Genomic DNA, 144,179 nt, shown 5'->3' with positions numbered 1-144,179 from the left:
TTTTATTTTTAGTAACAGTGGCCATGTTTTTTGATGGATCAAAAATCCCACATCAGTTCTATGCACGATACCACAAAGAACATTCATACCAAGTTTATTTCCAATTGATCAAGTGGTGTCTGAGGAGAAGATTTTTGAAAGAAATAACATTCAAAGCAAAAAAATGTCGAAAAATAGGGCAATAACTCCAACACGGCTTAACATATTAAAATGAAAATTTACCACAGATAGATCTAATCATGCTGAACACTTCCACCTGTGTCAGTATTTGGCTAAACCTAACGGTTTAGGAGATATATGCGAAAAACTACTGTCTGACCCATATGTTCTATTTTTAGTAACAGTGGCCATGTTTTTGACGGATCAAAAAACCCCACTTCAATTCTATGCAAGATACCCAAAGGAACACTTATACCGAATTTTGTTTAAATTGGTAAAATAGTGTCAGAGGAGAAGATTTTTTAAAGAAATAACATGAAAAATAGCAAAAATCTTTGAATAAAGGCAATAACTCCAACATGGCTTAATGGATTGTAATGAAAATTTGACAGCAGATAGATCTCATCATGCTGAACACTTTTACCCCTTTCATAATGGGCTAAACCTAACCATTTTGGAGATATATGCAAAAAAACTATTGTCAGACCCCTATGTTCTTTTTTTAGTAACGGCGGCCTTGCTTTTTGACGGATCAAAAATCCCCACATCAGTTCTATGCATGATCCCCCAAAGGAACATTCATACCAAGTTTGGTTCCAATTGGTCAAGAAGTGTCAGAGGAGAAGATTTTTTAAATAAATAACATGAAAAATAGCAAAAAATGTTGAAAAAGGGCAATAACTCCAACATGGCTTAATAGATCAAAATGAAAATTTGCCCCTCAGATAGGTCTCATCATGCTGAACACTTTTACCCCCACGTCAGAATTTGGCTAAACCTAACTGTTTTGGAGATATATATACAATATAGGTACATTGTCGAAAATTATTGAAGATATGTGATTAGGCGACGGGTCAGGTATGAAATACGAGCCTTTGCCAAGCTATTTCCCCCGTTCCAAGCCGAATACACATATCTTCAATAATTTTCGACAATATACCTGTATTGTTTTTATCCTGTTATATTAATAGTATTGTGCGTGTGTTCATTTTTAAAATAAAATTTTAAAATGCATATCCCCTGAGGAGCCCCGATCGTTAAACCTGAAGAAAAAAATTAATACGCATGGCGCATGACTCAGTAAACATTGAAATTTAATCAGTACCATATAATCTGTCAAAACTGTTTGAAGAAAATAAGCAATGTATCAAAATTTATTTAATTCCAAGAGACAAATAAGTAAAATGAACAATAAATACAAATATTTTAAATGTTGTAAAGTCGATTTTAAGAACATTAAGGTTTTGAATTTTGCGAGGAAGGTGGAAGCTGACTTGTTTCTGTTTGGTATATGGCAGTAGATTTCAGGGGTGAAATTTGTGCACTAGTTTCTCTGGGATTTGAAATATTTGTTTGAGATTTTTGAAGAAGAGGAGGCAGTTGTATGGGCAGATCTATAATGTAGTGTTCCTCTGATTCATTCAATTTCTTTAAGTGGGGACCAGTTTATGTTAAATTGTGACAGAAACTCAGGCTCCGAGTCCAACATGACTGAAATGAAAGGGGAAGTCGTCTGCTAACTGGTAATGAATCAAATCTGAACGAGATTTGGGATTTGCCATACATATGACGGTGAAAAAAATACAAACAAAATCATTATTTGGTTTACATAAAATCTTTTATTTCATTCAGCTAAAAAAAGTGAAAACGAAACAAAACAGTGAAAAAAAGATTAACCGGATACGCAATCGCAATTTGTTTATATCGTATCTATGGTAGCGGCTATGATTAATTTATGCATACCAGAAAAAAGTAGTTCCGCAAATCACGTGAGTGGGAGGAGCCAGAAAGTCGATAACCTGCTAATGTACGGATACAGCAAAAAAATAACCGTATACCTTTATTCGTTTAACAAATAACCTCATTGCAGGATAAATGCGAAAAACTACTGTTTGACCCCCTATGTTCTATTTTTAGTAATGGTGGCCATGTTTTTTTTTGACGGATCAAAAATCCCCACATCAGTTCTATGCAGGATATCCCAAGGAACATTCATACCAAGTTTGGTTCCAATTGGTCAAGTAGTCTCAGAGGTGAAGAGTTTTGAAAAATTGTTAATGACGACGACGGACGCCAAGTGATGGCAATAGCTCACATGGCCTTCAACATGGCTTAACAGATTCAAATAAAAATTTGACCACAGATAGATCTCAACATGCTGAACACTTTTACATGTCAAAATTTCGTGGCTACCCCTAATTGTTTTGGAGATATATGCGAAAAACTATTGTCTAACCTCCATGCTCTATTTTCAGTATGTACAAGCAAAAAAATGCCAAAAAAACTGTTTCAGGGGCCATAACTCCTAGTTGAATTGTTTTTAAAATTTTGGAATCAGTCCATCTCTTGATGCTTGATTGATTGATTGAAAGGTTTTAACGTCTGAACAGCAATATTTCAGCTATATTCAGACGATGAACATGAAATGGATGATAAAATGAACATGCTCTCTTGATGCTAAACAATATTACCTCGGTCAGAATTTTGCAACAGTTTTTGAGTTATTTGCAAGAACTGTCTTCTGACCCATATGTTCTGTTGTCTAGCCCATATGCTCTATTTTTAGTAAAGGCAGCTACGTTTTTTGATGGATCAAAAATCCCCACATCAGTTCTATGCATGATACACCAAGGAACATTCATGCCAAGTTTGGTTCAAATTGGTCAAGTAGTGTTAGAGGAGAAGATTTTTAAAAGAAATAACATTAAAAATAGCAAAAAAATGTCGAAAAAAAGGTCAATCACTCCAACATGACTTTAACAGATTAAAACATAATTTGACCTCAGATAGATCTCATCATGTTGATCACTTTGTCGAAATTAGGCTAAACCTACATGCAATGCTTTTAGAGATACATGTATATGCGAAAAACTTCTGACCCCTATGTTCTATTTTTAGTAATGACTGTCATGTTTGTTGACGGATCGAAAATCCCATTATCAGTTCCATGAAGGATACCAAAAGGAACATTCATACCATGCTTGGTTCCAATTGGTTAAGAACTGTCAGGGGAAAAGTGTTATAAAAATTGTTGATGGCAACAACCACGGATGCCAAGTGACAGCAATAGCTCACATGGATTTTGGCCAGGTAGAGCTAAAAACGTAACTTCAGGTCAGGTTAAATAATACCTAATTACCATGAACAAAACACGAAAAACATTATATCCTGAACAAAAAACAATTTCTTAATATATGGGATGAATTGACATTGGACAAATTGGAAATGGGACAAATTGACATGTATCCAAAGCGAGGCACTCCCAAATCTGGGTCACCATTTCCGTGTTTATATAGGTTACAGACCACCAATTCAACCAATGAGCATTTGGAACGTACGCAAAAATAGTCCTATGCAGAAATTACCCCGGTTCCTCATAGTGCTGTGGAAAAAGTCCTCATCTCATTTAAAAAATTTAAACAGTTTCTGAAAGGAAAAACATTTCTGTACATTTTATAGGTGCATTTTGCTTCTTGTGATGGGAAGCCAGTGATGTCACTAAGTTTTTAAGTAGCTGGCTAATTAGATAAAGTAGGCGGCGAACCCGCCCATTACGGCAGGGGGTCCGGGGGAAATGGTGCAATATCCTGCATTCTAGGGCTCTCCTGGGCCATTGTACAGGACAATAAGATTACAATTTTTATACAAGTTTCTGTTAGTTAAGCCTAAAAAATGTGATATTTTTTAAAAATTTTGAACAAATTGTTTATTATTGAAAAGTTCCCCATTGCATAGACCCTTCTTTTTTCCACTTAAGACAAGTGACAACAAAGTCAGAATCCAATGGGAACAAAGTCCAAGGAGCAAAATCAAAGGGGAAAATCAAATAGACAAGTTACGAATCCATGACTGCACATCGAATTAAAATAAGATATTAAATATCATCGATAATATGATTGTTAATTTATATCTACCATTGTCACTGTCTGTCTTTTTGGCCTTAGCTGGCCCTGGTGACAGATAGATGATTGTCCCTGTGTCACAGGCTTTGACCTTCTACGGCCCGACATGTTGCTTTTTGCTGACTGGAAACGAAGTATTTTTAGTTCGGTAAAAATAAGAAAGTCTATATTTAGAAACAGGGAAAAAACGCGGACTATTTATTTTAGCAACCGAACAATGCATTAAAGTCACACCGATGCGTCATTCAAGTGCAATCTTTAATATTTGTGGATGAATATTGTCAGTATATTATATAAAGAGGGTCTTGAAGAATATTTCATGAATTTTATTTTTGTGGGGTACAAAAGTAGGCGGCGACGTTTGAAAGAGTAGCCGGCGATTTTTGCCGGCTGTCGGCTTCTAATGACATCCCTGGAAGCCTAATCTCCATAATGATTTCTAAATATACCCCTATCTTGTGAAAACACTGGGATTTCCCATGCTATTTACAGACACTTCACTTCCGGTGACCAGTACTGCACTGCAAGTCTGCTAACCCCACATGCCATTCTGAGGATTGTGAGCTGACATATGTAGAATCATGCTGATATATAGTCCTCTGCAGGTTAAAGGTAAGGTAAAGTCCAGAGAAGCCATTGAATATTGTGAAATTAGCATAGAAGCCTATGGGAAGTGGAATTAGTGGTTTTCAGCCTATAGCCACTTGTGCGGCTGCATATTTGATAGTGGGAGAAAGCCCCTGTGAATAAATGCAATAGTTATCACAAACATTCAATGACAAATCATGCTTTATCACCCTTTAAAAAGTGCTTATTTGCTTGTAAATTTGTCTAAATGGACCTAATATTGAAATGGAAAATATTCACATTCCTTTTATTTAAATAAATAAATAAAATATATATTGCCATTCTCCAATCTTTCATCTTTAATTTGGGACATCACTCGTCAAAATCCACGCAATGGTTTTTACAAACAACCTACGCTAATTACCCTATTTTTCAACGGAGAAATTTTTTATTTAAGAAAATTTGCCAATAAACTGCCCAATCAACGGCAATAAAGAGTAACTAATATACTTACAATATATGATTTGAAGTATGAAATAAACCACTGGAAGAAAAAACTGTATTTCTTTTGACACCATTGTTGTTTCCTGTGTGCAGCATGTAACACTGTAACAGTCGGAAGGAGGAATAAATTAACCCGACTAATCGGAACTACTCGGCAATTTCCGCTACACTAAAAATTGTTTTCTTTTGTTTGTAAGTAGAAAGTGTGCATGTTCGATTGTTAACCTGGCGATCTATATAAAGGGGAACAACCCCTGAGCTGAAATTCTTTTCTGAACTTTTTGCTTTGAGGAATAATCATTTTATTTGCACATAGCAAAAATGTACCACACAAAACCAATTTTAAGTATAATTAGGCCGTGACCATAGAGCATTGTGTTGTGTGGAGACAATAATGATAGGGTTTTTTTTTATGGTTTTGATTTCTTTACGTATTATATCGCCCATTAGTACGTGGGCTGATAACCGTAGCCCCCCCCCCCCCACGAAAAATCGCTTAAATTGACAAATTGTTCAATGTCAAAATCCCTAGAGTATTAATGCTGCGGTAAAAAATGGCTTATTTGGTATGTTCTGTTTAGTATTATCACAATTTATACTTCTGGAGTTCTTTTGATGAATTTTTGCGATTTTCGTAGTCAGAATTTATCAAAAAAGCGATAAATGGGATTTTCGATTTTTCGGTCAAAAGTCACATAAATTCGACTCTACAAGTTATTGCTCAACTAAAAAGTCTCAAATTTTGTATCACTCGATAGATAATTTAATTTTTTACATAAATAAACCACGAAAAAATAATTTTCAATATATTAATGTACCGTATCACACAAAAGCTTGTTTAAAGTACAATATTCTGAAAAAAGACAATATCTGGTGACATAGAAGAAATTCTGAAAATTCCTTTTTTTACGATTTTAAAGTAATGGTCACCTAAGAGGAAAATCTAAGCACCTGAATTGATCAGATATGTTGGGAACATCATTATCTTAATTATGAATGCCTAAAATATGAGTTCTACCATGTCAGTATGCTGTGAATGAGAATTATGTTTGATACTAATAATTTTGATATTTTTTGAAAATTCTTTCTTGAAAAGTAGTTTTTCGTGGTTTACGCTCAAACAATGGAGTCACAAAAATCTTGGCTTTTTTAACCAGTGGGGTACAAATATAGACTTATACTGAAAAGAATCCGAGAATATTCTTTGGCGACAATTTGATTCGGTAATGGGAGGTATAAAGATACCTTCAAATCACCATGAAGTTGATGAGTTTTTTTTTTTTTTTTTTTTTTTTTTTTTTGGGGGGGGGGGTGTTGTACAGTGGACCCTCGCAGCCCATGGAATACATGCGATCGGTTAGTAATTAGTTGTTGCTTTTACGGCAGTCGGCAGTTTACGGCAGTTTAGGTTACTTGACCGAAAACTCGGTCAGCAAACTTTAAGGCAGAATAGTGATCCGATTCCCTTTTGAAATCGTGTTTTTATTGTTTATATTTTGCATGGTAAAACATTGGAAAGTATATGGCACCTTGTATTTACAATAATTCTTCTTCAAACATTATATCTTTTGTCACAGACATATTATGAAAGATACAAAATATCCTATTTTTTTTCTGTATAAGATATCACAATATAACTATGAGACTATGTTCATCTTTATACGATTTCTCATGTCTTTTGTAAGATTTTATACAAAATGAATTTACAACATATATAACATGACATAACAGAAGCCGTCTTGGGTCATGCAATTTACTCTTTATAATTTGTTATAACAGATTAGTAATTAGTAGATATGTTGCTACAAGATTGAAGTCGTCACTACAAGAGTAACTTCTGAGAAGTTATATATGGTCGTCATGGTGAACTCGTGGGTCGTTACGTTGTAACCATCTGCACCATGAAAATAGCATATCATAGTTTAATTTCCTTTCCTCTTTCGTCTACCCTGGACAACTTTTTATGAGCAACTAGGCGGGTGTTTCTAGAAAAGAAGAGGACGCTTACTCTACCCCTTCACTAGGTCCATGCTCCCAGTTTTTATAGGAGTCCGAGTTGCTCATTTAATTTTGTTACTTTGTATGTATCATTTAGTTACTTTATGTTCTTTGTCGTGCTTGTCTGTTTTCCATGTCTGGTCGTTGTCCCTGGATTACATTCTTTTGATTTCCGCTAGAATCTTTGTACCCTTGATTACTCTACCGCTCTAAATTACTTCATCTTTTGTCGACCATACCATACCATAAATATGACAGCGAGCGGGCAAAAAGGTCAACTAATAAAGACAACATACACTCCAAGTCAGATTCAGTAACAACCAACTACTTCCTTTATCGACTCTGAAGCTGTCATACAGAATGCCGCCATTTCCCAAGATCACCACTAAGGATTGCTATTTTCTCTTCACTCAATGTATTTGGGGTAAGGTACAGGACAATCATTAACTCGTTCGTCGGACAATGGTATTTCCACTAGTTCCACAGTCATCAGTAGAGGATGTATGGTTAAATGTTCTAGATCTAAAGGACCTTGAAGATTCCAACTCAACATTCAATACTTATCCACTCACTGACTACATGTACTTACTACATTGTACCTAATGGGTCAAGACAAACATACAACTATAGAACAATTAATAAACCGAAGGACTTGGAACTATGACTATCACCTAGAAGGATGACACAACTGCTTTAATCCAGCACCCACACCGTACTCATGTACCACAAAGAAGAGCAAGTGGCCAATGAAGTTTTTATGAACCAGTACCAAGTCAGAGGCGTCAGACCAGCCAAACGCTGATAGTACACACTGATCAACACCAGACTCCTACGATACAGAATGATGAAGTTGCAGTGACCAAATATGCAGACATGGCTTCATGTGCGTTGCATTAGACTAAACATACACAATTTGTGTTATGTGTATCTTCTTTTTTAATTGCATACTTGCCGACATATAGATGATGAAAACCCTGATCAAATCGGCAAGGGGTCTGGGTCCCCAGTGTGTCCAGGACGAAGCCCTGGTGGGGGTCTTGGGCGAAACCTCCGGGCGAAAACCAAAATAAGGAATTCGGAGGAAATTTGATGATGTTTCCAAGGATCTGGTTGACTATTTTTTTCTGTAAGGTAGCCTCTTATTGGAAAAAAAGGATGTGAATTTTTCCCCTGACAATTTCTGAAAGCCCCGAGAATATTTTTCTCAATCCTGAACCCTGAAAGAGGGCCAAAATCCCTGTAGATCAGGGTGAAACCCAGAGCGTTGACATGTATGTTATTGTAATAATTTTCTTAGTGCTTCATGTTTGGGACTTAACTAATCTATTATAAATGTGATATTGATATCAATTTAAATGAAAACATTAGCTATTGATAGAGTGAATGACAATATATCATTTGGTACGTACGAGTGAATATATTACACTAGTACGTAATTACTACAGACGAACGAGTTCTCTGATCATTTGCTAATTTACTTTGAACTAGGCAAAGAATTTGCCAAAAAACTCAACCACGTGTGCATGAATTCATAAAACGGAAAAACTGTGAAATAGACAAGTATGTTAGAATTTTGAATTCCCAAGCTGAGGATCTTCTACAGTCCGTCCATAATAAAATTCTGAGGAGGACGTTCACAGCGCAGTAAGGGAGACAACGCCGATTATCTACGACAGCGCATTCAAAGATTTTGGTCACTCGATTTTGATTCAGGATATAGGAAACACCAAAAGACCAAATAACAAATGGTTTGACAATAATTATTAGCAAGCACGCTCCGATTTCAACATTGAGAGAAACCGTTTCACACGCCATCCAACGGACATTAACCGTCGCCAATACATAACACAAAGAAATAATTATAGCTGAATTAAAGGCTCTGTTGAATTTCAAACGAACTTTGTAATGTGGCCAAGCGGGAACCGAGGAAATTTTGGTCTGCCGTAAAGCCAAAAAACAGGACAAAATGTATAGTTGACAATAACAATGATGAACCATTTCGAAAATATTTTGAGATCAAATCCATCGGAACTTTGTACGTGATGATGTGATGGATTTATTGAACGATGCCGACTCGTACGAATTTTTAGACGCTGGAATTTCGGAGGATGAAATTTTAAGAGAAATAAAAAAAAATTAAAACCGGAAAAAGTTCAGGAACGGACAATATTATTGGCGAAATGATATCATCAGTGCCGTTATTATTTGCGCCTATTTTCAAAAAGCTGTTCAACTTTATACATTCCCCAAAAATTGGACAGAATGCAATATGTTATACCTGTTCCAAAGAACGGTGATTTATCGGACCCTAATCGACAGATTGTTTTAGTTGGTATTCTTTCAAAGTTATATAATTTATCATATTGACTGAACATCTGCTGTCTTGGTCAGAAGAAGATGACGTATTGATAAACAACCAGTTCGGTTTCGTCCTGGTCGACCGACAATAGGCGCTGTATTTACACTACACAGAATTGTGTCACACTTATTACAGAATAAACAAAAAATATTCTGTGCCTTCGTTGACTTTCGCAAAACATTCCATAAAACAAACAGGAGAATCTTACTACATAAATTACTAAACCATGGAATTAGCAGCAAGTTTGTGTCCGTTGTAAAATTGGTATATTCAGCTGTACGATTGCGAGAGCGATCCGGTGGAATTCTGTCAGATGCGTTTGAAAATTTGCTTGGTGTAAATCATGATGAACCCCTATCTCTACTCTTTTTGTTTTGTTTTTTTCAACGATATTATAAATGATATTTCCCTTCTTGAAGCAAGCGATATAGTGGATTTAAATAGATTTCTGTTACATCTTGTTCTATTTGCTGATGATACAGTCTATTTTGGGAAATCGCCAAACGTTCTACATCTGTTGGATATTGTAACAAATGGAGCATTTCAGTAAATACGAAATAAGACCTAAGTCGTAGTTCTTCGAAATGAATGGCGACTCATAGATAGTCATTTTTACTATAACGGCATCGAGCTTAAGATAGTGAACTACTTAATATACCTTGGAGTGTTACTTCACTACAACGGAAAGTTTCTACAAACACAGAAACGTTTAGCGCAACAAGGGTCAAGGGCAAATGCATGTGACTACTGAACAGAAGTTATTTCTATTTAATAGTATAGTCGGATCCATGTTAAGCTGTGCGTCAGAATTATTGGGTTTTCATCGTGCAGATGGTGTAGATTTGATATTTAATTGTTTTGTAAATGTATTTCAAAACCGGGAAAAATGTACAGTATTTTATGTGGTGAAGTTGGACATTTGCCTCTATCTATTTTTTTTGTAAACAGAGAATATTGAAGTATTGGATTCATATTGTTACGAAAAAAAGCTCTTATAGTTTATAATATGTACAAAATTTTGTATGATGATGTACTAAATGGTAAATTAATTGGCTGTCAAATGTAAAAGATTTAAATGTAATCTATATTTGGATTAATCAAGATCCCGGTACATTGTCTATTGAAAATATAAAAATTTGCATAAAAAATAAGTTTTTCAAAGCTGGAATGCAGGGTTAGAAGAATGTAACAAATTGCGTATTTATAGACAGTTCAAAATAGGTCTTGGTGAAGAGAAATATCTTGATTATAATTGTATTTTTCTTTGTTATGTAAAATACGTAGTGGTACACTCAAACTGAATACTGAAATTGGAAGATATAGTAATGCTGATAGTGCTAATCATCATTGTATTTTTTGTATGCATGATATAAAGGATGAATATCATTTTATATTAGTATAATTCTAATGATAGGATTCTTCATGTTTATAGTCGTTTTTGATTGGTCGAGAAGTCTTCGCCAGAAAGTTCATACTTGCATGAACTTCTCCAGATCGTTCATACATGCATGAACGCCGGTCACATTGAAACCAATATGGCGGCCGTGTAGTTCGAAAGAGCGTGACAGCGAAGTAAACGGCATAATATAACCGTAAGAATAGTAATGCAGCCATTGATATTACCAGTACGGTTTGTTTACAGAGAGTTAAATTAAATTTCCCCAGAACTAGATTCTATAAATACATTTACCGGTTCAACACATTTAATAAAAATCCCAAATGTCGGGATAGAATTATAAGGACTAAACAGCTATTTTCGGTCGTCCATGGATGTATGAACGGATCTCTCCACTTCAAAACATTACAGCGTATAGGATTTTGAGAGTTCAATTTTAACCAAGATACTACTGTTCATGGGCAAATCGTTTTAAACAATTTGCTTTATTACAGACCTCCGGTAAATCTGTCACTTTGAAATCATATAATTATACCCCACGCAACAAAGTTGAGAAAGGTATAATGTTTTTGACCCGTCCGTCAGTCTGCCCGTCAGTACGTTCGTCAGTCCATCTTCAGTTTTCCGGACTTTTTTTTAAGAACGCTTGCAGATATTGACATGATTTTTGGGATATAAGTTCACCATGATCAGTTACAGGTCATTACGGGCCTTGAACTTAGCAAAATTCACAGAAATATCAGTTTTCCGGACTTTTTTCTAAACGCTTGAAGATACTGACATGATTTTTGGTATATAACTTCACCATGGTAAGCTACAGGTCAATTTTACGTTTCATTCCGCTACGATGATATTTACTTTGGATTAACTAAAACTCAAAGAAATCAAGTTTACGTTTCGTTCCGCTACGATGATATTTACTTTGGATTAACTACAACTCAAAGAAATCTCAGTCAAAGCCTGAAAAAAAAAAACGCTCATATTCCTTTTTTTATACATATATTTCTCTTACGAACAAATTTACTAGAGAATCCAACATTGGGACGCGTGGGGTATATGATCGCGCTCACTAAGTTCTTTAATTATTTAAAAGCAGCTTGGAATGTCAGATCTCATATTATTTTGTAGTATATACCACTTACATTGTGTTATTTTTGTTATTTTATATCTGTGTTTGTTTGCAATAGCATGTCCATGCCTTCGCAATAAAGAATTCATTCATTAATTCAAGTGTTGTACATTGTATTAAATAGTCATTATACTATCCACAATTCATAAACATAATTTATGTTTAAAGAGCAACATTAGAATCAAGACAAGACAAGACAATACTTTATTGACCAACTTCATACACACAGGTGTACAAGAGGACATATAAACATTCAAACATAGTGACAACAAACACAACTATTTTATAAACCACTCCATACATTCAAAGTTTTTAGAAATACATGAAGATACATCACAGAAAAAAAAACTTTTCATGAAATGAGCGAGGTCTTTATACAATTCAATATGACATAGTTTTAATAAATTAATTTTTGTTCAGATGAACACTGTAAATAATAACTATGAATATATTTTTGCCTGTTCTAGAATTTCTCTTTTCTGACAAGTGAACAGGTAATGAAATTCATCGCTCGTTCCATTTCTACATAATTGGCATATTCGTTCATCTCGTGGAATTCCTGACCATCTCCTAGTTTAAAAGGATCTTCAAATTTGAGCATCTGAATTTAGAAATAGTCTATCTGCTTGTTGTAAATGTGGCAGGTTATTTTCTGGGTCAAAGGTAGTCTTAAATTTTAAATAGAAGTCGCCACGACTTGAGTTAGACATGTTAGATTGCCAATGTTGTATTATCTGATTTTTCTATTGCACTGAAAGCATTGACTTTCATACTTGCTTTTCCAATGGTAATTGGTCATCCCAGATGATAATCACTATCACAAAGAAATCAATTTAACATTGGAAATCAACTTGATTTTTTCTGGATCTAAAGAATGTAATTTTAACATAAATTGGTACATGATTGAGGATAGTTTTGTATTGTTCAGCAGATGGTTGTTCCAAAACATTACCATTCTACATTTGATACTAATATTTAATGGAAATCTACCTAATTCTCCGTAGATCATATAGTTAGGCATGGTATTTCGAACTGTCAAAATTTTCTTACAAAATTATTATTGTATTCTTTCCATTTCAAGTGTTTTGCTGAAGCCCCAAACTTCAGATGCATATAATAGTATTGGACTTATTAAAGAGTCAAAAAGTTTAAGTTGTAAATTGACTGGTATGGTTAAATTTTTGAATTTATGCATACAAATCATAAAGGACCTCCTGGCTTTGATAAAACAACCTGAAGTTTTCCAAAGTTTTGAGAAAACTTCCTCTATAACTAAATAAAACACCTAAGTATGAATAAGTGTCTACAATATCAATATCTTTTCCATTAAGTTTGAATTTATGATTTAATATTGTTTTCTTTTTACTGAAAACCACAACTTTAGTTCAGCTCTTGTTAACTCTTAATTTCCAACTCTCACAGTATCTTTCAAACCATGTCAAGCTCTCTTGCATATCATTTACACTATCTGAAAATAATGCTGTATCATCAGTATTATCGGAAATTTATACCCGATATGTCAACAGTGTTACAACCGTTAAATGAGTTGTTAGCTAAGAAAACGAAATGGGAATGGAATGAAAAGTGCAAAAAATCATTCAAGAAAATTTGTGAATTGTTAAGTTCTTCGGAAGTATTAGCTCATTATGATCCTAATTTGGATGTGGAATTAGCCGTTGATGCACCCCCGTATGGATTAGGCTGTGTTATTTCGCACAAATATGAAAATGGAGATGGACGACCGATTGCCTATGCATCACGCACGCTTACAAGTGCTGAAAGGAATTATTCGCAAATAGAAAGGGAGGCATTAGCTATTATCTTTGGTGTTACTCGTTTTCATCAATATCTGTATGGAAGAAAATTCACATTGGTTACCGACAACAAACCACTGTCTTTGATTCTTGGACCGAAAACTGGTATACCTATGTTAGCAGCTTCACGTATGCAGAGATGGGCTATTCAGTTGAGTGGATATCAGTACGAGGTTAAGTACAAGTCATCCAAGGACAATGCAAATGCGGACGGATTATCTAGATTGCCACTGAAAGAAACAAAATGTGACTCTTCGTTTAATGTATTCTGGAAAGAAGTAGAACATTTGAATGTGCAAAAGCTAAACGAGTTGCCAGTTAAAGCATCGGACATAAAACGCGAAACCGAGAAAGACCCGTTGTTAGTTAAAGTAATGGAAGCTACCCTTACCGGTTGGCCGAGCCTCAGTGACATTTCACCGGAATTACAACCGTACTATCGCGTAAAAGATGAAATTACCATGGAAGAAGGCTGTTTAATGCGTGGAATACGTGTAATTATTCCAGAGAAATACCAAGCTGTTGTGTTAAATGAACTGCATGATAATCACCCTGGAATCGTACGTATGAAGAGTCTTGCACGAATGCATGTGTGGTGGCCGAATTTAGACAATGACATTGAAAGTAAGAAATTGTAGTGCATGTCAACATATGCAAAGTTCACCACCAACCGCGTCCGTCAACCCGTGGATCTGGCCGTCAAAACCGTGGCAACGTATTCACATAGACTATGCTGGACCATTTTCGGGAGAAATGTTTTTAATTGTGGTTGATACCCATTTGAAATGGATTGAAGTTATCAGAATGACTAGTACGACATCAGAAAGAACAATTAACGCGTTACGAACATTATTTGCATCTCATGGAATTCCCAACTGCTTAGTTTCAGATAATGGTGCGCAGTTTACAGGAGCAGAATTCCAAACTTTTCTGAAAAAGAATGGCATCAAACACATTCTTTCCGCGCCGTACCATCCGTCTTCAAACGGAGAAGCAGAACGCGCCGTGAGAACTTTCAAAACCGCTATGAAAACCATGAAGGAGGAAAAAGGGACACTAAGTGAAAAAATTGCCAGATTTCTACTGAAGGCTAAAAACCACTAATTCCACTTCCCATAGGCTTCTATGCTAATTTCACAATATTCAATGGCTTCTCTGGACTTTACCTTAACTTTAACCTGCAGAGGACTGTATATCAGCATGATTCTACATATGTCAGCTCACAATCCTCAGAATGGCATGTGGGGTTAGCAGACTTGCAGTGCAGTACTGGTCATCGGAAGTGAAGGGTCTATAAATAGCATGGGAAATCCCAGTATTTTCACAAGATAGCGGTATATTTAAAAATCATTATGGAGATTAGGCTTCACATCACAAGAAGCAAAATGCACCTATAAAATGTACAGAAATGTTTTTCCTTTCAGAAACTGTTTAAATTTTTTAAATAAGATGAGAACTTTTTTCACAGCACTATGAGGAACAGGGGTAATTTCTGCGTAGGACTATTTTTGCGTACGTTCCAAATGCTCATTGGTTGAATTGGTGGTCTGTAACCTGAAACACCGTACGACTCCGCATTCTACAACAAAAAGAACACCGGCAGAACTTTTCGTAGGCAGAAGACTTCGTACCCGATTAGACCTATTAAAACCAGACATGGAGGACCGAATGAAACGACAAAGAAGTCCAAAGAAATCGTGCCGTCGCGAAATTGAAATTGGAGAACCAGTATTAGTGAAAGACTATCGTGATAACGGAAAATGGATTCGAAGCGTAATTGTAAACAAACTTGGACCAGTAACTTATCAAGTTCAAGTTGGAAAGTTACTTTGGAAAAGACACATTGATCAAATTCGCAACGTTGAATACCGTAATCAAGACAATAGTAAAGAAAATTTAGAACAGTGCGATATTGACATGGACATTGAATTACTATCATTACCAGCGTGTAATTCAAATCAAGAGAAACCAAATGTTGTGAAAGATAACGCAGAATTGAAATCAGACAATCAAATGGAAACGAACAATATGCAAACGCGCCGATCGATCCGAGATCGAAAACCAACACAGAGACTCATAGAAAATATTTGACACTGTAAATTTATATCAGTAGACATGTTAGGTTAGAAGTTAGGTTTAGGATTTTTATCATATATTAGACTTTAATTTCTTTCAATGAACTGTTTACTACCGTCAAATGTTTCTCACGATATTTTGTTTCCTATGTTGAACATCTGTGTTAAGGGGGGAAAGATTGTAATGTTTATAGATCATTATCATCTAAACATTTTATCTAAATTGGATTAACAGATTTATTTTGACAGTAGCAATTTACTATTTACAAGTAACGGAACTTTCTGTCTGCAGCGAATCGCTTATCTGAACATATTTCACAGTTATGATTTCTTTAATACTTTTGGGGGCGTAACTTTCTCATGTCAATGAATTCTCTTTGTTCTAAGTTTCTATGTAACAGCAGATGCTGGAAAACTGTATTGACTTGTGTGTGTAGATTGTAGTAAATAAACATGTATTCTCTAAAGTATCTTTATTTGATATGGAACCCACGTATATAAAAAATATAACAATCAGTATAAAGAATAATAAACAATTTTAAAAAAAATATTCCTATAGACTCGTGACATTCATCAGAAAAGGTCCTAGACTTTCGACTCTATTTTCTGTGTATATAAATTCTTCCAAATCATTAAGAAATAGGGGAAATAAAAAAGGATGCAGATTTTCTCCTTGCTTTACACCAATTTCTGACGAAAAACAGTTCGAAATCTCTTGAGTTTTGATACAAAATATGGATTACATTAAATATTTTTTTCTTTGATATTTGACTTTTGCTTTAAACCAGATTGCCCAAACGATGTCGAAAGCACTTTTAAAATCGATGAAAGTACAAAATAATTTCTTACCAAATGAAAAATAAATTGTGATAAGTACATACAGAACAAAAATATTATCGACAGTGGAATGCCTTTTCAAAGTCCAGCTTGCGATTTTGTAATCAAATTGATATGATCTGCGTACTCATTCAACCTATTATTCTGTATAGAGTAAAACTTTACTGAAGCATGACTTTAGCGAAATGCCTCTACATATCAGAATCAGATTTTTAACCCATTTTCATTTATATTGTTATTATTATTCCCGCTAGCCAACTATTCCTTATTGTCCCTCATATCTACTCATCACTGTCCCACAAAAATTCTATCCGTTCTACCTGTAATTTTCAAACGTAGAACAATCATGAAGAAACCGGAAAAAACAATTCCCAAAAAACTAATAGAACAAGGTTAGCTTCCAACCCAAAAATAACATAATAATGAAGTATTCTATATATGTTTAAGAAACATTTAAAATTTAACACCATTATGATAGGCACACACTCAATTTCATAACTAACAGGTCTAGTACATCAGATAAATACGTAGTTAAACATCTTTCTGTCCATCTTTGTAATACTTTTCTTTCACGTTTTCAAAATCTGGCAGAACCTTGTATTCAAAGTATTTGCGTACATATTTAACCATATTAATCATGTATGGCCCGTACCTTTCGGGAATGTGCTCGGGGCCACCCTTAATGTACTTAGACATATAGTTAATTCCAACATCGCTTTCATACGCAGGCTCCAAAAAGAACGGAACAGAATAGCGGTCAACGAATATATCGAGAACACGGTGTCGTGTTGCTCTGAATCTCCCGTTCATCATTCTAGAAAACAGGTCGCCTATGTTCATTATAAAGCTATCCTTCCTTGGTGCTACAGGAATCCAATTTCCATCTGGCCCGATAACTTCAAGACCATTATAGTTGAAAAGGCAGAGAAGCGTGAGAAAGTTGCTATCGGAGTGATCGGGGGTCGTTACAACTTTCCCGTCTTCGATACGGGCATTTGATGGAGGTGGACCATTCCATGGTGGATAGTGCAGAATACGAAAAGTGCTGCAAGGTTTGTCTTTGAACAGTTGTATGAATGCCTCCTCATCCACCCCAAGACCGCGTGCAGTAAGGCGCAAAACTTCCATGGCAGTCTCGTGGACTACTTCGTATTGTTCTTTAAGAAATTCTTTGAAAGGAAATGTTCCATCTTCTTCCGGCCAAGGCGTTTGCTCATAAAACCAATTTTCAGGGTTTATTGATTGGTCGTCAGGTGAAACATCCCTTCCAAATTCAAAACCCTCCTTACGACTTGGCTCGCCCTCGACTACTGGGAAATAACCTCTGTATATATTTTTATTTTCGGGTGCCCAAAAATTTCTCATTATCTTCCTCTTGTATTCTGTAGATTTGTTAAAAAACCATTTGCAGCATTCAAACATTTTATCAAAGTTAATGCCTTGTACATTATCAATGTATAGAAAACCAATATTCTCCAAGGCATCAATCATTTGTGTCGACAGCTCGTCTCGATTCGTTTTAGATTTCGATATATCAATAATGGGAAGCTCAAATGTTGACATTTTTGACTCTTGTATCTGAAATATTTTCAATGAAAAACATACATATATTGAAGTCAGACCTAACACCACTTCGAGATTGCCCCGCCATTTAATATTTCATGAAAAAAAAGTTAATAGTGTCACATTATGCAAATTCTAATCATATTAATTTCTGAAGAACTCAAGTGGACCTTAACTTTTTTCGTAAATGCTTAAAATAAACATTATACCTCGAATGTCATCGACAGTGAACACTGCTGTTGTCGGAACAAGAGAGGGTTCCGACCGGATTTTGGAAACCCCTTTTTGTAGAAAAATTGTAAGTTTTCTTCAGATTTTTTTTATAGAATTAACAATTTGTAGTCTGAAACACCCCCTTTTATAAGATATGATCATATTTGTGATATAATAATAATTTTCGGTCGGAGTCATCGGCGGTTATGTAGAGAAATAATTGGAAGCCAGATCGCCGGGCAATGGCAATCCCACTCATTCGCCCACATTTTACTCATTTTTCTCTTTTCTATTGATTAGTTGCATATAGATTACATGTGCAAGTATACGGTTTTAATGTGAATGCCATATTATAAAATCGTGCTTGTAAAATTATATTTACGCGTCTTTCCATTTAAACTGTATAAGTGGATTTAGGCCATTTGTACCGATATTATTTTGCCACTGTGTTGAATATGATACACGAATCTCCAATTTAAAAGTTCACTGAATTTAATTATCCTCTTATTTGATACATTTTTAAGTCGCTGTTATTGTTAGCGACTTCTTGCACTCGTAATTTTAATACTTTACATTTGCAAATGAATTTGCATCATTATATATTCCTATTCCACATTAAGCTGCCCATCGGTGTCGTGTTTACCGTCATAGCGTCAGTTCTAGCTTCACACGAGATCAAACTGTAACTCTTAAATATCATACACAAGTGCTCTACGTGTTCTTTTTTTTTTGTATGAGAACGAGAAATTTACAGGCGCGTAGCTAGGCGGAAGCTTTGAAGCCCGAGCTTCCACATCATTTAAAAAAAAGTAATAAAAAGAAATAAAAACATAAACTGAGATAGAGAAGAAAAGAAGACGAGGAGGTAATTCATAAGTATAAGCGATCATGTTCAAAGGGGGGGGGTATGTTGTTTCTAGATTTATTACGTTCTCGTTGACACGGGTTTATCATGTGAAACCCTGAATCCCATTTTCATGAAAGTAACGTAAAAACATCTTTTAAATGGATAATTAAAGTTTAAGACAGATCGAGTTTGTCTGAAAAATATAACCGACAATATATACTGTGGGTGGACCATTAGTCAATTAATATAAAGATTGGACTATAAGAGGTCAAATGCCAACGTTACCCATTTCTTAGTATTTCATATTATGCATAAAATACGGATTCAAGGTCATTATAAAAGCTTGGGAAAGAAAACAGATAAAAACAATCAGAACTCATAGAATACAATAATTTCCGAGACCACTCTAAAGTATAACGAGTAATCAAGGGAACCAAGATTCTAGCGGAAATAAAAAGAATGTTATCAGGGACAAAGACGACATACAACACAAAAGAACCCCAAATAATACGTACAAAGTCACAAAAGTAAATGAGCAACTTGGACTCCAGAAAAACTGGGAGCATGGACCGGGTGCATCGGTAGGGTAAGCGTCCTCTGATTTTCTAGAAACACCCGTCGAATTGCTCATAAAAAGTCAAGTCTTGGTTAGACGAAAGAGGGAGGGAAAACTAGAACACGCTGAACAAATCGGTCCTCATGGTGCAGATGAATACACCGTAACGACCCACGGGTTCATGACGACGATACAACTTCTATAGTGATGACTTCAATCTTGTAGCAACATAACCCTGTTCCAGAAGCCTAGTTGTTAGAAGTCTAGCGCGGTACAAAAAGTTTGCTCATTTACAGCAAGTTCTTGCATAACGTATGAGTTGTGATATGAAAACTACATACGCACGTGCTGAAGGGATCAGCATTTTAAAACAATTAAGAATTGGCAATAATAAAAATTTTGTCTATTGAAAAATAACATAATTTTCCATGTGCATATTGTTTATTGCGCGAAGTGCAATAAACAAAATTTATGTTATTTTTCAATAGACAAAATTTTTATAATAGCCAATTCTTTTAGATTAATTTTAAAACATATTTTTATCTTTAAACATGAGAAAAGTAGCTCTGAATTTAACTGAATGGGGGCGTGTCAATATTTTTTTATCCATTGAGATACAACAAAATTATTTTAACCAATCAGATTACAGTATTTATCTCAAATTAATTTATTACAAAATACAACATATCAAATTGGGTGAGATAATATCTTCATTTCGGTTTTATCCTAATCACGGTCACTGCTGGTATTATAAAAAAAAATCTGAGCAAAGTCCCTTTCAGCAATGATTTTGACTACATATTATGAATGTAAAAAACGTTCAAACACCGGGAGCTTCAGGGTGTGTTGCTCCCTGTCACCCACTGGGACCTTGAGCGGTCCCCTAGACCCCTTTTTTCGGGCTTCCACTTCAAAGAAAGTCTGGCTACGCCCCTGAATTTATATCAAAAGATGAAATGATCACTTAGCATTGAACATTACCCAGTTTCCGATTCAGACACAGGGACTGGTTACAATTAATTGACTATATAGGTCATATACATTATCAGGGCCCCGATATATATCCATTGCCAATTGTTGAATCTGGTTTCTGGTCAATATCATCAATCGAAACTACTCGGCCATTTCCGCTCCAAACACTAAAAATAACGTTTTTTTTTCCTTTCGTATCATTAGAAAGGCCGCGGAGTTCAGATTGTCAATATCGCTAAAAAAATGAGAGAACTTATGGAACGAACGCATTACCCGCACTTCCTGGTAACACGTTGTTTTGATTGAAAAAAAACATTCGGGTCATCACAAATCTTTCAATGTTCCATATAAGTACAAATTGAACTGACATATATTTATACTATAGGGTTATTAAATGGTTATTTTCATATTAATCCTGTATTATGTCCAAGTACAGTCGTATTGGGTTGAGATCACTTGTATTTCGCCTCGGGCCAATACAAGTGGTCGAAACCCAATACGACTGTACGAGGACATAATACAGGATTAATATGAAAATAACCATTTTATGATCCCTTTATTAACTGATAACTTAAAATAACAGGAGTCATCTGTACAAACCTTTAAATACAGCTCAGTATGACATATTTCCTAGTGAAGACTGTAACACTCCAGATCTCTTGAAGCATTTATTCACCCAACCTGTTCTTTTCTATATAGATCTATATTAATATACCAAGTTTGCTGATACCTTCTCAAATTAGGTTTTTAATGCATTCTTTAGCTTTTCCCACGAATTTTATTAATGTGTAGATCATTATACAGTTTTGATTTTTTGTGTGTTAATGTGTTTTTCGGATAAAAGCGATAGTTATGGTCTACTCCACGTAACACTGCAAATTTATAGTCAGTTTTGGCAAACAAAATTCTATAGTCTGTTTCAAACAAAATGGCGGACAAGTTCAACTTTTATACAGGGCATGTGCCCTGTATTAAATTAATACAGGGCAATTACCCTGTATACATTATGGTTGCTAAAACCTCCTGTTGTATTAAAGGGGCAATTTACATTGTATTTTAAGTCATCAGTTAATAAAAGTGTTTATAAGGCGAAAAGAATACTTGGTATGCATTATATGATAAAGTTAATATAACACTTACATATGTTATGTCCCGTTAGCCTGTAGGTCTCCGATATGGAATGGAATCACCAACGCATTTGCTTTTAAACATGCAACATACAAAATGACACCTCAATAAGTACACAATCTGAGTAAAGGACTATGACCATGTAAACATTATTTTTCATATTTTATATACCTTGATAAGATATGATTCACCACTCAGTTGAAATAAGGGGACGACAATAGTAACGATTGGTACGCTTTTCTTCTCTCGTAGAATTAAATATCAAATAATTGTGAGCATACTCCGTGAATAGCTTACGACAAAAAATGTGGAGGTCAACGACCTCGAACGCGTCCCTTAAATTTGTGTAGTAAATGAGAACAAAAGGGAGTTTGATATACGTACTAAACACGCGCAAAATATGACGTGACTTCGCCCATGACATTTTCTCTATAGTCGGCGTCACATAAATAACATACTGTTAAAATTTGAATAAAAATATTTTCTACGACTTTATTGACACCTACCGTCGTTAAAATTGTCTTAAATGACTTGCTCATTCGTTTAGCCAAACGGCTTCTCCCTAAACATTGAATCGTTAAATTCCGGTCAGATTTTAATTCTAGGTGGCAATATTTACATTGTAAAAAGTCGGCCATGTTTACAGTGATCGGGTTGCTAGGAGATGTTGTTTATGTTTAAATGGTTTGTCCAAAAACCGAAGAACCCAGAATGCAATTCGGCGTTATTTCGGATATCTCGGATTTATTTTACGCGAACAACGTATAATACCGAGAAGTTGATCAAGCAGACGATTGTCACCGGAGTTCGACGGGAACTTACGCACTTCGTTTGTAAACAAATCGTCCCGTAAAAACCAACATGGCGGATATTAGTATGGGATTTTCCCGTAAGGATTTGTTACGCATGATTTAAGCTAATAAGCGACTTGTTTTTGAGAAGCTGTTTGGCTAAACGAATGAGCAAGTCATTTAAGACAATTTAAACGACGGTTGGTGTCAATAAAGTCGTAGAAAATATTTTTATTCAAATTTTAACAGTATGTTATTTATGTGACGCCGAGTATAGTCTAGTTGCAGGAGCGAGTATGTAAAGGGACAACCATACACTTCCTTGTCTTAGGTGGTTACATAAAATATCCTACCATATTGACGAAACGTATATGATACCGTCTCATGTCAGTATTGATCCTATTTCTAATACCCTAACTTGGTTTGAAGTCATTAAGGAATCAGATTTCGTCAACCATTTTTTTAGGGCGTCGGGTCGTTTCGCCCTCATTGGATATACATGTGTTTAATTGGCGTGTGTTGTGACAGGTAAGAATACATGTTTATTCTGTGAATAAAAACTTGAATGTTTGTATAGTAGGGGTTGATCTAATTGTTAAATTGATAGATACTTGTACTGGTATTCCTTTTTCTTTCAGATAAAGCCCATCAGTTGCTGAGGCAATGTCACAAGAGATATTTATTGAGAAATGAGAAAATTGGAAGATATTGATAACCAATTATTTCATTATATATCTTTTTCGGCCTCGAGAATAAATGTGATATATGGTGATGACAGAAGAGATTAATATAAGTTCAAGTTTCATAGCAACCACATAAAATTTTACCCAATATTTAATGAGGAGAAAATTCAATGAAAACTAGTTGGTACAATATTTTAGAATAAAACAAAATATTATATTGGTGTCTAAGCAGCGAAGTCAACATCTACATTTCATGAGAAGTAATCTAAATGTCATGTAGCTATCTCTGAATCCCGAGATGCAACAAAATTTCACCAAACAACTTCACTTGCATGTAAAGACCTTTTAAGTAAACTTAAAGACTTAAGAAGCAAGTATTTTATTTATATCAGACTTGTAGCTCGAACACAACAAACAATTAGGGATAATGTTCAACAATATATCATACCAGTATATATAATTGCATGTTAGACAAACCAACATGATTAGTATACCAAATACGTGCTCCTTTTGAAATGTAATATATTATCCTTGTATTTTAATAACCAACAATTTAGTTCAGTTCAAGACACTTTATTATATCAGTATCCATACTTATGCCTTAAGGCTTTCTCGGGTACAATAATCGGTAGTATAACATCTATTATTTAAAACAAATCATCATATCATCATCTCCTTAAAAGACGAGATTATATTCAAAATAATATATGTGATGTTCTAAGATTTGAGGCAAATACATGTATATTATTACTGCCAACTCAGATATCAGAACACACCCACAATTCTGTTTCAATGACCTATATATAAAACACACAATCTCGGAACATGTTATGGAATGGCACGTTATGAAAACATATCATTCAAGTTATTATCAATGATATAACAATCCAATAAATATATACAGTAACAATGGAATGTAACAATATTTTCATACCAACCAAAATACCGTGCAGGTGCAGTGGTTTGTGTACAGGGCTTCATTACCTTCTACATGTATAAGAATTAAGAAATATGTTCATATCAATTGTAGCACAAATATCTCCAAAATATGGAATTATTTATAAAGATATTATGCAATAGAAGATTTTTTTCCAAACAAGATTTATGACAAATGGCTGGGTTGCTGTAAAGTTGGTAAACAGGAAGTAGAAGTTGTGATGAATCTGAAATCACACCCCACAATACCCCATACTGAAGTTGCATTACAAATATGAAGTGATTGTCATTTATAGTTGCTGAGAAATATGTAATGAAAATATTTTCCCCAATGCCTGCCCAACATTTACCATTCTATAAGCAGAAGATAAAGAAAATAATCAGTGCTTACATCTTTCAATAATGTCACAAAAATATCTTCATCAAAAATTGCACTGCAATATTTAAAAGACAATAGAACATACTGGTACATGTATATCTTCATCATGACAAAGACTAATCAAGTAAATACAAATCAACATTAGTAAGTCAATACCAACACTTTTCATTATGTCAATTAAGAAAAAAGAAACCAAAAAAAAAAACAAGTTAAATATAAGCACTCAAAATAAAATGGATTTCAATGCAAGTCTTTATTTCAACAGTTTTTCTTTGTGTTCTCTTTTATGTCTTTCAGTCCAGTCTTTCACTGCAAAAAACATAAAGTACATATAGAACAAGCATATTTGTCATTTCCAAAATTCAATAAAATGGGATGGTTAAGGCCTTACAAAACTAATTTCCAACACTGACAGACAGACCTACAAATAGATGGAATGCATACTTAGAGTCCACTTTGGCAAAATTTGCCATTAGGGGGACTAATACTTGACAGACCAAGGGACATCTCTAAGTAATGTTCTTTACTTATTTAAAAATTTTGTTTCTTTTACATGTACCTTATTTTAAATCAATTTCTGATTGCTCAGTCAATGTTGGAAAATAATTACACAGTTGTAAATTTTCTTTAGGTAATTCACAATTTCATGGCAACAAAGAAGTAAGTCACCATTTCTCTTTGTTATATACCATATTCTTAGCCAATAAATCATGCACACACCTATTTAACATGTGTGATATCAAATGATTTGCATGGTGAACCCCAGAGGTCAAACCATTAACAGTTGGAGCAAGTATTGACACACCATTACAACTTTTAATTTTTTTATTGAGATTGGCAGATGTGACTTTAAAAAAAATCAAAAACTCAGAAGAAATTGATGAAATCAGATGTAAACAAACACTTGTTAGGCCAAAAATGTAAGTCTTGTTTCCTGCTACCAGCTAGAAAAAAAGTAGGGTAGGTAGGTAGAGAAATTGCTTTATTTTTCAAAAAAACATTTTACATTGAGTTAATGGGGAAATGATCTAGTCTTTTACAGTGCTTAAGCCAAATTGGCCATAAAATGTTTAGGGTAGACACAAAATAACTAAGTAGATAGGGTAACAGGAAACAGACATATTTTTGTGCCATACAGTAAAAAAAAGAAATATAATAGTAAATCCACATTTGAAAAAGCAGAATTCCATTTTAAAGTGGAAGAAAATCATATTTGGGTGAGACATTTGACAATGGATAAGAACCTGACCAGAATCAAAGTGGTTTATTTATGACCCTTTTTTCCTCTCAATGGATTCTGACAATCAAAAATATCCATCTTTGAGGGTAAGGCACCTTGAGGTACAATTTTAAGAGACCCATTCTCTTTTACTGAAGTTACAATCCAGAAATCTAGTATATACTTATTAAAAAATGTTTGTATTTTTTTTTTACCTTGACAATCCCTACCACAGTAGTACCTGGCAAAACTTACTCCCTCTAATTTACACCTGAAATAATAACACAGTTGTCATTATCAAATATCGTAATAAATTACACATAAATAAGTATTGTTGCTAAACTAAAAACAGAAGAAATTCAAACTTTCTACTTAAATTATTAAGAAGGTCACATGTACCTATTAACTGATTTGGAACCATTCAAATGTCATTTTTAATTTCAAAATTAGTAGGTCATTATCCATTTTAAAGGTACAAAACTGAACTACTTAGTCCTGCATCATTTACAATCAATATCCGCTGCAAATTAAGAAATTCCAAAAAGAGATCCTATTGCCTGCTTGGTGTGTATGTATCATCTCCAGTAATTTTCAATTTAATTTTTTCCACATTTATATTAACTGTATTGTCAGACTATAAAACAAAAAAGTTATCATCATATCATTCATCACAGTTAAATACTTAATTCACCATCATGAGCTAGAAATCTCTCAAATACATATAAGTATATATACATATTAATACTTACTTCTGGCATTTATGAAATGTCTTAGGAGCAGGCTCAACAACTTCACAGCAAGCACATTTCCTCAGTTTAGATATCACAGTACTAGAGTAAGTATTCTTGTCCATATGTCCTGTCTCTTTGAAGTTTTCTTTCACATTCTCCTTTTCTTTGCCATCCCTCTGCATCTTTGTGTCTATTATTTCTTCAGCTTGTGTACCTACATCGACTCTTGTCTCTTGCTTGTAGTCTATTTGTTTCAAATAACCCTGTAGGTTTGGATCAGGCTCTTTAACACACTTGCTTCTTTCGTCTGTCCAAGGTTTACATGTAATGATTCTTTCCTTGAATCCTAAATTCTTGCCACCCTCACCATCATTATAAGTCTGAGTTGAACAATTCTGCCATATTTTCATCCCAAGATTACAGAGTTTCTTGATGTTAAATGAATCCATCAACTGTTCCTCAATGATATCATTTATGTCAATATTTGGATCATTTGATAAGCAAGGGGGTCTTGAAGAGGTAAGTGATGTCTTCTCTTCTCGTACTGACAGTTGCTCTGGACAGTGAAATCTATGACTTAATTCTTTTTTAAGTGTTGTTTGCTCCTCTTGTTTTTTATTTATCTTTTTTAGCTTTTCTTTCATTAGTTCTTTAACTTTAGCCTGACAAGGGCACTGTGGTTCTCCCATCATGATAATATCAGCCTTCATGCCATCATCATACTCTTCAAATATTATATTCTCTTCAGCTTCTTCTAATATTTTATTGATCAAGTTTCCTTTCTCACCAGTCTTTTTTGTTGTTTGTTTTATGATGCTGAAGGATTTTTCAGTCTCTTTCAGACTGACAGACATTTCTGCAGTTTCTTCAGTCTGGAGCACTTGCCCATTTCTCCCTTTCTCAGTAGTCTCCTTCAATTTATCTTGTTTCAGCTTCTCTTCAACCCTTTGACCAGCTTTTATTATATCCTCGGGTGTGACAGGAACAAAATTATGACAAACATGCCCATCTTTGCAGCAAGGTATTTTGCCCTTTTTCTTCTTTGTTTTCTCTGCTTTCTCAGAAGTCAAAAACAGTTGACCTTCTATTTTGTCTAAAGGAGTGAGTGCTTCTTTCTTAAATTTAGACTTTGCATCATCAGTCATCATATTTACACTGTGTATGTTATCATTGTTTTCTAAAGCAGTTATAATTCTTTTCAGCAGGTCTGGATTCTCTTTCACAAATTTCTCATTTAATTCAAATGAGTTTTGTTTTGGAACTTCTGCAGTTTTTAAAGGAATCTGGATTTCAATTTCTATTTTCTTTTTGCTATCACCATCACCATCATCTCCACTATCCTCTCCAGCTTGACTACACATAGTAATTTTTCTTATTTGCCTGCCATCTTTAGAATTTTGAATAGTACATGATGCACCAGTTCTGATTTCTTCTACTTTTCGTTTCCTCTGCTGTTTTGATGTATCAATATGTTGGACAACCATTTTCTTTGTTTCTTCAGAGCAATTTGAGTTGGATAATGGCTTTACTTCTTTTTCTCTTTTAGATGTTTTTATAGGGGACTTGCGGTCCTTTCTAGAATTACAACTCTGATTGGGTAACTTATCTCCCTTTTCATGACGATCTAAATTTGAATCTGTTTTGAGCCTAGCATCACGTGCATAGGCAGAAGTTTGTGCTTTTATCTCCTTCAAAGTGTGGTCAAAGCTGGGACTTTTATCTATTTTTATGACAGTTGGCTGTGGAATAGACTGAGCAACTTTTTTTGTAATAACAGGATCCTTTTCTTTATGTTTCTTTACAGGGGACTTCAATATAGGCAGTCCTTGAGTTTGAGTCATGTTCTGGACATTCAAAATTACTTTTTTAACTGGACTTTCTTCATCACTCTTTTTGATTGGTGGTGGAGTTTTAGGTGCCTGAATTGACTTTTTGTTTATATATGTGCCGTTTTCTCTTACAGTGCCTTCTTCTGCCAAAATGTCTTCAAAATCACCAGCAATTGCACCAGCAAGTGCTTCAACACATACTTCTTTTAGGCAACTTACACAGTTACATTCAGGTAGCTGTTTCTTCCTCCCACCGATGACAGTACACATACACATTATATTATGCTGGCCACAACATTCACAAAGATTTCCATTACTGGTGTCAGCAATCTCCACATCAACAGGTATCATACCTACTCCATCTAATTCTTCAACTGCAATAAAAAAAAGAAGATTAAATACAAATTAATATTAAATGTAATCTATTTATACACCAGTGCATGCTTTTACTTAAAATAAAAATATGTGGATATGGCAGAATAAAAATGTTCAGAACAATACAACTATTTTGCAAATAGTTTTCATATGAAATAAAACATAAAAAGCTCATAATATATTGTACATACATGTATATACTTAGAGCCAATTAAATTTTATCTGGAAAAATGCAACACAATTTATACTAACTGAAATAATATTCTCCAAAATCTAACAAATTATTAATGTATTGTACTAAATAATTCAGGAAAAAAATTCAAGGCACACTGGTGGACAAAAGACTTGAACAGATGGCTAGTTAAGAGGATCTATTCCATAAATACTGTGAAAATACTTTAATTTGTGGATACCAGTTTTCTTGGATTAAGAAAGAAACACAAGTTCCTGGAAATCTCCTTTTTGTTGGGAACCAAATTTCATGGTTTGACCTATCCATGAAAACCACAAAAGTTGGTACCCTACCAACAATATTAATTTCATAGTATTGTATTTTGATATAATTATTAAAACTATACATGAAATCAGGCAAAACAACAAATACTTTGAGCATGCTTACAAAGACAATTCATTACACTAAAGAAAAACCTCGGGGGCACTAGGCGGATGGATCTGTCTGGAATTTGACCGATCCGATTCTAAAATTATAGTTAAACTGGTTGAATTTTTTACCACCCTTTTTTTTCTTAACTCCTCGCATCGCACCAAAATTCCTGGAAGAGTTGCTGTTCTTTGTTTTTAGTGCTATCCACCTAAATTTTTTAGCGCCACCCAGTGGAAAGAACTACTTTAATTTGCATAGGACAACAATGCCAGCAATTTTTCAAGAAGAAATTCTCCTTTCTGCATCTGTTTCCCTTGCTTCTGAAGATGTTAACCCTGAAGATTATATACTTTGGAGTCACCTAACAAACCCTTAAGATTATCCTCTCCTTTCAGTCACCAAACAACAATTATGTTTATTACAGCGTACTTAACCTTTCTACAAATTTTCATCAAAATCCCCAGAGTGGTTTAGGAGGAGATTTTAACATGTAAAACCCATAAGTAGAATAAACTCCCTTTAGTTTCATCTGATAATGTTCTTCATGCACATCAAAATAAGATGCCCAACCTTCCTTTCAAATATAATTGAATTCCTTGAGTGGTTAATTAAGAGTCACACAAGAAATGTTGACAGACAAGGTGATTCTCATAAATATATCCCAAAACTTAATTTTGAGGGCCGAGTATAATTAAAATGGGTAATAAAACAATCTAACATTAAGAACCTTTATCATTCTCCGCCATGATGAACAGCTGAAATGTATCAGGATTTTTTCTCATTTGATTAAACATCGGTCCCTCATCAATTTTCAACTGAAAAGAAACTTCAATATTCAATTCAACTGAAAAGAGCTCAATATCTTCTGATTTGGAAAATGAACAAAAAAAATTGAATTGTAAAGGTAATTAATGAGTCTTCGGGATACTTGTGTAAATACCATTTGCTATCAATAAAGATCTTACATGTACAGTCAAACTAAAATTCATTCACCAGTTATAAACATTCCTAAAATGGTTCAACACTAATGTATGTATTTTGTTTAATTTCCTATGATCTGTATCTTACCATTTAAGGGTAAATGTGTTAAATTTTGGTGACTCTTTGAAAAAAGATGTAGAGCTATTAATGTTTTTTTAGGAGCTTAACATAAAATTTTGTTTCAATACTTATGATACAACTTGACAAACATTGTTGCTATTAATACTTAGGCAAAATAAATACTATTTCAGCTTACTTACAAGAGGTCTTAAATCGAGTAATCTACTAACATGCAGTTCTAGTTGTATTTCAGTTTACTTACAAGAAGTCTTATGTCAAGTAATTCACTAACATGCATATCAGTTCTAGTTGTATGAAGAAATTTATTTACAAGAGGCCTTTTTGTAAACATAGATAAACTTACAAGAGGTCTAGTTGTGTTTCAGTTTACTTACAAGAAGCCTAGTTGATAGAAGTAATTTACTTACAAGAGGCCTAGCTGATGGAAGTTATTTACTTACAAGAGGCCTAGTTCTTGGAAAGAATTTACTTACAAGAGGCCTAGTTCTTAGAAAGAATTTACTTACAAGGGTCAAGTTGTTAGAAGTAATTTACTTACAAGATGCCTAGTCGATGGAAGTAATTTACTTACAAGATGCCTTGTTGATGGAAGTAATTTACTTACAAGAGGCCTAGTTCTTGGAAAGAATTTACTTACAAGAGGCCTAGTTCTTGGAAAGAATTTACTTACAAGGGTCTAGTTCTTAGAAATAATTGACTTACAAGAGGCCTAGTTGATGGAAGTAATTTACTTACAAGATGCCTAGTCCATGGAAGTAATTTACTTACAAGAGGCCTAGTTCTTGGAAACAATTTACTTACAAGAGGCCTAGTTCTTAGAAATAATTCACTTACAAGAAGTCTAGTTCTTAGAAGTAATTTGCTTACAAGAGGCCTAGTTCATGGAAGTAATTTACATACAAGAAGCCTAGTTGTTAGAAGTTTAATTTACTTACAAGAGGTCTAGTTGATGGAAGTAATTTACTTACAAGAGGCCTAGTTGATGGAAGTAATTAACTTACAAGAGGTCTAGTCGTTAGAAGTGTTATTTGTCTTTGTCGTTTTAACTCAAGTTGTCTTCTCCTGCAAAAGAAATAGAACAATGTTAAAATAAAATACTTCACAGGCACAGCTTGATAGGACTGCAGAGGTAGAACTAAATATTTTGACATAACATTCAAACCTGATACCACCATGAATTTGGATTGAGATTGAATGTATGACACAGCATGATTCTGACCATAATGAGGTCAATGATTTTAAAATTTATATGTAAAAAAAGGAAAATAGAAGTTTATTCAAAGTTGAAGAAAATGTTCCTTTCCTGCTAATCCTTTTCCCCTGATTGTTAAAATGTATAACTTCAAAGAGATCCAAAAACTTTTACACTAATTTTAGCCCAGAAACCTGGAAAAAGTTTGTGTTTTGCACCCTAATTCCTTGAACAGTTATGGATAAAAGACATATTTTAGTATAGTATCAAATGCTAACTCCAGAAAAATTTTCAGATCCATACACTTATGCTATAGTTTAGAAAACTGGAAATGATTACTTTTGGTCTTATGCTGTTTAGGTCATCGCCCCAAAACATCAGTCCCATTTTCACCTTTGTGGTTTAAAACTTTGTGGTATGATTTCATAGAGATCTATACATTTAAACTTAAGACTTGAGTAACAAAGTAAAATTTCATGAATGCATGTTTTAGCCCTTTTCACCTCTAATTACTAAACATTAGGCCCATAATCAGGCCTTCGTGTGGCTTTTGATGGAAAATAGAAACTACATTGTTCTAAGCAAGAAAAAAAAACAAGATAAAAAGATAATTACTTTATCATCAAATTAATTGGAATTTAAAGGGCTAATATAAGGGAAAAGCAATTTTTTGGCAAACTGGCAAAAAAAAGAAATTATAGGGAAATATATAGGGATTTTATAGGAAATCTAGAGTCGCTTGAAGGCCTGCATAATTCCCAATTTTTTATTCGTGGTATGGACCATGTGATTTTGGACTATGTCAGCGCAAAAAAATCTTTTTGGGTGTATAAAAATGGCTCCATCTTTCATTTAAAACTTATCCTTAGTCTAAAGTGTTTTCATTAATTAGTTATTTGACTTGAACATGTTTTTAGATTTCAAAATGATTTTTTTTTTCAAGAACATAACAGGCAATTGACACTCTGTTCTCTCTTCATTCATTGTTAATCAAAATTAAAATGAATTTAGAGGTCTTGACTTTTTGTCTGTTAACTTACTTTTGTGGAGGGCAATCATCAGGAATTTCTATAACTCTCTGAAAAGGGAACATTATAAAATCAATTAAAAATGTTTCAAGTTAGTAACAAATACTCTAGTTAAAATTGTTTGAACCTTTTTTCCTACAAATACAGAATTTCCAACATGCAAACTTATTGTGACACAAATGTTACATTATCAGTATTTTAATTTCTATGAAATACTACATGGTTGTGCCAAAAAATTTTGCAAATAATTTTGAATGTGCTTAGGTGACTTGCAAAACACACATATGCATCCTCTTTCTATGATTACCTTGTATGTCTTAATATAACAGCTTTAACACTTTAAAATATTTTTTTTCTTTTTTATTGACACTTGAAAACAATACTAACAGATTCAGATGTACATGAACAATTATACATAAACAAATACATGCAAATCTGAACTAACACTCATAACTTTCGAGATTACCAGTTACAAAAAAAAACTAAAACAACCTAAGAAGTTGAAAAATAAATTATTATATTTAATAAACTCACTGTTGAAATTTTTTGAATGGTCAGAAGTAGATCTCTTAGCTCTTGCCTAGCTTTGGAAGGTGATGCCTGAAAATTCAGCAATCAACTATATTGACATTTATATTTTTAACTCTCTTCAATTCAACCAATTAAGAATAAAATAAAAATGCTTCACAATGTGCAGCTTTAATGCATCCTGTGGGAATATGGCACCTTGTGGTACCATTTCAAAGTGTTCCAATCTCTTATCACGCAAGTTATTGTTCAGAAATCAGAAAAATACTTGTTTCTGACCCCTTTGTGGTCCCTCGTACTTACTTGCTCAAGTCACAACCCCAAAAATCAATTCCAGTCCTCTGGCACCTTGTAGTAAAATTTAAGTGTAGTTATTCTAAGGGCATAAGAGAAATACTTGTTTCAGGCCCTTTTTTGACCCTTGTTCCTTCAAGGATCAAGTCTTAACCCTAAAAATCAATCCCAGTCTTTCTTCGGAAGAATGGCACCTTTTAATACGATATCAAAGAGATTCATTCATTAATTGTCGAATTATTGTCTGGATTTCAGGAAAATGCATGCCTTTTGGCCTTCCTTAGTAAAAAAAGTTCCTAAAATCAATCCAAGTCTGACAATCATGGTATAGAATAGTATAGAATATTGTGGAACAATATAAACATTGCTTTTACTGGAGTCATATAGTTAATCTCTATGAAATGCTTGTTTTAGGCTTTTTTTTGGCCCCTAGTTCTAAAATGGTTGGAGCCATAATCCACAAAATCAAAACCAACCTTCCTATGTTGTAAAATTATTGTAAAGATCATCACATCTAATCAAGTTTCTACAAGAAGACGACAACGTCATACCAATATACAACCACAAATTTCTTGCAGTCAAATAAAATATGAAATTTTTCTTTTAGTACGTTTTTTTTCTACATTCACAAAACATGATTCTTGTACAACAAAGCCAACATACACACATGAAATATATTCAATTATAAGTTTAATATGAACAAAGAGGGATAACTCACACTCATAATTGACTTGGCTTTAGATGGTTTCCAGGTCATCATGACTTTTTTAGGTTTAATGCATTCATCAGATGGCTAGAAAATACATAGACACATACATATTTATGGAACATGTAATTATATCTTTCGAAGAAAAAGGAATAATTTTGTATTACTATATAATAGTCGTGCTTTTTGTTCTTTTTTTTTTTTAAATATTTTTTATTAGTTCATGTAAACTCTCTATTGTAGGATAAAGTCAGCTGTAGTTTAGCAATGAATTCAAGTCAGACCTGTTTAAAATGTTGGATGATTCCTTTATCATCAGTTGGTCAGATTCTAACGGTATGGTCTTTATCTCATTGGCATACCCACTTCAAACTTTTGACATGAAATACATGGTAATATACTGTAGAATAAACATTTCAGATAAAAATTAGATAAACAAAAGTTTTTTGCCCATGGAATAACGATTTTGAATAATGGGGAGATATAATAAAAAAAAATTTGTAACATTTACTTTTTAAATTCCCACTTTTAAATGCCACTTACTGCTTGTATAGTGGCTTTTTCTTCATCTGTTAATCTTTCTTCAAATCTGAAACCTTTTATGATACTTATAGTGGTACCCTCAAATTCTGTTGATTCATCAGGAAGAATGCAGGCAACAACATCATCATCCTCCATGTTCCAACCAGGGCATGGACGACATTTCCGCTGAATTACGTAAAACAATACTGAAAAAAAGGTCATGACAGTATATAAAACCTGATGCCAAGTAATTTTAGTCTTACTGTTTATAGAATTGAGTACTTTAATTGTTGTCACCCTACAATCTTAATGTTTAATTGTAACCCATCAGTGTTTTCCTGTTCTGATGGATACTTGGTATCATAAGGATGGAAAGAAAAAAATCAATAGCTGTGTCCCTTTTCACACAGAATCACCATTGTAACAGTTTTAACAGATTGAGAGTTCTACTATATAAGGACATTGAATACCTACCTGTACACATAAAGGGGATGACCTACCAATCAAGTTACAGAGATACCTGAATATGTCATGATAGGCATATTTACTATAAGTTGTTATCATGTGTTTGAATATAATTATTAAATACCTAGAATCTGTATTTCTATGAACTGATTGACCATCAGTATATTTTTACTTAATAACAAGTCTTGGAAGGAAGTGGGTGCCTCAATAGAAAAATTCTATAAAAGTAAAACCCTTACAGCAAGATTAAATTTGCATAATTTTCTTATGTGAGCCCAGAATCAGTAAAATAACATGTAAACCCAATATGTTTTCGAGATAAAGTTGAATTGGAAACGGAAAATCAAAAAGAATTTTATTATAATTTACAGGTGTACAAGTGTCAATACAGCTGTAGTTGTAAAAAAACAATAATTGAAGCTATTGGTTATTTGACAGCATGTGAGTGGGGTCTATTGGGATTCTCCTTATTAGATCTAAGAGGTGTGACATCCCTAAACACCAGAATTCTAGTGATCCTGACTTGTTTAAACATGCAAAATCTGAGTTTTATCATGCGACATAAGTTATGCTGAGGTAAACAATTCTGAAATATAAACACCAGAAATAAAGATAAAAGCAAATTCACCTCGGTATTAATTTCTTAGCAGCATCCAGTTTCCCCAAACTTACATTTAAACATAGTTCTTTTAACACTTTCCTCCTCCTTGCCATTAACTTTGATGGTAAAGTTAGTGGGTTTACTACATTGATCTTTCTCTTCTTCCTCAAAGTTCAGTACACTGGCACACCAGTTCCATCCTTCATACCATTCCATCTTCTCAGGAAGATCCACCATTCTTGTTTTCAACAAGTCAGCAGTAAGTGGAAATCTATTGATTTTTCTTTCATCAAGGTGTTTTTCATTACCTGGAATTCTTGGTAATTTGTCTTTGGCATTTTCACCCTGAAATCAATGTTCATAATATGTGCATGTTAAAAATATACATCTGATTAATTAAAAAATACATGTACATAAAAAGTAAACAATAATGTTATTATTGCTAGCATAGGTTTATTCAAATATTCATTGGCTACAAAATGGATTACAAGCTTAATTAAAAAAATCTACATAGAACTAACATGCTTTTTTACTGACAATATTGGAATTGTCTATTGTTCTACTTCTAAATTTACAAACAAGAATTAAGATCAAAGATCACAATTGCCTACACTACTTGTTTATTTTTTTTTTAAATCCAGTCCCTACCTTGATGGTTGTTATAGTAACAGTAATCTCACAGGCTCCAGTTCTTTCATCTTCAATTTTCTTTACTTTGAACCCCCCAATTACACTACGTTTTAAATCAGCTCCATTTTTATCTTGATGAGGCATAATTCCATATTTGAAATCATCAGAAATTTTAGCCTTTTTTGTAAAAATTTCCTTCCTAACTTGAGCTTTAGTATTCTCAGTAATTTCATTGGATGGTGGTGAGGTTTCTTTTGTTGGACTTATGGCCCCAGCAACTGTATTTTCTGGCATGACTTCAAGTGGTGCAGTACCTTCAATATGATTTACAAGCTTCTCAATTTCTTCTTCATTTTTGACAGACTCTGATTCTTTTACTTTATCTTTTTTCTTCTTTTTCTTTTTTCTTTTTTTCTTTTGTATGTTCTCATTATTCTCATCATTGTCCATTTGATTACTATGCAAAGGACAGTAATTAGTAAGCGATTGACAATCATTACACTGTTCACCATATGTATTGTTTGAATAATAAACAAAATCTTTGAAATCTTCTACAGAAAGATTTGTACGCCAATCTGTTTCAGGGTTCGCTATTTTGTTGTACAAAGGATTCTTCTTGTCATTGAAACGAGGGTCACCCTTGGTCCAACTTTCAATGAATTTTGGTCCATCTGGATTACCACAAAGTTTTTCTTGAAAGTAAAGAGTCCCACATTCATCTAAACAACTATTACACATAATAACTTTACATTCCTTTTTACTGAGATCAGAATCCGGTTCTGGAGGTATCCAGTAACTTTCATCATTACATTCATTTTGTGGTGCATCCATCCAACGCTTCAAACATCGGCAAACTGAACCTCCAAATCGTAGGTATACTGGACTCAAAATATACACCTGCATAAGATAACATAGAAGCCTGTATAATTGTTCTACAGCTAAGCAAGTATCTAAAAATATAAAGGTACACAGGGAAAGCACTTTTGTGCATTATGAGCTGGATGTACCACAGACCCTTGGAACTGTCAAATTGTTTTAATACATCTAGCATATATGGTACGTGAAGGAAGAAGGTGTTTATCTGGGTGACATCACTTTGAAGTTATGAAAAGGGACAAACGATCACATACAGGGGCCCTGGTCTTTTGAGGGTGGGTGCAGCACCACTCCATTTTTACCTAGCAGGTACAATGCTGTAAAACCGGCCATATACTTTATTTGAATACAACAGGTGTTGGTTAGCATTGCTTTAACATTAACAGAAATAAAATACACTGGTATATATTGTTGACAGTGAAAAAAAAGTATTACCTTTAAATATGATGCTTTTTGGTCTGGACTTCCAAAAAACTGCCTAAATAGTTCCCTGAAAAAAAAAATAGAAATATTATTATTATAAATACTTGTACATTTACATTAATTGTAAAAATATTTTTATAAAAGTGAAAAGTCTGCATTGTAATATTCATAGCTATTCTTTTCTGAATTGGAAGCTCATTCAACCCAGTTTGCTGAACCATGTGTATGTTTTACACTTTAGAAAAATTTTTTTTATTTTCTTTCAATTTTCAATTAAAAATGAATACCGATTAACATTTTGTTTACATAGACTCAGTAGTCTCATCATGAATAACCTAAGTAAGTGTGGGTCATTATACATACAGAATTCACAGTGTGTTATTAGCAATGCTCCAAAAACAAACTCATATTGATCAATTAAGTAGTATAAAGTTGGAATAAGCCTATGCAAAATCAACAAAAATAGCTCAATTACTGTGAAAGTACTTTTAATTTGTGGATACCAATTTTCGTGGACAAGGGAATAAACATAAGTTCATGGATTCTTGAATTCTTGGTTCTGAGATTTTCAGTGTACACATAGATTGGAAATCTCCTTTTTGGTGGGAACCAAATTTCATGATTAGGCCTAACCACAAAAAATACAAAAAATGGTACCCAATGAACAATAGTACTTTCACAATACTGTATTGCAGTCAAAACCTACGGGGAATGAATTCTAACTATTTGGTCTGCTTGTCTTTTTTTTTTATTTGAATAGTAAGGCATACTTGTAATTAAAGTATGAAGTGCTGTCAACTATTTTAAAGAAGAAGGAATTGATGCAATTTTAAATATAACAATGCTTAATATCTCATCACCATTTGTAAATTCCTACAAACATGGAGATAAAAATTCAAATTCTATAGATTAACTGCACTTAATACATTAACTATATATGTGTATTTCAAAGATAAAATCAAAAAGATTTTCACACATTTACATTACTTCTATTATTGATGTTTTTTGTTAGTATATTGTAATTATCTATTCTCTATAGTCTCTGTAATTGTGGTTTGTGAAAAATAAAGTATTACTTTAAGTAAAAATACAGATAACACAGCATTTTCTTGGTGTACACATTTTGTATTGGTAGTAAAAGCATGTTAAAGTCAGTACTTGATTTCAATTTAAATCAAAATATGCAACTGCAATAATGAATACTTAAAATTATGCAGTCTTTTACATAATATATTTCTCATTTGTCAGACCAAAACCCAACTTTGACCTTTTTCTCCTGTATAAGAGGTAAAAAACTTCAAAAATTTCTGTAAGACCGACTGAATTTTTGTCTGACATGCCTGTTGGTCGGACAGTATTTCCTAATGACTGAACTAGGTGTCTAGAATATAGACAAAACATTTCTGTATAATTTAATATACATCTTACCTTGTTTCTCTTAAATAAAATGGATCTTTAGCTGAAAAGGAAGAGAACAATTCCAATGATAAACCATCACTTGGATAAAAGAAGAGATGTTTTCTCACTGACACTAATAAACTATCATTTAGACCTAAGAGTAAATGTTTTACTACTTAACAAAAATAGTTTAGTCACTACATGGACTTGTATTGGGGATTAATTAGTTACATATGTTTATATCAATAGATTTTTTCCAACCTTCAGTACCCAGTACCCTGTACACCCATCTGCTACACCTTGGATGTACTTTGGTACACTGTACTTCAGGTGTAAAAAAAATCTATCTATGGATGTGAAGTAACATATAATACAAGTATTAATACACAAGTTTTTCTCTGTCACATTAAAATTACTAATCATTTTCCTTAATAAGTACCATTTCCTTCTATACATGTATACTTTTATATATTATAATAAAAAGCTTTGTGAAGTGCAGCATGATACAACCACATCCAGTTGAACTTGGGTCAAGTGTGGATGCAATAGTTTTTGACACATTTAATGGATTTACAGTTCATGATGGATACAAAGAAATTTAAATGAATTCAATGAAAAAAATACCAAATCTAACCAGAAATAAAAAAGTTTATCTTTAGGGTGTGGCCCCACTAAGGCCTCCTACACTCTGAATAGCTGAATGCTATTTTAAATCGGATAAATATTAATGCAGAATTTTACAAGAAACAAATTAAAAAAAAAAAAAGAGTTGTCAGAATTGAATAAGATTTAAACCTTCTACATCAATTTTAAATCTATTTTACCCTCTTGGCCCATTTTTGCAGATAAGTAGGGATCAGTAAACCTATCTTAAACAGCCAACTTCCTCTAGCAGCAAGTAATATGTTATAATTTCATGACATTTGATTCACTAAAACTAAAGTTATCGCATGGAAACAAAAAAGTTCACAATAACTACAATGACAATGACCATACCAACAGCATTACAACTTGACATGTCTGCAATTTTTGCGGAAGTATAAAAGTACTTATACCTACAACAATTGTGTTGTTTATTTTTAACATAAATTTATCTTACCAAAGTTCTTCGAATCAAGATTAGGAAACTTGTCATGATTTTGGGCTAGACGTGCTATATCATCCACAAAACTTCTTGCAGATGTAGCTGTGCCTGAAATAGAGAAAGATCTACTGAAAACAGAAATATACTGATAACAATTTAAATCAAATGCACAATGAATGTGTGACAATTTGCATTAACAAGTGAAACATTAATATCACACTGTCAAGTTTGCTAAAATGACTTCTTTTAAAGATCCTACAAGTAAACACTAATTGACCAACTTATAAATTTTATAAAAAATATAAAATATAAAAAATAAAAACAAAATGTACCTCCTTAATAATTTTTTCTAGCTATGAACAAATAAAAAACCTTCCATCACTTATTTTGGGCAATAAAAAGTTAAAACAAATGCTTCCTCTCCCTTAACATAAATGTACATAATGATTCAAAATTTCTACAACTTACTACCAGTAGTTAAATAATGGTCTTTTACAATCAGATTTATGGATTTCAAAAACCATTAAAAAATTTAGAATGTGGTTTGTGTAACAGAATAAATTCACTATTATTGTAATGTAAAGCTTGTGAAAATACACCAAAAAGTATTATGAAAATATATGAATATTATTTTTAACAAATATGTATCAATTTATGATTTTTAACGAGAGCATGAATATGTTCACATGTAATTTTGAGTCTAAGTCTGGTAAAAAAATATATAAGAAAAACATCAGATAACATGTTAACATCCACTTGATAAGATACTATATTTTTTGGTTATACCATCCAAGAACTGTTCATGCATGTTGATGAAACCTTGGTCAAGCAAATCAGTAAGTTTTGGGGAATCAAAGGACATCTGTTTAATCACCCCATGTTTAACTGTGTAACTTCTAAATGATATAATGAACCTTGTCCAGAACGGTTTACCCTGAAAAACAAACAGTGGATTCCAGTAAAACAAAGTGCTAAAACTTAATCAAAACATAAGTTTTCTATAGTCTGTTAATAATTTGTTTCAGATTGAAGAGAGAATGAAATCCTGTTTTTTTTCTCTTTTATTCCAAATGTTACCAATTTCATAAATTTAAAATATTTTAACATCCTAAATCCTATTGGTATATTTTCTAGGCTTACAGCTGATTTTTGTTAGTAACATCTGAATATTTCATTTTTGATGTATCATCTACACGTAAAAGCTTTGACCGTAGCACATTTTCAATGAAGCACACTATGGCTTCATGTCCAAAAGCTGTCACTGGTCAACGCTTTTACACACTGATGTCATATTGGCCTCGACAGTCATATTGGCCCTCGGCTATGCCTTGAGGCCAATATGAAACTACATATTTATTAACATATATTATTAACCAGTTTATTATATTGTGGATACATTTGCCTGGTTATTATAACAACATACTATGCATTGTTTTCCTTGCCAGTCCATTACAGATTTAACCAATTACGATGAGTTATTATGCCTTCTTGGACTGGTCATTATGACTTACAGTATTATGGCTTTCTAAAAATTGGCCATGTTACATCATTAGGTAAACAAAAACAAGTATAGTGATATCAATTTCAGTTTATAAATATAATTTCTTGTGAACATGATACAAAAATGAATGAAAAATTATTTTGTTATTTTAATTTTGAATTGAGTATATGTATTTAGAAAATGTCTTGTTACTAAAATTCCATGTATGTGTTGACTTATAAGAAAATCAAATTTTTTTTCACTAATTAATAAATATATTAAGAAATGTGTTTTTCTTCATGATAGACCAGTAATATGTCCTTGATCTTCCACTATTGCAGACCTTGGACATAACTGGTCGGTAAAACACATTTATAAACACTATCTTACAAAATCAATATACATGTACAAATGTACATGTGTACATACATGTTTTAAGTCCAAGAAACTGCATTGGCTTTACTACACTTTTAAAAATATTTACAAACATGTCAAAACAACTTGGAATTTCCATCAGACTGAGAGCCATTTTTTTCAAAATGCTATAAGGATTTGCCAAAAAAAAAAACAGCCTATTAATCATTGTGTTGATTTACCTGCTCCTTCCACATGCACCTGAATGCATCTTTATGTTTGCTGAAGAACAAAAATTCTGTTGGAGACACCTCCATGTCAAATAGCTCGATATCAGTATCAGACAAGCGAATCTTCCTCATTTTACCAGGTAAGGAAACGCGAGCAGTGTCAAGAAATAGGAAGAAATATTGAGATCAGCAGCAACAAATCTCCAAAACCTGAAAAAAAAACTTTGTACATTGTATTAAAAATTATAACTTCAATACTGTGCTGTAAATTACATGAATCTGTGAAGTCACATGGGGTCTTGATGGACTCATAATTCAGCCAATTAGTAGAATGCATTCAAAAATAACATTTTTTTAGAAAAGGTAATGGAGTTTATGGATACACACAATAATTTTTTTAAGGGAAAAATAAAACATGACCAAAACCTGTCTGGACCTGCATCAGTCATACATGTATATTTGTCAGCACATTACAAGTATCTTCAATATGTATATAAACACTAATCAAGTTGAAAAAAAACTAAATTGTGGGTTGCAAATTTCCATGTGTAGTGTCCTGATGACAGCATATACTGCAAACAGAAATATGCTTTACCTAGTCCCATATAATGTCCAGTATATTCAAATCTGGAATAAAAATAAAACTACAAGTCTACTGCCAACTGCAGATGTTAAAAACAACAAAAAATATACGGAAAACCTCAAAACCTAAATTAAAATTCTGGAGTTTAAATTCTAAAAAATAAATGAGAAAACATTGTATTCACATACATTGTACAAATGTATTTCTACTGTTAAGGAATACATTGTGCACTTCTTCCCTTTTTACGTTTAGAATTTGTTTAAGGAGTGACAGTTTACAATTAAATGATCAATAATTAATTGACAAACGTACAGTTATCAGACATTGTCAATGTTTCAAGTATTTTATACAACTTAGGCATCTCTTCTTTTTTCATAAAATGCATGCCATCAGATGCTATATAAGGGGAAATGTAACAAATATTCCATAATGTTACCACATCTCATAAATCATCACCATTTAAATTCAATAGTATTTCTTTTAATTATTGCAAACAAAACTTTTGGGAAAATACTGTACTGTTGAAATTGCAGAAATCCCAAAAAAGAATTGAAGATTATAATGAAGGTACATGTTTTGTAACTCATTTTGTATAAACAATTGGTAGTTTTATTATTTATTTACATATGTGGTTCTACAAATGTTAAACAGACAGTATTTGTCAAATCAATTGTGCAGTGCTCAATATATACTTCCGCAATTTAGAGCTTGGGTAGAACAAAAGAATTTTCCTCACAGAAGTGTAGATTGAGCATGCATATAGCATGCTCATTGACTATCTAACAATTAGCACAAAAGGGTCTAAAGTCTACTATAAAAACCCTTAAGCTTAAGATTATTAAATCCCTGGTACTACATAGGTGTTAAACCCCTATTTTTTTTGCGGGAGTCTCCTGTAATTTTACCTTTTGACCCGCATAAAAAGAAGTCTCCCATGCAGAAGGCATTGATCTCCCGGTTTCAAGACTTCCTCCCGAAAAAACTTCCTGTACATGAATTAATTTTTTTTATCTTTTACTGTCTGCCATTTATTTTGTTTATGTCAACAACCACATGGGTCTTGAAAGCGCTTTATCGTCAAAACGCTTGGAACAGCTGATTGATATACCCGTCTCTCTAGAATAATCTTCATTCATATTGTTAAATTGCATGATATACTGTACAATTTCAAATGGCTAGTTAAGTCAAGATTGAATTTCGTGACAAAATGCCATTCCTTTTGGCTGATCATTTTATTGACTTTGTGAAAAAACATTCCCTGACAAAAAAATTACTGAGAAATTTTAATGTGAAAAAACTAAATGCACCCAAATCATTCAGCAGGCTAACATACCAAGTCTTGAGGCTACAAACATACAGTGACTGAAAACTGTAAACAGAAACCATTCAGTATTTTATGTGATGAAAGCAATGTTAGGGGAGTCAAAAAGTTCTTTGCTACTCTTGTTCACATTTCTAAAGATGGAAGCAGAGCCATCAAAACCAGATTTATTGACATGCCAGTGGTGAACATTGGAACTGGGCAAAATCCATTTTATGCAATACCAAGCATCACTTTTGTGAACTTCATGTATAATTCATATTGTTGTTCCATTAGTATACATCATGTATTTATGATTTTGAAAAAAAAATTTTGAAATCCTCTGTACTATTTAATTTACAACATAACAAAATATGTGGATAAAGTTGACAAGCAAAATCTCCCGCAATTTTATGATAGACTGCAGGAGATCTCCCACAATTAGGTCAGACTAGGTTAACAGGTATGTAATGTAATCAAGAAAGGTTTATTAATTAGATATTTGGTGCTGTTGAAGACAAGTAGCAAATGTGGTGGGATTTGTATTCCTCCTGTCAGTCAAGGATATCATTAATTAATATTATAATTAATAAGTGTTTTATGTTATCTATACGTATAATCTGCCCTGTGGCTGTAAGCACATGGCTCGTTCATGTGATAAATTGGTAGTACACTTTGATACAGTCGATATGGTAGAAAAAAAATAGCGTTCTTTTCTGTAATTGTTGTGTTCTACCTCTACTTATTGAGGAGTACTGTACTACAAACAACGTCGTAGGAAGTAAATTAATAGTATCAGCATAGAGAAAAGGGGAATCCCCACAGAACTTCGGAAAGCCTCGATTTCGAACAGTCAATTTTTCTAAAAGTTGAAACTAGTACGGTAAGGGGTAAGATTAATATGCGTGATTTATTAGGCTTCGCAAAAGTGATAAAAATATTTATTTCCTTCCCTGTTTTCGAAATTAGTATACCGCGTTAACTTTCTTTTCTTCTGCTTTAAGTATAGAATTTGTCTGGATGAATAACAGATAAGGGATTTAAATGTAACAGCTAGGTCAGTGGGACCAGAATTAAAAAAAAAAACAAAACAAATATAGCACTGAAACTATTATAAAATCATTTTGTTTCCATATTTGAACTGTTAAATGGGTTCTCTTACATATCCGCCTGTTATTAAATGTATTTTAATAATGCCCATTTTTTTGAAAATCCTGCACTCAAGTTAACATGTAAAAATCTCTGCACATAATTATCTTTAATCAATCGCCAGCAACAATTAACTAATTACTGGAACAAATCCAGAACTTATATAGAAACATATATAAAAGGGTTATTAAACCGGCTATACTTGGAGGAAGGCAAATGAAAACTTAATTTAAATCTGGAAATTATCAAGACTGTTAATAATAACTGTATTAATTGAGAATGTAATATCAAATTGGTTGAAAAACCAACTGGAGAATAGAACCTACACACTATAAGACGTTGAAGATGAGTATCATATCGATGTTGTGTGTCGATCAAAAATGATCTAAATCTAAATCTTCAAAAGGAGATATAAAATTTCAAACACAGTATAGGTGTACAACAGGACAAAACACGCAAACATGTTTATGAATAGGACAAATACACAGATACAACACACGGAACAGTCAATAAAAACAAATATATGAATACATAAAAAATCACATTTTATTTTACACATTCACCTTCATATGATATTAGCTATTTTCGTAAAAAGCACACTCTCTTTTGTGTAATTGGCCATCAAAAAGAGCAAAAAGAGCTTTTGGACTTGATCTATTAGACACTTTCTTGCAATAGTGAAATTGACGTTGTAATTGAAAACCGTGCCAAGATATGTATACGACTCTACTATTTATATATTTTTGTAATACTACCATATTTGAAATTGAAAATGTTATTTACACTTTCTTTTACTGAAGACAACAACTTTTGTCTTTTCAGTATTAGCTTGTAACTTCCATTCGTTACAGTACATAGCAAACACATCCAATGCTTTTTGCATATCATATCTTCCTTTGTTTCTGACATTGTAATTGTATTATCGGCATAGAGCATCACATTTTTTTTTACATATACATCAAATATTTCAGAGCACGAACTTTCTATTAAATCCAGATTTTGTATGTAAACTTCATTGTCTTGCAAAACAATTTCTAGATCATTAAAAGAATTGAGAACAAAAAAGGCGACATATTTAAGTTCTCTCCTTGTCTTACACCAAATCCAGTTAAAAAATGCAGTCAGTTTACCTTGATACCCGATACAAGACTTACTGTTACATGATCGACTATATTGGGGCAACTCTTTCGTTGTACCTGTGTTTTGGGGACAGCTGCAGCCTTAAGATATGATGGTTTCCGCGTTGTTCATTGATGACCAAAGGGTGGCCTTGGACTGACTCCCTCACCCCCAGTGGGGTTGTCTGCTTGACAATTACACCATATATATTCTCGTTGTATTGATATTCTGATACATATTGAAAATAACTGAAAATATCTTTCCTGTTATAATGGATTTTTAAAATTTTAACCACAGACCATCTCTCCAAACTGTGTCAAATGATTTTTTAAACTCAACAAATGTGCATAATATTTTTTTTTACCCTTTGAAAAATATATAGCTAAAAGGGAGTGTAACACAAAACTGAACGACGAGGACACACACCACATGGCGGGCTGCGACTGGTCCCAAAACTTCAAATGCCTGTATAGAGTACTTTATTAAAAATCTTGGTCTTAAAGTATACAGGCATTAGCTCCAAAACAGTCCTTTTAAGATATGCTTCAAGAATATCATCAATACCACAGGCTTGGCCATTTTTTTTTTTTTTATAGATTTTTAACGTTTTTAACTATTTCGTCCTCAGTGATCGGAGCATTAAGAATTCATTCAATTCACTTGGTAAGTTGCTTACAAAATTTCAAAATCAGTAGTTTCATATTTTCATCTATGTTTCTTTTCTCATTTAGTTTTAGGAGAAAACGTACAATGCATCTACAGAAATATAGCTTTTGTCTTTTTATTTTTACCTATGCTGATTATATTTTCCAAAAAGCCTTGGAATCGGAATTGTTTGCTTTCCGTAAATTATTTTAAATTTTGTTCTAAAAGGCCCGGGGGGGGGGTCCACTCTGGCATTCCATACTGAAAGGTATCATACGCATTTTATATCTCACCTTTTACATTCTTTGCTTGTCTTTTTCATTAGTGTTTTCCATGTTTTTCAAAAAACTATATCGCCTCCTGGCTTTATGAAATTTCCTCCTCTCTTTACATTAATCTTTAAACCAAGGTTGATTTTTGTTCTATCTTTCTTGATTTTTTTTACTTCTGTATTTATCAGAAGTTTGTATAGCTACAGACTGACAATAATTACCTATTCTCTCAGCTATATTATCAATGTCACTTTGATTTACACAATGCCAGATTTTGTTATCCGATTAACAGGAATATGCAAATTAAATTATCATTTTAAGGAAAGGTACACGATATTTATAATATTTAGGTTGGATATTCTCTTTTCTCGTGTCTAATTAGATGCACAGGGACTTGCTCAAACTATCAAACATGCATCCTGACTAGTATATTCGTGTTGATATACTAGCTGCATATTTGATAGTGGGAGCAAGTCCCTGTGGTTAGTGTATATAGCCAAAGAAAAGAATAAAATATTGTTTTGAAAACAGACTTCTTATACAAACTGAGGGATTTCAGAAACAACGTATTGCTGTTTTACCCGTTCAGGTACACTTTTGGAGTAAATTTTGATAAATATTTACATGAGAAATTTACTAGGTTTTTGTCTACAGACAAACTTGATTTGTTTGTTTAAGTTGCAGTTTTGCTGTAATTATTGAAAAAGTAACCAAAATGGACTGAAAAGCTCCTAATCTTGAATGTCCTCCATTCACGATCAACGGATAATTTCCATCTGGTCACTTGACAATGTGATGGGGTTGACTGCGATAGGATATATAATTTCAACATTCAACGTACAAAATGGAATAGAAAATACTCAGCAGAAGACATGATAAATGCATCAACATTCAATATGAAGGCCGCGTCAAATGATATATTGTTTCGGACGATGTCCAACGTAAAACCACAGATCTATACGTCGACGTCTGTTGTCGTCACAGTTCATAGACGTCGTCAATCTCTGCTTAGTTACAGTCTACAAGATTGAGCATCAAAATGGCTTGCTGTGCAAAATACAAGAAATGGAAAAGTTTAAAACACAATGTAGTGCACGCTATTCATATAGGCATGGGAAATGTACATGGAACACTAGAAAGTAAGTGTGAAATAATCGGTTTCAAAATTTGCGAGAAGATCGACAAGAAAGAAATTACACTTGATCAAGCATTGGATGACCTTGTTGCATTCTCAAGGGATTGTGCCACTAGAGCCAGTGAGATTCAGATGGCCTGGTTAACCTTGCATTTAGCCCTTGGTTTATGTTTTGAATACAAAGTACAAAACAAAGCTACCATCCGCAGATTTTTGAAAGAACTTCTGCTTTACACCCGTGGAATAGATATGGGACTCTTTATGCGAGATATCTTACATTACGAAGACTTGACTCCTACAAATGAAGAGGTTGCAAAGTCATTCTACTGTTTAAATTTTACCGCAGGATACAAGGTTGATCTTAATGAAGACGACCTCAGGCACAAGATATTCACTGGTCCTTCAAAGGTTGTTTATCGTCACCTTATCCGGTCCGATCTTTGCAATTATTTAGATCTCCCGATCGGTCACCCAACACTTGCAATGACAACAAAAGTAGCCACAACAACACATGTACCATCCACACCTTTGGGACTTGCATGCGAAAGTTTGAAGCCAAAGGTCGTGCTTACTCTATTGCGCTTCGGGGCAAATCCAATTGGCAAGCCAATAGAACAGATCCTTTCAACCCTGTGTTCACAGAGAATTGTTGAAGAAGCTACAGGTCTTATGATTGGTGACACCCCATTAGAACATGTCAAATTATGTCTAGAATACTGTTTACGTGCAGTAAGAATGATAAAAGTTAGAATAGAAGAGGAAACAATGGCAGATGTAATAAAAGACAGCGAAGCAGGTGGAGAACACGTCCATTTTATCAAGGAAAATGCAGTTGATTTTATACCGGATGATTGTTACAAAGTTCCACCTAAACTAAAACATTTGGTGCGATGTGAAATACGAGACATATTGTTTGCCGCGGATAGAGCGCCTGCTGCAATTTACAGTCTTCCCAAAATAAATTCAGACTGCCAAAAATACCTGGACTTAATGGCATAGTTTTAAAAAGTAAATGTTAATATCATTGGAAAACAGCACATGTGATGGTCTAGTATTCTCCTCTTGGAATTCCGGTCATTATCAATCAATTCAGTAATTGACACTGTTATAATCACGATTTAAAATGGTATTAAAACTTTTGAAATTTTGTTTTCTTTCAAATATCAGCCAGTGTATTGTTGTCCATAAAAATAGCCGGTCAAGATTATTTTGGTCTTTCATCTCGCTCACTGAAAGGACTAACAAGTACACATATGGTTTCTCTTCCAGTAATGAGTGGTTTAAATTAGTTACTTATGATTTTCAACAAGAATAGATTGAAGGGGAATTTGTTTCTCAAATGAAATCTGTAGAAAAATTGGAAAATGTATTACGGCAGGAAAACCAGCAGTTCAATCGAAACGATTAAAACGACACAATTTAAAAATTAAAATTGGTACCCCAAACTACAAAAAAGATAATCGGGACAGAATCAATAAGTGAATTTATTACATAGATAGTAGTGATTTACCGAATGTTTCCAGTGTAATTATTTTTCGATAATTCACACTGTGAAATGAATTTTGTAATGCCACTCTCGCGCTTTCTCCCGCCAAAACGTCACAACACGAATATCAATCCGCCGTTCACGAAATGTTTAATTTTTGTTGAAAATACCAATGAATAAAGCAGGAAATCTAAATAATAAATAGGATAATCGATTGGTTATCATGAATAACCAAAATATGATCACTCGTGCCAAGAACGCATTAAGATTTAAATCTAGGCGTTCTTTGGTACTCGTGGTCATATTTGGTTATTCACTCTTTCCAATTAATTATCCTATTAAAAATAATAGTAATTACTAAAGAATAATTGGGGAAAAAAATAATAAAATTTACGAAGTAAAGAAATGTAACTTCATAAAAAGAAAGAGTATGAACCAAACAATTACACTGGTAGGTAGAAAAAATATATATATTACCACACACCGAAACATAATAATTACTATCACAATACCTGCAAGTCCCACGACTCAACATTTGAAATTATTTTATCAGCACAAGCAAATGGGTAGTTAATGACACTAAATGAAAAACTGGCGATACAAATTTATCATTCATTGCCTTTTTCGTGGACAAGTCGATCTTTTATTATTGTATATTCTATTGACCATTTCTATGAATATGTAATTCAAGAGATCCACGATTCACTTCCAAAATATATTCCTTCCGAGTCTAAACCACAAGATTACAGTAGTCTAGCCCGGGACAAACCTTCCAGCAAGTAACTTATGTGACAATGGTCAAAGTGGGTAAGTCCTACAGTTCACTGCGGTTCTCTATTACAATTTTTAATCACATCACTATCCTGAGAGTGCGTTTTAAACCACTAAAATTTAGTGTACATACTAAATGAAATGAAGTGCTATTAAAATATGTACAAGAATATCCTCACGCAGGTCCGGCTGTAATATTTGCTAATATTTTCGATTGTACTCATTTTTTCTATATAATTTGGAATCGTCGTGCTATCGTGTTAGTACGTTCACCGAGAAATACATTGTATTTCTTTTGAAATCTTCTATATAGTAAAATTTTGGCCCAACATTGTTTATTATTGCACGATTGATTGCTTTGTGATATCAAGTGCAACTTCAAATTAAAAAATTTCAACAAATAATTTATGAATGACGCATGTTTTTGGGTGTCTTCTCACTTAGCCAACATTTTGTATTTCAGGTACCTACAGGTAATTAAATTCATGTAGGCTAGGTGAGACTTTGCAATTGTTTTTACTGCAATTATTTAATTGATTGGGGCCTCTTCCATGGGGACTATAATAATTATTCAAAGTAAATGTGTCAATATGTTTAGGTTTTTTTATAATATGCAGGGGTTTGATAGAAAAAAGTAATATATATATATATATATATATATATATATATTTATATATATATATATATATATATATATATATATATATATATATATATATATATATATATATATATATATATATATTTATATTTTTTTATTTCAGAAATAATAATTGATCAAATCACAATTTCAAGCAACAACACATAACAACATATTTTTATATTAAAGCAATGGTATTTTTTTATAATCAGCACTATATTCATATAAAAAAAATTGTCTGCATGTTATTACATTTAATTTATTACATTTAAAAAATATGTTCATACAGGGGCACTACAAGTACAATGTGAAATTGTTTATTCAGTTTAAGTGAACCAATTGAGAAGCACTATCTGCAAATTCCATTCGCTGATGTTGGTTGTTGGTGTTGTCTATTAGAAGAAAGCGATCACCAGCTGGTGTGTTTTTGAAGTTTTCATCGAGATCTATATCAGCCTGAGTTTTTGGTAGCTTTGGTAGCACCTTAGAACGGCTTCTGTAGAGTGCAGCTTTACAGCTTTCAAACGTCGGAATTTTCTCTATCATCTCATTGACATCATCGTCAAACTCATTATTACGAAGACTACCAAGCTCCTCATCAAAAATGGAAGGTATTGGTGACACCTCTTCCCTGCAACGCTTTTTTACTTTATTAATAAAGGCTGCTGCTGCTAAACCAATGTTATCTGAGTCATGGTTGTGGTTGTTGTTTATGGTAACAGGAACATTATCTAGTGTTGTCAGAGTAGCAGGACATTGACGTGAGACGCATCTCCAGTAGCAACGGTCGTTGCGTCTAGTTTTTATTGAATATTTGTAACCATTATGAAGCAAATAATGACCACCGCGGCCATTTTCAAGAAAGTCTACGTGTACTTTAGCGTTAGCCATGAGAACTGAAATGATAAATCTGCTAGTTGGCCCCACATTTATATACTCTTCCATAGCATCCCAAGCTATAGTGAGTCATAGCATCCCAAGCTATAGTGAGTATGCATCTGTCAAGTAGAGTGGTGCAAGCTGAACATATCTTATCTTTAATTATTTTAATTTGTATTAATTAATATCAATTAATAATAATTATTCTCAATTAAGAATAGCAGTCATTTCATTTTATTAAATTTTATTTACAGAATTGAAAAATTAAACTTATATTTTTTTATTTTTATATTTGAAATATACATATTTATATATTTTTTTAAAGATAATTAAAAAATGTTTTGTGTTATTTTATAAATACTTTTAAAAATATATCATTAATATTTTTTTTTTATTTTACCCAACATAAATGTAGCCCTTTGGGTGGCCTCAATAAAACAGTTATAAAAACAATATTTCTAAATGTTATTTTAACACCCCAATTACCTATGTTGGCCAGATGAGACTATCAATTTTCAAAATGTTGGCTAAGTGAATGAACCTGTTTTTGGTGATGTTTTTTCTCTCGAATTTTGTAAATTTCGGATGTCCACTATTTCCGTGTTGTCAGCTACGCTTGCAACATGATAAGTTGTAGGAAATGAATTATTTCGCCGTAACGCGCCTGCAAAAAAAAAGGATAAAAAAGATGAAATTTAGATTTTATAATGCATCTCAAGTATAGGAATAATTTAAAGTACTCATTACTGATAAAAAAAATATTCCATCGAGCAATTTAAAACGTCCAACCCATTCAGGCACCTTTTGCTAATATAATGCATGGTTGCGAACACAACATCGCGACCATTAGGCCAAGTAAACTTAAGTTGTAGATTTTCGTACAATCCTTACAAAAAATATGGGGCGGGTGGGAGGATTTAAGTTTTTATTTTCAATATTCCTTACCAGATATTTGCTGGGCTTATTTTAGCTATTTGAAGTATAGATATATTCTTAATCCATAGCCACATCGAATGGTTTCAAATCAGAGAAGAAACATCATTTTAGTCACCAAGAAATGAAAGATTTGTTTGTCAATTCTAGAAACTGACGTGAAGAAAATCCAGATTTTAAAATTCCCGCCCAATTTTTTTACTGATAATTTTTGTCAAGTTTTTAGTGGCAATTTAGAGAGATGATGAAAATCTACCAATTAATTTTATTTGGCCTTATACGAGGGGTAGTGTAGAAATCAGATTTACAGTTTGCTCAATAAAAAACAAAACATATAACCAGTGTGGATACAATAAAAGCACATATACTGTCGATGGTATATATTTATAAAATGCCATCTCTTGAAGGCGGACCTATTGGGAGAACAACAAAACTGCATACCTGATTTTCTGCCGTAGGTGTAACAGTTACTCAAAATGAAAAAAAGTAAACATTGGACGATACCAATTTAGTGTACAATTCGACACCCCGTATTTGTAGAAAAGAAAAGACCAAGTATAAGGATAGCATTATTAATGTCAAAGACACAAAACCCAGCAACAAAACAGAACAACTAAATTCAAAATATAAAAAAATATGATAACATATGTATATAAGAAAAACTGCACCACACGATTAACTTACTGGTATATAATTGGGAACATAACGGAAATATTCCTATGTACAAATAGATTAAAACACTTGGAAATATTAGTTTTTTTTTCAATACGGAAAACCATACTATTTTTTGACTTATTGATATTTGATTGCATGTTTTGTTTTGTTTTGTTTTGTTTCGTTTTTTTTTTTGGCGAATAAGTTCGTAAGCCCTATACATGTTTCTATATGCTTTCATTACATGTGTATGAAAACAAATTGAAACATTTTTACGTGTTAAACGAAATATAGCGCAGTTTTCCTATGGTATTTTAAGAAACATATAAAGAGTTCCAGTGCTCAGTAATACCATTCTCGAGTTTTTATATTAACTGGAACTGAGGGTGGGATATGTAATTATTTTTTAACTCAACTGGATACATACTTATCCACAGATGTAGATGTAGTTCTAGACTTTTGTGTTTCGAATAACTGGATCCAGATTTAAGTAGCTCACTCAGTGATACCCCCGCTTCTTTTCCCAAGAAACCATATAGTAAAGCCCATCAGTTTTTTTATGGCATTCAAATTAAACAAAACAAACGAATCCCCCAAAAAATTTACAAAATGACATAATGTCATCAAGAATCAATAAAAGTTTTATCAAAATCCATTCAACGGTTTTCAGAGGTGTCGTGAATTAAAGGATGCCCCCACCCCGGTCGACCAATGATAAAGTCCATGGTTTGTATCAGGAAACCTCAAGAGTCATTCAAACGGAATAGCACAGTGCATGGCATCATGTAATAAAGAAACTGGGAAAGTTTCATCGAATTCCAGTGGGTGGTTTCAGATGAGTCGCAGATTAGAATTGGGGTTGGACGAACGGACGGACACCATGATCACTATATACCTTCCGCTGGTATAATAATAACTATGGTGAATTTACAAATATTACATTAAATGGCTGTTTTGATTATCAGATTGTCAGCAAATCATAAACAGTAAGTTTAGAACATTATCTTTCACAATTGTCTTTTAGAACTATTGGTTAATGTCAGTGTTGTATTTTGAACTAAGTTTAGATAGTGACTATTCTGTGAGCATTCAAAATCTGTTGAATTATTACACTAACATAAAAGTCAATTTCTTTCCAGTGATTCGAATTGTAAGGTTACTTCACATAGTTCACGGTTCATTGAGAGCTAAAATTAAACTATGTTTACATTTGAAGTACTGGTAAATTTTATGATTGACAGAATCCAGGAAGTTGTTATTTCTTCTTTGCTCGAGTCTAGTGCAAGAAAGCCGAAAGGAAATTTTAAGGTAAGACACTAATTCTAGGCATGTAAATGTATACATGTTGCCGAGACTTAAATCATATTATATCATAATTATTGATTATAAAACTGGGTACAGTATAAAAAATTATAGAATCGCTAATAAATGACCTAAAAAGATGACGACGATATCAATGAAAATACAAAATATTGATTTTTTTCATTTAAATTAAATGTATGAAATGTATGAAGTGATTTTACAGTTGCCTCGTGCAGGTCCGGGTGTCAAAAGAATAGACCTGCAGCAGCGCTAAGCTTGTCGTAAAAGGCGACTAAATAGTGCTCAAAACCCTAGCAGGGGGTTAGGGCGCTCTGCCCACAGAGCAACTGGGATGTGTGCCCCAGGTGGTGGAATGGGGTACCCCTGGCGTGTTACATGCTGGGGTTGTCAGGCTATAATACAGAAAACCTGACCGCAAACCATAGTGGTGCACCGTGTTGGGAAAGATGTCACGTTCCTCGCACGTTAAAGAACCCTACTGTGGTGTTCTCCCGGAGTAGGAACCATAGGGCTCCGCCACAGGAGGCTAAATTGCCCGACCCTACCCACCTCTCCCTATTTCCAGTGGCAATCAAAATTTGTCGACCCCATTGTCCTTGTGCCCCATCCCTTTTTCATTACATCATCATTTCATGTTCATTTTATCATCAATTTTATGTTCATCGTCTGAATATAGCTGAAATATTGCTGCTCGGACGTTAAACCCCAACAAACAAAACAAAGATTTTACAGTTAGATGGGTACATAGCAACTGCTAATCGAATAAAAACAAAACAAAACAAAACAAAACAATACTATGACTTCGAGGCTTATAGAGTAACCTAGGGAACCAAGATTCACGAGTGCGAAAATCAAAAGAATATATTGCAAACTTCTGATTTATAGCAATGAATCTTGGCAATAGATATATCATTGTTATTTATTTATGGATTAGTACTCAGCATCACTATTCAAATTTCCTTTCAAAGGTTGATGATTATTCATAATCTCATAGGGTTTTCACTCCTAGCTGAATCTTCAAACGGCTTATTCAATACATCTTAGCATTTATATTTTAATTTTTATGAAATTCGGAATAGGCAACATTGTCCATTTCGTATAACCTAACTTGGTATTTAAGCCACGACCCCAACGGAACTACTTCAACGGGGTATACTAATACACTCAAGCATACATGTAAAATCGATTGACATTGACAGTTTTGACCCGCGTTAAAACAATGTCGATACCATATTATAATCAAAGTAGTCATGTACTGAATCAATTTAGATCGATCGTTTGAAAAAAATAATCTTCAAATTTAAAAGAAAAATGGGATAAAAGGAAAGTACAGGGATCAAATTCAAACGTATTTAAAGACAATATTATTGTAATGGTTAATATTGAACTCTTTGATTATTATTTTTTAGATTCACCATTCTGATTACGAAGGACATCTAATAAACACACAATAAAATTCATGATGCATCGTAGCAATGCACCAGTTTCATAATACTCAGGTTCGATATTTGTTTACATGGAACACCTAGATGAATGAACACAAAACTCTCCAACATGCTGCATAATTGAACTTCAAACTACTAGTTGGCCTTTCCCAGTTTCTATATTTTCAAGTTATAAATTTCGATTTAAGTATCTCCAGATCGAAACTGTCTGTCAAATCATTCAAACTTAAGCCAAAATCATTGAAATAAAGCATTTACCTCTCAACCAGCTACATTTCTCAGTTGATAATTATAACCTGTATAGCTATCAAGTCCTACAAGTTATCGCATAGACACCTATGTGTCATGTAAAAGTACTTAGTTTCTGGTCAAACATATTTAATTGGATCGTTGTTTATTGGTGTAATTAACACATAATTAGATATGATATATTAGAAATACTTATAAAGTGAACCGAACTATTTGCATTAGAACTTTAATGGGATATGCCAATTGGACTATTTTCCTGCGGTAGTGTAAGATAATTGCAGATGCAAACAGGCTTTACAAATCTAAAGGCTCTGGTGACTGCTATACAACAATTTTATACATTGAAATAATTTTTAGCTATATAAATGTAAATTTCTCTTTAAAGAAATGGAGAACAGTAAGAGTGAATCATGTAAAGAACAGAAGAAAAACACACAAGCGATAAAATGGTGCGAAGAGTACGACGATACTCTTTGTATGGATTTTACAGACAGCAGTCGCACAGGAAAGTTACTAAATAAACACAAATTTGTTGATGATACAGAACTTTCGACACATAATGAAGTATGTCAGCAGCACAAAGGTCTGTCATTTAAACATTTTTGTGTCGACCACGATGCCCTCTGTTGTAAACAATGTCTTACAGAGAATCACCATATGTGTTTAAAGGTCATGACTGTAGATACGGCATCCAAGGATGCTAAAAGCTCACAGTCATTTGTTGACACAAAGGAAATTCTAGATCAAATAATAGTTACATCTGACTCTGTCATCAAAGATGGAGCTTTAACTCTCAAGGAAGTAGAAATTTCAACATTAAAGACTGAAAATGCAATACGAGAAACAAAAGAGAAACTCATTAGTCATATTATCGCGTTAGAGCAATCTTTATTACATGATCTCAAAAAGAGGAAGAAGAAGATTGCCAAAGATATAATAAAAACAATCGAAGAAGCAAAGACAATTGAGAATCATGCTCGTATTAAGATGACATCATACGAACGCACTGAGAAACATGGAACCGATCGTCAGATATTTCTCTTTGTGCATGCCAACCAGACCATCATACAAGGTCTTAAGGATAAAACGCAGGCATTAACTGAGCGAACTGGTCGCCGTGCCTTTAATTTCAAGCCGATGCAATTATCAGCAATCAAATTTATTGGCTCTGTAGAGGAACTAAAGACCAAACCTACAATAGAATCTGTTTCAAAATTAGAAAGGCAGTCACAAATTCCCATGCAACCATTGAGAAGCCCACCCTCCTATTTATACCAAAATGATTTGCTCGCTTCGGAGACAGTAGATGCAATAAGTTTGTATGCAGATGATGACAAAATTGTCATTGTGACCTCTTGGAAACTTTTAGTATATGACAATGAACACAGGTTTCAATATACGATTGATGCACCTCACATGGCTTGGGATATCACTAGGTTGCAGGGAACTAATATATATCCAATTACATGTTATTGTCTCGATTTTATCCATTTTATAGATATAAAAGACCGCTGTACTGTAAACAGTGTAGAAATAGAAGACTCTATGGAATGTGGCATCACTGCTAGCAAAGACAAAATCTTTGTTGGTCGAAAGCATCGCATAGGTATATTGAATTACAATGGTAAGCTTGAGAAAAATATCGACATAAAAAATGATACACCAAACTTCATTGCCCTAGGTAGAAACAACACAATGTGCTATATTACATTGACTAAAGTGGTTTGCATTCGATTAAACGGTGATGTGGTGTTCTCTTTTCCCATGAAAAGCAACGACAACCCTGGGAAGTTAGCAGTGGACAATATCGGGTATATATACGCTATGGGCGTGGGGAGTGGCATTCACAGATTCAAACCCGACGGGGCCTATGTGGACACCATACTTAGAGAAGAGACGGTTTCGACTATACACCGACAAGGAGTTTGCTTGAACACGTCCTTTTCCAAATTATATGCCATACACAAAGGAGGAGTAAGAGTTTCAAGCTTCAAGAGGACTGATGAAGACAGTAGTTTCAAAGAGGACAAGTTGAAATCGAGCTTAGTTTAATTACTCAAAAAATAAACATTGTTCTTCATTAATGACCAATGTAATAAACACAGATCTAGATTTTATATATTATTTGCGCAAAATTAAATACTTTAAAAAATGAACATATTGACGCAAGATCTTTAGTTTTAGCTTCAGATATATCACTTAATTATAATAGATTGTCATATTTGTTACAAAGAACTTGAAACGGATGACAAAGACAAATCTTAAACTGGACTAAGGAGAAAGTTTTCAACTTATCTGAAAGAAATACGCGAAGAAATTAAAATTTTAATAACTGTATAAGTAACATCTAATAGTATCCTGTTTGAAATAGTCCAGGGGCGTAGCTAGGCCTGTTTTAGTTGTACGCAAAATTACGGCGAGGGGTCTTGGAATGGGGGGGGGGTCGCTCAAGGCCCCCAGTGAGTCCGGCAAGGCAAAGCCCTGAGGGAAACTCCTGAATTTTAACGATTTTGGAGCCAGTTTTTCAGAGCCTATACTACGTTCATGGTATGCATATGTGATAAATAATCTTTATTTCATTTTTAAAATGTGTGTTTTTATTTTTGTTACTTTTGCCGAAAGTACGCAACTGCATATTTGCCTATAGACAGCTACGCCCCTGAATATTTTCCACCGGAAAAAAATAAATATCAGATTTAATACAGGAAAATGTTATAACCTTTTTTTAAAATGTTTTCCGTGGCTATTCAATTGTTTCTATACACAACCTTATGATGATTAAACATTCCAATGTCTGAAAAAGTTTTATTTAAGGGTACTATAAAAAAAAATGTGGGGCTTCACAGTGTTAGGTGTTAACGATTCAGATAGTTTTGATGTGACATGTTTTCCAGGATACTTTTAGATATTTATTATTATTCAGGATTTTTTCAAATATCAGTAAGTATCCGTTGTATTTATAGCATAGTATTCCGAGTTAGACAAATAAACTTTCGAACGCGCAGCGTGAGAAGTTTATTTGGCTAACGAGGAAGGCGTTGCTATAAATGATTTGTAACATGAATGACACGCCCATGACAGTCCGTGCAGAAAAAAAATAACGTTTGGCGGGAAAATCTAATAACCCGCACAGTAGGCAGTATTGCAGACGCATTCTCTCTACCAGATTGGCTTGACATTGAAAATGTAGAAAGCGATGATTTGGTTCTCACTCAGGTGTGTATTTTTTAATTGAATTAGACTGATTTACGCTAATTGTCTTTTTGAAGGCTTTTAAACACAACTATTCGGGGCATGGACCCCCTTTTTTGGCCCAAATGTAAAAAAAATCTATTTTTCCATATTTACAATTTTGCAATTAATGAGTAGACATTATATTTTTTGTTCTCTGTCTGGCAAAGAAAACCTGCAGAGATTTAAAGATTTGTATTTTATTATATGAAACCTAATAAAATTGACATTTGTATGTGTGTTTTTTTGTAGGCGTAATCTTTTCCCAAAGAGGCGGAGCTTACCCATGCAATATTGATTTTAGTGTTTTGGTTATTTCATGGCTGTTTCCTCATTGCATTATATAGGCCCATGTGACCTTTCATGCAATATTATTTGGTTGCTTCAATTTAGAGCATACATTTTGGTACATGCTTGTCGTCTCTATGTTATTCCATAAAAAGATCAAAGGAAAAAAGATTCATGTTACAATGGATATTATTTCATGGGATATTTTACACAAAGTTTTTCACCCAGGATATTATTTAATTGATGAATAGTATCCTGGAAAATCCTTACTTGAAGGTACATGTATATTTAAAAAAAAAGTATATTATTTCCAGGATACATGTACTACTTAACTACAAAATTTTATCGAGGAAAAATTTCAATAACAAAACGTTACACTAATACTTTAAAAAACACATATCAATGCTTGCTTTATGTACTGTATGACTTCTGTTCACTCTATGTAAACTATATTCAGAACATTATTTAATAGTACGAAACAATATCTTGTGTACAATTAAGAATACCTCTAGCTTTAAATTACATTTGTTATATCATTATTCAAGCAGTGAAAACAATTAATAGGTGTGGACCATTTTTCATATAGTAAAATAATATCCTCTAGAAAAAACCATGCAAAATAATATCCACAGAATAAGATTTCGTTTGGATAGTATTATGTCATAAATATATACTCATATATCTATATATAATCAAAGTACTCGTGTACTGCATAAATTCATATCGATTGTTTGAATTTTTACGCCTCAAAGAGTAATCAAAAGAATCAAAGTTATAGCGGTAATCAAAAGAATGTAATCCAGGGACAAAGACCAGACATGGAAAACAGACATGCACAAGATAGAACATAAAGTACCTCTGATAATAAATATTGGATGTAAAACGTTGTGCAGACAAAAACAATGATGTTTTGGGCTTTGTCTGCTGGTACGACAACATATTTGTCATGTATAGTAGACAATGTTTTTGCTACATCGGGGTCTTTGAAAATTGATGTAGCGATAATTGTCAAATGTCAAAATAGGGTATAAATGGAAAGTTCGGGGAACAAATTCAAACGTATCTTAACACAAGCATATTGTTGTAAACGGTTAATATCATATAGAATTTTTTGATTTATTTTTTTAAATTAATCATTCTGATTACGAAAAACATTAAAAAAAAAACGCACACACCAAAATTCGCGACGCATCGTTGCAGTGCGCCAGTTTGAGTTATATTCAGGTTGTATTGTCAGTTTACATGAAACACCTTGATAAATGAACACAAACTCTGACATATTGCATAATTGAACTACAAGGCGTAATACCACCATTTCTTGTCTCCATTACTTTCTGTGTTAAATTCGGCTATTTATAAGGCTCATAGCAAATTTTACATGAGTATGGATGGTGCTGGAAGGGTTTCATTATGATGGGCACCCTTCATCTAAACTCTCATCAAAATATCAACATACCTTATGTGCCTTCTAAGAAAGAACCGTAAAGTTAAAGTAGCCAGATGCAGAAATCACTACTTTCGTTTTGAAATTCAGCCACATCAAGGGCTTAGAATTTTTGTATAGTATTATTTTACCCTACATTTAGAAAAGAAACTGAAGTTTTTATACTACTGCTGAATCATTCAGCTTTCAGATGATACTAAGTTTTTATATCTCTACATAACAGTGAGAATAATAAGATGCAATCTTAGAGGACTACTTCATGTCCTTTTGAACTACTTTCTTATATGTGCATGCGACTGGTTCCCGAAACAGGGGTATTACACCACTAACTACTAGTTAGCATTTCCCAGTTTGTAAATTTTCAAGTCGAAATTCATTTTATCGACATCCAGGTCGAATCTGTCTGTCAAAGAGTAATCTAGCGGAAATCAAAATAATGCTATCCAGGAACAAAGACCAGAAATGGAAAACAGACACACACAACGAAGAACATAAAATAACCAAAATAATACTTACAAAGTAACAAAAGTAAATGAGCAACTAGGACTCCACTAAAAACAGGTAGAATGGACCAGGTGAACCTACCGGTAGGGTAAGCGTCCTCTACTTTTCTAGAGACAACAGCCGAGTTGCTAATAAAAAGTCAAATCCAGGGTAGACGAAAGAGGATTGAAAACTATGACACGTTGAACAAATCTGTTTTCTTCATGCAGATCATTCATCTTTGAAATAAATATGTCCTAATATACATGCCCCTCTCAACAGCTACATTTCTCAGTTGCTACGCTTTATAGCCCAAGAGCTACAAGTTATCGCATAGACACCTATAATGGGTCATGTAAAAGCGCTTAGACGTTACGAACGCTATTGCGGCACATTCAGTAACATCAGAATTCGACTTTGTCAACACTTTTCTTTTCCTGCTTGCTTGATTATTGAAACACGTGTACAGTAAAGCAAAATATACAATAGTTTTTGACTGGTAGCAATTTAAACATCTTGAACATTTCTTACAAAATCGAAAAGATTAATTAATTTGATTATCAGTACTACCGATAAATTAAATTTGCACTTGCATGTGCACCGCAGCGTAGAATGCAACCGCCACATACATGCACATTGTCTGTCTAGAGAAGGAACACAGCAACTTTCTCCTGCGATAAATTAAAATGTGCATTTTGATATACATGTATGACTTTATGTAACATGTACCAATAGCAGAATTTGGACCTTTCACAAGTTAGTATTTCGAGTGAAAGATCTTTCTATTCATAAGAAAATCGTGCTTTCATCAACACCCACCAGATAGCCGCTCATTGATTTTCATTTCATTTGCTCATTTGCGTTTTCCAAAATAAAAAATGTTTATGACTTCCTTTTCTGTATTCATTTTATCTATTAGCATTCTGCTTTTCTATATCTTTTTAAAGTTCTGTTGACTCTATTTTGCGTTTCAGTCATTCCACTCCGATCGAATTCCTATAAACTATAAGAATTTATTCTATTCTTTTTTGGTTTATTGTTTCGTTTGTTAATAACACAAAATACAGACACTTTTAGTCTTTTTATATCGCTTTGATTTCGAATTGTTCGTCTCTTCAGTTGCATGTTTTATACTTGTAATTGCAGAGACGAGTATAAGTGTCTGGTTCTTGTCATCTAAAGCGGAAATAATTTCGTTTTTATTTCGCAATTTCCAGATCAACGGAAAACGTTCCAAACGTTCAAAGAGTGAAAGTTCGACAAATCGCTAGACATTTGTTTTGTTCGAATTTTATCCGTTCTAAATGGTTTAAACCATCAAAAAATGAAATATGTGTATTCCTAAGTGTATGTACAATTACCAAGTATCATTATTTCACAGGAGAAATTCTCAACTGATTGTAGAATTGCGTTGGAGCATGAAATTTTCTCAACGAACCCGAAAAATACTGACATCCGATATTTTGCGAGACATTTTCAAAAAGACGTAACTTTTTTGTTTGTGTTGAATATTTTATCAAATGCCGACGTAGAATTGCTGAAAGTATGTACTTTTTTTTAGGAAAAATTAATCGGAAAAGAATATTATGTAAATAAGTTCTTACTTTAATAATAGAATTCGATTACTGAACACTTTTAGAAATCTGACCATTTACCAACACTTTCATTTTTGCACTGAATATTTTTTTGCCTAAAATTAATGCAATTTCGATAATTATCTCAAAAAGAACATATAAAATTATTCTTCCAAGCAAAATTTGGCGAATTTCGTACCTTCTGCAATAACGCAATTCACTATTTTAGCTTTTTTGGACCTACAGTGTGTTACACCTGACATACGGAATTTTGACGTTTTTACGGTTTTCGGAAATTATAATTTGTTCCGATTCCAACAGTAAACTGCTTTCACATAAGCACAGTTTTGATTGTTTTCAATAACCATTTATAGTTATAATAGGTGTTTTTTTTTGGCACATCTGCAATAGCGTGCGTAACGTCTTAGTTTCTCGGCACCTAGTTCCAGAGACACATACATTAGAATGATTATTTCAAAAAGCAATATCACCAGACCACAGACTGACATCATTTCGGAAATTTCGAAATTTCTATGCCATCGTCTAAGCAAAGTTTTATTTTTATTTGTCATCTCCGGGCTTCTGATGTCACGACGAGGTAACCGTAATAGAAATACATGATACAATGGGTGATACATCAGGTTGGTTTCGGAGGTTATAAGACCCTTTTGTTAAAAGATTGGCAAAAATGAGCGGCAAACGATGGCCAGGAACAGAATGTGTATTCCCTGCCGGGAACCTCTTTCTTTACACAAGTTTCTTGATCCACTGCCCCATTTTTGTAAATAATTAGTGTATGGATCCACCATGGCCTGCATGAAATATCTGAAAACAGCTCTTCCCATTGGTACTCAGCATACCTCTTCATATTTCATTTCTATGAACTATGGCTATTTATGATCTCGCAGGGTTTTCATTTCTAGTTAAACATCAAAAAGTTTATTATGTGTCTACGAGGTTTATATAATTAACTCCTTGAATAAAGGCATTTATAGGCAATTTGAATACTTCGACAGTAAACGATTAGTTTATTCGGGTAAACGCATAGAAATTAACAGGTACTGATAAGATGTTAGATGTCAACTACTTTTAATTGAACCGTTGTCAATTCAAACCAAATTAATGGAATTTATGTAATTCTAAATAAATTCGGTTATTCAAGGGGAATACTTCATCCGTCCGTACGTAGTTGTGCTTCAGGTTATTTGTCATGCATATGGTAATAAGATTGCCTATAGAATTGTGACATCAATTCGACGTGAGCGTTCTTTCAGCGTTCAACTTGGGACAGAAAAGACGGAAAATTTGTTAGAGAAGTTTTAATAAAAAAAAATAATAACGTACAATTAGACGGTCACAGCTTCATGTTTCATTCAGCAGTATGAATACTACAATTTTTTTGTTACATGGTGTAAAACTGTTTATGTGTAAAATGATAAAATTATCATAAATATAATTGTACATTTTTATTATTATCATTGAGTTTCAGCCAGTATGTTGAGAAGTACTAGGAAAAGGACAGCTTCAGTCAGGACGGGCGTCAGCAGGACCCCGGTTACACCATAGGGAACGTCTGTGGCCAGGACATGCTTTAGGATTTCATGGCCAGCTCAGATTTCAGAACCTAGAACTCTGAATGTGTCTACAGCTACCTCAACAGTGACATTTTCGCTACATTTAGGCCAATTACAAAATAACACTTACAGTTCAACTGAAAACAGTATAGTCCGCATCCCTGACATGTCACTTTCTGGGCAGTTTGAACAAAGTACGACTTCAGGAGGTTTGGCAGCAGGGACATCAAGTACAGCCGGAATACAGTACAATACAACCCAGGCTGCCGGGATACAGTACACAGCACCTCAGGCTACCGGAATCCAGTACACAGCAGTGACAGCACCCCTGCAGGCTGCCGGAATACAGCACACAGCACCCCCTCAAGCTACCGGAATACAGTACACAGCATCTCCTGCTGCCTTCAGTTTTACACACACAGGTACTGTATCATCAGCAGTAAGTGATAATTTATTTATTCCTGACAAAGAGTGTCACTGAGAATTTGGGAATAAATGTATTCCATTCAGTAAAAGAAAAAATAGTGAAAGGGGAATTTATTGACTTGGCTCTATTACTTCACAATTCAGTAAATACAAACCATGGGAAACAAAAATTAATATGGGAACAAGGGGAATTAATGTTACAACTGGTATCACAACAGTAAAAAATTTCCAATATAGAAACATGGACAGATGCTTTTATCACTTATATGCACATTTACTGCTCGATACACATGCACCGTTTTTAGAGCTATTAAGTACATGCACACAATACGCCTTGGGGCAAAAAGAAATCAAGGGTTGGGCTGGAAGCACTATGGTGAACAGTTCAGGCTGAAAAGATCTCTAGATCCATCTAGTTCATGGAGTAAGATGGACACTGAACATGTAATTTACATGCAGCCTATTCAAACTGTACCCACTTGTTCAATGAATGTATCGACATGTAGTAATAGCACATTGGGTAAACTGAAATGTTACAGTTATAATTATGAAGGCATATGTGATAGATTTTCTTGTTTTTACAGCCATTCTTGTTTGAGATGCAATGGATTGCATCCAATTATAAGTTGTAGTAGACAATTTGCAATCCAAAGGCCTAATTTGGGTTATTTTAATCATAGTACAGTGTCTCAGTTTCAGTTTCGGACCCCCAGAGATCAATACGCACCAGGGTCCCAAATTGGGTTTCGCAAACGGCAACCTGAAACAAGAATTAGATTTTCCCAAGGAAATATTGCACAATACACTCAAGCCAGACCGTGACCAAATGTCAGAACTATGGCAGCTCGGCAAAAGCCCTATTAAAATTCCTGTTTTGAAAAATATGCTTGAAGGGTACCCAGACGGTGCTGTGGCAAAATAGTTAATTGAAGGGTTTTCTTGTGGTTTTCATTTAAAATATTCAGGTCCAAGAATTTCATTTATTTAAAAAAAATTATTATCTGTCATTAGTAATAAAAGCCAAACATTGAGTAAATTAAACAAGGAGGTGTAAGCCGGTAGGATGGCTGGACCATTTTCTGACAAGCCGATTGCTACACTGCACACTTCCCCAATTGGTCTTGTGCCGGGGGAGCATGAATTTATATTAATATGTCATTTGTCATATCCACAAGGGGGAGGGGTGAATAACCCGGACGATTGTTCCGTTCAGTATGCATCGTTTGATGAGGTTACACAAATGATAAGTTCACTCGGAAAAGGGGCATTTCTCGGAGTCCGCGACTTGAAGTCCGCTTTTCGTTTGCTCCCAGTTCACCCGTCTGACTTTGACTTATTAGGAATATACTTTGATGATCAATTTTATGTGGACAAAAATCTCCCAATGGGATGTGCAATTTCATGTAGTTTGTTTACTAAATTTTCAAATTTTTTACATTGGATGGTAGTAAAGCGCAGTGGAATAGATTCTCTTGTTCATTATTTAGACGATTTCTTGTTTGTAGGTTCTGATAAGTCTCCGGTTTGTAAAATGCTTTAAGATACATTTTCGGAAATTTGTACGGAGTTGGGGGTGCCAATTGCTTCAGAAAAATCAGTTGGACCCGTGACAACATTGAAATTCTTGGGGTTAGAAATTGATACTATTGAAATGGTAGTAAAAATACCCATGGACAAGTTAACGAAGCTTAAGTCATTACTTGAACCGATTTTGATCAAAAATAGAATAAAGTATAGAGATATAGAGTCAACCGTTGGTCTCATGGCGTTTTGTTCCAGGGCAATTACATCGTCGAGAGCTTTTATACGCAGATTTTATGATGTACTTGGGTCTGTAAAGAATAAAAAGCCATATTACTCAATCAGAATTAATAATGACCTCAGAGAGGATGTAAAAGTTTGGCTTGTCTTTCTGAAACATTTCAATGGCAGCTGTTATTTGTCAGATAGTTCCTGGATAACAAATGAAACATTACATTTATATACGGACAGCTGTGGTAACTCAGAATTGGGCTTCGGTGCTTATTACAATGGGAAATGGGCACAATTTAGGTGGCCGGAAGCATGGTCTGAGATGCCGGTCATGAGGGACATAACGTTTTTGGAATTAGTGCCAATTTTACTGGCTATTTGTATTTAGGCGTCTGAATTTGAAAACAAGAAAATTTTATTCCGTTTTGATGATTTGTCATTGGTTAATATTGTTAATAAAAGAACCGCCAAGTCAAAACGTGTGTCCCCTTGTGCTTTTGACAATGCAGCATAATATACAATTCAAAGCAAAACATATCGATGGTGTAAAAAATGAAATTGCAGATTCGATTTCTCGATTTCTATTGCAGAGATTCAGAGAACTGAATCCAGAAGCCAGATTGCTTCCACAAAAGAATCCGGAGGAGTTCTTAGCATTGTTATCGAACTTGAAACATAGATTAATTAATTGTTCACTTGCTCCGAGCACAGTATCCTGTGCTCCATATCCTTTGAGCCACATTATACAGTTCATTGCGTATTTATCTTGTATGAGCATGGCGCCATCTACGGTGAAATGTTACCTTTCGGCTATAAGTTTTTATCGTAAGATAAATAATTTTGAAGATTTTTCTCTATATTTTGTCGTGAGAAAGATGCTTATGGGGATGATGAGATCAAAAGTAAAATCGCCAGATAGTAGATTCCCAATTACCTATGAGCTGTTGGTAAAAGTTATAAAGATTTTGCCCTCTTTGTGCGTATCAGATTATGAAGCATGTTTATTTTCTAGTGCATTTTCTCTTGGATTTTTTTGCATTTTTGCGTGTTGGTGAGATGACTGTTGCGTCAATAAAGATAGGGCCCAGCGAAGGTAATCATGCTATAAAATTTGAGAATATTGATATTACGGATCTTGATATCCGTATATATCTAGCTTCTTCAAAGAGTGATCAGTTGAAAAATGGGGTATCTATCGTGGTCAATTAACAAGCAAATGATCATGTTTGTCCTGTTAAACTTTTGAGAGAATATTTGAAGAATCGCTCCCCGTTAAGTGAGCTGTTATTTTGTCACTTTGATGGTTCACCAGTAACAAGATATCAGTTTTCGAGGGCACTAAAAAAGCTCTTTGCTATATTGGCATTGATCAATCAGTTTACGGAACACATTCCTTTCGTATTGGAGGGGAAACGTTTGCAGCAATGCTTGGTTATTCGGAGGAACAAATTAAAGAAATGGGACGTAGGAAATCAGATGCTTTCAAGGGTTACATTAGAATTCCCCAGTTTTGAATTCCTAATTTGTAATTTTCAGTACTACCTATTTAAATAGTAGGGTAATGATTAAGTTGACCATACGCCGTTAATTTTATAATATTGTAAATGCCTAAATGGTTAAACTTTCAGGGAAAGGTTTTTCAGTATGGATAATAGGTTCGTCGTTGGTACGAAATGCCTTTGTGCATGCCAGAAGTAGAACGGGTGGCGTTCATTTGGGACTGCAACGCATAGGAGTTCATATATGGTGGCAAGGGTATAGGGGGATGGTGTTAAAGGATCTGGAACCAACTATAGAAAAAACATGCTAAAATATGAAGAATCCCCGAATTACATAGTAATTCATGTAGCAGGTAATGATTTGGGGAGGATAAAAGTTGTTTATTTTTTAGGAATAATGTCAAAAATACATTAAAGAGAATACAAACCTATTTACCGAGCACTATAATAGTGTGGTCCCAGATTTTACCTAGAAAAACTTGGCGGTACTCGGATAGCTGTGAGTCCATGTTGAAATGCAAAGATCGTATTAACAGCGCTATTTCGGCATTTGTTATCAAAAAGGGGCGCTGTATAAAATATCCAGATATTTTACCTTCAGATGTTTTTTCTAAAGGATGACGGTGTTCATTTGACGGATCTTGGTAATGATATATTTCTTAATACTATGCAAGGTGCTCTAGAAACGTTCATTTCTTTAAATATGTCTACATACCCGGATACAAGGGCTAATGTGCAGAGGCATTGATTTACTCCCCGTTCCCCATGGCAGTAATTGGTCCATAGTGCACTCGCAGCTTCACCCCCACTTTAGTGGCGGTTGATCCAGCATACTTAACATTAGATTTGATCTATGCTGGATCAATATGGCAACTTCGCTGCGTGTGATAAGTTATAGTTACAGTTCATCTTTAGTTTTATTGATAAAGTACATGTTATGGATCGCTGTATCCCAGGATCCATCAGTAAAGTTCATAGATCGCTGTATCCCAGGATTATATATATCTATCTTTATCTATTTAGCATCTGTAGGTTGCCATAGCGATGAGGTAACCAAAAAATGAGTTAATTATCTATCTAGAGTTGACATGTATTTCAATATTATAATATAGTTATCTGTATATGTGCTAGTTAAAGTTGAACAAATCTATTATCTGTTTATATTATCTACTTTGGTTTCAATAATGATAATAATAAAGCTGTGGCCAATACTGCCAATCAATCTTAAGTTTTACCAGCCATCTTGAATAATTAGCAATTATTTAGTTCGCAATAAAAGTTGTTTATTGGGTTTGTTTATTGGCGTAAATAGCATCGAATTAATTAGAATGTATTAGAAATATCTATAAAGTGGACCTAACTATCGGCATTTGAACCTTAATGAGGTGAGCCAATGGGACTATTTTCCTGCGGTAGTGCAAGATAATTGCAGATGCTAAGAGCCTTTACAAATCTAAATTGGTAATAACATTGTAGGTGATCCTGCATCTGGAATTTCGGTCTCTTGACCAAAACGCTTCTTTACCATGTTCTTGATTTATTTCTTCTGCTGAATGCAGTCATAACTGAACACCAATTTGGGTGGCACATTATACTGTAATCAGAATATTCTATTTTGCGGTATTACCAAATTTTTTTTATTGTGTAAACATAGTTAAGCACATTTGTACTGAAGTGCCCAAAAAGGCACATGCTAGTGATGTCAAGCTGTCTATTTATTTTTCATCCGGGATTCTGTTGTTGAATGAGACCGTTTTGCCTTCGTTTGCTACTTTTTTGGGGGCACAGTATGCGGCATATGTTATAAGAAAATTTATTTTAAGGTAATTACTATACATCTTACTGTACACGTAGTTACGCATTTTATAATATGTATCATTATATTGGCGCATTTATAAGAGGGTTTCGTTGACAACATTACAGTTAATACCGTAAACAATCACATCCAATACATTGGGAACCTATTCTCATGAATAACGATACTAACAATTATAAGTAAAGCTTTTTAACACATATTTTCGCATGCTCGGATCTGTCTACTATGCAAAACGTTTTGCTAATTAAGGAGGAAGACCCAAGCTCTTACAAATCATTGGAATGTTTGTATTCAGCATTTTATATCGATCTCGTGTAAGCATCAAAGTAACTTGGATTGCTTTCATTCTGTTTCAAATGAAAGCTTGATAGACAGGTGTAATTGAATGATACTAACATATCACTGATTTCAAGAGTTATGTCCCTTATCCTACCTGACTTAACTTTCTTAATATTAAACTTTGTGAACGGCAATCCCGATTGATAACATTGTTATCTTAAGTTTGCATGTAGTCTAAATTTGCTATTTGTTTCTCGTTAATTCAATAGGTATTCAATTCTGAGAAAAGAAAGAAACCAGGGAATTATTTTTACACCCATATGGTAGGCGTTACTTTGCCTTACGAGAGCTAAGACATAACACAATATTATGTAGTCATACATCTTTAATAATGTCACTCTAAAATTGGTTAAGAGAATTTTCTGTAAAAGTTGACCAACGTCACTTAGTTTATTTCAAAAACTTTTGATCTTTTATCCAATGAGTATGATGAAGCAGATTATCCAATTTTTTTTAAAGCCAATACTTGATCCCTTTTTGTTTTGAACTTCATCTTATGTACAGTTACTGTCATGTCACCAACAAAACAAAAATATCTGCTCCATAATTTTCTTAAAATATATATATCCGGTTTCACCTTCATTCAGGATCTTAAAATTAGTAGCATAACGAATCTATTTTCGTATACTGTCAATGCGAGAAGGAACCAAACATTCCCTAGCTTCGATAATAAAATACAAGAAGGATGTGGCCAAAAAATCTACAGATTGTTAGCGAAATGGCATTATCAGTGTTACCCATAATTCTTATGAATGTTGGACATTTCCACCGGGATAAGATTCTTTAAAAGTGGTAAACATTTTGATTATTCGGTATCGTTTCAGGTTTCACCTGCCTAATTACCAATTTCATTTTATATATCATTTTGAATAGTAATGTGAAACTCGAGAAGGAATTCTGACACCATATCACCAATAAATCAGTATTATTTTATTACAAACTATATTGATTTTATGGCTCAGTAAAGTGAAACAGTAAGAAACATCAAACGAAACAAAAAAGGTTACATCAATTCTTCAATAAGCAACAAAATAATACAATGTATATCGAAATTGTATATTTCTCTTGGTGTAACATTTGGTAAGGGATAACTCAGCATGCAGAAGAGACACGATATTATCAGTTACGGACGTGTTCTCACGATGAAAAACAATCAATTCACAAATTAGACAGTTTTTCTCTAAATTTGTAAATCCAGACAAGGCCATTCTCTAACACTGTCTTCTGTACTGTAAACATGAAATAAGCCCATACAGTGCGATGCTCAGTGCCTTTATATAGTCCAAGCGTAAGTCCTGAAGCCTATTGTCTATCCCTCTACTATGTCAATACACCTACAAAGGGTTATTTTACCATAAATTATTTTATTCTTTGTAATCAAATGTTGTTAGACCCAATCAAACGTTATGTTATTTCATAGTTTAGTACTGAAAATTTTAATTTTCCTTAAGTTCTATCCAATATTTTATAGAAAACAATATATATGAGAGGTCTTATTTGAACCACATTATCAAAATATATACTTTCTATATTGTGAACAATATTGTAGGGTTATTGCATGAATACTGGGGAATAGTATCCCGGGTAGAATTTCATATTACACGAGTTTCTTGTAGAATGTATGTTACACTAGTTAACTCGTTCAATAAAAAAATTACTGGGAATAATGTTCCCCAGTATTCATGCGATAACCCTTTTATTGTATGGTAATATAATTTTGTCTTGTTTAAAATGAACTTTTGATACGGATTAGGTCACAAATTTTAACTATATTTGCATTAGTGCATATGGAAATTTAATGCACGCGGACGTTGCATTACTTTCAATGGGGAAATTATATAAAACTTATTATTCTTCGATAGAATTTTAATGATGTACGACACACACACACACACAGAGAGAGAGAAGCCCTCTAGTATTTGGTTGAGTCTGTGTTAACTTGTACAATTTATGTATTTCTTCATTTTCCTTGTGTTTGTTTTTCATTTTTATGTGACTTTTGAGTGTTTGTCACATATTTAACCGTGGCTATCCTAAGATTTTTCATTCATGGGCTTTACGCTCAGTTGCGCAATAAGCCAACCTCCAACTTACAAAAAAAGTGTTTGCATCTACAAATTATTTATTGTTACGAAAAGTGAACTTAACTAACCCACATAGGCAGTTCCGACATCTCTTTGGTAAATGAAACTTCTTTTTCTTACGATAACCGTCTAACCATTTCTTTAGATCTGTTTTTTCGTCTTTTTCCTTGGAAAGAAAATAACAGTATAACATAGCACTGACTGTATATAACTAGCGTTTTATACGCTGTTTAATGTACTTTTCAAACTTTGCTGTTTTAAATTTACTAAGTTTGATATATAATCTTGTTCTCGTTACAGCCTTATTTATTTCATCTATATTTTTTTCTTCTAAATAATACGTTCCTGCAAGAAGGATATTTAAGACTTATAAATGCAAATAAACCTATATATTCTTGGTAAAATACGAAAACAACTGTTCTACAAATTATCTAGTTGAGTTGGTTAATGAAACTGTCAATAAATATGTAATTTCATATTGGCCATGTAATAGGTTTCGGTCAATTATATTGGCCTCGACAGCCGTATTGGCCCTCGGCGATGCCTCGGGACCAATACGACCGCCTCGATCAAAATGACAGACCTCAAACCTATAACATGGTCAATATGAAATTACATATTTATTAACATATAATGTTGTTCCATTATCATCACAGGCCGCTTGCTATTTAATGCTGTTTATACTATGCCTAGGTTAGAGGAAATTGACAAAAAACTGGGCATAGTATAAACAATATTAAATAGCAAGCGGACGTGTCTGAGAACACACATAATAACTCAAATATGGAAACAAAATGATTTAATGATATTTTTTGTGATAAAAAAATCCTGGTCCAAAGGGTCTGTGATTACCACTATTATCTTTGTTAAGATCATACAAAAACACTGTACTATTGAAATTTCTTTTTCCTACTCAGTGGCACCCCTTGAATGGAAGAACAATACCTGCATGATCTCGTATGTGGAAGTAAATATTGCAACAAATATATTCATGGCTATTACGGCAAATACTAGATGGAAGGCTGTGAGGAAAATCGAATTGAACCACCATACTATTTCGTTGGTACCATCTACTGAAACGTAGTTGAGATACAGTTCATCCCCATCAAGTATGGAGTACAAGCAAAATATAGCCTCGGATATACTGAAAAACTAGAAGGAAATCTCGCTTTATCAACAGATTAGTGGATGGAAATGTAAAGTACAGTGATAAGATAAAATAGCATGGTCATAAAAATGTAAATGCCTATATCAGTAGAACATGTAAATTGTTGTGATAAAATAAACTTCACATATTGCATAGAATATCTTGTTTCTAGAATAGCAGAGGACGCTTACCCTACCGGTGCACCTGGTCTATGCTCCCAGTTTTTAGTGGAGTCCGAGTTGCTCATTTACTTTTGTTACTTTCTATGTATTATTTTAGTTACTTAATGTTCTTTGACGTGTTTGTCTGTTTTCCATGTCTGGAGTTTGTCCTTGGATTACATTTTTTTTATTTCCGCTAGAGTCTTGATTCCCTTGATTACTCTTTCAATATTCTGTGCAGCGGTTAATGCGATATTTCAAAAGGATTCGCAAGCCTATAAGTAAGCGGATGCGTAATAAAATGGAATTGGTTTCAGTTAAGGTTTTGGAAGAGATTTTAAATTGAGTTTAAAGTCACAAACCAACATATCATCTGAGTGTATACATATACAAACTCTTCGCTGTCCATTTTAGATAGTATTTTTACAGTAGTTCATAAAATTCTTCAATGTGAGATATATAAATTTTGTATTTTCAAAACATACCTTATTATGATAAGGTCCTAAAACAACCCAGCCACAAAGAGTAAATCCTACAAATAATATAACAAAACAAAACAGGAACCTCACAACTTGCCCTGCTGCCCTCTGCATTACACGGAAAAGTAACTGTAATAGAAAGCAATAAGGTTTGCCGAGGTGGTACATGTGTTTAAATATATTACTATAAAATCATCATACTCAATTTAGTGATGTGTGCAATGCCAACGTTTACATTTCCCCATGCATTGCTAATATTATTTCTAAACAAAAGCAATATCGAATAACTTCTTCAATCTAGATATTTAGTTCTTCAAGCAATTTATAGGAAATAAAAAGTTGTCAATGATATTAGCAAGATACGCTACATTTATTCATATTTGAAAACGATAAAGCTCTTGAAAAAATGACTATTTCCTCAAGTATGTTTTCGTTTTTTCTTTTTCTTCTTATGCGACAGACGAGGAAACACGGTTAAAATAACCTTAATTTGACCACTCACGTTTAATCCAGAATCATAGGAAAGATAATGCAGAACTCCTAACCACACCAACAAACAACCTGATCCAATTAAGATCCCACAAGCATCGTACAGGTTGGACGAACTGGACAACGCCTTTTAGCCACAAAAAAATAAACATGATTGTATAACCTTATTTGCCATGTACATGTATTTCCCTAACCTTTCAAAACGTTGTTAAAGAATAATAACCGAACGTTTCTAATTTACAAATCAGAATTAGGTTCAACTACAACTGGCTTTTTAATACCTTGTTTAAGATTTTTTTTTATAAAAAAGTTGATTTAAGAATTAATTATTATACAGTTGATATTATGACTGGAAAATAAAATGACAATAGTAATAATGAATTAACATAATTATACTCACCTGTGAATCTATGACCATTTTAAAGCCAGTACCAGCAATAGTGCAGAAATCGCTTATAATGATAATAATATCTCGAACTTTAATTATTTCCCATTTTCCAGCTTTAGATAATTCCATGACAATTTCCCCATCAATGACTGGGTTACGTCGTCGGAAGTAGTCTGATGTAACCTTTTTGAAAGAAGTACGTACATTCTAGGCTAAAAAAGCCCTGAATAGGAACATGCAAAGACAAAAAAAAAATCAGATGCACAAAGTAGTTATAATTTGCGCGCAGTATTTTTAGTGTGCATAATTTTGTACGCGAAAAATTTTGTTCCTTCGGTGTTCCCATTGATCAGGGCTCTGTAATAATCACTGTATCATTTACATATATATATGTACGATAGAATTTTTTCTCATGCACAGGTCCAAGGGATATTGACATAATTTGCACCCTTTTTTTTATTTTTCGCAGAAACAATAATATTTTCTGCTTAATTGTCTTTAACCTTCAACTTACATCACTCCGTAATGATTTCTCATTGATATTTGCGGTTTTAATACCGATCGTTCAAACGGCTTAAGAGTTTGTTTATTAACCGCATAGTCACAGTTGCAAAGGTAACATTTCATGCACATCATTATATCAAGCAAGAATTTCGTATAAGAATATTAAGAATATATCAGACAGAATATTACTTCAATCGTGTAACCTGCAGGAGTACGAAGTTAAAAATATTAATATTTCTAAGCCATTTACAGTTTCACATTAACTAAGATTAGTTTTTCTTCACGATTTTAAAGCATAATTTAAAGATGTGAGCTATAAACATTTTGTTTTTGTTAAAGATCCGAACTCGGTATTACAAGTTCGGCTCTCAGTGCTTCTAAAGTCAAAGGTCAAATTCGTATTGATTACGGTTATGAGGACTTAATTCTCTATAAACTAGAATTATTTCGTTAAATTTCCATTATTGTTACTTTGTACCTTCAATGTTCTGATAGAATAATAAAACGATCGGATGGACATGGTAAGGGAGACAATCAACAACAACAGTACAATGATGGCGACAGCAATATCATCCTGGATGACTAAAATTAAAAGTAATCAAACTTCAGTGTCATTCGCAACTGACACTTTCGTTCATTCATAACTGGCATTAGATGCTATTCATAGCGTTTGTTGCCAGTTAAACAAAATCAGATATCTTTTACACAGTCAACTGCACAGTTAGAACCAGCGGAAAACTGGATTGGTGGCAATCTGAAATGTTTTCTACTATTAACAAAGTGATGTAATGAAACCTATATGTATGTACACCCGTTAAGAATTCAGGGGATTACCAGTTACCCGGTTAACGAAACGTCAATTAGATCAGATAACAACTTAGTTGATTCTGTGTTCGGTAATGTGGATTTCACTGTATTAGTATATGAAATTTGGCAATATTTTTTTTTCTCAAAAAACTTTTACATTTCAAGGCGTTTTTCAGTACTTACATGTATTCTGAATAAATCCGGCACACTGAAAGCTGTCTATCCAAGTTTCCAAGTTCTGTTTGATTTGACCATTCAGTTTAAGATTATTAAACATAATCTACAAGTCAAAAAAACACAGTTAATCCCCAACAATTGTTCGGAAATATTGGTACTAAAAATTCTCATGACCAATTAATATAGAATGTACAACAAATCATAAAAAAGCAAAAGGCAATCCCCAAAATGGTCACCTTTTGTGTGCAAGTGGTCGTGCAAGCGTGTGTGTGTGTGTGTGTGTGTGTGTGATTATAGATGATTGGTTTTAATTGGACTGCTTATTTCTTTTATTATTATTATTTCGATAAATTTCGTTGATGGTCATTGTATATTTAAGAAATAAATAGCGGGAACTCCATTTTATCATTTTTTACAACGGACGCTCACTTCCATGATTTATTTCAATTCTAATAGGGCAAGTTTTTGTACATTGTTTTAATATTTTTAAAAAGACGCAGCCTATGTATTACACGAATTTGTGACCTTATGTTGTGACATATGTTTATCAAAGTTTTACCACGACTGTGGTCTAAGGACATTTGAAGCACGTCGTATAAGATTCTAATGTTTATATACGTTTTCCATTAATATTTTATTTACCTTACATTTATCCATTTTACAAGTTATTTCCTTGTGACATTCGTTTCTTTAATGTAAGCATGTTTTAAAACGGTACAAATATTACCTGATATTGAAACCAACAATAGTGTGTGTTCTGCTATTGATACATGAAAATCTAATGATACATGTAACTTACCAATAAAATATGGGAGACCACACAATTTTTACAAACTTTTAGATATACATGCTTGCAACAACTCGACTAGTGGCAGAAATACATGTACTAAGTATTGGTATACAACTATACCTGTCCTGCGATTCTAAAGCACTGTGAGCCGAGGGCAGGGTCATCCATATCAATCCGTATTGAAGTTAACGTAAATTCAAGTTCTACTCGCAACAACCTACAATATAACATTTACTTAAGGGGTGGATACAGAAATTGAAGAACGGGAGGACGTGCTGACTGAACAAAAAGGTTCGTATCGTCACACTTCACACGTCATACTTCTACAGCTATTTGTGGAAATTTCTTTTTTACTTATGATTTGAGTAAAATCTAAGAGCATTAAATATCAACCAATTCACTTTGAATCCAAACTCACCAAATGCACATTATGAGCACTAGAGCACTACTTCCTAGTGATAGAATTATTCCTCATGATTTCTGGAGACGGATTGAATAAGATTTTATCTTGTTTCTCAATCTTGTATTTTCAATTTGCTATTGTGTGGCGGAACCCTCATATTCTAAAAATAGCCATCGAACGCACCCTTTCTATTTATTGTGTTTTGACTCATATTTTCTAATTTCTGAGTTAAACTGTTACCTTTTAATATCAAGGTGATATTTCTTGTTTGAAACGGTTGTTATTCGTTCATTTTTTTTAGACTTTAAGCGTTGACGTTTTCGTTGTAATTGGCTTTTTAATTTCGAGAATTTACCGGAAATGACTACTTTCACAATTGATTAAATTGTAGATTTAGTTATTTTTTCTGATTGGTTTAAGTTATTTTCATTCTGTCTTTTACGAAAATATCATCTTCCGAATGGATATTTTTGGTATAAAATGCGTGAAACTCTCTCTAACTCGCAGTGCCTTGGAGCAATGTGTCATAAATTGGGCTGAAACAGTCCATCCCTCTTCTAGCTTCCCTAAAACACATGTTCAATTCACCTTTTGTTTTTTTTTTATTTGCATATTTTCTGGGTTTTCTAACATTAATTAAAGTAACCATGTAAATCTGAGTAACTTGGAACGCCACATTCCTACATGTACATACTAATCGTTTCGGTCCATTCTTTTGTAACAGTCAGTTTCATAGCTTAAACTTTCGCCCCAACTAAATGAGACAAATCAAAGTGTGAGCTTGAGATGGTTTAGCATACAACTTGTCACGGGTCGTCTACTATAGTCAATGATATGGTAGTCGTCAAATCAATTACATCGTGCATTCATCGAAAACACATACATGTAATACGTTCATACACTAGTCCTAATTATTACAAGACTAGTGCGGAATATAGGTAGAAAAAGTCAGCTTCGCCTCCTAGCGCCTAACGGCAAAAGGTCCTCATAGTACACACACTAATGCAACATAGTACACAGGGTGTATCACTCTGCATTCAGAAACATTCAGCATAAAAAACACATTGATCTTGTGCCTCCTGGTACAATCGTATATTTTCTTCTATTATTTTGACTTGATGTAAAAATATGCAACTTACCCAAGATATATATCTAACTAACTTAAATGAAATTAAGGACAATCATATGTAACGCATAACGCGACTTCCAAAAAGAAGACCAAAGGGGGCGGTGCAAAATGAAGAAACAAATGTAAACACAGAGAGAACCACACGAATAAGAGCATGCATCGACCGTTGTTTGTAATTAAATGTTTATAAACTGTACCTTACAAGGGAGCCATCTGTACTAGTCACCAACTGTCTTATTGTGGGATCGAAACCATAATCTGTAGAATTTGGACGCAACTGATTGCATTCTGAAACAATTTTTATTTTTGAATTTTTTCTCTTCAGATTATTTTATGACATGACAATAAGATCTTCGATCCTTTTAAAATAGCTCGAAGCGTTAAAAAAAGGTATTGCGCACGCCACGACCCGGGAGGTTTTATTCAAGCGTTAATGATCAGAAACGATAATGTAAAGTCAGGGTCATGCATTCATTTCATATTGGTAACTTGAATTTTTTTCAATTAAAGATTATATTTTTAATTACATATCAGAACAAACATAATGAAATACACAGATGAAATGCACAGACCAGAAAACAGTATAAGGTAAACCGACAAAAAAAACCCCCCAAAAAAACAAACAAACAAAAAAGAAACAGATAAACAAGTATACTCACTGGTAATGATAGTAGGGTCTAAATCAATAGTGCCATTTCTATAGAAAATTCCGTGTTTATAATAATGTATACATATATTTAAATCGTTCTTCATATTCGAGTCTTCTAAGTGTCCAATAATGAACGAACCGACAGCATTGGTAGGGAGTTGGTAAAACTAAAATATGAAATTTACTCTTATTCAGAAAATAGCGTCTAAATCTTTTTTTTCATGTACAAGTACCGTGTTCTCAAAATCATTCTTTTAATTGAATGATCAGATTGGATTAACAGGGACTAAAAACCTTCTCTCTTTTTTTTTTTTTTACAAAATGCAAACAATGAAGCATTAACTCATTGTGTAAAACTCTTACATTAAATTTCATATAATTATTCCACTTATTTTTTTAAAATTAATTCTTTTACGGTTGTTTTCGATCAGTGCTGTACAATATCTGATTCGATAACCCATTATAAATGTGATTCTTTTTCGTGCTATATTGTGAGTGTCCTTATAATTCACTTAAAAAATATTTTTACTATTGATTAAACGCGAGTCAGTATCATTACTGGATTCGCTCATTTCAACTTAAATACAAGTAGAACAGAAAAACCTGTGAGTACAGATCAGTAGGTGATACCAACCACTCCCCTCCACAAAAACTTTCTACAAAACCCTAATGTCATTCAGACGAGACGAAACAAACTAGGAGGTGCATAATGAAGAATGTGAAAGTTTCATAGAATTACATTCAGCAGTTTCAGGTGAGTAGCGTATGGTAAGATGGTTACGCAACCCTTGGTCAACGAATGACAGTCTATGTTTTACATCTGGAAGCCTCAAAAGTCACCCAGATGAAAAAACAAAGTAGGACTTGCACATAGAAACCATTTGATAAGGAATTTGTGAAATAATTCATCGGATTAGAATGTTACACTGACGAATGGACGGACAGTATAATCATTAAAGTATGATTACATCTACAAGAATACCATGTAAGTTTTTGATAGTATACGTCTACATAGATGAATGATTGCTCAAGTGAAAAAAATGCGTGGTTGATCCCACATCAAATATAATCGTAAAGATCGACTGACTGTAATTAACCATGATATTTAGTAGTAGATATCATTTCATAGCAGTGTCTCACACAACCTACCCTTTCTACAGCATAGTCTATGTGTTCGTGGAGATCATCGATAGTATATATGGCGAACGGTCCATGTCCTGGAGGCCAAGGGAAAGCTTCATATCCGGAGTCCCATCCTTTGAACAACAAGTTCTTTATTGCAATCTCGTTCCCATTAAGATAATCTACGAATAAGGCTCTACTTCGTCCAAACATAATGAGCTTTAAAAAATCAAACTAGGTTTAAAATATCGTAAAACAATATTTTACATGTTTCCAGCTTCATAACTTTAATAGTGTAATTAAATGTATGTTGTTTGTTTTTTTTTTAATTTTATCCACAATAATTTTAAGAATTAGCATTTCATCTATTTTAAATGTATATAAATTCATCACATACCAGTTCAACTGACTTCATTAGAATTTGTTACGAATGGTTTGTTGAAACATTATGTAGGTATTATTGTCAGAATGATGCTATCAACTTAAAACAAAAACGAAAATTTACGTTGTTACCGAAAAAAAAAAGAAATTTTAATACAGGGACAAATCAACTGAAAAATGATGATAATATCTAATTTTGAGAGTGAGAAAACAAACCTGGGCACTAACAACTGTCAACTTGACAAGAAGTAGCAACATCTTTAAGGGAACTTTTTTAATAGGCACTGGTTCTCTATAGCATCGCGAACATGGATCTCCAAAATGAAGTCTTAACATATCCAGCACACTCCTCGTCTCTTTGTCGTACTCGGAGAACTCAGTATCCGTACTTTTGGTGAGTTTGCCCAACATGTCTTTGAGGGTGGGACGTGATTTCATATTGGATTTTTTCTTCCCTTTATCTTTGATATTTTCTGTTGTTTCATCTACAGAGTAAGATAAGATAAAGTTTCTTTAAAAAACTGTGAAAATACTGTATTCATAAACGACCTAAAAATGTGTCTGGTCAGTCCCGTGTTTATTAGCCTCATACATTTAGATATAAATAGTGTGTTTTATATAGTTGTTGGGGTAATTCATGCCATGCATGTGGACAGCTTAATACGCGATCTTCCCATAAGTATTAGTTGTGACAGCTTGTCTCACTATTACAAGTAATTTTGTGTACATCATCTACATGTACATGTACAGAATACACGTAGAGCAAAACGGTTGTAGTGTTTCCCCAGTCCACTGGTAATAATGATCGACATCAACTCTAAGGTAAATGTAGTAATACTCAGAATCAGTGTTCAACGATGCCAACAGACAGCTTCGTTGGAATACCGCGATCTGAGTTATACAGCATCGGTATTCGACGCTATAAACAAGAAACATCCTCATGATTTTTTTTATATATATGAAATGTAGATTATTTACGTTTGCACAAGAAAACTATTTTAATTTTTGGTAAGTTATTAACATTTTCTCCTTTCTTGATAAAAGACTAGCAAGAAACAAAAGTAGAATGTAGTGTTGTTACACTACGATTTCTTTTGTACAACCATGTAGAGTAGAAAACTATGTCATATCTTTTAGATTGTAAATTGACATGCCATTGGCTGTAAATAATCATAACAAAACAAATATTGGGAGCTACAAAATTATAATAGAATTAAATCGCGCGAACATGATAGCATAGTGTTATTTATAATACATGAAGTTACAAAGGGAAACACACAGTTAAGCAAGACTTGACCATGCAATGATTAATTAATTGGATATTTTGCCACTTACCTGTGAGCGGATTTTCGACATCGTCATCATCTCCAACGTTCTCTATGCTCTCTGTCATCTCCATATTGATGGTGTCAATTTGTTAGCTCGTGAGTGACTATAATTCGCGATAAGTCAAATCTTGACCCGTTAAGTGGTCAATCTATAATCTCTATTTATAAATAATTGTACAGTTCATTGAGCATGACAGTCGCATACCTGTATAATCAATCGATACCACCGTAGTTAGACATGTACATGTAACCGTTAACTTAATCGTATATAATTGATTAATTACGGGATGATTTAATTTGAACAAGAAATGCTTTTCAATGGATTGAGAATTGTGCGATTTATAGCTTTTCATCGACAACCAATTTTAGACAAGTGTGTTTGTTTCAATTAAGATGTACATTTTGTTTTATTGCATTTCAAAATGCTTACTACTACTTTATGGTATCGGAACTAGATTAGGGTTCGGCCTCAGAGTAGCGTGCTCGCCTCCATCGCGGGAGGTCATGGGTTCTATGCCTGGCCGATTCACACTAAATACTTTAAAATTGGAAATCATTGCTTCTTCGCCAAGTAAGCATTTTATTAAATCCGAGGTCAACTATGTAAAAAATGTTAATATTTTAGTTCAACCAATAAGAAATCTAGATAGTTCAAGAGCCTTTATTTTCAGCGATGACGAAATACAATGTTAACAGACAGACAATTCTGTCTTTATTGGTTCTCTGTTGTGTTTTTAGTTTTTTCGACACCATCAAGGTTTAGACCACTGTTCTTAGTGTTAATTGGAATCTTTTTGCAGAAGTATCGCTTAGTGTTTCCTATACTCCCCGTTTCATAACAGTCGGTTTCCTTTGGACATTTACAAACCTGAAGTATAAATTTTATTCATTTAATGTTTTTCCACAAATATATCCACCCGTTTTGGTTTCAATTCAGAAGTATTAACTTGGACTACAAGGGATTAAAAATATATTTCAAAGACGATGGTTAATTTATCTAAACAAATTATTTCATATGATTTTCACACGAAGACCGATGTGATTTTCGTCTGAAATTTACGTGAAATTCATAAGAACTTTTCACACGAAGTCATTTAAATTTAACTTCACGTCAAATCATGTTTATGTTATATAAAGTTTACGTGAATTTCATTTGAAACGCGATTTACATGAATTTCACGTGAAAAATATTTGCCTTTGTAGGCAGAGGATACAATTCCGAAATGAAATTTTTAGAGAAGATCTTATGGCTTGTTAATTATGTAAAATTGTGTATATCATGGAAGTTGTATATATAAAAATACTCAGTCTGACTGATTTTATATGCCGGGACCGGGTGCTTAGGAGGTGGGTGGGGGTCACATGTACGCTAGTTCACACATTTAAAAATAATAGAAACTCTATATGTTACATATTATTTATGAATAGCGCATTGACAATTTAGATAATAGACAACTTTTTAGATGCTTCAATATTGTTCTACCTACACAGCTACATTTAATTGATTCAATGAGTGGAAACTACTAATTCAGAAATATTTTAATTGACTGCGTAACAAGTGCATATATTACTTTAGATAAGGATACAATTCAATGAAATGTGTTGCATTTTAATAATTTTTATTTATTTTTTTTCTAAATCAATGATGACACATAAAGTCGACATGTTAATGATAACAATATACAAATGGAAACATTACATTAATATATCACCCCCCTTTTTTAGATAGATAACTTTTTACAGTATGTAGCTGAGTGTCATTGGTACACAATCACTCCTTTTTTTCACTAGAAATGATGGCTTGTTGTATCTCATTCATGCATGTATACAGCAATTCAATGTAATGTATTATATCATACTAAATCCACCATACATTTATACACAGGAAAATGTGCAGCATACGTTTTTATATGTTTCTGAAACATATGAACAACATATGTTTTTTGTGTGTTTTTCATATGTTTAGGACCACCATGAAAAGCATATGAAAAACACGTTTTGAATTAAAATATAAATATATGAAGCTCTCATCAAAATATTAAAAGGTAAACAAATGTTTCCCAGATGATTTCAATAATTATAGACATGTTTTCATTTGAATTTGGGCAAAATCTGCAGTTCCTGAGTTTTAATGTGCAAAAATAGAATGCAGTATTTCCATAGCGGTCCTAAACATGTTTTCGTATGTTTTGAAACATATGAAAACGTGTGTTGCATTTTCCCCGTGCAACGTTTCTGTATAGTCATACTTCCATTGTCAACAATCTTTGTAACTTAAACGGATACTAACGTTTTGACAAAAGAGTAATCAAGGGAACCAAGATTCTAGCGGAAATCAAAATAATTCAACCCAGGGACTAAGACCAGACAGGGAAAACAACACACACAACAAGGAACATAACATTACCAAAATAATGCGTACAAAAAAAAACCAAAAAACAAAAGCAAATGAACAATTCGGACTCCGCTAAAAAAAGGGGGTCTGGACCAGATGCACCGGTAGAGTAAGCGTCCTCTGCTTTTCTAGAACCATCCGCTGAGCTGCTAATAAAAAGTCAAGTACCGCGTAGACGAAAGAGGATGGGAAAACTATGTTACGTTGAACAAATCGGTTCTCATGGTGCAGAATGGTACACTGTATCGATCCACGAGTTAATGATGACAACCATAAAACGTCTGCAGTGATGACTTCAATCTTTTAGCAACATAACCCTTTTCCAGAAGCCTAATTAAAAAAAGTCTAGCGTTGTACAAAAAGACTGCATAGTTTCGGCAAGCTCTGGTATGATTTGTGATAGGAAAACTCCATGTGCAGGTGCTGAAGGGATGTTGCCACAGATGAAAGGGTAGTTGACAATACGGAATGAAAAGTCATCGCGTTTGTCGTGTAGTTTGGTCAAGTTTTCCTTTTCCATCGATCTCTAAGTGTCGGTCAAGATATGGGACTGACGTCACAGTGTCTGTAGTATCGTTTATATCAAGTTCTTTGGGTAGATGCCATGATATCATGTATATTGGGCCATATTTTCCCATTTTATATAGAACCATTTTTTTAATTTCCGTATCAATATCACTTAATTTAATACCCTGTACTATGACGGTTTCATCCAGCATATTTTGATTTTTTTTTTGCTTTACCAATATTCAAACTTACAATTAATACTTCACCTGCTTCCCCGACTGCCTCGTCCAGCATATTATCTGGATCTAAACATTTATAGTCTTTGCCAATATAGCCGCCTTTGTCGAGGTCACACTAGAATGTAAATCATGTATATATTTGTGTAGGAATAAAATAAGCACTATCACAAAATTGAAACAGGAATAGCAGTAGCAAAACGAGCTAACATCTAATTGCATAAAAAAATGGACGCGTCGAAAGGAATGTCGATTTGATCTTCACGTCCGTCATATGGGTTTAGAACAGTGTCAAGGATGGAAAATTCTTATTCTCCACTCGCAAACTTTCAGTATTTTATATTAGTTCATACTAAATATATGTAAATGTGATGAATTTACGTTTTATTTGACACAAGTGCTTTATACAAAGGAATGTAAGAAGCCAATTTGAGAAGAAGAGGAACTGACGACAAAGAGAATGTTTAACTGTAAGGATTTTTCGTTCCAACACAATTTATTTTAATATCCTGTTTTCATTCATCATGCGTGATGAATGATCATCGATTACCATCATATATGTTCAAGAGTTATCTTCCACAAGACTTGCCCTTCCACGAGTAGTGAGGCCAGTGTCTTGCTTGAATCAGGAACTGCTCACCATTCCGGATCACCTAATGTCACCCCGGGCTTGAGTTGCGTTCTTGCTGTTGGTTTTCTTTGTACTTTTAAGTGTTTTGTTTGTGGTGTGTACAATATTTTTTTTTCGTCCATTCCTTTTGTGCTCCCGGTGTTGTTTTGTCCAATAATTTCTCCTCGTTTGTACTTCTAGTATTGTTACAAGAACTTCTCCCTTACTATAAAGCCCTTCCATTAAACAACCTTTCTGAATAGTTTAAGTTTCACTTACTTGTTTTGCGTTGGGAACCTCTGTTGCAGTGTAACACAATCCTAAGGCTCCTAAATTCACAAGAATAAGACATAATACCGTCTTTCTCATTTTTACAATGTAATCGGCGTAAGCCAACGAACCGTGCGCTTAATACAATCACACCTGGCGCTTTACTGATATTTAAGCCTATTCTAACCTTATATTACTCCAAGATCTATATGAAATAGATCTTGTTTAGTTTGTGTAACATGTTGAGAGGGAAATATTAGTATAGGATTATTAAGAAACAAGTGAACAATTTTTCATCATTTGATCTCTGGCACAACAAAACAGTAAGAATTGATTTAATTACGGTATTATGATGGATTGAAAGGTATTTTGATACTCTTACATACTTTGACAATGACTTGTAATGAAAGTGCAATTTCTAATTTATGCAAAGTTCATTGAAAAGTGTAAAATAAGTACGAGATATGTAATGAAAGGTTTTGAAGTTATTTTCTCGAAATTGCATAGAATCGATTGATTGATTGAAATACTAAAAGCAGTGTCATTGTTATTCCAGAAACTTATTAATAAAGATACCTCTTTATGGAATTTAAAGTCAAGAAGAACACACAGTCTTGTTCCCATGTCTATTTTTTTAAGATACCGATGTAGGTTAATTAACTTTGGCAAAACAAATGTTGTATGGAATTCGCACAAAACAACTTGATTAAAGAGAAGACATATGCACAATAAGTAATAAGACAAATTGTCTATAGTAGACTGATTGTTACCCCTTACCAAGTAATAGTCCTCTATTGACTTAAAAAAACCCTTGTTACCCATACCACAAATGACCCCAAGGAAAAGGTCTATTATTGACTTCAAAAGAACCTAAAGCTTAGTCGTTACCCTTTGTCACGATGGACACCGGGTAAAAGGTCCAAAATCGACTCCAAAAGAACCTTGTAGTCTGATTCTTACCACTTAACAGTTTCTGATGAAAAAAGGACCAGTTTATTGTCTTCAGTAAAACTACGTGTCTTTTCTTATCGTTGCACAGCTACAGAAACACATTTTCTGCTTATTAAGCTAATAGTACATATGTGTTTCTTTACTTTTATAATTACTTCTGTAACAATTCAAATATTAGGTTTTTTACTTAATGCATCGACTATGAACAAAGACAGTAGATTTATATAAAGAACTCTTTGATGGTATAACTATCGATGGAGACAAGCTGGCGTAACTTTTTAAAAGTAAATCAAATAGTATTTTATGATGATTAGAAATTAAAACATAAAACTCATGATCAATATTATTTTTAAATTGAAGAATGTAGGTCATTATCTTCATTCCACTTCGCGCAATAAACAATAAACAATATGCACATGGAAAATTTATGTTATTTGTCAATAGACAAAATCTTTATTATTGCAAATTCTTAAATATATGGAGTATCTGCAGCCATCATCAGATATTTTTTTTTAAATTCAACATTTTAGGCAGTAGGTGTGTGATAGGTATTTTAAAAGTTTATTAAAGATTTACGTAAGCTATTTTAAAATTTTAAACTATATTCGGGGTTTTATTTGTACTCTACTAGTGTTTAACTTTAACTTTTTGTTAAACAAAATGAAATACAAATTTTTAAATAAATGTTTACTGCTACAGTACACGAGTTTGTTTTAATTCTCTCCTTCCTTGTCCATTTTAAGTGCAGCTTTGCCTAAAAAAACAGGCAAAAGCTTATGATAAGTGATTCATGCATTTCTTAATTCCAACTGAAAATACTTAAGTAGAAAAAACGCTGAGATTTGATTGTATATAATAATAACTCTTAATCTTCAGGTATAACATTCAAAGTGTTTATAACTTTTGCTATCTAAAATCATCCTGAAGCATATGTGGCATAGACATTTTTCGACTAATTATATAGAAAAAAAAGTATGAGTTTCAACTAAATTTGGCCCATCAATATATTACAAAAGCAAATTTTACAAACACTCTGATGGTTATTTCCGGAGGTCTAAATACACGGACAATGCATTAAAATATCTGCGTTTTTTTCTTCATGTGCCACAACTTACTCGCAATTTGCCTGCTTCTTAGAAAAGTACATTATTGCGATAACAGGGTCGCAGTAGTTTCACTTTCGGTCCAAGCGATTGTAGAAATGTGGAGTCTGAATGTTCAAGTCATTATGTTTATTTAAATAGAAGTATTTGATGGTAATACCTGTGTTTATTCATTAGATTCACCATTTGTCAAGTGATTGCTCAGCATTAAACAGTGAAATATTCGATTTTATTTGAAAAAAAAAATAGTTGAAGCGACGAACCCCAAAAACTTGGATAACCCTTTTCGTGGTTGCACATTTGATAGTGGGAGAAAGCCCCTAAGGATCAACTACAGAAAAGTACTGGAACATTTCTTTTTTTTTTTTGACACTACAACTAGTCAAAAATATTTGACGATATATAACAGATCCAGGGAAAGTTGCTTTTAAGGACATAACAAATGTATTTGAACAGTTTCAAAGTTAATCTTAAGATATGATGAATCCCCCCTGCCTGGTTCTTGGACAGAAACATAGTTAAGTATCATTGATTTTCGTTTCAAAGTTTTGTACTTTAAGGTTCCTAGTGTGCAAATGATCCCTGTTTTGACATTTAAGTCCCGTTCTTAAAGTGTAAATTATTTGTGAATTTATATGTTTATCAGGTTCAAGTATTTTGCATCACATCTGACACAATCTCTAGGTGTGAACTAGTTAAGAATATATCAATTTCAGTTTAGAAAACATCTGTATTGTATAGTACTATAAAAGTAAATATCAAAATAATTGGTTTCTTTATTGTATGGATATTTCACCCATCTTTGACCTTTTTTCTACCCCAGCACGCTGCACTTTAACGATGTTTATATATCCCGTTTAATATAACATTATTAGAAATTAAAAAAAATGCAAATTAAATGCAAATTAGAGATAAACTACAAAATACAAATGTCCTATATCTCAAGAAATAAATGAAATGAATGGTATTATGTTTTCGAAGGTCGACGAATAAACGAAGAGGCTACTTGTGCCCATAGCCTTTATCGGAACTGGTATGGTCATAAAATAAATCAACTCTGTGTAATAGTACAACATTGTCATGGTTTGCAGTCAACCATCAACAGTTGCTAATGGCTACATAACATCAACTAAAAGCAGACATGGAATTCATGAAGCTGTCGGTTATATATGTCACAAAGGATATAGTTTGGAGGGTAGTCCTGTTATAACATGTAATGGAACACATTGGAGTGCTCTACCATCATGTACTCTTAATATCAAAGATGATGGTAAGTTAAAATATCAATGTTCGTCCGTACATTTGTGACAATGGAACACATATGTGTCATTAGTTTAATTGTTAGTATATGATAACATTAACTAAGCTTATTATTAATTTTATTTTATATTCTATAATTTTTCGAAATAATTTCACTCCTAAAAATGTAGAGGAGAGGATGTTGTTAAAACATTTTTTCTCAAATCAATCTACAGTATACCTGAAAAAGAAGTTGATAGACCTTCCCCGTGTCTTTTAAGGATGGCCATGTAGGCTTTATCGTGTCATTCAGGTAGGGAGAATTTCGGGATAAGACTTGATTATACATTTCGACAAAATACTAGAAAATAAAGTTGGGATACAAGGTTTTCCGTGCGCTTTGCAAAAACATTAGTTTCGATGCACTTTCGGGACCTCCTTCTGATTAACTTGTAAGTTAAAGCTTCTTTAAGATCGGGCTCCAAACCAACCAAAATTACTAACAAACTAACGACCGCGTTACTCCCCAAAGAATACTAGGTACGTAGTTAATAAATAAACTCAATTCATCATTCGGGTGTGTTCGTAAACAAATGTAAGTATTATCGATTAGTGCATTTTATCCGACCGCATTTATTTAGTAAACTTTCAAGACTATAATAGATTTCCGAATAGCAAAATGTGCTTAATGCAAAGTCTTCAATTTGCATTCCTTTAGCCAAAACAAAAAACAAAAACAAAACAAACAAAAAATAAAAAAAAAACCGATTACTTGTAATTTCCTTTTGTGATAGGGTAAGCTTTGATTAGATACATTTATATTCACAAAAAAGTCGGTGTAAATAAATGAATACGATTTAAACTGCTCAGAAATTTGTAAATGAGGCCCGACTAAACGAACAAGAAATTCGCATCGGAAATAAGTTTTCAAGACGAATTATGCTTAATGTAAGATACTTTAAAAAGAAGAAGAAAAACGAACCAACAAGCAGAGTACTAGTATACCAATGATGTTTTTTTATCACAATGGAAAATAATATTCCTTTCTACTTTCACATGTTTCTTTCAGTTGTTGTATATTGAATCTTTCTCCGTTTTTTTAATCATCTGGTTCACTTGACATTCCAGATTTAACCGTGATTACCGTTCACTTCACTTGTAAGTATACAAAACAAAAAATCAATGGGCCTTTTGTAACATTTATTGCATATTTCACTAACAAAATCGTGTGCGGGCGATTTGCTTCAACTTTCTGCTGCATGCATTGCAGGGATGATTAAAAAATAACATGTGTTAAGCGCAAAATATACTGCACTTGACTGTATTAAAATCTTTTTAATTTGCTGATTAGACAAAAAGCTCTTAGACAAGTCTCATAATTACTGATAAAAGAATTTTATTTTGTTTTGTTTTGTTTTTTGTTTTGTTTTTTTTGTTTTTTTTTTTTTTTGGGGGGGGCTGCAAATAATACACTAGTACAAATTAGTTGTGGCGCAAAAGGATGCTTAACTGGCACAAACGGAAATCTCCCCTAATGGGAAGCGTCCTATTGCGCCAATGATTTTTTTTGGAGGTATAATTTGCGCCTTTTGGCATTAGCGAGCAGTTCCCTGCTAAAATTTATGAAAGAGGAAAAAATCTTGACCCAAACACGAGAGAAGCAAAACAACAACGTCGGGATGTTGTACTAGTATGTGATCGTCTTTACATCGATGGTGAGTTGTACAGTGCAGCTGAGGTCCCTGCTAAATCTACGCCCTTAAGCAAAGTCGTGTTCGACTCTTCTCATCAAAGTCAGCCTGTACAAATCCGTACGAAACACCAGGCACGCCAGTGAAATGAGCAAGGTAGGATTCATCCCCACGACTCAGAGACAATATCAACAGAACTTGTCTTGAGTACTTGAGCCAATGAGCACAAAAGATCCTATGGAGTTCTGGAAAATATTGAATCGGAGAAACCAAAAATAGCAACCGAATACATGTATTCCAATTGATAATTTGTTTGAATTTTTCAGGAACCTTAACTCTGCTCCTATAATTGGTAATGATGAAATTGAACTTTCTGTTATAAATGTAGAACGGGAGGATCGGTTGAATTATGATCTTAACAAGTATAAAAAAAATGAGAGATTCTCAATTGTATCAAGAAGCGAAAAAATAATCAAGTTGGTGGAGAGGATGCTATTATAAAAAAATATATCAAAACAACCCCAAACCAGTTTATTGATATTTATGAGAAGCTCTTCAACCTTATTTTGATACCGGTATGATACCGGACACCTGGCTGGTTGGAAATATGCCGATATACAAAAATAAGAGTTACAGATCTGACCCGAAGAATTTTCGCCCAATTACCATTGTCAGTTGCCTTTGAAAACTTTTCACCGCTGTCTTAACAACTCTGAATAAAAAATCAAAGTGGTTTTTAGAAAAGGTTACAGTACAATGGTAATATATTCTGTTTATATGCCTTTTTTGAATTACGGAAGCATAAAAAGAAAAAAATGTATTGAGCATTTATCGATTTTGAAAAAGCTTTCGATAAGGTATGGAGAGGAGGTCTATGGTATAAACTTCTTCTGTCTAATGTTAATGGTAAAATGTTAAATGTAATCAAGAACATGTATAAAAATATCAAATCGAATATTGTTGATAATAACTGTAGGACGGATTTTTCCCTCGTGATAATGGTGTTAGGCAAGGGCAAAACATGTTCCTCTTTTTACTTGCCTTATTTTCAAACGACTTAGAGAGTTTTTTGTGTAGCCATAAATGTGTCGGACTAGAAGCGACACCGAAAACTCTTTAGATGCATACCTTAAGTTGTACGTTTTATTGTATGCAGATGACACTGCCAAAGAGCTGCAACATCAGTTAGATATGTTTTATAATTATTGTTCTAATTGGAAACTAAAAGTAAATGTACATAAAACTAAGATTGCAATGTTTTTCCAGTGGAAGAATTCCTGCCCATATCACATCTAAGTATGTTGGTATGGACATAGAAATTGTCAAAGACCTTCACTATTTGGGAGCACTATTAACAAAAACAGGTAATTTCAAAAAGGCTATAAATGCACAGGCTGACAAGGGGACAAAAGCAATGTTCGAGATATTAAAGAAGGGCAAATTTCATGGACTGACGATTTCCTGTCAGTTAGATCTTTCTGACACAGTTGTTAAGCCTATTTTTTATATGGTTGTTCTTGGGTTTACCTATTTATATACGTGTATGTTAGAAAAAGTTCATTTGAAGTCTTGTAAACTATTATCGAATCTTAAATCTTCCCCGCCTTCGTGTTTTATATATGGAGAACTTGGTCGCTTCCGATTGTCTGTAGATGTTAAACAGAGAATGGTATTTTTTTGGTCAAGACTTATGTAACTTGAAAATAGGGGACGAATACCATTTTATTATGAAAATGAAATGTCCATCACTTGCAACAGAGAGAAAACTGTATATCAACAAGGAGCTTATAAAACGAACATGACTTCGAACATGAGTATACCTATTATTTACTTCAATAATCAAGCAATTCTAATTGTTGACTTGTTTATTCGAATAAGTTAGAAAATGTACAACTTAACGCAGCTAGAATTGTAACTGGATTACCTATTTTAGATAGATAGATTTAATTTACTGCGAAACTTGATGGGAAACATTAAAATCTAGACGCGAGGGAAGAAAACTCCAAACGATGTATATAATTAACAACCAAATTGCCCTCCATTTCTGTATAATTAACTTCATCAAACAATTCAAAGTACTACTATCACCTAAGAAATAGTTCAGATTAATATTACCCTTCTGTAGACTTTCCATAACAGCAGAATTATTTATTCCCTCTACGATCAGACATTGGAACAAACTAGATCAGTCAATAAGATATTTGGATTCGTCATCAAAATTCAAAAGCGAACTAAAACATAAAAGTTAAATCAATATTCGCAACATTATGCTTTTGGTCCCTGGCGACTTAGTACTGTTCTAACATAAATGAGAGGCGGCTCATCATTTCTTAATTATGACTTTCGTAAAATGAAAAAAAAAAACATTGTAAGTAATCAAACTTGTAGATGTGGATCCAAAGTAGAACCTCAATTATACAGTCTCTTACTTTAGGCAGAAATTAATGAATGGTCTTGAGCGGTTACCTGGAAATTTGCCAATTAATTTTTTTATGAGTTATATATGCTGCTTAATTTTCTATTACCATGACACAAAACACACACGTCTAATTTTGTTTATCTTTTCTCTTCCATATATTTAACCTTTTCAAAAGCGTTTTTCTCCCTTTTCTTCTTCTGTCTTATATGACCTGTTTTCAAAATATTATTTCTGTATGCGCATGCCCATAAGATTATTGAATATTTCTTTTACCGAAAAATACTTTTTATGTAGATGTACTTGTGTCTAATCTCCTTTGTACGTTATTCGGCAAATAGAATATGTTTAAACTAAACTATTTACATTGAATGTATGAAACATGTAATTAGTAAGCAAAAGTGAAAGCACCGCTGATGTCAGGAGCAGACGTAACTACGACAAAAGAAAACTTTTTTATCGTGAAATTTAACCAGTGTGCAAAAGGTGATATGACATTACTTTCTATGTGTTTTGACTTTGTGATAGATAACTCTGTAGCTCTAAACATGGAAATCAAATTAATTGAGTTAAAATAACTCACTGCACTAGTTTATATACTTCCTGATCACATCTCGGATGAAGGAGGAGGGGGTTGTAATAATTTTCATCTTAAAAGTTCGAAACTTTACCATGCTTTATTATATAAATGGCGTTATCAAATGCAATGATTATTGGCGCAGATAAGTTCATGTTTTATGAAAAATTGAATGGCGCAAATGATACACATGTGCAAATAGACTGTGGCGCAAAAGGACGTTAAACTTGCGCAAACGGATATCTTTCCTGGCATTTACCGCATGCTGACATAGATTTTAGAGTGCACTATACAGTTACATTAAGGCGCACTGTTTCGCACACCAAGTTACCCCCGTCTAATAAAAGTTGAAATTTGGTGGATATATTGTTAAATGTATTTAAGCATTTATACATAGACGCATGTAATACATGTAATGGTAAACAGGTGTAATTTAAATGAAGAACGTTTCAGTCACCTGCCGTATTAGGTTCTCTCCTCAGCATCAGATGGCTGATTTTTAAATTTCCTTATTTCGTACGAACTTTTGGAACTAAAATTGCAAGACAACGAATCGAAAAGGGTCTTATTATGTTTATTTGTTTTCCACCTACTCCATGCATGCTTTCATTCTGTGGTAGTGTCTAAGTGCCTGATATTTGATAAAACATAGTATTTGGCTGTTATTTTTGGAAAGGCACCCCTAATTTGTACTAAAACGGAGTAATATTTTTTCAGTATGTTACCATGGCTACTGGATATTATAACAATCATTACTAAATTACTTATAAATGATTTCAACCTCCACACACCAAGAATTAAAAAAAAATATGCACTTTTTTATGACAAAACACTTCTGTACGGACTACCTCAAAACAACTTTATTTCAACAAAACGAGACCAAATTTTCAGAAATGACCTAACCGTATTGTACTACCTTACGCATGTACGTTATGTTTTTTTTTGTACGTCTTTGTTTGTTTCTTTTTTTTTAACAATTCCGTAATGTCAAACCATGCCCGAACAAAGCTGTCAGCAATGACAGTGATAATGCGAGAATAAGAAGTATGTACATCATTTTTCTTTTTAAAAAGTATAATGAAATTTGGAATTTTGTTATACGATTGTCTGGGAAAAACAGTAACACAAATCATTGTAAACTATTGATAACGTGTTAAAATCATTTAGAGTTCCATGTAGGTACCACAAATATATACACTTTTATTCCATGGGAATTATCGATATCTTTTCAATTGGATATGAGATTAAGAAACTAACGTGACAACATCACTGCCAACGTTCCTCCGTATGAAAATATCGATTGGATGTGTCAAACGCTACACTATTCTTCGGTACCGAAATTATTCTTCAATAGTTTCGTGAAATTGAGGCCTAACATTCATTATAGAAATGGCTTTTTGGTAATGTTCTTATAATTCCCGTATACATTAACCGCGCGTGGTATGGGTAGATATGTCTGGCTGTGGCACACAAGGAGGTAAAACTTGCCCCGCCGCAGGGGGAATAGAAAATGGATATTTTACAGAACAATCAGGTCCATATGGTAAAGACTGTATACTAAGTGTAGTATGTCATAATGGATACTCTCAGATCGGTAGCCCTTCAATTAAGTGTAACGAAACCGTTTGGATTGGGAGTCCTAAATGTTCTCTGGAATTCATTCACGATGGTTAGTATTTTTTTCAATATATATAAAAATAAATCAGCGTGCAATATCATATTTTATCTGAAATGTAAAAACTTATCCTATGATAACATTTTACATTTATAATTTGCTGTGTAAAAACATTTTCATGGAAATGTATGTTGGACATGTTTTTATTTATATTTTTGTCTGAGTAGACAAAGTGTGTCAATCACTAACTTTTGGGCTTTGAACTTGCTTACAGAAACACCGACTCCTCTTTCGAGGTAGAAAAGAGTTTGTTGTCCTTTGCCCTATATATCAGTGTTTGTATTCCGTATCGATCTCAAGAGTTAAATCCGAATTCAACAGATTTTGGAAGTTTGTAGTTTGTTTTATTGTTGTATTTTCCACCGCTGTCCCGGGTTAGGGGAGGGTTGAGCGATTACAAACATGTTTAATTCCGCCACATACTTTATATGCCTGTCCAAAGTCAGGAATAATCATTGTCATTCGTTTTAAGTTTTGTCTATAGATTAGGTGAATTTTTGTCTTTTATGGTTAGTTTCGCTTCATTTATTTTTGGGCCAGTTACAGCTTGCTTTACGGATTGGGTTTTGCCCATCATTGAAGACCGTATCCGTGATAACCTGAAGAGGTTTAATTGTTGACTTTCGGCTGTTAATTGTCTCATTTGCAACCACACCGCATCTCCTATTATTATATTGATTTATCGTTGCATAGATATGAAAAACACATTTTCTGTTTATAAAGTTAATACTAGTAGTGCGTATATATTTTTTACTTAATTACTTCAATCGAAGTACTAGGTTTTATTACCTAATGCATCAATTATCAACAAAGACAGTATACTTGTATAATAACTCTTTAAATGCGACACTATCGATGGAGGCAAGGTGGTTTAACATTATAATCAAAGTACTCATGTACTGAATCAATTTATTTCGATCGTTTGAATTTTTAAGCCCCAAATAGGCATCAAATAACAAAAATTGGGGATAAAAGAAGTGTAGGGATCAAATTCAAACGTATCTAAACATAAGCTTATTGTTGTAAATGGTAAATATTGAATTCCTTGATTTTTTTTAAATTCACCATTCTGATTACGAAGGACATTAAAAAAGATCACATACCATATTCGTGATACATCGTAGCATTCAGGTTCGATGTTAGTTTACCTGGAACACCCAGATGAATTAACCCAAAACTCTCCGACATGCTTTTTAACTGAACTACAAACTACTAGCTTTTAAATTTTCAAGTCGAAATTCAATTTATTGACCTCCAGGTCGAAACATTTTGTCAAATCAATCACTCAAACCTAAGGCAAAATCATTGAAATAAATCATGCCATCAGATACATGTCCCTCTCAAGTAGCTGCATACCTGTTGATAAGCTTTACACTCAATTGCTACAATTCATCGCATAGATACCTATGTGTCATTTAAAGTTCATAGTTTCTTAGGCACCTAGTTCGGACAGAGTACATTAACATAAATGCCAAAGTCTACGAATATAATTTCAACAATTATGTCTTGTTCAGACAACACTAGCCATGCACTTCAGTTAAGGCCCTGGGGCACCTGCAGCACCTGCAGCTTTATTATCGTTACACATGCCCAACACAGCCCAATAGAATGATTATTATAAGCAATATCACCAGACCACGGACTGACTCCATTCCCGAGAAATGCATTATTGAAATGCCTATGCCATCGTCTAAGCAAGAGTATTATCTTTATTTGTCATCTCAGGGCTTCTGATGTCACGAGCCGGTAACTGTAATAAAATACACGATACAGTGAGCAATATATTGGAATGGTTTCGGGGATTATGCAGCCCTTTTGTAAAACATTTGGCAAAACAAATGATAAGTGGCAAATAAAAGCATTGAACCCCTTTCTTTATTTAAGTTTCTTGATCGGATCCACTGTCCCTTTTTGTAAATATTTGGATCCGCAAAGGCCTGCATGAAATATCCGAAGACAGCTTCAGCATTCCTTTTTATATACCATTTATATGATCGATGACCATTTATAACCTCGTAGGGTTTTCGTTTCTAGCTCAACATCAAATGGTTAATTATGCGTCTAAAAACAGACAACTTGAATATATCGACACTGAATGGCTGGTTGCATAGAAATAAACAGGTACTGATAAGAGGTTAGAGGTCAGCTATATTTAATTGGATCGTTGTTAATACAAATGTGCAGTCCTAATTAATCAGCATATTTAGTAAAAGTTCTTTTTTTTGGGTTTCTTTATTGGTGTGAATGACATAGAACTAAATTTGGTATATCAGAAATACCTGTAAAGTGGACTTAACTATCTGCATTTGAAGCTAAATGGGTATGAAAATGTGACTATTTTACTGCCGTAGTGCAAGATAATTTGCAGATGCTATCAGGCTTTACAAATGTATAGACACTGACTATATCAATTCATATCCTCGATCTGAATTGATAAAAAGTAAATCAAATGTTATTTTATAGTGATGAGAAATTAAAACACAAAACTCAAGATCAATATTTTTTAAATTGAAGAATGTGGAACATTATCCACATGACACGACCCTGTCTTTGATTAAAATCGTCGCTTCAAGAGCTTAAAGGCTGCTTTCAGAGTTGCTGACTTGTCTTGTATGGCATGTTGACGGAATAATTCAATTGCAGTCGTCAGACTTGTAAACGTGTTTAATGTATCTTGACGGATTAATTAAAATCGTCTCAACAATACAAACAGGTCAACATGAACTTATTTATAGAGTTAATACTTGGACATTTTAAGATACATGGATTATCTGCAGTCTTAATCAGTTTTTTTTTTAAAAAGTCTTACATTTTTTTGAAGTTGAGAGTAGGTGTGTGATATATATTTTAAAGCTTTTGATAAGAATTTATGTAAGCTATTTTTTTTTAAATTGATACTGTATTCGTGGTTTGATTTGTCCCCTGCTAGTGTTTTACTTATACCTTTATTTGACAAATACGTTTAAGTTCCTCAATAAATGTTAACTGATATAGTAAATGTATCAGTCCCTCATAATCCCTTTTAAATTTTAATCACATGTAATCATTGACTTTCGTTTGATAGTATTGTACTTTTAGGTTCCTAGTGTATCCATGATCCTTATTTTTATATTTAAGTCTCGTTTTAAAAATGTACGTTATTTGTGATTTCATAAAAAAAATCGGGTTCAAGTATTTTGCATTACATCTGACACAATTTCTAGGTGTGAACTTGTACAGAATATATCAATTTCAGTTTAGAAAACATACAGTGATCTGTATTGTATACAATTATAAAAGCAAATGCAAATTAGATAACACAGTACAAACGTCCAATTTCTTACAAAATAATTGAAATGAATAGAATGTATATGTTTTCAATGGTCGACGAATAAACGATAGGCAACTTGTATCCATAGCCTTTTTCGGTTATAACATAAACCAAAATTGTGCAATAGTAACACAACATTGTCATGGTTTGTAGTCAACCATCAACAATTGCTAATGGGTGCATAACATCAACTAAAAGCAGACATGGAATTCATGAAGCTGTCGGTTATATATGTCACAAAGGATATAGTTTGGAGGATAGTCCTGTTATAACATGTAATGGAACGCACTTGAGTTCTCTGCCATCTTGTATTCTTAACATCAAAGACGATGGTACGTTAGAATATTGTTCGTCCATACATTCCTAACAACTGATATTTCCACTTTTTCGCCGTAAATAGGCGAGTACCGAACAAGGGCTTTCGAGGTTTTTAATGCACCTATCTAACACACGGCTATATTATATATCTTTGGGAAGGTCTTTTTGAGCAGCTTTAGTCGGCTATATGTCTTACACAGAAGTACGGCATAGTTGGGTTGTTTTCCTGAAAACATTAGGTTCGTAGGAGTAACTGCATATAAATCTGTATCTACCAACATATATCAAACTTTAAGACTCCCATTTTCCATTTTTTTCCTAATGGTAAATTAAAACACGGCAGAGTATAAAAGCTACCAAACCACAGAATGTGTAACTGAAAACATACGCTCAAGTATGCGCAGAAAATTGTCGACATGCCTGCTCACATATATCAGCACACCACTGATATTGTATTTCTGCTTGTTGAACAAAGTACACAAAAGAATTTGCTGTCTGTTACTTGTAGGTAATTTACATGGTAGCTCTGTCAACAATAGTACGTGGTAAATTTCTGAAGAAGTACCATGTAATTAGAGGTTTCGACATGGAAAGGAAACATTCCAAAAGCTTAGAAAAGCCTATTTGTTCTGAACAGTATCAGCTCTATGCTTTATTTGCACCAGTATTAAGCAACGGAACTTTTATTTTCGTCTATTAGCTGGGTTTTTATTCGACAACTGGTGATTCTCTGATTACGTTGCCAAGTATTTAATTTTCTTGCGGCTTACCTCATTACAAACATGAAATGCGGCACTAACAATTGAGTAAAAAGAATACTTTCCATCTACTATTTCAGCCATTCATGTCAACTTTGACATCGTAATGGCAGAAAACAGTGGGAATATATCAAGTAAAAACATGCAAAGGTGGTCAAATGCAATGTACAGTCAAACCTCGTGATATGAAGCAAGGATTCTATGAAAGTATAAGTGCTCAATTAGAAATTATGACCTTCGATTTTGAGCAATTGCATTTTTTTAGAGATGACAATACAAAGTGTGACTAGAGCCTTTGTAAGCTATGACACAATGCATTCGAACAAATCTTAACTTTTTCCTATATAAACAAAAGGAATTCAAACAAATGTTCTTTTTTCTACATTGCTGTAAGATTTATCATCAATAAGTCATGTAATAAATCGTGTCGATAAAGAAAGCAAAGTCTCTAAAGATTTCATCAGTGTCATTTTGTTCACACTAGGATATTTATTGAAGAACAGTAATCCTAATTTTGCGTCTTAGAACTGAAGCTTCCAAATAAAGTATTTTGGTTTCTTTTTCTGAAGTTTACGCAGACATTCGTAGTTTTACACATTCTTTTTTTCCAGTTTGTAAACTAAATACTCTGAGTTCCTAAGACAGTTGTGAAAAAACTACTTTATACAAAGTTTGACTCCCCCTGACCATGATTCACATCAATAACTATGCTGTCCACGAAATATTTATAAAAAAATGAGTAAGTCTATTAAACGACGCGTGTTGGAATAACTTTTCTGTGTGCAGAAAGCGATATTTGTATTTTTTTTCAGCAACTCTACACTTATAGATTTGATAAGTCACATGAATGGTACTCGAACTTGTTCTCATTTGAGTTTTTGCCGATTTTGTATCACGCAAAAGTTGTGCTGTATTTTGAAATACAAATGAATACGATGGAGTTGATCTTTTTGCATACAATTGTGTATGGTATTAGATATTCAATTGGTTTGGACATGTACCCCAAAAAAGTAGTTTTTCTTCGAGTGAGTTTTTTTACATTTTAAATTATAATGAAAAACACGACTGAGATTGAAGAGTAATCAAGGGAACCAAAATTCAAGTGGAAATCAAAAGAATGTAATCCTAGGCCATAGACCAGAAATGGAAAACAGACTTACACAACAAAGAACCTAAGGTGTCGTTTACTTGTATGAGTCTTGTAATAACTTTTGTGATGCCTAATTTAGTTTGAAGGAATGTCATCGAATGGATCACATTCAATAAGTAACATTCTATATACATCACCTTTCCTGCCTTAAAGCATTAAAGTTGGGAATATTTTATCAGTTGATAGGCGGTTAGTTTCTGCTGTGTGAGTTTGGCATATAATACAACGATGCCAATGTTTTGTCTTTGTATACGTTTCAGAGGCAGAGTATGCAATCTTTTTAAGGAATATTTCAATTTACACAATGAATAAAACGAGGCCGGGATAAACTCGAAAAACAATCCGGAAAACGGCTCCACTGCTATTTATTTTAAAGGCTTGTAAACATATTAAGTCGCATCATTGATCTCCATTAAGTAAATAAATCGCTTAAATGCATTCGAAATAAGATTAAAAAAAAAAACTTATTAAAGTTCAAATAGCTTATTTTGATAAGAAATCTAAAGTAATATAATGTTTTTTTGCTGTTTTAAGGGGGACGACATTAATGTCGTTACATTTGGTTATTTATAGTTTAATATTGTTTTATCAAGATTTTCTCCTTTTTATGACAATGGTTTATCTTGCTATTAAGAAAAGAAATAAATCAGCATCAAAAGTTTAAAAATATATTCAATTGAATCTCACTGTATAATTACGAGCTTTTCGACATATCTTTGATCTCGCGAGATTTTTAAGAAACGTGACCACGGGAAACTTTTACGACCAATCAAGTCTTAAGCTATGATGACTTTTCTTTCTATCCATACCAAAATTCGCCATGCGTTAGGTAGGTGCATTAAAAACATTAACGGGAGACCTTTTCCCGAATTGGCGCTCGCCTGAAACGAACGTAACTCAACTGAACCGTAAGCTACTAAAAACTATTGTTTGTTTGTTATTTGATTTTACGACCTTTTGCTACACTATTGTCTCTTTAAAATGAATTTCGTTTCATTTACAGTTGCTACTTTCCTATAACTATACTACATGTACACGTTTGTTAGTCTAGATCCACAACTGCCTACATTATGTTTGTCCGAAAATAATTCAAAATTCTTGTTTTCAAACAACGACATTTCTGAATGCAGAATGCCCGCATACGAGTAACTAAATAAAAAAATGCCTAATTTTAGCACGCTAATCTTCCTTCGATAATAGTACTTAATTGTAAAATTAAGTTATGAGTATTATATCTGAATATACATATCCATGCATATTATTGAGTCTAAACACACCACGTATGAGGTAATGCATTCAGGCGTGGATCAGAAGACGGGCGTGCCGGGTTTACTCCACATTGCCCTGAAGTTGGGAAGAATATTAATTTTATTTGCATTAAATCTTGATTTTCACAAATTCTACATCCAAATTTATTTTCCCCCGTTTCGCTTGCCATTTGACCCGAACATGAAATCCTGGATAAACACTCGCGTTAAAACACGAATTTATACACAGGTCATAGTAAACGAGAAATGAATTACATGTCTATATCATATATTCAGAAAAGCGATAGTCAATGGCTGTAAAAGATCAGAAACTGAAGTAGCAATTGTGATATTATATACTTTTAAATAAGGTTCCACACATAGCCATTATAATATTAAAATGATGTGCAGCTTTTGCAAATATTTTGCAAAGAAAAAACAATTCTCGTTTTAAAAATTCAAAATACATTAACTTTCTATTTTTTTATTCTGGTTATAAAATAAAATAGTAAAATTATTTTAAAAAAACTACAAGGAAAATAAATAAAGCTAAGAATTAATGGGCGACAGTTATCATTTAAAAGTTTGCTTTCTTCCATAATCGCAGCGATACGCATTTCTTCGTAACCGAACGAACGGTACGTATTAAATTATTACTCTAATTAATAAAAGGCCCAGTTAGTAGACATTACAAATCGAAATGAGTTAAAGATTAGTTTAAGAATTATTTCTACTGTAATTGTAGTCATTTCACATAACAAATAGACGAACCCTATAATTCATCACCAGAAAATATAAGGGAGTGGGTCTTGTTAAAACATTTCCCCTCAAATCATTCAAAGTTCTTCACTTTTGTTACAGTATACTTGAAAAGTAGTTGATAGATTTTTTTTCGTGTTTTTTTCCCGGAAAGACACGTTGTTCTTTTTTTATGACACTCAGTTAGGAAGAATCTCAGTGTAAGACTTGATAATACATTTCGACAAAATACTAGAAAATAAATTTTGGATATACGGTTTTATTGTGCACATTGCCAAAACATTAATTTCGATGTACTCTTGGGATCTACCTCAGGTAAGACATACACGTATGTTAAAGCTTCTCGAAGATCGTATTCCAAACCGACCAACAACTATCAACACACTAACGACCGTGTTACTCTCAAAAGGGTATAAGGCATGTAGTTAATACACCAAATTCATCATTTGGGTGTGCTCGTAAACAAATGTAAGTACTATGATCTATTAGTGCATTTTATCCGACCGCATTTATTTAGTATTAAGTTTAAGACTTGGAAGACTATGTTAGAGGTTTCCGAACAGCAAAATGTGATTATAACAATATCTTCTATAAATAGGAATTTCCCAGTAAGGTCACAGTGTCAATGTTGTATCCGTTTTCATGACTTGTAATTAATATATTCAGTGTTTCACGTATCAGGAAAGTTATTAAAGACTAAGGAGTCTTCAACGAGTTGTTCTCTTTATATTTATTATTCCCGTCTTTCGATACATACCGTCACTTGCAACTCAGTAGCTGAATAAGATCTATTACTTGTAGTTGTAAGATGAGATAAAATTCGATTTCTGTTCAGTCCATTCCCACACTTTTCTTCAATTCAGTCATAAAAAGGAATGTTGAGTAATAAAGTACTGATCTTAAATAAAAAAGTCGAGCGGCTGGTGCAAAATTTTGTATGAAACATTCATAATACAAGAGGTCATATATAGGTAGGGACTGAGTAAACAAATTGGGAGATTGATTGAAAGTTACATTCCTTTAGCAAACAAAAATTAACGATAAATTGATTGTTACTTGTAATTTCCTTTTGGTGACAGAGTAAGCTTTGATTAGATACATTTATATTCACCGAGGGAAAGTCTATGTTAATTGGTTTTCAGATAAGCATAGATAGCAGCTTTACTTTAAACAAAGTTCAGTACAAAACGTCGGATTCATGGTTAAAGGTGTTCACTTTTTGGCTCTTAATGCTGTCTATTGTAATCATCTTAATTGTTACGTAGCTGTTGTCAGTATTTGAGGGACACATAATTTAATCGTCACGTGTTTTGTCTACTAGAATAAAAGTTTTGACATATTCAGGAATTGTCAAACGGAATAACGTTAAGTCCAAAAATGAATAGTCAGAAAAAAATCATAAAAACCGGGAAAGTGAATAAATACGTGATAAGTAAGTAATTTTTATTTAACGTCGGGTGAATGAGTTCATGTAACAAATAACGTAAGCTCTCAGAAGCTTATATACCGACTATATATAAGCATACAAACATCACACATGTTTAAAAGACATACACGCATGCAGATATATACCAACATGTAAATACACAAGAGATAGGATAAAACATATAAAGAACTACCGTAATACACACATAATGCACGCGAAACTAAGGTAGCATAAAAAAACAAAACAAAACAAAGGAAAACAAAGATAATGTATATGGATAATCAATGGATAATACATGTACATAAGCAGGTGGATCCTACCAATGTATTTATGAGAATCTTGAACTGATTTATATTTCTCTGCTTTCTTAGTTCATTCTGGAGATCATTCCTAATCTTTGGGGCTGAATGTCTGAAGGATTTTAGACCATACCTGGTGCCCTTTACTCTGGGTATTTCTGCATTTTTTGGTATACCTGAAGTAACAAGAATTATTTTTAATTGATACAAGATCTTGTATAAATATTGGACTTTCATTATCAATGATCTAAAAAGTTTCAATGCTTATTGTTTTCAAGCGTATGATTTTAAGGGATGGGAGTAGCAACTTTTCAGAGAGCGAGTTTTATTCTGCTGAATAAATCTAAGAACTTTTTCTTGAAATTTCCCAATCTTTTTCGTGTTTGCCTCTGAGCAAAAGTGCCAAATGAACAAACAAAAAGAAATTTATTTGACATAATGAAAGAATAGTAAATAATTATCTCATACGGTTTAATTGATGGCCGATACACAAGAGAACATATATGAAACCATTTTATAAGAGTTTTGCTCTCGGTTTCAAGTACTGTTTTTCAGTTATTGGATCATTGTCTGCATAGGAGACTTTATTGTCATCTGCATAATTGTACGAAGTAGATTCATTAACAAAACTAAAGATGTCGTTGAGAAAAATGTTAAACATTAAGGGTCCAGAATAGACCCCTAGGAAAGGAATATCTTTTATCAAATTCTGAAAGAAACTGATATTTTGTCCAGCTTTATCGCATTGTTTTCTGTCACTCAGATAACTTGTTAAGAGTCTGAGAGAGCTGTCACTGGTTCCATAATCTTGAAGTTTCAATAGCAACTAGTAATGGGGGAGGCAATCACTAGCTTTTGATAAATCCATGAGCAGTGCCTCCACCTGCCATGAACGCTGCTGAGAAAGAACTAAAACTTTTTCAAAACATTCAGATAATTGACAGTAAATGGCGCGTTCTAATAATTTTGAAACTGTAGGCAAACCGCTTACAGGCCTATAATTACCTTTTTCTAAAAAAAAGCCCTGTTTTTTGTGTATAGGGCATATTTTGGTGGTCCTTAGTTATCCAAAAAAAAAAAAAAAAAAAAAAAAACGGAAGATGACCGAGACATATATTTACAAGTTTGGTTTAACAATAGCAAGTGATGCACATTTGAGTAACAATGGCGACATATTATGTACACCTGTAGATTGTTTAACACTAATACTTTTTATCTACTTTTAAACAAAATGTTCATCTACATTTTAAAAACAGCAATCATTTATTTCTTTTTTTTTTCATAATTTTATCAAGTTTGACAGTGCTGGGATGTTCATTGATAATAATAACACTTGGATCACCAATATCTCTAGCTATATTAACAAAAGAGTAATCAAGGTTATAGCGGTAATCAAAAGAATGTAATCCAGGGACAAAGACCAGACATGGAAAACAGACATACACAACAAAGAACAAAGTAAACAACAAAGTAATTAAAATCATACATACAAAGTAACAAAAGTAAATGAGCAACTCGGACTCCACTAAAAACCAGCATGGACCAGGTGCACCGGTAGGGTAAGCGTCCTCTGCTTTTCTAGAAACACCCGTCGAGTTGCCCATAAAAAGTCAAGTCCGGGGTAGACAAACGAGGAAAGGAAAACTATGACCCGTTGAATGATTATTAAAAATTTTTGGCACTTGTTTTTGATCAGTGATCCAATTATCATTTTCTGACAAAATAGTGTCTTTTGATACATTACAGCCTTTATTAGTGGAAAAAGGTTAAGTAATGGGCCAGAAGTCCTTAGGCTTTGATCCCCACAGACATCATTCAACAAAATATTGATTCATGGACTTTTGTTAAAACTTTGTTACATAATTTCCCTGTTTTGTGTAAATTACCCAGTTTTCTGAAGTTCTACATTTTTGAAAATTGTGATAAAGCAAACTTTTTTTTATAAATAGCTTTTCTTAGAGTTACATTCATATATGGTAATGATTGTATTTAATACGTCTCTCTTCAAATGGAGAATGTTTCTTTGCTACTTTAGTAATTTTACAACTAAAATTATTGTAAGCATCATTTACATTTTCACATTTTAAATTAAATCAAAATCTATAATTGCAATATCATTTGAAAAATTGTTGCTGGCGAAATCTTTAAAAGCTTCAACACATCTTTGTTTTTGTTTACGTTGACTTTTAGTAAAGTTTAGGCATGGTTTGACTGTACCTTTGAAACAGTTTAAACTACTGACGAAAATATTTCATACTTTGAAAAGAGGTTTTCGGATGTCTCGTTAAAGTCTTTACGGAATTTTTCATTGGTCAGAAAGACTCAACAGTAACAGATTCTATGTTCTTTAAAGCTAGGTCTGATTTCTTTTCCCCAGCAAGACTTGATCTCATATAGACCACGACCCTTCCTTTATGGCAGTCTCTATCAGCTCTCCCTAGACTGTAATTGTCAACAGAAAACGTAACTGACTGTAAAGAAATGAGTTGTCAAGTTTGGTTTCAGATACGAAGAAAATATTAAAATGTGTTATGAGGAACTCTTTTATACTTCCAAATTTATGCCTTACACTGCTTATGTTCAGGTAATCACTAACAAGTTTATGGGGGTCATTTTTCTTCAACTTTATGATTTCTTGGAAAAGCTCGTCTGCTTAATCGGATGCTGATGTTGTACCGTTATATACCTGATTAAAAATAACAACGTGTTTACAAGCATTCCAAACGAAAATGTTGGGTAGTCAAAGCATTGTTCGCTCTTGGTCTCATTTTTACCACTCAACAGTGCTTTTTGTATCTCTACAACATCTAACCTTTTATGCGTAAATACCTCGCTATAATAACATTTATTTTCTACAAAATTTAATTTGTCAATAGTATTTTGTTTACTCTAATAGTGCATCAAAGGCATGGTGTTAATTGTAATCTAACAAATAAGGCTTAAATTGATCAGAAGTTTGTAATTGAAGTCCGAGCATGGGATAGCTTCCAAGACGGATTATGCTAAATATAACATACGTTAAAAAGAAGAGAAAAAAAAAACGAATCAACAAGCAAGGGATAGGAATGTTTTTAATATTAAAAGTAATATCCTTTTCTGCTTTTCACATGTTTCTGTCAGTTATTGTATACTGTAATTGTCTCCATTTATTTGAATCATCTGGGTCGGTCACTCATAAGTTATAAGCTACCATGTGACCGTCTATGGTCATTTAGACAGTCAGTAGATTATGTTGGAGATAGAAGCTATCCAGGTTTAACCGTGATTACCTTTTACTTCTTTTATAAGTATATAGAAAATTAAAGGTTCTTTTGTATTATTAATTGTATATATCCCTAACAAAATTATGTACGCGGGATTTGCTTCCGCTTTTCTGCTGCATGCGTCGTATGGATTACTGAAAAATTAACATATTGTTAAGCAAAAATAAACTACATGTGTTGATACTGTAATCTTTGAAATTGCTTGTTAGATAAAAAGCTCACAGACAAGTCCCATAATGAGTTTTAACAGTGTATGACATTTACTGCATGCAGACATAGATCTTATTCTTCGTTATTTTTTATTTGTACTTTTTAATTAATTTCGTGACCTGTCAACATGCCTTAAGAAAGAATAAAAGTTGAGCACTTTACAGTATTTTCTTTCTTATTAGTATAATGAAATGAGGAAATATGTTATCCGATCGTCCATGAAATATGGGTAAAAATTCATAGCGGAATTGTAAAGCATATTCATTTAGTGTCCACAAAAGTACCCCTAATAACCAAACTAAACTTATACACTTTTGTTCCATGGGAATCATCGGCATCAATTCAATTAGAAATGAGATTAAGAAACGAACGTGACAATGTTACTGACAACGTTCCTTATGTAAATATCGATTGTTGTCAAACGTTACACTATATTCTTCAGCACCGAATGAAAAAGTATCAGTACCAGATTTATTCCTCTAAAGTGTTGTAAAAATGAGGCCTAACATCATAAAAGAAATGTTTTTGGTACTTTTTATGGTTCTCGTATCATTTTATCTCGATCCATTAATTACGCCTGTAAGGGTAAATGTCCCGATGCATGGGGAATAGAAAATGGATATATTACAGGACAATCAGGTCCCTCAGGGAAATAACCTTAGTTCGGGTTGACAATTTCGGATATTCACCGAATAAGAGGGCCGTAATTGTTTTATTATACCGAACAAACAAAGGACTGGCAAAAATGCATGGTTTTAAATGGGTTATTCACCTGCTCTTGTATTTTTGATGGGTTATTCACCGGTGAATAATAGGATTATTCATTGATAGCATGAATTTTCGGGGTTATTCAAGCTTTCTTGCGATTAAAAAAATATCCAAATTAATACATGTCACGTTATTATATTTCATCCAAATGAATTAATCCTTTATTATGTAAGGTACAATTATTATTATTATTTTTTTAATCTTTTGTTTGAAGTTGTTTTTAAAGTCTCACAAATCTGAATAAAAAACTGTATAGAATTGGATTACATGTACATGAAGTTACATGTTTTCAGACTTTCTGAAAATGCTTATGTAAAACTTGAAAAGCAATAAGTTGGTGCGAGTTCAATTATCTATGCAAAAAAAAAAAACTGTTGTATGCATATGGATAGGGTATTCAAACGGCACAAAACAACTTGATGAGGGAGAAGACATATTCACAATCAGTAAAATGAGACAAAAAAGTTAGATTATTACAATTTAATGCTCCGACGAAAAGGCCAAATTTATTATCTTCAGTAAAACTACGTATCTTTTATTAGCGTTGCACAGATACGAACATACATTTTCTGTTTATTAAACTTATAATAAATATATATGTTTCTTTACTTAATTAATTCAGTCAAAATACTAGGTTTTATTACATAATGCATCAATTATCTATAATGACAGTATATAATAACTCTCTGATGGTAAAACTATCGATATAGATAAGCTGGTGTAACTTCATATAAAGTAAACCAAATGGTATTTTATAGTGATTATAAATTCAAACAGAAAACGCATGATCAATATTATTTTAAAATTGATGAATGTAAACCGTTATCCTCATTACAGGACCCCTTAAAAATGTCGCTTAAAGAGCTAAAAGCATTCAACAGACTTGTCTATCGGTATGTCGCCAAGTTGATTCAATGCCGTCAGCAGATTTGCTAGCCTGTTTAGCGTATCGTGAAGGATCAATTTCAATCGTTAACGCCAGTATTGCTGACTGGTATGGTGTGTCATCATTTTGATAGATTAATTCAGTTCCTTGTCATCAGACTTGCTGACTGATAATTGACATGTTACCATTTCGACGGATACGGTTCATTTGTTGTCAACAGACATTTGCCACAGTTTTCTTGTTCTACATACAATGGGGCATGACATTTTAACAGACATTCCAGAGCAGATTACATTTATTCTACTGATGCTTCTAACTTTCCCGGAAGTTCATGATGTTCTATTATCTTTAGGTTGATGTGAATTTTTGTTTGGGTTACATTTGTCTATATTGTACGATGGCTCTGTTTCCTGCTAAAGTCTCTGTTTTATGACTAAACAGAATGAAATACAAATGTATATCCTTTCGCAGTTTTTTATTTAGTATATCGAAGGTATATATGAATCACCAAACTTGACGTGTAAATAAGTCATATGATTCTGTGAATCATATATCTTACAGATATCAATGATTGTTATAATTATACTGACTAGGATCAATCTTTTATTGAAATGCTTAGGACATTTAAGTCTTTTCCACTTGATTTATTATCGTTATGTCGCAATTATGCTAAACAACTCAACTCAATCAGTAACCACGAATAAACAAATATTCATCTTCTCATTTGCATATACAAAACATTTCTTATCCGCATCCCATTCGTGTTGAGAGTAAGTGCATGAAAGATATATTAAAAGTTTTAGTAAAGATTTACGTAAGCTATTTTAGAATTTTCAATATTGTATTTGGGGTTTTATATGTACCCTACTAATATCTTACTTATACGTTTTGTTAAACAAATGAAGTACAAAACATACAAATTTCTAAAAAAAAAATGTTATCTGATACAGTACATGAGTTCTTTGATTCTCTTCTTCCTTGTCCTTTTTAAGTTTTAACATTATGTTATCATTGATTTTCATTTCAAAGTATTGTACTTTTAGGTTTCTAGTGTGCCAATGATCCCTGTTTTGATATTTAAGTCCCGTTCTTAAGGTGTAAATTATTTGTGAATTTATATGTAAATCAGGTTCAAGTATTTTGCATCACGTCTGACACAATCTTTAGGTGTGAACTTGTTCAGAATATATAAATTTCAGTTTAGAAAACATGCAGTGATCTGTATTGTAAACAACTATAAAAGTAAATATCGAAATAATTGGTTTCTTCATTTTAGATATTTTCATTCATCTTTGACTTTCTTTCTGCCCCAGCACGCTGCACTAAATGATGTTTATTCATCCCGTTTAAAATGACACTGTAAGCGATAAAAAAATGCAAATTAGGCAACACAGTACAAATGTCCCATTTCTCACAAAATAATTGAAATGAATGATATATATATATGTGTGTATTCGAAGGTCGGCGAAGAACCGAAGGGGCTACTTGTGCCCATAGCCTATGGTCATAAAATAAATCAACATTGTGTTATAGTAATATACATTGTCATGGTTTGCAGTCAACCATCAGCAATCACTAATGGGTACATAACATCAACTAAAAGCAGACATGGAATTCATGAAGCTGTCGGTTATATATGTCACAAAGGATATAGTTTGGAAGGTAGTCCTGTTATTACATGTAATGGGACACATTGGAGTGTTCTACCATCATGTACCCTTAATATCAAAGATGATGGTAAGATAAAATATCATTTTTCTTCCGTACATCCGCAACAATAGAACAAATATGTGTCATTAGTATAATAGTTAGTATATGATTACAATGGTTTGTTACGAACTAAGCTCATCATTAATTTTGATTTTAAGTTTTATAGTATTTCGAAATAATGTCATTTCCGAAAAATTTAACGGAGAGGTACTGTTTATCTTCATAAAAATGGAAGTTTTTCATATTAGCGACAGAAATATACATAAAAAAAAATAGTCTTTTTTCTTAAAGATGATCACGTTTTTCTAAGTTTATGACATTCAGATAGGGAAAATCTACTTATAAACCTTGATAGTTCGACAAATACTAGAAAATAAAGTTGGATACAAGTAATTCAGTTTTGCGTGCTCATTGACAAAACATTAGTTAAAATGCGTTCTTCGGATCAGCCAGGGAACACTGGGTTCTATGGAACATGTTAACACAAGCCCGGAAAGGAACAAACGTGTCAACTCTTAAAAGGGTACATATCGTAAATACCCCCATTTCATCATTCAGTTTTGTTCGTAAGTAACTGTATTTATTACCGACTAGTGCATTGAATCCGGCCACATTTATTTAATATTTAGTATTTAGACTTTCAAGACTATAATTGAGGTTTCCGAACAGGACAATGTGATTAATACAATGTCTTCGATAATTAGGAATTTCCCAGTAGGAAAGCTGACATTAGTTCTTATTATATCACAGTTGCATCCGTTTTCATGGGTTGTATTAATGTATTCAATATAACAGGAATGTTGTTAAAAATCTTCTTCATTTCACCAAATGGTTTTGCAATACATAGATATAGAAGTTTTATCATTTTTTATTTCCGCCATTCCATACACACTGACACTTGCAGCTCGGTTTGATTGATTACTAGTAATTGTAAGATTTAATGAAATTCGTTTTTTGTTTATTCCCAATATTTCGTTCAAATCAATCATAAAAAGTAATGGGGAATACGTAGTACATAGTACTGTTTCGATTCCCACAATCATGGACCATAATAGACCAGAAGCTGGTACAAAGCACTTCATGTTACAATCATCAAATTTGGAACAAAGGTGCATCTAATGCCACTCCTATATTTCAGATTTTAGATAACAATTTAAATGACAACCCGTGCAAATAAATTTAAGTATCACACGGGAGACTGAATAAATGATGTTAAAAAGTCCCACTGAGGTACAAGTCGGAAAAACAGATTTAGGAAAAGAAATTGTACATATAACGATAAGTATTAAATCTAACCTCACTAATGCAGAATTGATAAGAACATTTGTATGAAACGTTTCACAATACAGGAGGCCATATATAGGTGGGGAGTAAGTAAACAAATTGGGAGATTGATTGAAAGTTACATTCCTTTAGCAAACAAAAATTAACGATAAATTGATTGTTACTTGTAATTTCCTTTTGGTGACAGAGTAAGCTTTGATTAGATACATTTATATTCAACAAGAAATAGTATTTCTTAATTGGTTCTTTGATTTGGGAAGAGTACGTTTATACTTTATATTTAAAGAAGGTTCAATAAAAACGTCATATTTTTATTAAAGATTTTTGTTTTTCGCGCTTCATACGATTATGTTTGAAGTCTCTAATACATAGTGCGTAATAATTATTTAAATATGAATAATAAAGTTGTTGGTGTCAGTATTGAATGGTCATACGATCAATTCTTTACTATAGAGTTAAGAGAATGAAGATTTCGATAACTGAAGGATTAGTCGGATTAAATAAAGTTATAGTCTAAAAAAGATGGTCAACTATAAAAAAAAAAAAATGAAACACTGGCAAAGTGGACATAATACTATTATCCGAACTTGATATCAGTATTCCCGGTGAAAATATTGGATTAAAATATATCCCAATAGAAATGCATTTACCTCCCGCTCTCAGAAGAACAATAAAAATATTACTATTTAGTTTTTTTTACCGTGGATACCTTTCACTACACTTCTATAGTCATTCATAATGAAGATAAAAAGATCAAATTACCTTTTGTAACATGTATTGCATATTTCCCTAACAAAATCGTATACGCATGATTGGCTTCAACTTTTGTGGTACTTGCATTCTAGTGATTACTGAAAACATTAACATTTTGTTAGAGCAAAATATAACGCCCGCGTTAATATTGTAATATATTAATTTACTGAATAGATGAAAAAAAAAACTCATAACAAAGACATTGCAAATTAAGCAAATGCTTACGAAAGAAATAGGTTTACTGAATTGTGATGACTACTTTCCCAATTATTTCTTATTTCTACATTATATGTTGTCTATATGAAATTTCAAATTTCCCTAAACTTCAGTGTTATTATTAACTGCAAAATAACTTGTTAAAGTCATTAAGTACATCTGAAAAGTACCTTTACTATTCAAACTAAATATATACACTTTTGTTCCATGGAAATTATCGGCATCTTTTCAATTAGGAATAAGATTAAGAAAACAACGTGACAATGTTACTGCCAACGTTCTTTCCTATGTAAATATGGAGTTTAATTGTCAAACTCTACACTATTCTGTAACTGTCAATTATTTGGTGCCTGTTTGGAGTACCACTATAGTGCTCTTTAAAAAGTCAACTTGACCATTAATTCGGTACTCTAGTTTCTTTCTTTGCGATACCCGAAATATCATTTGGGGTTTATCATGTGTGGTACGAATGAATAATTCGTATGTCTACATCAGCGTCAGGATGTTCCCCTCCAGGGGGAATAGAAAACGGATACTTTACAGGTCAATCGAATTCATACAAACAAAACGATAAATTAGGAGTAGTATGTCATGATGGATACTCCCAAATCGGTAGTCCTACAATTCTATGTAACAGTACAAACTGGATTGGAAGTCCTAAATGTTCCCTGGAATTTATTCATGACGGTCAGTATTGTTAATTAACTTTTTATCAGCTTTTATCAGTTTTGTAATAAAAGCAAACGAGGCAATTTACAAACCCTATTTGTCATTCCCTGTTTTTTCAAGACCACACTTTTTATTTCACTTACTTCCTTATTATTTATAGAATGCGAATGATCTGTCAGTCTACCAGCAATTACTTCCAAGTATGAAAATGTCACTTCAAAGTATATCACTCTCAATAGTTTTTTTTGTCAAATTTTCAATTTCCAGCAACAGTATCGACTTAAGGAATAATTATTGTAACATCTTCTTGATCCTAAGCCACCCTCTATTTAGAATATCGTTCTTTTTAACTTGAAGTTCTTTGCTTTTAGCACCTGTGTGTTGTATATTTTTATCACCAGTTAGGATTTTAGTTAGATTTAAGTTTTTTTCGTCGGTTGTCTATAATGAACTGATCAATGTACTACTAATACTGCATTCTTAAAACTGTTACTGGAGGATGATACAATACCTTGCAGCTGTTGGTAGAACTCATTTCATTTTCTTTAGCATAATTTTGTATTACTGTCAATTTCGTATACTTTGAATAGGATCTTATTTTTATGAGTCTTTGTGGAATTTCTGTAGAAATGATGTTAGTCACTTCCGACAAAGACCACTGTATCTCCACTTTGCAGCTAGGTTTTTATCTGATGTTAGTCATCCCCAACCACAGTATCTCCACTTTGAAGCTAGGTTTTTACCTAATGTTAGTCACCACGACATAGACCAGTGTATCTCTACTTTGAAGCTAGGTTTTTACCTGATGTTAGTCACCCCCGACCACTGTATCTCCACTTTGCAGCTAGGTTTTTATCTGATGTTAGTCATCCCCAACCACAGTATCTCCACTTTGAAGCTAGGTTTTTACCTAATGTTAGTCACCACGACATAGACCAGTGTATCTCTACTTTGAAGCTAGGTTTTTACCTGATGTTAGTCACCCCCGACCACTGTATCTCCACTTTTAAGCTAGGTTTTTACCTAATGTTAGTCACCCCGACATAGACCACTGTATCTCTACTTTGAAGCTACATTTTTATCTAATGTTAGTCACCCCAACATAGACCAGTGTATCTCTACTTTGAAGCTAGGTTTTTACCTGATCCTTTCTATTTACCTTCATAGAATGTCTAGTATGTCGACACCATAATCTTTCTCTTTTTTTTTGGCTATTTGTGCTGCCTTTAATATAATATGTTCTACATCTTAGTATTTATATACATGTTAAGTTTGGAGCTACCGCGGCACATTCCTCCCACTTTCCAAAACATATCATGATTTATTTCTCAGCAGTTCACTGTATTTTTAGGGTTTCTGGTTTATGTAGCAATATCTTTTGTTCAACACCCAACATCCATTCTAGGGATTTGCGTTTTCCCTCTTGGTAGTCCGTTACCTAATGAGTGATTGTATTTTTATCACAACGTATTGCATTCATCCGGATTTCGCTGGCTAGCCATACATAGGAGGATCTCTATATACAGCCTCAATCTTAACATCATAGATGATATCATTTTAAAACATGTAAAAAAAAAGTCGAAGACTATCTGTGGAAAGTTTTTGAATAAGAAAGTTCACAAAGTCTTGCCGAAAGAAATTAAATTTCTAGGTGAACCCTTTTTTTCTCTTATCATGTTTGGTTTAATTTTGTACAATTTTTTGGGGTACATTATACCCTGTCATCTGTAAGTCTTCTATAGATGAATTTCACATTCACTTCTTTTCCGGAGAAGTTCTTCAATTATATCAATGTCAACATCTGGAGTCAATAGGCGAAAGATCGAAGACATGGGGCCAAAGGAACAGAAACTCGATTACTGCAAAGAATATTTAAATGATACTTATGTCGTAGAAGTATTTCAGATATTTTTATGATCGGGAAAATTTTTCAACTGTTATTGTTCTTTTAGCCTTCAATTCCGATATCCCTTTTTTGTTACAACTTGAGTGAATATATAGAATGGGTCTTTTACATTAAAGTTCAAGATCAGTAAAAATTGATCATTATTCAAACACTGATGAAATATATCTGTTATTTGAAAATACCTTATTTGATTTCCTCCATCCATCATTGAATGGTTACTGAATGTTTAAAGACTCTTTAATATTTCGGCAAATGATTATAGTTTATTCGTTGATATGCGCAAATTGACTGGTATCTACAGTTTATGATACCCAAAATGCCGAATATGATGTAATGTATTTGCCCTGTAACAAAATCGGCATTAGTACTTTGTTTAAAAAATAGATATTTAAACAAAATGTTGCGCAATCGTTCTCATATCTTCACAGTTACTTATATAACCGATAACATACGCAATGTACAACACAAACCAAACAAACACAAAAAACAGATACAAATTAAGAATGGAAATTAAGTAAACAAATAGAGTATATGAAACCCATTAGAAATGAAAAAAAAAAACAATATAAGATTTCACTGAAAGAAAAAAGTGGAACTTACTCTTAGAAATGAGAAAAATTTAGTCCAAATTCTATTCAAATACAACGCAAATAATTTATTTTCATAACCAAGGACTCACAAGGGGCAGAGTTGTTACATTAGATTATATGGAGGAGAAACAGTGTTACGCATATTCATGTTTGCATAAATAAGACCAATTACTGTTAGCCTACTCTCATGAGAAAATGCATCATTGCATGTCCTGTTTTAAAAGAGGGGACAAATTAAAGATAAAAGACAACAAACAAACAAACAAACAAACAACAAATAACGCAAAAATATATATCAATTTGGTTTTTTTTCTGATTATTACATTCAGATTTGAAAGAATTTACTTGTACAATTATCCCATGTCGCATGTCAGTTGACTAATTGTTTAGCTTCATTCTAAAGTATTTTCTTTCAGTTTGGTTTTGGCTGTTGATTGGACTTGGTTTGCTGCTAACCATCTCTATCATCACAGCATTGTGTCTGTACTGTACAAAACGTCATAGGTAAGACAAAAGTATTTTGTGTTCTAAATTCACTTTGTTCAAACGAACACGAACTATTTATGTGCTAATCGTTCCTTCAATTTATACATTTACGCATATTTGAGCACGTTCAAATATTCGTACCCAAAGGACAAGGCAAATTGATAAGGATACACTCAGTTAGATACTGAATGGTACAATGACTAAAAGTTTCAAATTTTAAAGATTACGACCATCTGCATTAGAGTTAGTGTTTGTAAGAATCTGGCAAAATGGGAAAAATCAGAAACATGCATATTAAACCCCACCGATCTGACAATGTTATATCACTCAAAGATACTTTCTTTATTTGAAAAGACCATTATTTGATCTCTGCATCACTGGCTTTGATCAGAAATGTTTTCAATAGAATGTTAGAAAAATGAGATTTTTGACTGAGTTGTCTGCCCTCGAAATGTTCATTTTCGGTGCATTTCAATGAAACCATGACTCAATGCACCATGACATGGAACATATTGTCTTTTTTCCCGATTCTAACGGTGCAAATAGTCAAATTAAACTTTCTATAGGGTGGATTTTTTTCATACCATGTTTCACCCAATGAACAGATAGTTTTTTTCATCATTTCCGGCGTAACCGAATCTTTTTTCTTAACTAGTTGACCTAATGTCCTTCTAGAGGTTTTAACCATGGACGTAATTACTTCAGATTCGCATGGAGGTTTACAGCGGCAAGTGAATGCGCCCACTTAATTTGTAATAAACAGAATCTATTGCTCTGAAGTGACTGACTGATTGAACTAGTTTTTGTGAATTTATTTCATCACATGGCAATACACAAGTTATCTCTGAATAATTGTTAGACCATTTCCAAAATCTTGTAAAACCAGATTCAAACTGCTGACATCACAAATTTTAAATAGTAAACGGAGCTCTAGATGCAAAAGTTCATCCTGACGATTCCAAAATTCAGAACCATAAATAGCCAACAAAAATGTAAATATACTTTAATGAACATCCTCAAGTGAATCGTTATTTTAAACATACCTGTATACAATAATGACAGGGTCCAGTGACCACAAAGCTAAGAAGTCCAGTGACTATATATATATACAAACAAGGTCTAATAGCAAAATGGCGACCAAGGCATACTGCAAGCATGTTACCTTTAAAGCTACCATTAGCAAAAATAGAATTAAAATTCGATCCTAGAACTAAAATCCTATCCACTTCATGAAATTCTACACCTTGTACATAAGGGCTATACTGTAAACAACAAAGGCCAACACTCTGAGGATGGCTGCTTTGGAACAATCAGAGTCCCTGATGCTTTATTTCCAACAAACTGGTTAATACAACGACTACCTAAAGACACTGGTGGTACCACCCAGTTATTATCACCATACCAACTGCAAAAACAATCCGCCGCACTTGTATTAGGATTCCAAAACAACGAATTAAATAAAAAGTTTTGCGTTACCCATATTAGCGAATCTATCTACAAAAATGGATCCGACATTGAACTAATGAATCTGAAAATTTCATTAGATATTCCCTAATCGACTGTCAATAATTTTGCTGTAAAAATCAGCTTTTTCATTTTCTTCCCGAGGAATCCATTATGCATTCAGGGAGATATTAAATTCACACATATACTATAAACGGATAAAGTTAAAAGCTGTAGGTCCCTTTCTTATCAATGCTCACATCATTCTGAATGTCAGTATAAAAAGTAACAGAACTGTTTTGTAACATAAATGAAAAACTTTCTAAACACAACTCTACAGCCTATATTTCCTTCCAGGTGAAGCTCTTCTTAGACTCTCCATATAACCAATGATAAGGTATAGCTAAATCGGTCCCTTTAAGAAACATCTGCAGCCGCCACATCGCTAGCATCAGTAAATACTGTAAAAATTAACGTTTTTCCTAAAAAGGTATAGATCATAAAAAAATTTTCCAAAACAAAATTTCTCTTATAAAATCTTGCAAATAGTTCAAACTTGCTACCTGCTCCCAATCAACTCTCAAAGCAAAGCTTTTATGGTCATAATCTGAGATACATTACCAATCAGCGGTATGAAGGAAATAATCTTACCACAAAACTTGGCTAGTAATCTAATCTTAGGACAGAGGACATAATAATCTCAATAAGGTCTAACATATTGTCGATCTTACCTTTCGGCAACTGTAAAACACAGAACTTCAAATCGCACTTCAGACCAAGCAAAACTAATTCCTGTGCAGGACGCCAAATACATTTATCTTTATTCGACACAAAATCCGAATCTATTAAATATCTCTTCCCCTTGGAAGAATGTTTGCTACTCGCCTCTTCGTTCTCTACCTATCCTAATTCTCTAAATTTAATGTCTAAATAAACCTATCCTTGCGCCAGTGTGTAACTAAAAGGCGAACTACTTTGGTAAAAATATATCCAGCAGAGAACAAGCCAAACGGCAATACAGTGAACACAAGATATCCCACTTCCTTGTCAAAAACCCAACGAAAAACCAAGAGATTTCTGAAGATTAGAACATCTTTAAGATGATACCCTAATTTTACATCAAATATAACACCAAAACAATTTGGTGTCAAACATTGACTAGCAGTTTTCCAATCTTCAAACTTTACTTTGTTCAGAATCACTTGCTTATTTACATACCTCAAGTCTAAAATTAAACGACCCTTTCCTTGAGAATTTATCGAAACAGCTAATGGATTAAATACGTAGGGTCCGTTCGATACCTGTAAAACTATATCCAAAGCAGGCGTATTATTTCTTAAAAAAAACTTACATTCTGGTTCATTAATAAAAGGAATTTTATAAACCATATTTTATGACATCAAGAATAAAGTTAGAAGCGTTAATATTTTCCCAAAAATCTATGGAACTCTTTTATCTATTTTTAACGTTAATATGATATTCTGCTTCATGTTCAAAATAAGACATCCTATAGTCATAATCTGATACCTCAAAAGTTTGAGAAAGTCGATCGGTAAGTAGAAGTTACTCTGGTGTTGTCAAATCGATTGATCCTTGTGTACAGTCCTTTGCCCAGTGCCCGTCAGGCATAATATATATCTCTTGGTTTTGTTCTTTAAAACTACTCGGATCAATGCGGGGCACATGACCCCAGCAGCTCGAAAGGACTGTTGGTAAGATCCACCATTGTAATCGGCAACGGCAGCACTACCAGAAGCTTCTGTAGATATATTCCGTTAATTTTGTTTCCCCGACTTGGCTGATTTTAACTCTTTCTTACTGTTCCTGTCTGATGCACGTTTCGTCCTCCGAATTACTAGAGACGTCGTCTGACAAATAGTTGTCCATTGTTTTCCAGCCACCGTACGTCTTATCCGCTATACGAATGAACTTGTTACGCTTGTTAAGAAGAGCTTGTGAATCTTCAAAGACAGATAATCCGTGGCGTTCCTTCTCTGCTCAATACAATCAACAGCGATACTTAAATTGTCAATAATTTCAGAATTTAATTCAAACTGCACTTGGTTGCCTTCGAGTTTAAACGATTTGTTATATTTCTTTACCTTTCGCTCAAGGTTATCTGTATATCAGCAAAATTGCGCTTGATTCTTGATAATTTGGTTTTCATGTAAGTTTTCATCAAAGAAATAAATCTGCATTAAAAATTTCTTCTGGAGTTATCACGTTTGTTGTTTAAATCGACATAATGCACACGTTTTAATATAAAATTTTAAGCAAATAAATGTGTCCAAGCGTGGTCACTGCAAAATCCTCGATAACTATTATATTACTGAGCTCACTTAAAATATTAGCCGCGAAACCGATATATTACTTACATTTACTAACCACATTTCATACTCTTTAACTTCACATATTAAATTCATTTCCAAAATTGCAAAAAATCTGAAAAAAAATGAAAACCCTTTTAATATTCATACATCAGAAGGAAACAAAGATGATTTAATATAATTGAATTGTTTATTGATTTAAGATTGGTTGGATTTAGCTTGTGACTTACTGCATTTGTTTATATAAAAATTACCGCACAGCGATTATTAATAATATAATATAGAGTTGCCTTTCTTATTAAGACTAAATATTGAAAAGTAGGCGAAGACTGTCAATGTAGTTAAAAATTCGAGAACACTTAAAAAACTTATTTTTTCGTAGGTATCGTCGAAATCGAGTCAGGGCTCTTAATTCAGATGACGACGAAAATTACGTTGGCTGTTGTGGTGGATGTTGTGACTATGGTGGGAGTTGTGATGTCTGTGGATGTATAGACTATTATGGGTGTTGTTCACTGTATGGTTGTTGTGGATACCTAGGAGTATGCAGTTGGTTTTTCGGCTGTTGTCGGTGCTGTAGAGAGCCTCTAGAGAGTCATAGAAAGCGGATGGATGTTACTGGCAATGTTTTTTATATCAACCATCAGAATGTTACGCCTAGGATATCAACTCGATGGGATGAGTTGCCAAGAGGAGGTCGTCTTTCGAATAAAACTGCAATGAGACTGAAAAAGAAGCGGAAATTGATGCTAGAAAGCAGACAACAAGTTCCCGACCGCGTTGAAAATCCAATGAATGATGAAGTTTATGCCAAAGTGAGACGGGAAGCGAAAGCTCTTACTGTATGGCTACCCCATTCTAATCCAGTTAGAGGCATTAATACCAGTACAAAGTGATATACATGTATATATATTTAACAAGCTTTTGACCTCTGTTAATTAACAATAGACACTAGTAGCGTTTAACCCTCTCTAGTATAAAAAAGACAAACCCTATAAAATGAGATATGAGATTTTTTAATCATATCTTTTTTACCAGACTTGACTTTTAAGAGCAACTCGGCGGGTGTTTCTGGAAAAGCAGAGGACGCTTACCCTACCGGTGCACTTGGCCCATGCTCCCAGCTGCTCATTTGCTTTGGTTACTTTGTATGTATGATTTTCGTTAATTCATTTTCTTTGTTGTGGTTTTCTGTTTTCCATGTCTGGTCTTTGTCCCTGGATTACATTCTTTTGATTACCGCTGTAACCTTGGTTCCCTTATTCTTTAAACATTGTAATGATTTGACTTTTCTACTGAAAATTTAGCAATAAACGTGCTCTTAAATTGAGTGCAAATGTTGATATTTTGAATCTGATTTGCTGAAATCTCTTCTAAATAACCATACAAAATTTAAAAAAAAAAAAAAAAACAAAACAAAACATAGTCAATATCACAAGTTGACTTGGAAAATTTCACATGAATATCTTTCTAGTTTACAAAGGAGTTATATTTCTGTCAAGTGTTGTCATCACCTGCTTGTTATAAAAACAAAAAAAAAAACTTTCAAAACTGACTGGATTCGGTACAGTCTCATAGGTTGCTTCTTATGATGAAAATATCACAATTTTATCTGTAGTTTGATTTTATTGACTAATTCAATATCAAAGAAAATGTCGATTTTCAAACATATTATGATTTGAAATTTAATATATTTTATTTTTTGTATTTTAATTTTTATCCTATATTTTTGGTTTGATGGCGATTTTATAAAATCTTACAGTACTCCAAATTTAAAAATACGAGAGATGAGAGGTTACTCCTTGAAACAAGTGTACAGCATATCGAAATACATGTATACAAAACTGGTATTTTTTGCATTTAACAAACTAAAAAGAATATTTTGCAATACTTGAGTCGAAATGTAATATTTCTGTTTTGTAACTGCTTTTTACCCTATATTTTAACACTGAGCATATGAATGACATATATTGTACAAGAAAAAGTTATATTTATCATGTTGTCATTTAGACCAGAATTTTAGCATTTCACCAGTTATCTCCCTTATTCCAATACAAAAATTTCATAGGAAATATCTGTCAGCTGACATTTCTTTTGCGTTTTTTTTTCATAACGATTTTTTTAGCTTAATGATTTCATGAAGAATAAAATCACAATTCAAATATAGTGCATGTGTTTAAAAAATGTATGCAATATTTAGGTACGTTCCGATTTAAATTTAAACCAACTGACAACGATAAAAACAAATATTAAATAAGATAGCATAGGTAATGTTTAGTCTGTATTAAATAATGTTATTCTGTTTTAGTGACTGATCCGTTTTGAAAAAAACCCAGTCATTTCAATTGTATTGACAGTTTGAAGATAATACAAATAAAACTTTTAAACAACATTGTAATAAAACATAAACAATTGAAAAAATGGGATCAGTTATTAAGTATGGTTTATTCTATTTCTTAACCATCAAGATTCAATTACTTGTGTTTTGTAAATTCTTGACATTATGAATACTTACACAGATCAGATCATATGACCTGCCTTATCAATAACTGTTTAACAATATATAATAATTTTTTCCATTCTCAACTTTATTGTAAATGATTGGGAAGGATTGTCGGCGACGTCCTATATGTGCATCTTCGTGTCGTTATTAGGCTTTTCAGTTTAATTTTAAGAAGTGTCATTGCTCTATGACAGTGGATTTGATTGAACCTTAAAGGTATGTTTACATTTGTTAAAGACGTTTCGGTGACCTCTGTTGGTATTTATTATTTTTATTAAGCTTATACAATGGTGCATTTGTTGCGTTTCACCATTTCAGTTCCTTTCTCTATTTACGTAGGTACTCTGTCAAAACAAGAATAGTTCAAAATCATTTTGTCGGAAGGGACATATTTCGGTAATGCTGTATCCAGTAAGGAAGTGATTTATTTGAACTTTCAACGCAGACGCACAGAGTTCATTACATAAAATGTGTTAGTTATGATAACTCACATATTCCCTATGAGCGATACATCAGCGACGTAACAACATAGCAGTGCATTATCAATAAATTAAATAATATTTGTATAAGTAGGAAGAGCTCGTCCCTCATTTGCAAGCCTAAAATCATACTAATGATTCATGGTGAGAAATGAGGATACAAATAATAAGGGTGTGTGGGTTGTTTCTGATTTCTATTGAATTAGATTTAGAATTCAAATTTTGTCAATTAATTTTTAATAATGCGGTTGTGAATTAAGTTTCTGAGATAGACTCGATAAAATAGGATCATGTCTGTAGATTTTTTGTGATAATATCATTTTTTCCTTGCAAAACTTTATTGAAATAAATGTAAAAGACATGTAAAAACATCAGTAACCAATATCAACAATGCAAATGATGCCACAACAGATGAAATAATAAAACATGAAACCGACAATGATAATTATAGAATTATAGAATCAATCAGGAAGATTTGGGAATAAGAACCATTAATAATTATGATAGGTAATACCGGTACTTATACCGTCCTTACCCCGTCTTTATCAACACAAAATGGTTGAAATATTTTTAGAAAAGAAAATTTAGAAAATCAAGATTCAAACAGTAATTAAAAATTCTTCCATGAAAACGACTGGACAAGAAAAATAGACACTAACAAACATGAACATAAAAAAATCACAAATAACACGTATATAGAAACAAAGGTAAGTGAGTAACTTATAAAAACTGGGATCATGGATCAGGTGTACTATTACTCTAAGCGTCCTCTGTTTCTTTGGAAACATTCATCGAGTGGCTCATCAAATGTTACGAAATGGGAAGGAAAAAATAAGGTGAAAAGTAGTAATAGGAAAAACCTGATGAACTGATAAAATATTTATTGTATTTTTGTTTCGTTTGTTATAGCACCAGAGCACTTTGCATCAGCAAACTAGATAGTGTTTTTTTGGTAGCATTTATACTCCTTAGTATGATATATTTTATATGAAACATCAAATATTAATCACTATAGGCTATTTCCGGGACCAACGATATAATAATGTCTCTTTTGTATTATCAAATTCCGACAGAAACAGAGGAAATATGATAGTTACATGTGTTTTAATTAAAGGCTGTTCAGAAAAAATAGGATCAAATATTTACTAATCAGATGTAACAATATATGATAAAGATTTTTATCAATTTTTTTTTTTCAATTATGTTCTCAAATCGAAGTTATTCTTTGTTTCACATAATCCAATATACAATTACAAGTAATTTAGAGTTATTCTTCTTTGTTCATGCATGCTATGCGGTAGAAGGCGCTGTCTTAAATGTAGATATTTTGTGAATGCACGACCGTGTGCATGCACTACACGATGAACTATCAACGTCACGTGCAGAATTTCAACATCATCAACATGCCTAAACGAAAACCGAGAAGAGAAGTACAGCAAGAAGAGAATGTAAGAAGAGGAGCAGTCGGACATGTAGAACAGGAAGAACAGGGCGACAGAGGTTCAAGAGCCGACAAAACGAGGAAGTAAACAGATATCACCGGCGGAACAGCATGACAATGGATCTGAATCAGGTAGTTCGGTTATCTCCTACGCCAAAAATATCAAATTCTCCAATATCCAGGGTTGCATTTTATAGATATCTAACGGTGTCATATATAACCTTACAAGTTGGTATTATAGAAATTGTGAGATTTCAGATTTTCTCACAAGTTAAAACAAAATATACCAGTTCTGGTTAACGACGTTTTACAATTTTATCGCTTTCTTAGCAACGCATAACTTGTCATGCTTTACAGGGATCTATCTATCAGGGATAGCTTGTAAAAAAATATTGCAAAATCTTTCATTGTCAGTATTATAGTTTATAGTGTCAACAAAGTCATCAAAAAGATGTTAGGATACCAATAACTATTTCTAAGTTAAACAAGTTAGCTAAGAACTCAAAGATTTTCTGTTCCTCAATTTTTGAAACAACAATGTTCTTAACTGCCTATACATTTACTTTCTTTGCACTGCTCAGAATAAGCGAATTTACAAAGTGTAGAACCAGGTCCAAATTTGACCTGAATAATCAAAGGATATCTAAATTCACAATAATACTATCAAGCTTATCATACACTTGTCCAAATGGGCAAATATCATACTGCCATCATGCAACAACAACAATTCATTTGCACACTTAAATCAATCATCATTGATTAGGTATCAGTTCAATCATGTCCTTAGAAAAGGCCTAGCTTGACGAATTAATAGAATTTAAGCTGCAATCATTATCTCACCTTGATTTTAAAACATCACATTGTGTTGCAAATGGTATAACCAACGATATGACAGGCCCCTAACTAACCTTGAACATGTGGTACAATGCTTTGTTCAAAAATACAATAATGGTCTGGTCTTTAATGTACAAAAGAGATAACTGGCATTTTGACCCTCAGGCGATAGACCAAAACTTCCCAATTCATTATATTAAATATCAAATAATGTTGTAATACACTGCAACACTACACATTAAAATGTATCATTTGATATTAGTATAGTTACATTTTTAATAACTTTGTAAAGCCGTAACATGACACTACACTGAGAGATACAATACAAAATTACCTTCTTCCTGAAAGTAAATATATATCAAACAAAATGAATTCCTTCAGATTCTCGAACGACACTTACAATGGCTTATAATTATAGAAAACATTAGACCATCGAAAATCCAACAAATATGAAAAGAAATATTTATACAGCAAACTATGCTAACTTTTGTAAGTCTTGACTGCTTCTGAACTTTTTCCTAAGATATGAATAATAAGAACAGCAAAATGCTATAGCTTTTTGATCCAGCACATGATTTCAATTAGTTACAGGAATTTAGGCGGGAGTCTATTTCAATATTTTTCCTGTAAAAATATTTTCCTTACGATCCATTAAACAATCTGTTCCTAGAAAAGCAGGGAAGTACCATCTTACCCACTTGGTCCATGTTCCCAGTTGATTCTTAGTTCCTCATTATACTTTTGTTATTTGTTTCTATGTTTGTGTCATTTATTTTAGTTATTTCGTGTTCTTTGTTGTGTGTGTATATTTTCTTGGTCTAGTCATTGTCCTTAGATTGTGTCCCTTGTGATTAATGTCCTAATCTTGGTTGCCTTTATTTTCCTGTAAAACGGCAAACTTCTTTATCGGTAACATAAGTTATAAAGTAGATAACCAAAATAGAATTTTAGCATTATTTGAGAGTTTCCATATATGTCAGGCCAAGTATGACTCCCCACATGCTGCAGTGTAATATAGTGCATGCAATTGACACATATATAAGTTTGAATAGTTATAAATTTTATTGCAAAAATACAAAAAATGAAGTGGATTTTTGTAGATCCAAGGATTGCAAAAATTATCCGGAATATCCGTTGTCAAATTTGGATCCACCAACTGTACGAATACCTAATACACCAAGTCTTCTTGAACCAGATCCTCCAATGATTCCACCAAGGGTATCAAGACTATCTACTCCGAGTCGGATACTACTGCCCAAGTGTCTACCAGTGATCCTTCCGTCACCACTGAGCGGGCCAACACCAGAGACTCCTACAATTCTAGATTCTCCGACGCCATCACTTAGACCGCTGTTCATAACCTTTTTAATCAATTCTCCACCACCTAGAGCAGCTCTTGATAACCCATGAGTGGTATCGAGTATGTCACCACCGTGTCTTCCAACTCTTGTTCCAAGGCTTAATTCATCCAAAAGATGACCATCAATTGCAGATCTGGCGATTCCAGCTCTTCCACTGGTTAGTAACTCTCCACCATTCCTTATAATTCCACCAGATGATGTTCTTCCACCAAAAACTTCAGATTCAATCAAACCACGTCCTTCTGGAAATGTACAGTATGAACCACAGGAGTCCTGACAACATATCTTACTGCCACTGCATTCGTAGTCCATTGAACATTCATGTTTAACTTGGCATATTCTTCCTGTAAATACATCTCGCGGGCACCTTCCTGGTTTCCCAACTTCCTCAGGGGCGTACACTGTCGAACAAAAACATACTTCTAAATCGCTACATAAAGTTGCATATACAACGGTACTACGGTATCTGTTTTGTTTTGTTCATTTTAAATGACGATGGTATTATTTGTCTTTTTATAAAACAAACGCAAAACAACGCTTTATTTTATAATGTACAATGTCGATATGCATTATTAAATATAACAATATGTTAAAAGATATCCTCACTTTCAAATTCTTAATATTTCATATTTAATATTGTTTTAATACACTGCAAAAGGGAAAAGTGTATATATAACGTTTGATAGTTACATTATTATCAACTTTGTAGAGCCGTACCTGCTAACGATAAAGACACCACACTGAGAGATACAAGACAGAATGACAACATCTTTTCTCTTCTTCCTGAAAGTAAATATTAAAATTCAAACTAAATTCTTTCAGATTCTCGAAAGACACTTACAACGGCTTCAGTTTACAAAACAAACATCAAAACACCGTAAAACAGCGCTGCTTTCTACAAATTGATATTATAATTTTATAAGATAATAATCATTTTAAAAAGGCTTTATATTGAAGATTTGTACTGCCGTTAAAGATAAATATATAGATAGGAAAAGAAATATTTTAACACCATACTACGCTACCTTTGTCTTAAGTCTTGATTGCGTCTGAAATTCTTAATGATAAACATTCTGAAGTTACAATCTTATATACTATTGTTTATGGTTTGACATTTTCTACTTAATTAATGGTTAACCACAACATGACGTATATAGTCGATCATTAATTTTAAGGTTCACCGATATGGAACATGAATGAATGTATTTCCCTTATTATGATTGGTTATACACAAATTAAATTTTAATTTCAACTAAAGAAAATACAGAATTTCAAATTATACATTTCCCTGTTCCCTGTGTTTAGAATATATAGGAACAGAAATATGAACATCCACCGTTATTAAATTGTAGAAATGAGTAATTTATTTTTTTTTCTAAATAGCATAATGCAGCTCGTAAAGAAAGTATTTTGTTATCAACGCCATAATTTGAGCTAATACAATTTGCTAGTACTTCTTGTACTCATTATTTTCCACAGACCAGAAATTCAAGAAACATATTTGATGTTGCAAACTTTTTTATTTTACTGACATATTTTAATTGGATTGGATAATATTTTTCTAATAGAATTATTGAAAGTATCATGTATTCTTATACTTTTTCATTGACATTAAGATTACTGTTAAGACGTTTTGTTATTTTATCTTTAATAGAAATAGAGTTTCTACTACATTTTAGCACAACAGATTTTATAACACAAATACACGCATGATATTGTAAATAACGTTAATCGACGCGTTTTCTTCCTTGTTGACAATTTTTTTCATAATAAAATAGATACAAAGAGTGACAAATTTCCAGAAACAAATTTCTGAATTCAAAACTATATTTTGATACCTACTATTTTGTTTAGAAGAAAGAAAATTGCAATAGCATAGGATATATGGATTTATATTTATTTTTTCTTCAAAAACACGAAACTCAAACTTAGAGAGTTATTTTTTGCACCAAAAAAAGTTGAAATGTTATCATATAATAGTTTATTCTGTTCAATTATTTTGTGCAATATCTAGTAAAAGCAATGTGTAACGATACAAATGTATGTTAATATAAACCCAATTGACGTGGTTGACAAAGTACTTTTTATTTATATTAACATAGTTGAAAATACTAACATTTTTCACTCAATCAACAATTGTTTCAAGAATTTTGTAATATATCGAGGAACAAGTTTTAGTAAACTAATTTTCAACTTATCAAGTAATGTTTCTATAATATAAAGCAATCATTGAAATCATTTCTTCATTTTTTAGGAGATTTTTGTCGTTGAATACATTGTGCTTTATTTATGACCCTGTTATTTTTTTAAAGATTAAAAGTGAAATAAAATCAAGGAAATCAGGAACTTAATTGTAATCAGAATTATACAATCTAAGAATAATAATTTGACAAGAAAAAAGATACACACAACATAGAACATGAAGTAACAAGATAACATGTACAAAGCAACGTAATCAAATATAATCTACGATAGAGTAAGTGTCCTCTGCTTTTCTTTAACCAACCATCGAGTTGCTCACAAAATGTTACGTCCGGTATAGACGAAAGAGAAATAAAGAACTATGCAAGGTGAAGATATCGGTTCTCATGGTGTAGATGATAACACCATAACGATAATGATGACAACACTAAAACTTTTGTAGTGATGATTTGTAGTAATATTTCTTTGTTCTAGAATCCTTAATGTAAGAAGTTTAGCACCGTAGAATAAGACCGCATAGTGGCAGAAAGTCTTGGCATAAAGAATGAGTTGTACTAGGGAAACTCAATACGTGCTGATGGGATTTTGCCATAAATGAGAGTGAAGCTGACTATCGAATAAGAATTCAGCGCGTTTATCGTATAGCTTGATCATTTGAAGTTTTGACAATGCACTGTGGTATAGATCTTTTGAGATCTAAATTTTAATTTTTCAGCTGAAAACTTCTCGTTACGTAATAATAGTATATTAGTATATCCATCCTTTTAAGTTTCAATTTCATAGTTCAACACTTATTCTCGTGCCTATCATATATACATTGGTTTTCTTCCTAGAAAATACTGGCAAATAAATTTCAACCTTGGTAGAAATGATTGCTACAGAAGATTTATTGTCTTGGTGGTTTGTCAATAATTTCAAGTGATTTATGTTTTTGTGTGCTGTCTTCTTTCTGTAACTTCAGATTTGATGTGTGATTGTGTTTTATTCTGTTTTCTACATTGTGTATGTAGATCGCTTTCCTTTTATATGAGTTTGACCATGTACTTTATTTTAATATCTCTGAATTGCCCTACATTTTTTTGTTTGTTTGTTTGGGTTTATTTTGCCTATTTGCTGTTACAGATGTATAAAAAGTAATACAGTGTTAACTCACACAAAATGTCCAAATCCTTAATCAACTTAGTCGATAATTCATTGTGTAGTTCACTAATTCATTGTGTAGGTCATTTACACGAATGTAGAGAGTTTTTATTATAAAATTTCTTTTTCTTATCTGCACTGAGGATCGATACATTTTTACAATACTTTTCACTGGCTTGATGTAAGCTTAAACACCCTAACAAGTATATAAAATTACATCACAAAACCCGAAAGATTTCTCATTGTCTAATTAATTGGATATATGGGTAATTACTTGTCAAACTAAGATTCTTTCGTTGTACATTCAAACCTTATTTCTTTTCAATCAATTCATCAACCATAAGACCAGTTTGTGCACTGAACGTCTGTGTGTAACCAATTTCTCAAGTTCTTTCAGTCATGAAATTGGGACAGTTTTAAGAATTAATTCATGCAGACCAATAAAGGGCAATTATGTTCTTATATTTATTAAATAGGTGAATAGTGTCAGATGCAAACTACATTTTCTTTACGTCATTTACGTCAAACCATTCTCCTTGGTATTTTCTGAGAAAAAATATGTTGAAATTAAAGACTTTAAAATCGAGCGCCTTTCCTCTAACCTTCTATGTAACCTTACAATAACATGATTGATAACCGACATATTAAATTGTTTGCTTTGTCTGTTCTTACATTTTCTTTAAGTGGTATAAGAAAGTGTTGTTGTTTTTTTTTTAATGAAGGTGAGCTTCCACGAATTTTATTTCAACATCGCTATAATTTATTGTATTTCTGATTATGATTATCCAAAACGATTTAATGCTATTCAACTATTGTTTGGTAGTGTTAAGAAACCTCAGAAATCAGTAATAAAAATAAGGAAAAAAAAGAACACAATGCAACAAAATACGGAAAACAAAACAAAATATCACAAAAAGGAAATATGAATAATAAACAAGAAAAAAAACAGTAGCATTTAAAAGGTAAGTGTTCAACTAAATTTATATAAAATACAAATTAAACGTGATAAGGCAAATTGGAAGGCCAAGAGTTTCTATCTTATGGTCCTCGTAAGGGACAAAAAGTACTGGAAGAAAGAAAAAAATAGTGTAATCAAGGGAACCAACATTCAAGCGGAAATAAAAAGGCTGTAATACAGGGACAAAGTGCAGACAGGAAAACAGAAAACACAACAAAGAACATAACATAACCAAAATAATACATTAAAAGTTACAAAAGTAATTGATCAGACGAAAAAGGAAAGGAAAACTATGATGTATTGAACAAATCAGTATTTTCATGGTGGATTGATAAACCGTAACGATCCACGAGTTCATTATGACCACCATAAAACTTCAAAAATGTAACAACATAACCTTGTTCCAGAAGCGTAATTGTAAGAAGTCTCGCGCAACATAAAATCTGCGTAGTTACGGCAAGTTTTAGCAAAATGTTTGAGTTGTAATATGAAAACTCCATACACAGGGGCTGAAGGGATGTTGACACAAATAAAAGGAAAGTTGACAATACGGATTGAAAAGTCATCGCGTTTGTCATATAGTTTAGTCAATAACTTTCATTTACCATCCATCTCTAAGTGTAGGTCAAGATATGAGGAAGACTTCACAGTGTATGTAGTATCCTTTATTTAAGTTATTTGGTGGTATGTACGATGTATCAAATCCCCGAAGCAACGATTGTTTAACGATAATACGTCATCTATATAGCGGAAACTGAGATTAAAAGACCTAGCCAAACGATGGTTCTGATTTGGAAGTTGATTTGGAATAATCTTTGTACAAAGTATGAGGAATCTCTTCCAAGAACTACATATTTGTATCTAGGCATACCGTCTTTTTTGGACTAACAATGATGTATAATGTTTTTGAGTCAGGATTTTAACCGAGTGTGGAGAACAGATGTATAAAGAGAAGTATAAAAAACAACTGTCAACCATTAAAAAAAAGAACAAACAATTACACTTTTAGTATAGAAAATAACGTATCCAAAGATATAAAAAAAATTCAGTTTTGTGCAAATTATATTCATTTTGCTACAGTGTGATACAATTGAAAAAAGGAAAGGACTTAGATATTCTTTCATAAAACATTCATTTAAGGTCATCTTTCAGAAAAAAAACTAATATTTGGTATGATCTGCCTTGTTGATATTTTAAGGTTCAATTGTGGTAAAAATTCATTATGTTAACGGTAACAAAAATAAAACTTCAGTAATACACGTGTAAGCAAAGGGAAAACAAAAACCAAAAAGAAATTTTATTCTAAATAAAACCACTGAGAGTTTGTAAGTGAATGCAAAAAATAATTGTTCAAAGGATTGGGGGGGGGGGGGCAGAACTAACAAGGATCCTATTATTCTGCTATGTACAATTTTATGTTACTTCCTTCGTGAAGTATTAGCGGGAATACTTGAATGCAACTCATTTTGGAAATGTCATTTATTCCTACTCCATATAAAAATAGAGGATCCCTTTTGTTTTCATTAAAATACATGCATGTATTGCTACTGTTTGCTCCTGAGGCAATTTGTATTTTCCATTTTTTAGCAGTATGTGCAATTATTTTCAAGTTTGAAATATGCCTTTCTATCGCCGATGTCCATAATGTTCAATTTAATGTCTTGTAGAAGATTAGCCATTTTTGCAGAAACTGTTTCTCAGTTTTCGCTTTATTTGTATTTTTGGTTGATGTTTTTTCTGCTTTACGACATTTTAAGTATGTCTATTTTCTTTTACGCTATTTTTAATGATGCCTGACATGATTTTGATGTCGTCAGTGTAATCATTGTCTTTAGACACTTCATTTGTTTTATGTTGTGTCGGATGACGGTGACTCACTATTCCTGTCGGATGGTATTGGCCATAGTCTTGGTTGTGTATTATATCGGACGGTATCGACATTAAATTTGTTTATGTCTTGTGATAGATATAAGTTTTAGTAAGACATTTGAATTGGGTTGTGAGCTGTAAAACTTATTACTTAAATATGAAAAATACAGGGAAACATTGACGTAGGACAAAATTATCTCATACTGCTTCAAGTCTTGTCGTTTTGTTATGTCTGTTCTTGTTTGCTTTCTTTATTTATTAGAAGGTCTTTATTAAACTGTTATAATTCTTTTTATCTAGTGTATGATTTTAATTTCAGAAATTTTTGGCCGTATAGTCTGTTTCAATACCTTTTCCTGTAAAAATGTTTTGGATTGGCCCTTCTATCTATTTATAAAGGAAATTTATTTCAGTACTTTTTTAATTGATTAAGATATTATATAAATTTGGCAGTTCTAACATCGTTGGGAATTTTTCAGACCTTTCTACATATACATAAGTTACAGCCCTAGATTAATCTTACGAGGAGGAATGACCCGGCCAGCGAAAACTATATTTTTATAAAGCCTAGCTGGCCGAGTGGTCTAGGGCGATGAACTTTGTGCATGCGGTGTTGCCATAGATGTCACAGCGGTACGAGTTCGAGTCCCGCGGAGGGAACGACCAAAAATTTGCATCGCAAATTTGACAGTTCTAACATCGTTGGGAATTTTTCAGACGTATATATATATATGCGATGCAAATGTTTGGTCGTTCCCTCCGCGGGACTAGAACTCGTACCGCTGTGACACCTATGGCAACGCAACATCGCCTGCACAAACTCCTGCGCCTATATAGCCTAGCTGGCCGAGTAGACTAGGTCACTTGCTGGACTTTGTGCAAGCGGTGTTGCCATACCATAGATATCACAGCGGCACGAGTTCGAGTCCCGCGGATGGAACGACAAAACATTTGCTATTCGCTACACCGCTCCATCGGATAAAATTGATACAGGGAAGATATGTAAACGCATAGAAAGGTCTGAAAAATTCATGTATTGATAGACAGATAGATATCGGTTAACAGTGAAGATAGCTACCATTGATTGGTATAAATTGATTGTTTAAAAATGTTTTTATCGGTCATATGTCAATTCAATATTCGATCGTGACAATATCTTACGATCAATTATACAATATAATCTGTTCATAGAAAAGCATGGGATGTAATATTACCAACTCGGTCCATGTTTACAGTTTGTAGTTGCATCTGGGTTCTTCATTGTAATTTTGTTTCTTGTTCCTATGTACGTGTTATTCATGTTATTTTTTTTCGTGTTCTTTATTTAGTGTGTCTATTTTCTTTGTCTATTCACTGTCCTTAGATTATGTCCCTTTTGATTAATGTCCTAATCTTAGTTGTTTTAAATTCTCTGTAAGATGGCAAATTTATTTGTCACCAACATAAATTTACAATGTAGATAAAACCAAAGTATTACTTGAGCATTATTTTAGAGTTGCCACATGTCAAGTACACGTAAGACTCCCGACATGCTGTAGTGTAATAAAGTGCAAGCCAATTATCCCATATGTAAAAGAAGTTGGAATATTTATTAATTTTATTACAAAAATATAAAAATGACGAGGATTTTATATAGAATTTATCCGGAATATCCAGTGTCAAATTTAGATCCACCAACTGTACGTATACCTAATACACCAGCACTTCTTGAACCAGATCCTCCAATGATTCCACCAAGAGTATCAAGACTATCTACTCCAAGTCGGCTACCACTGCTCAAATGTCTACCAGTGATCCTTGAATCAACACCAAGCGGGCCAACGCCAGAGACTCCTACAATTCTAGATTCGCCGAGGCCATCACTTAGACCGCTATTTAAAACCCTTTTAAGCAATCTTCCACCACCTAGAGCAGATCTTGATAACCCATGAGTGGTGTCGAGTATGTCACCACCGTGTCTTCCAACGCTTGTTCCAAGGCTTAATTCATCTAAAAGATGACCATCAACTGCAGATCTGGCGATTCCAGCTCTCCCTTTAGTTAGTAACCCCCCAATATTCCTTATAATTCCACCAGATGATGTTCTTCCACCAAAAACTTCAGATTCAATCAAACCACGTCCTTCTGGAAATGTACAGTATGAACCACAGGAGTCCTGACAACATATCTTACTGCCACTGCATTCGTAGTCCATTGAACATTCATGTTTAACTTGGCATATTCTTCCTGTAAATACATCTCGCGGGCACCTTCCTGGTTTCCCAACTTCCTCAGGGGCGTACACTGTCGAACAAAAACATACTTCTAAATCGCTACATAAAGTTGCATATACAACGGTACTACGGTATCTGTTTTGTTTTGTTCATTTTAAATGACGATGGTATTATTTGTCTTTTTATAAAACAAATGCAAAACAACGCTTTATTTTATAATGTACAATGTCGATATGCATTATTAAATATAACAATATGTTAAAAGATATCATCACTTTCAAATTCTTAATATTTCATATTTAATATTGTTTTAATACACTGCAAAAGGGAAAAGTGTATATATAACGTTTGATAGTTACATTATTATCAACTTTGTAGAGCCGTACCTGCTAACGATAAAGACACCACACTGAGAGATACAAGACAGAATGACAACATCTTTTCTCTTCTTCCTGAAAGTAAATATTAAAATTCAAACTAAATTCTTTCAGATTCTCGAAAGACACTTACAACGGCTTCAGTTTACAAAACAAACATCAGAACACCGTAAAACAGCGCTGCTTTCTACAAATTGATATTATAATTTTATAAGATAATAATCATTTTAAAAAGGCTTTATATTGAAGATTTGTACTGCAGTTAAAGATAAATATATAGATAGGAAAAGAAATATTTTAACACCATACTACGCTACCTTTGTCTTAAGTCTTGATTGCTTCTGAATTTCTCAATGATAAACATTCTGAAGTTACAATCTTATATACTATTGTTTATGGTTTGACATTTTTTACTTAATTAATGGTTAACCACAACATGACGTATATAGTCGATCATTAATTTTAAGGTTCACCGATATGGAACATGAATGAATGTATTTCCCTTATTATGATTGGTTAAACACAAATTAAATTTTAATTTCAACTAAAGAAAATACAGAATTTCAAATTATACATTTCCCTGTTCCCTGTGTTTAGATTATATAGGAACAGAAATATGAACAACCACCGTTATTAATTTGTAGAAATGAGTAATTTATCTTTTTTCCAAATAACATAATGCAGCTCGTAGAGAAAGTTTTTTGTTATCAACGCCATAATTTGAGCTAATACAATTTGCTAGTACTTCTTGTACTCATTATTTTCCACAGACCAGAAATTCAAGAAACATATTTGATGTTGCAAACTTTTTTATTTTACTGACATATTTTAATTGGATTGGATAATATTTTTCTAATAGAATCATTGAAAGTATCATGTATTCTTATACTTTTTCATTGACATTAAGATTACTGTTAAGACGTTTTGTTATTTTATCTTTAATAGAAATAGAGTTTCTACTACATTTTAGCACAACAGATTTTATAACACAAATACACGCATGATATTGTAAATAACGTTAATCGACGCATTTTCTTCCTTGTTGACAATTTTTTTCATAATAAAATAGATACAAAGAGTGACAAATTTCCAGAAACAAATTTCTGAATTCAAAACTATATTTTGATACCTACTATTTTGTTTAGAAGAAAGAAAATTGCATTAGCATAGAATGTATGGAGTTATATTTATTTTTTCTTCAAAAACACGAAATTCAAACTTAAAGTGTTATTTTTTGCACCAAAAAAAGTTGAAATGTTATCATATAATAGTTTATTTTGTTCAATTATTTTGTGCAATATCTAGTAAAAGCAATGTGTAACGATACAAATGTATGTTAATATAAACCCAATTGACGTGGTTGACAAAGTACTTTTTATTTATATTAACATAGTTGAAAATACTAACATTTTTCACTCAATCAACAATTGTTTCAAGAATTTTGTAATATATCGAGGAACAAGTTTTAGTAAACTAATTTTCAACTTATCAAGTAATGTTTCTATAATATAAAGCAATCATTGAAATCATTTCTTCATTTTTTAGGAGATTTTTGTCGTTGAATACATTGTGCTTTATTTATGACCCTGTTATTTTTTTAAAGATTAAAAGTGAAATAAAATCAAGGAAATCAGGAACTTAATTGTAATCAGAATTATACAATCTAAGAATAATAATTTGACAAGAAAAAAGATACACACAACATAGAACATGAAGTAACAAGATAACATGTACAAAGCAACGTAATCAAATATAATCTACGATAGAGTAAGTGTCCTCTGCTTTTCTTTAACCAACCATCGAGTTGCTCACAAAATGTTACGTCCGGTATAGACGAAAGAGAAATAAAGAACTATGCAAGGTGAAGATATCGGTTCTCATGGTGTAGATGATAACACCATAACGATAATGATGACAACACTAAAACTTTTGTAGTGATGATTTGTAGTAATATTTCTTTGTTCTAGAATCCTTAATGTAAGAAGTTTAGCACCGTAGAATAAGACCGCATAGTGGCAGAAAGTCTTGGCATAAAGAATGAGTTGTACTAGGGAAACTCAATACGTGCTGATGGGATTTTGCCATAAATGAGAGTGAAGCTGACTATCGAACAAGAATTCAGCGCGTTTTAACAACGCACTGTGGTATAGCTCTTTTGAGATCTAAATTTTAATTTTTCAGCTGAAAACTTCTCGTTACGTAATGATTGTATATTAATATATCCATCCTTTTAAGTTTCAATTTCATAGTTCAACACTTATTCTCGTGCCTATCATATATACATTGGCTTTCTTCCTAGAAATTACTGGCAATTAAATTTCAACCTTGGTAGATATGATTGCTACAGAAGATTTATTGTCTTGGTGGTTTGTCAATAATTTCAAGTGATTTATGTTTTTGTGTGTTGTCTTCTTTCTTTAACTTCAGATTTGGTGTGTGATTGTGTTTTATTCTGTTTTCTACATTGTGTATGTAGATCGCTTTCCTTTTATATGAGTTTGACCATGTACTTTATTTTAATATCTCTGAATTGCCCTACATTTTGTTGTTTGTTTGTTTGGGTTTATTTTGCCTATTTGCTGTTACAGATGTATTAAAAGTAATACAGTGTTAACTCACACAAAATGTCCAAATCCTTAATCAACTTAGTCGATAATTCATTGTGTAGTTCGCTAATTCATTGTGTAGGTCATTTACACGAATGTAGAGAGTTTTTATTATAAAATTTCTTTTCCTTATCTGCACTGAGGATCGATACATTTTTACAATACTTTTCACTGGCTTGATATAAGCTTAAACACCCTAACAAGTATATAAAATTACATCACAAAACCCGAAAGATTTCTCATTGTCTAACTAATTGGATATATGGGTAATTACTTGTCAAACTAAGATTCTTTCATTGTACATTCAAACCTTATTTCTTTTCAATCAATTCATCAACCATAAGACCAGTTTGTGCACTGAACGTCTGTGTGTAACCAATTTCTCAAGTTCTTTCAGTCATGAAATTGGGACAGTTTTAAGAATTAATTCATGCAGACCAATAAAGGGCAATTATGTTCTTATATTTATTAAATAGGTGAATAGTGTCAGATGCAAATTACATTTACTTTACGTCATTTACGTCAAACCATTCTCCTTGGTATTTTCTGAGAAAAAATATGTTGAAATTAAAGACTTTAAAATAGAGCGCCTTTCCTCTGACCTTCTATGTAACCTTACAATAACATGATTGATAACCGACATATTAAACTGTTTGCTTTGTCTGTTCTTACATTTTCTTTAAGTGGTATAAGAAAGTGTTGTTGTTTTTTTAATGAAGGTGAGCTTCCACGAATTTTATTTCAACATCGCTATAATTTATTGTATTTCTGATTATGATTATCCAAAATAATTTAATGCTATTCAACTATTGTTTGGTAGTGTTAAGAAACCTCAGAAATCAGTAATAAAAATAAGGGAAAAAAAGAACAAACACAATGCAACAAAATACGGAAAACAAAACAAAATATCATAAAAAGGAAATATGAATAATAAACAAGAAAAAAAACAGTAGCATTTAAAAGGTAAGTGTTCAACTAAATTTATATAAAATACAAATTAAACGTGATAAGACAAATTGGAAGGCCAAGAGTTTCTGCCTTATGGTCCTCGTAAGGGACAAAAGTACTGGAAGAAAGAAAAACAATAGTGTAATCAAGGGAACCAACATTCAAGCGGAAATAAAAAGGCTGTAATACAGGGACAAAGTCCAGACAGGGAAAACAGAAAACACAACAAAGAACATAAAATAACCAAAATAATACATTAAAAGTTACAAAAGTAATTGATCAGACGAAAAAGGAAAGGAAAACTATGATGTATTGAACAAATCAGTATTTTCATGGTGCAGATTGATAAACCGTAACGATCCACGAGTTCATTATGACCACCATAAAACTTCAAAAATGTAACAACATAACCTTGTTCCAGAAGCGTAATTGTAAGAAGTCTCGCGCAACATAAAATCTGCGTAGTTACGGCAAGTTTTAGCAAAATGTTTGAGTTGTAATATGAAAACTCCATACACAGGGGCTGAAGGGATGTTGACACAAATAAAAGGAAAGTTGACAATACGGATTGAAAAGTCATCGCGTTTGTCATATAGTTTAGTCAATAACTTTCATTTACCATCCATCTCTTAATGTAGGTCAAGATATGAGGAAGACTTCACAGTGTATGTAGTATCCTTTATTTAAGTTATTTGGTGGTATGTACGATGTATCAAATCCCCGAAGCAACGATTGTTTAACGATAATACGTCATCTATATAGCGGAAACTGAGATTAAAAGACCTAGCCAAACGATGGTTCTGATTTGGAAGTTGATTTGGAATAATCTTTGTACAAAGTATGAGGAATCTCTTCCAAGAACTACATATTTGTATCTAGGCATACCGTCTTTTTTGGACTAACAATGATGTATAATGTTTTTGAGTCAGGATTTTAACCGAGTGTGGAGAACAGATGTATAAAGAGAAGTATAAAAACAACTGTCAACCATTAAAAAAAAAATACACTTTTAGTATAGAAAATAACGTATCCAAAGATATAAAAAAATTCAGTTTTGTGCAAATTATATTCATTTTACTACAGTGTGATACAATTGAAAAAAGGAAAGGACTTAGATATTCTTTCATAAAACATTCATTTAAGGTCATCTTTCAAAAAAAAACTAACAAAATCTATGTACTACTAATATTTGGTATAATCTGCCTTGTTGATATTTTAAGGTTTAATTGTGGTGAAAATTCATAATGTTAACGGTAACAAAAATAAATCTTCAGTAATACACGTGTAAGCAAAGGGAAAACAAAAACCAAAAAGCGGGACTAGAACTCGTACCGCTGTGACATCTATGGCAACGCAACACCGCCTGCACAAACTCCAGCGCCTATATAGCCTAGATGGCCGAGTAGACTAGGTCACTTGCTGGACTTTGTGCAGGCGGTGTTGCCATACCATAGACATCACAGCGGCACGAGTTCGAGTCCCGCGGAGGGAACGACAAAAAATTGCTATTCGCTACACCGCTCCATCGGATCAAATTGATACAGGGAAGATATGTAAACGCATAGAAAGGTCTGAAAAATTCATGTATTGATAGACAGATAGATATAGGTTAACAGTGAAGATAGCTACCATTGATTGGTATAAATTGGTTGTTTAAAAATGTTTTTATCGGTCATATGTCAATTCAATAATCGATCGTGACAATATCTTACGATCAATTATACAATATAATCTGTTCCTAGAAAAGCATGGGATGTAATATTACCAACTCGGTCCATGTTTACAGTTTGTAGTTGCATCTGGGTTCTTCATTATAATTTTGTTTCTTGTTCCTATGTACGTGTTATTCATGTTATTTTTTTTCGTGGTCTTTATTTAGTGTGTCTATTTTCTTTGTCTATTCACTGTCCTTAGATTATGTCCCTTTTGATTAATGTCCTAATCTTAGTTGTTTTAAATTCTCTGTAAGATGGCAAATTTATTTGTCACCAACATAAATTACAATGTAGATAAAACCAAAGTATTACTTGAGCATTATTTTAGAGTTGCCACATGTCAAGTACACGTAAGACTCCCGACATGCTGCAGTGTAATAAAGTGCAAGCCAATTATCACATATATAAAAGAAGTTGGAATATTTATTAATTTTATTACAAAAATATAAAAATGACGAGGATTTTATATAGAATTTATCCGGAATATCCAGTGTCAAATTTAGATCCACCAACTGTACGTATACCTAATACACCAGCACTTCTTGAACCAGATCCTCCAATGATTCCACCAAGAGTATCAAGACTATCTACTCCAAGTC

The 144,179-nt window shown here is 33.1% G+C and overlaps 10 protein-coding genes, 2 long non-coding RNA genes and 1 pseudogene across 21 annotated transcripts in view; 5 read left to right on the top strand and 8 right to left on the bottom strand.

Annotated features, from left to right (window-relative positions):
- LOC148627206 (uncharacterized) overlaps positions 1-5,245 on the bottom strand; it is a 22,133-nt gene extending 16,888 nt beyond the window's left edge. Inside the window, exon 1 of the mRNA XM_088569565.1 lies at positions 5,143-5,245. Within this exon, the coding sequence (XP_088425691.1) occupies positions 5,143-5,206 (64 nt within the window). The 5' untranslated portion in view covers positions 5,207-5,245. The remainder of the gene's footprint in view (positions 1-5,142) is intronic.
- Positions 5,246-16,361: 11,116 nt separating this feature from the next.
- Positions 16,362-22,665, bottom strand: LOC148627205 (uncharacterized). Of its 3 annotated transcripts, XM_088569538.1 has the most exons (4): positions 22,526-22,665; positions 22,032-22,092; positions 21,492-21,592; positions 16,362-18,318 (listed from the first exon to the last, which is right to left on the bottom strand). In XM_088569538.1, the coding sequence occupies exon 4, from the start codon at positions 18,301-18,303 to the stop codon at positions 17,272-17,274; it is 1,032 nt and encodes a 343-aa protein (XP_088425664.1). In that variant the 5' UTR covers positions 18,304-18,318; positions 21,492-21,592; positions 22,032-22,092; positions 22,526-22,665; the 3' UTR covers positions 16,362-17,271. The 3 variants fall into 3 exon arrangements, with proteins under 3 accessions (XP_088425664.1, XP_088425684.1, XP_088425674.1); XM_088569558.1 differs by lacking the exon at positions 21,492-21,592; XM_088569548.1 differs by lacking the exon at positions 22,526-22,665 and having other exon boundaries at positions 21,492-21,582; positions 22,032-22,368.
- A 206-nt stretch (positions 22,666-22,871) lies between these two features.
- LOC148627204 (uncharacterized) lies at positions 22,872-24,055 on the top strand. The gene is made up of 2 exons (XR_015919974.1): positions 22,872-23,010; positions 23,449-24,055. It is a non-coding gene; the product is annotated as an uncharacterized LOC148627204 (long non-coding RNA).
- Positions 23,706-45,181, bottom strand: LOC148627203 (uncharacterized). Of its 2 annotated transcripts, none has more exons than XM_088569516.1 (17): positions 45,059-45,181; positions 42,452-42,649; positions 41,162-41,309; positions 40,391-40,483; positions 39,322-39,352; positions 37,906-37,960; positions 36,613-37,491; positions 36,036-36,309; positions 34,920-35,104; positions 34,389-34,463; positions 33,383-33,448; positions 32,861-32,898; positions 31,630-31,690; positions 30,294-30,381; positions 26,777-28,961; positions 26,243-26,298; positions 23,706-25,117 (listed from the first exon to the last, which is right to left on the bottom strand). In XM_088569516.1, exons 2-17 carry the CDS (start codon positions 42,569-42,571, stop codon positions 25,062-25,064), a joined length of 4,410 nt encoding a protein of 1,469 aa, XP_088425642.1. In that variant the 5' UTR covers positions 42,572-42,649; positions 45,059-45,181; the 3' UTR covers positions 23,706-25,061. The 2 variants fall into 2 exon arrangements, with proteins under 2 accessions (XP_088425642.1, XP_088425651.1); XM_088569525.1 differs by having other exon boundaries at positions 44,995-45,081.
- Positions 45,182-54,972: 9,791 nt separating this feature from the next.
- Positions 54,973-60,488, top strand: LOC148627202 (uncharacterized). 2 transcript variants are annotated; one of them, XM_088569494.1, is made up of 3 exons: positions 54,973-54,991; positions 55,247-55,313; positions 57,408-60,488. In XM_088569494.1, exon 3 carries the CDS (start codon positions 57,410-57,412, stop codon positions 59,072-59,074), a length of 1,665 nt encoding a protein of 554 aa, XP_088425620.1. In that variant the 5' UTR covers positions 54,973-54,991; positions 55,247-55,313; positions 57,408-57,409; the 3' UTR covers positions 59,075-60,488. The 2 variants fall into 2 exon arrangements, with proteins under 2 accessions (XP_088425620.1, XP_088425629.1); XM_088569503.1 differs by lacking the exon at positions 54,973-54,991 and adding an exon at positions 56,738-56,827 and having other exon boundaries at positions 55,211-55,313.
- An 8,918-nt stretch (positions 60,489-69,406) lies between these two features.
- LOC148627201 (uncharacterized) lies at positions 69,407-70,044 on the top strand (annotated as a pseudogene).
- Positions 70,045-72,446: 2,402 nt separating this feature from the next.
- Positions 72,447-83,999, bottom strand: LOC148627200 (mucolipin-3-like). The gene is made up of 14 exons (XM_088569417.1): positions 83,494-83,999; positions 82,375-82,643; positions 81,805-81,996; positions 80,666-80,822; positions 80,204-80,294; positions 78,595-78,691; positions 77,691-77,787; positions 77,179-77,282; positions 76,209-76,379; positions 75,822-75,935; positions 75,326-75,448; positions 74,478-74,684; positions 73,601-73,698; positions 72,447-72,782 (listed from the first exon to the last, which is right to left on the bottom strand). The coding sequence occupies exons 1-14, from the start codon at positions 83,555-83,557 to the stop codon at positions 72,758-72,760; spliced, it is 1,809 nt and encodes a 602-aa protein (XP_088425543.1). The 5' UTR covers positions 83,558-83,999; the 3' UTR covers positions 72,447-72,757.
- A 134-nt stretch (positions 84,000-84,133) lies between these two features.
- LOC148627199 (uncharacterized) lies at positions 84,134-87,708 on the bottom strand. Its single transcript, XM_088569479.1, has 3 exons — positions 87,514-87,708; positions 86,641-86,742; positions 84,134-84,354 (listed from the first exon to the last, which is right to left on the bottom strand). The coding sequence occupies exons 1-3, from the start codon at positions 87,601-87,603 to the stop codon at positions 84,199-84,201; spliced, it is 348 nt and encodes a 115-aa protein (XP_088425605.1). The 5' UTR covers positions 87,604-87,708; the 3' UTR covers positions 84,134-84,198.
- Positions 87,670-124,438, top strand: LOC148627198 (uncharacterized). Of its 5 annotated transcripts, XM_088569455.1 has the most exons (4): positions 87,670-87,827; positions 90,540-90,828; positions 119,095-119,182; positions 123,317-124,438. In XM_088569455.1, exons 2-4 carry the CDS (start codon positions 90,639-90,641, stop codon positions 123,828-123,830), a joined length of 792 nt encoding a protein of 263 aa, XP_088425581.1. In that variant the 5' UTR covers positions 87,670-87,827; positions 90,540-90,638; the 3' UTR covers positions 123,831-124,438. The 5 variants fall into 5 exon arrangements, with proteins under 5 accessions (XP_088425581.1, XP_088425590.1, XP_088425556.1 ...); XM_088569464.1 differs by lacking the exon at positions 87,670-87,827 and having other exon boundaries at positions 90,517-90,828; XM_088569430.1 differs by lacking the exons at positions 87,670-87,827; positions 90,540-90,828 and adding an exon at positions 96,808-97,150.
- Positions 124,439-125,483: 1,045 nt separating this feature from the next.
- On the top strand, positions 125,484-133,555 carry LOC148627196 (uncharacterized). 2 transcript variants are annotated; one of them, XR_015919966.1, is made up of 5 exons: positions 125,484-125,653; positions 125,777-127,489; positions 129,292-129,709; positions 130,262-130,341; positions 132,229-133,555. It is a non-coding gene; the product is annotated as an uncharacterized LOC148627196 (long non-coding RNA). The 2 variants fall into 2 exon arrangements; XR_015919965.1 differs by having other exon boundaries at positions 125,502-127,489.
- Positions 129,310-130,610, bottom strand: LOC148627197 (uncharacterized). Its single transcript, XM_088569393.1, has 3 exons — positions 130,578-130,610; positions 130,270-130,335; positions 129,310-129,953 (listed from the first exon to the last, which is right to left on the bottom strand). Exons 2-3 carry the CDS (start codon positions 130,319-130,321, stop codon positions 129,310-129,312), a joined length of 696 nt encoding a protein of 231 aa, XP_088425519.1. The 5' UTR covers positions 130,322-130,335; positions 130,578-130,610.
- Positions 133,556-137,308: 3,753 nt separating the features above from the next.
- LOC148627195 (uncharacterized) lies at positions 137,309-138,661 on the bottom strand. The gene is made up of 3 exons (XM_088564658.1): positions 138,629-138,661; positions 138,321-138,386; positions 137,309-138,004 (listed from the first exon to the last, which is right to left on the bottom strand). Exons 2-3 carry the CDS (start codon positions 138,370-138,372, stop codon positions 137,361-137,363), a joined length of 696 nt encoding a protein of 231 aa, XP_088420784.1. The 5' UTR covers positions 138,373-138,386; positions 138,629-138,661; the 3' UTR covers positions 137,309-137,360.
- A 5,346-nt stretch (positions 138,662-144,007) lies between these two features.
- The window catches only part of LOC148627194 (uncharacterized), a 1,035-nt gene continuing 863 nt past the window's right edge, over positions 144,008-144,179 (bottom strand). Inside the window, exon 2 of the mRNA XM_088564657.1 lies at positions 144,008-144,179. This exon is cut by the window's right edge and continues 486 nt beyond it. Coding sequence (XP_088420783.1) covers positions 144,055-144,179 — 125 coding nt within the window. The 3' untranslated portion in view covers positions 144,008-144,054.

The sequence above is a fragment of the Perna viridis genome, chromosome 1 (genome assembly GCF_037379345.1).
Source record: "Perna viridis isolate PV_CMFRI_1.1 ecotype Kerala chromosome 1, ASM3737934v1, whole genome shotgun sequence".
Classification (NCBI taxonomy): Eukaryota; Metazoa; Mollusca; class Bivalvia; order Mytilida; family Mytilidae; genus Perna; species Perna viridis.
Note: the sequence above shows the minus strand (reverse complement) of the source record. Positions and strands in the feature narration are given on the sequence as shown.

What these genes read in the sequence shown, in the direction of transcription:
- LOC148627195 (XM_088564658.1), bottom strand. Translation starts at nt 138,372, where the DNA reads ATGTTGTCATTCTGTCTTGTATCTCTCAGTGTGGTGTCTTTATCGTTA. An exon ending in GGTGTCTTTATCGTTAGCAG is followed by an intron (nt 138,005 to 138,320) that starts GTACGGCTCTAC and finishes TTTGTTCGACAG; the next exon opens with TGTACGCCCCTGAGGAAGTT.
- LOC148627198 (XM_088569430.1), top strand. Translation starts at nt 96,934, where the DNA reads ATGTCTGGCTGTGGCACACAAGGAGGTAAAACTTGCCCCGCCGCAGGG. An exon ending in TCTGGAATTCATTCACGATG is followed by an intron (nt 97,151 to 119,094) that starts GTTAGTATTTTT and finishes ATTTTCTTTCAG; the next exon opens with TTTGGTTTTGGCTGTTGATT. An exon ending in TACTGTACAAAACGTCATAG is followed by an intron (nt 119,183 to 123,316) that starts GTAAGACAAAAG and finishes ATTTTTTCGTAG; the next exon opens with GTATCGTCGAAATCGAGTCA.
- LOC148627199 (XM_088569479.1), bottom strand. Translation starts at nt 87,603, where the DNA reads ATGAGAAAGACGGTATTATGTCTTATTCTTGTGAATTTAGGAGCCTTA. An exon ending in AGGTTCCCAACGCAAAACAA is followed by an intron (nt 86,743 to 87,513) that starts GTAAGTGAAACT and finishes TTTACATTCTAG; the next exon opens with TGTGACCTCGACAAAGGCGG. An exon ending in AAGCAGGTGAAGTATTAATT is followed by an intron (nt 84,355 to 86,640) that starts GTAAGTTTGAAT and finishes TTTATACTTCAG; the next exon opens with GTTTGTAAATGTCCAAAGGA.
- LOC148627200 (XM_088569417.1), bottom strand. Translation starts at nt 83,557, where the DNA reads ATGGAGATGACAGAGAGCATAGAGAACGTTGGAGATGATGACGATGTC. An exon ending in ACAGATGGCTCCCTTGTAAG is followed by an intron (nt 78,692 to 80,203) that starts GTACAGTTTATA and finishes GTTATATTGTAG; the next exon opens with GTTGTTGCGAGTAGAACTTG. An exon ending in GCTTTAGAATCGCAGGACAG is followed by an intron (nt 77,788 to 78,594) that starts GTATAGTTGTAT and finishes TTTGACTTGTAG; the next exon opens with ATTATGTTTAATAATCTTAA.
- LOC148627202 (XM_088569494.1), top strand. Translation starts at nt 57,410, where the DNA reads ATGGAGAACAGTAAGAGTGAATCATGTAAAGAACAGAAGAAAAACACA.
- LOC148627205 (XM_088569538.1), bottom strand. Translation starts at nt 18,303, where the DNA reads ATGTCAACATTTGAGCTTCCCATTATTGATATATCGAAATCTAAAACG.
- LOC148627197 (XM_088569393.1), bottom strand. Translation starts at nt 130,321, where the DNA reads ATGTTGTCATTCTGTCTTGTATCTCTCAGTGTGGTGTCTTTATCGTTA. An exon ending in GGTGTCTTTATCGTTAGCAG is followed by an intron (nt 129,954 to 130,269) that starts GTACGGCTCTAC and finishes TTTGTTCGACAG; the next exon opens with TGTACGCCCCTGAGGAAGTT.
- LOC148627203 (XM_088569516.1), bottom strand. Translation starts at nt 42,571, where the DNA reads ATGAGGAAGATTCGCTTGTCTGATACTGATATCGAGCTATTTGACATG. An exon ending in GCATGAACAGTTCTTGGATG is followed by an intron (nt 40,484 to 41,161) that starts GTATAACCAAAA and finishes TCTCTATTTCAG; the next exon opens with GCACAGCTACATCTGCAAGA. An exon ending in TCTTGATTCGAAGAACTTTG is followed by an intron (nt 39,353 to 40,390) that starts GTAAGATAAATT and finishes CTTCCTTTTCAG; the next exon opens with CTAAAGATCCATTTTATTTA.